General features: G+C 47.7%; 4 protein-coding genes and 1 non-coding gene across 10 annotated transcripts; 4 read left to right on the plus strand and 1 right to left on the minus strand.

Moving 5' to 3' along the window:
- Nucleotides 1-416: 416 nt before the first annotated feature.
- On the plus strand, nucleotides 417-27,433 carry CHD4 (chromodomain helicase DNA binding protein 4). 2 transcript variants are annotated; one of them, XM_053370360.1, is made up of 40 exons: nucleotides 417-526; nucleotides 1,813-1,992; nucleotides 4,671-4,798; nucleotides 4,967-5,161; nucleotides 5,528-5,646; nucleotides 6,320-6,561; nucleotides 6,784-6,911; nucleotides 7,077-7,212; nucleotides 7,639-7,820; nucleotides 7,928-8,167; nucleotides 9,007-9,210; nucleotides 9,303-9,508; nucleotides 9,915-10,046; nucleotides 10,282-10,378; nucleotides 11,810-12,001; nucleotides 12,095-12,295; nucleotides 12,488-12,625; nucleotides 13,201-13,322; nucleotides 13,438-13,611; nucleotides 13,906-14,047; nucleotides 14,558-14,689; nucleotides 14,803-14,920; nucleotides 15,318-15,442; nucleotides 16,544-16,808; nucleotides 16,918-17,090; nucleotides 17,310-17,493; nucleotides 17,590-17,676; nucleotides 18,059-18,147; nucleotides 18,332-18,465; nucleotides 18,743-18,887; nucleotides 19,078-19,243; nucleotides 19,533-19,657; nucleotides 20,068-20,194; nucleotides 20,379-20,456; nucleotides 20,555-20,692; nucleotides 20,790-20,898; nucleotides 22,128-22,260; nucleotides 23,163-23,358; nucleotides 26,585-26,760; nucleotides 26,920-27,433. In XM_053370360.1, exons 2-40 carry the CDS (start codon nucleotides 1,896-1,898, stop codon nucleotides 26,935-26,937), a joined length of 5,793 nt encoding a protein of 1,930 aa, XP_053226335.1. In that variant the 5' UTR covers nucleotides 417-526; nucleotides 1,813-1,895; the 3' UTR covers nucleotides 26,938-27,433. The 2 variants fall into 2 exon arrangements, with proteins under 2 accessions (XP_053226335.1, XP_053226336.1); XM_053370361.1 differs by having other exon boundaries at nucleotides 17,310-17,490.
- Nucleotides 19,281-19,413, plus strand: LOC128405487 (small Cajal body-specific RNA 11). The gene has a single exon (XR_008328318.1). It is a non-coding gene; the product is annotated as a small Cajal body-specific RNA 11 (non-coding RNA).
- Nucleotides 27,434-29,645: 2,212 nt separating the features above from the next.
- Nucleotides 29,646-52,203, plus strand: NOP2 (NOP2 nucleolar protein). The gene is made up of 16 exons (XM_053370772.1): nucleotides 29,646-29,840; nucleotides 33,124-33,169; nucleotides 33,854-33,921; nucleotides 35,875-36,113; nucleotides 38,909-38,952; nucleotides 40,869-41,026; nucleotides 42,459-42,658; nucleotides 44,982-45,071; nucleotides 45,158-45,245; nucleotides 45,372-45,512; nucleotides 46,734-46,873; nucleotides 47,287-47,376; nucleotides 48,985-49,107; nucleotides 49,598-49,695; nucleotides 49,800-49,930; nucleotides 51,616-52,203. Exons 1-16 carry the CDS (start codon nucleotides 29,735-29,737, stop codon nucleotides 51,939-51,941), a joined length of 2,088 nt encoding a protein of 695 aa, XP_053226747.1. The 5' UTR covers nucleotides 29,646-29,734; the 3' UTR covers nucleotides 51,942-52,203.
- A 2,279-nt stretch (nucleotides 52,204-54,482) lies between these two features.
- On the plus strand, nucleotides 54,483-82,907 carry IFFO1 (intermediate filament family orphan 1). 5 transcript variants are annotated; one of them, XM_053370782.1, is made up of 9 exons: nucleotides 54,483-55,406; nucleotides 69,412-69,472; nucleotides 69,564-69,659; nucleotides 71,534-71,674; nucleotides 72,572-72,756; nucleotides 76,328-76,448; nucleotides 79,723-79,815; nucleotides 81,319-81,449; nucleotides 82,112-82,907. In XM_053370782.1, exons 1-9 carry the CDS (start codon nucleotides 54,592-54,594, stop codon nucleotides 82,212-82,214), a joined length of 1,746 nt encoding a protein of 581 aa, XP_053226757.1. In that variant the 5' UTR covers nucleotides 54,483-54,591; the 3' UTR covers nucleotides 82,215-82,907. The 5 variants fall into 5 exon arrangements, with proteins under 5 accessions (XP_053226757.1, XP_053226759.1, XP_053226761.1 ...); XM_053370784.1 differs by having other exon boundaries at nucleotides 54,484-55,406; nucleotides 72,596-72,756; XM_053370786.1 differs by lacking the exon at nucleotides 82,112-82,907 and adding an exon at nucleotides 81,656-82,100 and having other exon boundaries at nucleotides 54,484-55,406; nucleotides 79,720-79,815.
- Nucleotides 82,908-93,890: 10,983 nt separating this feature from the next.
- Nucleotides 93,891-101,237, minus strand: GAPDH (glyceraldehyde-3-phosphate dehydrogenase). The gene is made up of 12 exons (XM_053370313.1): nucleotides 101,141-101,237; nucleotides 100,304-100,349; nucleotides 98,161-98,260; nucleotides 97,433-97,539; nucleotides 97,228-97,318; nucleotides 96,835-96,950; nucleotides 96,616-96,697; nucleotides 95,919-96,070; nucleotides 95,744-95,822; nucleotides 94,899-94,982; nucleotides 94,363-94,460; nucleotides 93,891-94,117 (listed from the first exon to the last, which is right to left on the minus strand). The coding sequence occupies exons 2-12, from the start codon at nucleotides 100,324-100,326 to the stop codon at nucleotides 94,048-94,050; spliced, it is 1,002 nt and encodes a 333-aa protein (XP_053226288.1). The 5' UTR covers nucleotides 100,327-100,349; nucleotides 101,141-101,237; the 3' UTR covers nucleotides 93,891-94,047.
- Nucleotides 101,238-113,083: the final 11,846 nt, after the last annotated feature.

Genomic DNA, 113,083 nt, shown 5'->3' on the forward strand with positions numbered 1-113,083 from the left:
GAGAGAATGTGATTATTATGGGATACCTCGGTGGGGGGAAGGGTGGCTACTGTGGTATGTATGAGTAAGGGCGAGTATTATGGGATGTTTCCGCATGGTGTGTGTGTGGGGGGGGGGAGCGGATTACTGGACGGTGCCCCGCAAGGACTATTATGGGATGCTTCGGTGGGGGTGGGGGGGAGGGCGATTATTATGGGATGCAGGGCTGGGCTCCCGAGTTTTGTGGACAGGGGAGTATTATGGGATGGCTCGGTCGAGGGTTGGCCTGTGTGTGTGTGTGTTACTGAGGTGACGGGGGTGGGACCCGTCGCCAAGGCGCCGTGTGGTGGCGGCCGTGGTGGTGAGGGGGGGGCCGGGCAAGGGAGCGGGATTATTATGGGATGGAGGCGGGAGCGCTGAGGAGGGGAAGCGAGGGGAGGGGCTTGGCCGGGGCTTTTTTTTTCCCCTTTAAGAGGCGGCGCTGGAGCCGGAGCCATTTTCCCTTCAGCGGCGTCGAGAAATAAGAAGCCGGGGCGCCCGGAGTCGGGTGAGGGCGGGAGAGGGGCAGAAGCCCAGAGAGGGGGGCGGGGGGGGGAGAAGGAAGGGAAAGCGCCCTAGATATTGGGGGTCTGGGGTGGGGGGACGAGGCAGGAGAGGCGCCGGCTTTCCCGGCTGCACCGCCGCCCTGCAACCCGGGCGACCCGCCGCCGCCTGAGGGAAGCGGAGCGACCCCCCCGCCCCCGCCCCCCTCTCTCCCCCCTCACACAACTCCCCACAGCCTCTCAGGGTGGGTGGTGGGTGGGAAGGGGGTGGGGTGCCCTCGTCTTCCTCCTTGGGGGCGGGCTGGAGAATATTAGCCCCCCCAGACACGTGTTAGGGGGGTGCCTTGTATGTGGGGATATTATCTCTTCAGTTTCCCCCCAACCCGTGGCAAGAGGAACGCCCCCCCCGCCCCAAACCTCGACCTTCCTTCCCATAGCGCCCCCCCCCCACCTCAGCCTTCAATAACTGCTCTTCTCAGCCAGCCCCGAAATAAATGTTCTGGTTTGGGTCTTTTTTATTTTATTTTATTTCCCCCCAGCCCCCCAGTTTGGGTCTTTTCCTCTCCCCCCTCCTCCCCATAGCTAGGAGGAGTGGGACGGGTCCGACAAGTTTCTCAGCTTCCCTCGAAGCCGCCTTTTTGTTTTACAGCCTGGTCCAAAACTTTAAATTTCCTTAGCCTGTTTATGTCAGAAGGAAAACGGGGAGTTAAGCTTTTTATTTTATTTTTTTCAATCCCAACTGCCCATCAAGGGACGCCAGGACGTCCATTCTCGGCCAGAGAAGAATGAGTGGGCTTTGTAAAAATAAAATAAAAAATCAGCCCCTCTATAGCATTTCCATTGCGCGTCTTCTAGTGAGTGGGCGTTTTTTTCCTTCTTTTTTTTGTCCAGGAGCTGAAACAAACTCTCTGGGTGGTGGCAGCTTTGAATTATGGTAGCTTTGACCACAGAGGCGCCACCAAGAGGCATTTCTTGACCCAGGGGAGGTGGGTTCTTCCAGGCTTTTGTTTCCCACCCCCAGGTTTTGTCTGTCCAAAATACAGGTGGAACCAAACTAGGAAACCCCAAGTCAGTGCTGCCTGTCAAGATCCTCATAATAATGAGACAGTGACTCGGATTAATTTGGCATTGGCCTGAAGGCCTTCTGAGATGAGTGCTTGGACCAAGCTGCTACCTAGTTGTCTGGCCCTCCCTGCCACCTTTCTCCAGAGACCCGGAGCCTGGTTTTTTGGCTGTTTCTTATAAAAAGGCTGTGACTTTTAAGCTTTCTTTTCCTTCTCTCTCCCTATAGCCCGTTGCTGGCCATAGCAGTAAGGAGGCGCCGAGATAGCAGGAGCTTCTTGAGCCCTCGGATTGTCCTCCAAAACAGAGGACATGGCGTCGGGTATAGGATCCCCATCGCCATGCTCTGCGGGCAGCGACGAGGAAGAGATGGAGATCCTGCTGAACAACAGCATCCATCAACACCAAGGTACACATATCAGCTAGCAGAAGAGCGTTGACTCCTTCGTTTTGGGTGTGCTATGGTGGCTTTTTCTTGAACTAAGGAACAAAAAGAGTTGTCTGCTGTTTTGCATGCTTTAGACCAGCAATGACAAGCTCACGTTCTTCCGCTCCCTTTTTACTGCTTAATCCATGCCCTTAATGGGTTTTGGCGGGGGGGGAGGGGGGGCATCTTGCCCTGTGTTTCTGATAACTCTGCTACATAGACATGATGGGAGAACTTGATAGTTTGGATTGGAGGCTGAGGGAAATTTTAAAAATTGTTCTGAACTTCTTTTCACTGGGACTGCAAGATTAATCATTGACTGCTAATGTTTTAGATGTCTCATTTGGTTGCCTCTTTCCATGGCTTCCTGCTGAGTCCTCCTCCTGCTGCTTGGAGAGGGCTTCCTGTAGATCCCGCTCAATCATTCCGAATACTCTGAATACGTAGCTTGTCATGCTAGCTTTGCTTTTGAATGAACATGAATGGTGGCTGCGAAAAGACATGGCTCAGGTGAAAGTTCTGTTTACTAGGAACTTCTGTGTGTGCGATAGAAAGTATCTCATTCCTTGTTATTGCGTCCCTTTTCCTAAAGGCGTGATGGAGTTCATTGTGGGGAGGGCTTGTGGGGGAGGGGGGAACCTTTCAAGTGGATTGACTGAAGTGAGGGTGGATGACAGGTTCTTATGCACATTTCAAGCTGCTTTGAAGGGAAATACGAAGTGGAAGGCTTTCTTTCTCTTGCCCACTTGAGAGCTCAACTATGCCTTGTGTCCAAAATGATCTGTGCCCTGGGCTGTTGCATGACCCACTTTCCTCCCTAGCCACACCCTGTGGAGCTTACTTCACAGCTGCTCACCTGCATTTTGGGTTGAATGTGGCCTGCACCATGTGGCGGGGACATGGGAGCAGTGCATTTTGTTGTGCATCTTTTTGCCTTGGTCCCTTTCAGAAGACTTGTAGTTGAGCTCCGTTGTATGGAGTGGCCACCTATTAATTTGGGTTGAGTGCAAGAATATCCCTAGGAACAGGGTGAAAGTCTCCTGGCCTCTGAAGTGCTTTTAGTGCTTGGCCCAGCTGGGAGTTCAGGGGGGCAGACATGGATTGTGTGTTTTTGAGCTCACAGGCCAAAGAGGGAGTCAGCTCTCTTTTACCATTGCTGGATGCTAGAAGGCCTAGCAGATGATGCTTGAGGAGCGGAGCCTGCCTGAAGTTCACAGGGAGGGAGAAACATGGGAAAGTCTTGCTGAAGGAAAATACTTCTGGCACAGGATACATTTGCTGGTTTGGGAAAGCAGGGCTCCACCCTGTGCTGTTTCCCCTCTTCTCCTTGTCCTTTGGTTGCAGCAACTGCTGTGACCTGTAGCTTCCCCCATCCTGCCCAGTGCCTGTGGTTAGGAGGCCATTTTCCCTTGGAGGGAGAGCTTGTGACTCTGGCTGCGTGTAATGGGCGGGGGTGGCTGCTGAGGGGGGAGGGGAGGGAGAATGGCTGGTTACTGTGGATCTTGTCACAAAGGAAGCTGCCGGCTGGCTGTGCCCCTCTGGGCTGTTGGGGGTTGGAGAACAGATGGGAGTGTGGTCTGTCGGGTTAAGGAGTGACATGTTTCTGTGTGTGTGTGTGTGCGTGCTCGTGCTTGTGCATGCATGCGCGTGCACTCACATGAGAGGGAATGAGTTAAAGCTTGCATTTGCATAGCGAGGAGGTGATTTGTGAGTTGTGAGAGGGCTGGCACCTGAGTTAGCACCTGGTGATTGTTAGTACTCAGAACCTCCATTTCGGTCTAGGTAGGATGGGAGAGTTGAAGCAGCATCCCGTTGCGTTTGCTGTTAGCTATGAAGGTTTCTTCAGGGGGATTTTGAGGAAAGTGGAAGAGAATGTTTGTTGCACCCTGATCATTATCTACCAGGAGTATCTTCAGAAGTTCTTGCTTGCAGACTCATATTTTTCATTTGAAACAACGTGGTAAGGGATGAAGGGGGCAGTGTTTTGCTATTCAGTTGCATTAAAAGCCAGTACTGTTCCTAGTCTGTATTTTGCTCTGGTGCTGGACTAAACAAATGTCTTCCATATGGAATAACTTCACTAAGCAAGAGGTAGAGGGAGATGCATGAAGACACTTGGTCTTTGTTGGTGCATTGGAAAAATCTTGAAGCAGGTGGCACCATCCTCATTCACTAGGTGAGACCTAAGATGGGTTGAATGCCCCTGGGCAAAGGACCCCCTCCCTCTCTTTGAGTTGCATTAGGTTTGTGAGGATACAGGAGAAAGCTGGTACAGGAAGAGCTTCCAATTTCTTTCAATGAAGCCTCCCTGTATATGATTTTTGGGAGGAGACCAGAGATGCCTTGTTCTCTTTAATCTGTTAATGCCAGTTTTGGACTAGTACTCCAGTCTGCAGTTACTTCAGTGCAATAGCAGGAGGTTGGAACACTGGAATCACACCCATGGGAAAAACAATGGGGCAGTGAAAGGTAATTCAGAAATGGGCCCAGTTAAAAAAAAGGGGGATGAGGAGTGACCCTATTGCATATGGTCTAACTTGGGAGTGTGGCAAAGCAACAATGGACCAAGTACAAGTGGGGTGTAGTCTGTGGCAATGTGAAGGAAACCTAGGCATTGGAAAATTATTAGTTACCCCTGATGCCTTCATAATTTCCCTCAGAGCCGGAAGAAGAGCCAGAGGAAGAGCTGTTATCAGAGGCAGAACTGCCAAAAATCAAGAAGAAGAAGAAACCCAAGAAGCTGAAGGAACCTAAAGTGCCCAAGCTTAGTAAGCGCCAGAAAAAAGAGGTAAGAAGTAGAGTAGGACTTGTGGCTGAGAGGGGGGATGAGGGAGAGAAAAGCAGCTTAATGTACAGATGGGTCTGCATGTTGATTACATTACAGTCTTGCTTCCGTTTAGAAAGAACATTTTTTGGGTGCTGATTTATGTGCTTTAATTCTTCCCTCCCCCTCCAGCTTGGAGACAGTTCTGGTGAAGGAAATGAATTTGTGGAGGAGGAGGAGGAGGTGCTGCTGCGCTCCGACAGTGAGGGAAGTGACTATACCCCTGGGAAGAAGAAGAAGAAGAAACTTGGGGCTAAGAAGGAGAAGAAGAGCAAAGCCAAGCGCAAGGAGGAGGAAGAAGAGGAGGATGAAGATGATGACTCCAAGGTGAGAAGATCCAGAATGGCCCATTAAATCACATGAACACGTGATTCCACTGCTGCTATAGTGGTTACCCTGGCTTATCTTACTTGTTTTTGTACCTTAGGTTTGGGAGGGAAAGGTGGGCACAACACAAGGTGCTGCTAAAAGAGGGTAATGTTTTCCTTCTTGGGGGTCTGAGGGAATGCCCTGTCTTGCTTTTGTAGGGTAGGTGTGTGTGTCTTGGGTTCTTCTTCCTTTTGGCCCAGTCCTCTATAATTTCCTGCTGATCCTGCCTTTCTTTGACAAGCTTCCTGCTCGTGGCAGGAAAGTGTCTCCTTGTTGAAACTAGTATCTTTTTAACTAGCAACTTTTCCCTGTCCCTTTCTCCAGGAACCTAAGTCTTCTGCCCAGCTTCTAGAGGATTGGGGCATGGAGGATATTGATCATGTTTTCACAGAGGAGGATTATCGCACTCTTACCAATTACAAGGCTTTTAGCCAATTTGTCAGGTGCGTCGTACAGTCTTTTCATATCTTGAGAAAGCAGGGCAAGAAAGACTTAATAATCTAGCAGACGATGTGATATTGAAGTGTATTATCTGTAAGTCTCTGGTTTAGTTTTTTGTTGAATGGCAAATAGGCATGCTACTTTTTCTGTGCCTTGACACCTCATCTAAAGCAGGGGATAATACTACTTGGCTTACAAGGCAGTTGTAAGAATTATTGAGATAATTTATGTGAATTTCCATGAATGTTTTTATATAGAAAATGCTATATAAATTATCACAGTGTTCCAGGCTTGGGCACTTGGTGTTACAGAATTGTTGGATTACTGTAGGAAATGGGTTAGGCTGCAATCCTAACCCTCACTGGATTCAATATGGCTTACTTCTGAATAGGCATGTATAGATTTGCATGTTAACTATTACCCATAGAAGGATGGAAGACAAAAATGGAGAGCCTAAGTAATTAGCCTCAAAAATCTTTGGTTTGTGGCAGAGTTGGGGACTTAGGAACATACCTAGCTTTTCTAGGAATACTAGAAAATGTTCTTCTCCCATGTGTCAGTTGGCTTCAGGGGCAATGGGAGGGGCTAACAGTCTTAAGAACAGGTTGTAAAGTTTGAGCTTCCCAAAGTCCAGACCATCCTGCAGTGCTCTTTTCTTTTTCTTCACCCATGTAGGCCACTTATTGCTGCTAAGAATCCCAAAATTGCTGTCTCAAAAATGATGATGGTGCTTGGGGCCAAGTGGAGAGAGTTTAGCACAAACAACCCCTTTAAAGGGAGCTCTGGGGCATCTGTGGCAGCTGCGGCAGCTGCTGCTGTGGCTGTGGTGGAGAGCATGGTGGCTAACGTGGATACAGTTGTTCCTCAGCCCCCAGTTGAAGTCCCGCTTCGGAAGGCTAAGACCAAGGAAGGCAAAGGTGAGGTGATCATATGGGGACTGTTGTGATGATGAGTGGGGGGAAGGTAGGGGCTCATAAGCTCTGTACCTTCTTTTAGCAACTTTGATCAACTGTACTGCAGGGCACCCATTAATTCAGTTCTGGAAATCTCTCATAAGATTTTACATTTCCCTTTAAAGCACAGCTCAGCTGAGATCTAGGTACCACTTAATAATGGGGCGATGATGGTCTGTTTTCTAGGTCCCAATGCCCGGAAAAAACCCAAGGCTAGTCCTCGTGTTCCTGAGATCAAAAAACCCAAAACCAAGAAGGTGGCACCCTTGAAAATCAAGCTGGGAGGATTTGGCTCCAAGCGTAAAAGATCATCTGTGAGTTTTTCTTTTTCTGGTAAGAGGGTGGGAATTTTCTTTTGGCCACATTGTCTCTTGCAGGATATGGGTGTGTGGGTTTGTGTGGGGCAGCCTCAATAGCACTGGGTCACAAAGTCAGTTTTCATATTCCTTTACACTATTTATTTATTTTTGTACCTCCAGAGTGAGGATGATGACTTGGATGTTGAGTCAGACTTTGATGATGCAAGCATCAACAGCTACTCTGTGTCAGATGGCTCTACCAGTCGCAGCAGCCGCAGCCGCAAGAAACTAAAAGCAGGAAAGAGGAAAAAGAAAGGTACTGAGCTCTGCTTGGCTCATACGGGAGCTATGTGGAAAGTGTGTGCTCAGGGGCAGGGATTTCATGATTGCAAGTGTCTGGAGGGTGGTTGGGGGACCATTGGTATAAAATATTTGCTATTGCGTACCTAGGGAAGAAGTCAAACTCTGCAGACTTAAAAGATTGAGGGATTTTCAACGGGACAAGACACGCTGTGAGGAAAACTTAAAGTTTGTGTTACGTCTTTTTATGGTACACCCATAGCCATTTTCCTGCTCTGACCCTTGGGATACAATAGTGATATACAGGCTGTGCTCTCTAAATAATAATTTTTTGCTATCTAGATACTGCTCTGTGGCATGAGGTTGGAGTATCCTCCTTGTTGCTTGAACCTGCTGCTTGCTTAATTGTTTAAAAGCTTTCTCCACTACCTTGCTCTGCTAGGAGAAGAGGATTCTGCTGCAACTGTTGATGGCTACGAAACGGACCACCAGGACTACTGTGAGGTGTGCCAACAGGGGGGAGAGATCATCCTGTGTGACACTTGCCCTCGTGCCTATCACATGGTTTGTCTGGATCCAGATATGGAGAAAGCGCCAGAGGGCAAGTGGAGTTGCCCGCACTGTGTGAGTTTTGGGTTCTATGATGCAGCTAGAGGCCTGGGAATGCAGGGTTAGGAAGACAGCTTGAGGGACTTCAAGCATCTTGGTCTAACGGATTCCCTCCCCTCTAGGAGAAAGAGGGTATCCAATGGGAGGCTAAAGAAGATAATTCTGAGGGGGAAGAGACCATGGAGGATGCTGTGGGAGATGCAGAGGAGGAGGATGATCACCACATGGAGTTCTGCCGTGTCTGCAAAGATGGAGGAGAGCTGCTCTGCTGCGATGCCTGCCCTTCTTCTTACCACATCCACTGTTTGAATCCACCTTTGCCAGAGATTCCGAACGGAGAATGGCTTTGTCCGCGGTGTACTGTGAGTTCCTGTGCTCTTCCACAAATGGGAAATACAAGCTGAGTTTGTGGGAGTCCCCTGAGCATTTGAATCAAGATGGCTCATGCTGAAATCCTGCTCTGAAAAGCATTTGAGTACATTTTTGGATCCTGCTCTCCAGGCAGATTAATTTTTTGTGGTTAAAAAGTCAGCTAGCACTATGTTCATCTGCTGCAATAGGAAACAGTTTTTGCCAAGTATTTAAAAACAAAGTTAGGTCCTTGTGTGTAAAGGGAGAGTCTAGATTAGCATCTTGTGATAGGTCCAGGGTCTGGGTTCAATGGTTGACCCATAAATATTAGAAACAACATAACAGCCAGTAAGCTTGTAATACTCCCTCCATAAATGTATGAGGGTCTTTCTCTTACAGAATGATAGAACTGTAGAGTTCAGTACCAGCAAAACACTACCTTCAGCATTGCCTCCTGGACTCTGGCCAAAATGTTCTTTATAGGAAGCCTCACATGACTTTTAGCCCAAGCATCTTCATCTGTTATGTCTAGGTTGTATTCCCATGCCTGGTGCAATCCACCTGCATTTCCCATCTTGCAGCCAATCTACAATTTATAAAGAAAATAATTGGAAACTTTGTAGTTCAGTCAGTAGGACAGGAGACTCTTATTGTCACAGTCATGGGTTCAAGCTCCATGTTGGGCAAAGTATTCCTGCATTGCACATGTCTGGGGAAACTAGATGACCTTTGTGGTCCCTTACAACTCTATGATGACTCTGTGATTCTAAATATGAAGCAGATTGGATACAATGCTGTTCAAAAGCTGTGGTGGGGACTGATTTCTAATCCCATGGTCCATCTTCTCCAGTGTCCATCTCTGAAGGGTAAGGTGCAGAAGATCTTGACTTGGAAGTGGGGACAGCCCCCACCAGCCACGCCGGTGCCACGACCGGCTGATGCAGACCCAAATGCACCTTCTCCGAAGCCCCTGGAGGGAAGACCCGAGCGACAGTTCTTTGTCAAGTGGCAGGGCATGTCCTACTGGCATTGTTCTTGGGTGTCTGAACTACAGGTAAGCAAAAGGCATCTTTACTAGAAGCAGAGCAAAGAAATTGGCTAACCCCACATCAGGATGGTGTGTAACTGCATCTGTTTGTACCTCAGCTGGAGCTGCATTGCCAGGTACTGTTTCGCAATTACCAGCGTAAAAATGATATGGATGAACCTCCTGCAGGAGATTTTATGGGAGAAGAAGAGAAGAGCCGTAAACGTAAGAACAAGGACCCAAAGTTTGCAGAGATGGAGGAGCGTTTTTACCGTTATGGAATCAAGCCAGAATGGATGATGATCCATCGGATTCTCAACCACAGGTGAGGAAAGAGGTTGAGATTGCCTCAGTCTCTGAAACATGAATGGTTGAACGTTCCTGAGTTGAAAGTGACCCTAAAAGGTCCTGAAACACTCAAAAAGGAGAAATTCAATTCCAGTTGTCTCTAGCCAAAGGAATGTAAAGACACACCTCACCATATATATTATCTTTCCACACTCACACAAACATGTAAAGAATAATATAAAATCAGCAACACCAACCAAGATAAAATCAGTAAGAACCAAGAAATCCTAACACACAATTCAGCCTCCTTTTCTGTGCCTCCTCTAGTTCCCTTCATTAACTGTATTTTGGGGGGGGGGGCGAAACAGGAACAATATATGCAGTTTTCATCCTTTACTACTTTACATAGACTGTGATACTCATTTAATCTCTCTTTCCTTTAGCATTGATAAGAAGGGGAATGTTCACTACCTTATCAAATGGAGGGATCTACCATATGACCAGGCTTCTTGGGAGAATGAGGAGGCAGAGGTACAGGATTATGATATCTACAAGGCGGCATACTGGAACCACAGGTGAGCATGGATTTCATTCTTTGATAAATGGGTCAGATGAGAGAAAAGCCCAGCTGAGTTGGTAATGAGAATTGAAGCATAGCTATCCTAAGATCTTTGTAGCTTTCTCTCTGAAAGGAGAAGGATACTCTACTCAGCCCTGGGGTGCTTCATTTGGAAGAGCTTCTTCTTCTTGCCATCTGCTGTGTTGGAAGTACAGAGTCTATACAACCTGTGTGCCTCTTTTCTTGCACAGGGAATTGATGAGGGGTGAAGAAGGAAGACCTGGAAAAAAGATAAAGAAAGTGAAGTTGCGGAAATTAGAGAGGCCCCCAGAAACACCAACAGTGGATGTGAGTTAATGGCTTTGAGGGGTGTGGGAGGGAGACGCAAGAAGGGGGAAGGACATGGTGGTCCTGCAGTTTGTATGTTCAAGGTCGGAGACTGTGTGTTCTGTAGCTGGAGCGAAAACTACTTATCTATAATGCTTTTGATCACCAATGTTGTAATTTTTATGCATTCTGTGGAATCTTGGTCCTGGACCAGTTTTGATGGCGTTAAGTTGCAGAAGCATAGGAGCCAACTGCTAGGGAATGAGGTCTCTTCGCCCCTCCCCAAATACAATATTTGAGCCCCCCCCCCAAGTTGATGGGCAGTGCCACTCAAATGGTGTGTGCTGTGTCTTGTGATCGATTATTTTATTCAAGTTGGCACCCCGAGAGTAGCTCAGGCCAAAGACACTGAGGTGGAGCAGTTTGCCTTTTTTTGCCATGGGTGGAAGAGGGATAAATGCAGGCACACAATCTAGTTCACCAACATTCTGTAAAGAGGAATATACTGCTGTACAAAGATAAAGTAATATTCACCAGAGCAAAGAATCTTGTCTACTGAGCTACCATCCTCTGCGGCTACTAATTTTTTTGTGTAATATCAGAAGTCCACTAGGTGCTATACTAGAGTCTCCATATTCCAAAGAGCAAAAACCTGGACACTCACCCACCACCATCGGGGCACCCCACCACCACCGTTGCACATCTCCATCAGGCGGAGAGAGAGAGAGAGAGAGAGAGAGAGAGAGAGAGAGAGAGAGAGAGAGAGAGACTGGATGGAAGCGAGGGAGAGAGAGGGTGCAATGTTGGAGGGCACTGGGGAGGGAGGCAGCTGGCGTGAGCCAGCCCTGTGCTGAGAAAGAAATTTTGCCGAGTTCCGAAAATTCCCCCTGGACACCCATTTTCAAGAGCAGGATCCTGAATATGTCTGGGGAAACCAGGACGTATGGCAGTCCTATGCTATACAGAACTCACCCCATTCCTGCCTGAGGAAATTACTCTTGACTTTTCAAAGGAAGCAACAAGCTTCCTTTTTGCATTGTGTTCCTCACTTAGTTCTTGCCTGCTTTGCCCATATCCTGTTCTTCCCAAACAATTTTCACTAGTAGAGGTTTGAATAAAATACAGGTTGCCCTTGATGTGGTCTTAATATGCTTTGCACCTCCGCATGAAACGGTGTGCATGTATGAGGTATGTAGCTTAAAAGCTGCACAAAGCTGGTGTGCAAATGGCCTGTTTTAATGTTTATACATACACTGAGCACATAGAACCCTGCTTAGATAAGGTGTTGTTTTTTTAAAATTTTAAACATGTGCCATGCAGTCAGTTTAAAACTTAGTGTTGAGCCCTAGGCTGAGATATTACATGTTATCCAACTGGGCAAGACTCTGCTTTCTCTAATAGCAGCAGTAGCAGAAACTGAACATTTTCAATTGTTTTTCTCCATCTCTGCAGCCAACTGTGAAGTATGATAGACAGCCTGATTACTTGGATGTGACTGGAGGAACCCTGCATCCTTATCAGCTTGAGGGTCTGAACTGGCTGCGTTTCTCTTGGGCTCAGGGCACAGACACCATTCTGGCAGATGAAATGGGTCTGGGAAAGACTGTCCAGACAGCTGTGTTTCTGTATTCTCTTTACAAAGAGGTGAGGTTCCAGAAGACGTTGACGTGCACATACATATCTTTATTCTGGAAGTCTGTTTCCTGCTGTCTTAACATCAGATTTATCTGATTATAGGGACACTCTAAAGGACCTTTCTTGGTGAGCGCTCCATTGTCCACCATCATCAACTGGGAGAGAGAATTTGAGATGTGGGCCCCAGACATGTATGTGGTGACTTACGTGGGGGACAAAGACAGCCGGGCCATTATCCGTGAAAATGAATTTTCCTTTGAAGATAATGCTATTCGTGGGGGAAAGAAGGCCTTCAAGATGAAGGTATTACAGCAAACTAATTGGAGTTAGTGCCTCTCTTGAGAACTTTGTAATGTTGCAGGTTCCTGTGTGAAGCATTGAATGCCAAGTAATCTCAAATGATGGGAAGCTGGGTTTTTGTGAGTGTGGGTCTGGCCTGGGGTTATACCTTTCCTGCTATTTGTTTCCCTAATGTGCAACTTCTGATCCTTGCAGAAAGAGGCATCTGTGAAATTCCATGTATTGCTCACTTCTTATGAGTTGATCACTATTGATATGGCCATTCTAGGCTCCATTGACTGGGCCTGCCTTGTAGTGGATGAAGCGCACAGACTGAAGAATAACCAGTCAAAGGTAGGGAGAAATTTATCTTGGATCTGTAAACTCTTTATTCCTTTCCCCATGTTTTATGACTCTGATTAGAGGGGCTTGCCAAGATTAGACACTGCTCTCTCTTTCTAAACTCAATATTAACAAACTTTTCAGAAGACTTGTCACAAGCAGCATTTTTACACTGTGTGTGTATATGTGTGTGCACCCATGTATGAGGAAGCTATTGACCCTCAAGAACTGCTTTTGTGTTTGCTGTGCAGCAGCTCCTAATTTTGTGCACTATGATTAAGGATGAACAGTGTTTTATTTGAACATGCTTGTTTTGTTTTTGTTTTTTTAAAAAACTTAATGTTAATCTCATTTGTTATTTTCTGTGTTGTATTGGAACAGTCTGATGCTCCTCAGACTGACCTCTGCATAGTCCTTTAATAGTTGATAGGTTATTGTAGTTTTACAAAAGCTGAGAACTTGCTTGGAGATTACACGATCGGTGTCTAGTCGCCTTCTGTGCAGATCTGTATGTTTGGAAATATGTTGTGAATTTGGTTGACTTTCTATCTTTCCTTTTTTTTCTGTGCCCTTCACACTTCCTTCAGTTTTTCCGGGTGTTGAATGGCTACTCTCTTCAGCACAAGCTGCTACTCACAGGGACACCCCTGCAGAACAATTTGGAGGAGCTTTTCCACCTGCTTAATTTCTTGACACCAGAAAGATTTCAGTAAGTCCTGCCAGTGTGCACTGAAGCACAGCTTACCTGTTGGGAACAGCAGTTCCCATGTTTCTTGTTGTTGTTTTTTAATTTCTCCTGACTGTCCGTCTGACTTCCCTCATAGCAACCTAGAAGGCTTCCTGGAAGAGTTTGCAGACATTGCCAAGGAGGATCAGATCAAAAAACTTCACGATATGCTGGGCCCACACATGCTGAGGCGCCTCAAGGCTGATGTCTTCAAGAACATGCCTTCTAAGACAGAGCTTATTGTCAGAGTGGAATTAAGTCCTATGCAGAAGTGAGTGTGGGAGGATAGTCCTTTACTCCTTTAGCTGAGTATCTTGACATTAACAAGGTTTAGTGTATGCTTCAGGGTGCTAGAATTCTAATATGCTCACTTTCCTGTTCTTGGTTTGTCTCTCATGCTGATCAGCTGCATAAAGTAGACTTGTACTGGCTGCTTTTCTGAGTACAAGGTGGGAGAATGGGAGGGGAGCTGTGCTTCAGCAGATAGTTCTGAGGTAGAAGCGAAGTGTTTGCAGCAGACCTAAGAAATAAGTAATCAGCAATGTGAATGTTCATATTTTTACAGAAAGTACTACAAATATATCCTGACAAGGAACTTTGAAGCACTGAATGCCCGGGGTGGTGGCAACCAAGTTTCTCTGCTCAATGTGGTTATGGATCTGAAGAAATGCTGCAATCATCCCTATCTCTTTCCTGTAGCTGCCATGGTAGGTTCTGTCTCCCAGAATTTCCCTTTCAAGTGCTCTGTACACTTTGCTCTTAATTGTCCAAGCACTGGGGAATGGGCCTGTTGTTTTATCTCCCCTTTCCTGCTTAAACCTTCATCCTGATCTTAAATATTGTCATATGTATTGGTTTTATGAAGCACAAATATCATTTGAGGGCATGGTTGTGAGCAGCAGTTGCTCACATCATTAGCTTTTGAATGTAGTAATTGGAGGGAAGTTTATAACTTGATGATCATCTCAAAATACTGAGAATTGGCACAGAGCAGCCTTTTGTATGGAAATAATAGGGCAGCTGCAAAAAATAGGGAGAATTGCTAGAGAGGCATAGGTAAGAAAAATGAAGTGGAAGGAATACATGATAAGACTGCTGGAGTCCCTAAAGGGTAAGCTAAGCTGTTTGACACTTGTGAATCATTAATGGTCAGGACCAACAATTTGAAGAATACCTTCCCTCCCTTCTTCACCCCCCCTTTTCAATTTTTCATGCAGGAAGCACCAAAGATGCCCAACGGCATGTATGATGGTAGTGCCCTAATCCGGGCCTCTGGGAAGCTTCTTCTGCTCCAGAAGATGTTGAAGAACCTCAAGGAGGGAGGTCACAGGGTGCTGATCTTCTCTCAGGTAACCAAGAGCTATTGTGTAGTGGGGAAATTTTTCCAGATGGTGATGGGTTAGCTGAATGCATCTTGTGCATTTTTACTCCAACTCATTTCTTTGTCTTTCCCCCCCTAAAGATGACGAAAATGTTGGATCTGTTGGAAGACTTCTTGGAACACGAAGGATACAAGTATGAGAGAATTGATGGTGGGATCACAGGAAATATGCGTCAGGAAGCCATTGATCGCTTCAACGGTATGTTATGAGACCGAGTACATAATGGCAGGCACAGTTACCCTTGGCAGGAACCAGGGTTTTTACTTTGCTAAAAATGTCAATTCACCCTTTACAACTACTAGCAGGGCAGCTGTGTTACTCTTTGAGCTGTCACAAGACCTCTTTGCTGTAACAGGCTAACACGTTTGTTAGCATATAAGCATTCATGGACTACAGTCCACCACCACCTGATAAAGCGGACTGTAGTCCATGAAAGCTTACACCATAGCAAATCAATTAGCCTTTAAGGTGACACAGGATTCTTTGTGATTACGCTTTATAGTATCCCTGCTCTATTTGGAGAATGGTGAAAATGAAGGTCTGGATGATCCAAGTATGTGATAATCTGACAGTATCTCGTCTCATTTATCTCTAGCTCCTGGTGCTCCACAGTTCTGTTTTCTGCTTTCCACCAGAGCTGGGGGGCTTGGCATCAACCTCGCCACTGCTGACACCGTGATAATCTATGACTCTGACTGGAATCCACACAATGATATTCAGGTGAGCTTGAGCAGCAAAATAAAAATCTCTCCCCCCTCCCTCCATTGCAACAGTGAGGAGGAATTTGGAAGCAGCCACTTGCATTTTAGAGTAACTATAGCTTACTGTGGTTAATCTCAGCTATGGCTAGTGAAAACAGCTAGTTCATAAACTGATTTGAAACTGGTTTGTTTCAACTGACCATACTTAAGATTTACCGCAGTTTGTCAGCAGCAAGGCCACCTGCTCTCAATTGTAAACATGGCCTTCCCCTTCCAGAACACCCAAGCTGAAGGTAAATCAAGGGATGTATTCTGGTACGTTCCATGGGTGTATAAAAGACAACCATTGGGAGCAACGGGCAAGATTATTGCCCAGGAGTGTGACAGGACTTGGTGTTTCATAGAATTGCAGAGTTGGAAGGGACCCTGAGGATCATCTAGCTAGTCCAGTTCTCTGCAATGTAGGAATATTCAGCTGTCCCATATGGGGATTGAACCTGCAATCTCAGCGTTTTCAGCACCACACTCTAACCAACTGAGCTATCCAGGTTCAAATAAGGGATAAAAAGAATGCAAGTATAAAAGAAGGTGCAAGGGGATCTATTTTGGATATGGCTAAAGAACAGGGAGGAATCAGAAGGAACTGAAGTTATACAAAGGCTAGGAAGTGGGAAAGCTGAGCAGAATATGCTGTATATAGCTTGGGATTGACTTTAATGCTGTTAGAAGAGTCAACTGGGAAACCGTGTGATGAATAGAATCCTGAGCTTTTTTGAAAGTACTCTGAAGTAAAAGCACACTCTAATGGTCCCCATTAAAAGGAAGAAAAAATTACAAGGGGGTTGGGTTGGAATGTTTATACCATCTGTGTTTTGTGTAAAGCGAAAGTAAAACCTTTCAGACTCCTGCTATTCTACAGGAGGTGTGAAAGCCCAAAGCTTGCCTAGGATCATTCTTGTAATGCTAAGCTGTGGTTTGAAATGGCTGGGAAGGCATACTAATGTGGCAGTGGGCAAAGGGGGAGGTCTGCTTTAGGAAGGCAAGGAAATGGAAGGACCCAAAGACAGCAAAGGGGGGGAGTTTAATGAATGAAGACTGAAAGAGTACCTTTTTCTCTCAGGCCTTCAGCCGTGCTCACAGAATTGGACAAAACAGGAAGGTGATGATATATCGCTTTGTCACACGAGCATCTGTGGAAGAACGGATCACGCAAGTGGCCAAGAAGAAAATGATGTTGACCCATTTGGTTGTGAGGCCAGGGTTAGGCTCCAAGACTGGTTCTATGTCTAAACAGGAACTGGATGACATCCTCAAGTTTGGTACTGAAGAGCTTTTCAAAGACGAAGCCACTGAAAGTGGCAAGAATCTGCGTAATGTGACACAATGTGAGTGAAGTGATTAACTTCCCTTCAGTTAGAGCTTTTGCTCTGTCCCCTTTCAGCTATCCAACAACTCCTTGATTACAGCAAGACTGTCCTTCTCCCCCTCCTCCAGGTGATATCAAGGAAAACGAGGATGGCAGTGTCATCCATTATGACGATAAGGCAATTGAACGCCTACTGGACCGGAACCAGGATGAGACGGAGGATGCTGAGCTTCAGGGCATGAATGAGTACCTGAGCTCCTTCAAGGTGGCCCAGTATGTGGTGCGTGAAGAGGAAATGGGGGTAAGTGAGAATTGACCGCCTCCTTTCTGATTCATTTGTTTCTTGGTGCAAAGGCATTCACTGCTGATGGCTAGAGGATGGAATTCTGGAGCAAGCATGGGTTTGAAGTTTCAATCCTAAACCTCCTTACTAGGGCGAAAGCTTTACTTGAAGGCATTGGGATTTCTGAGTAAGTACGCTGAGGATCGCCTCTTCGTTTTTCTAATTTTCCTATGTTAGGAGGAAGAGGAGGTTGAACGGGAGATTATCAAACAAGAGGAGTCTGTGGATCCAGACTACTGGGAAAAGCTGCTTCGTCACCATTACGAGCAGCAGCAGGAAGACCTGGCCAGGAATCTGGGGAAGGGCAAACGCATCCGCAAGCAGGTCAACTACAACGATGGCTCGCAGGAAGACCGAGGTAGTTGTGCGTGCGTGAGATAGGAGGAAGTGGCTTTATTAAAAAAAATTGTTGGGTTTTCCCAGGCAACTTACTTTGGACATTCTGTTCTTTTTCCAGATTGGCAGGATGACCAGTCAGATAACCAGTCTGATTACTCTGTAGCCTCTGAGGAAGGAGATGAAGATTTTGATGAGAGGTCGGAAGGTATGTTGAGGTGTTGTGCATTTGGACTCTCTGATTCTGGGAAAACGCAATATGCTCTGAGCTACAGTGGTGTAGTGGGGTAGAGCTTCAGGGCGGAACTAGAGACCACCCACTTGGCCATGAAGCTCTCTGGGTGACCTTTGACCAATTGTGACCTCTCAGCCTCACAAACTTTAGAGGGCTGCTAGGATTTAATACTGTTAGGGTGGGGTGAGAAACATCCTGCCTTGAGCTCCTTGGAGGAAAGGCCAGGTATAAATTGAATAAGCGAAACAGATTGGAAACTCTTTATATGATTGCTATGCTTTTCCTTGCATACCAAACTCCATCTGATTCAATATACTGTCTTAAACTGGTACTTCTCCCTTTTTTGTCTTGCCAGCTGCTCGCCGGCCTAGTCGGAAAGGGCTAAGGAATGACAAAGACAAGCCCCTACCCCCACTCCTTGCTCGTGTAGGAGGCAACATTGAGGTAATTCTTAAGAGTTTTATACTCCCAAAATTCTGAGAGTTTTATACTGAAGGTTTGGCATAGAAATCTTCCAAATTAACAAAATCAGGTCCTTTGTGGAACACTTGAGCCTCTATGCTTGTGCGGGGGGGGGGGGGCTGCTGCTGCTGCATTTAAGCTTTCCCCCTCTCTTTCTCCTGTTCAGGTTCTGGGCTTCAATGCTCGCCAGCGGAAGGCCTTCCTCAATGCCATCATGCGCTATGGGATGCCACCTCAGGATGCCTTTACTACCCAGTGGCTGGTGCGGGACCTCCGTGGGAAGTCAGAAAAGGAGTTTAAGTGAGTCTGGCGTGCTGGAGGGAGGAGGCATAACTTGTAATGCCCAAGAAAGAGTGGAATTAGGGGAACAAACTTTGCTTAGCCATGTCTGGGCTGGGGAGTGATGGAATTTGACAAACAGTCTCTGGAAACCAAGCTAGTTTGAGTGGAATAAGGGAGATTGCTGGTCGAGAACTTGCACACACTTGATAATTGTCTTGCTGGAGAATTACTTGCATCGAGGGTTTATGCAGTCATGATGCTACCAGTCTTTTTCACGCTCCCTTCCCTCCTTCAGGGCCTACGTCTCTCTCTTCATGCGCCACTTGTGTGAGCCAGGAGCGGACGGTGCAGAAACGTTTGCTGATGGTGTCCCACGCGAGGGCCTGTCCCGACAGCACGTCCTCACACGAATAGGGGTCATGTCTCTCATACGCAAGAAGGTGGGTATTAAAACAATTTTTTTAGAGACCTCTAGATGGCACTTGGCCTGTTATATGCATTGGATGGACTAATTGGTGATCCCTTTTGCCTCAGAGTTTCTGTTTTCGGAGTTCAGAAGGACACTGATGCATTTCATTGGTTCTGACTTGGAACGACTAAAATGTGTTTTCCATGTTCCCATCCCATTAGGTGCAAGAGTTTGAGCATGTGAATGGACGCTGGAGTATGCCAGAGCTAGCAGAGATAGAGGAGAACAAGAAGCTTTTGCAGCCCAGCTCACCTTCCCCCAAGACCCCAACTCCCTCTACGCCAGGAGACACACAGCCTAATACCCCTGCCCCTGTTCCTCCACCTGGTGAGAGCCCTGCGTTTGTGTTTCTGTTAAAAGAGCCCCGTCCAGCCTTCAGTGCTGCTCCTCTTTCCAGCTGTGACAGAGGACTTGGGGCGGACGTAGATCAAACCAACTCTTAATTTAGGAGGGCTTCCTGGAGCTAAGGCTAGCCCTCAAAGGCACAAGAGGACATCACTGTGGATTGTCTGCATGGGAGGAGGGTCATTCCAAGGGATCAGAGTAAAGAGACTTTCTGAGTCCCAAGTGGTGTGTGCTGAAAGCTGCTTCTGCTTTCTCCCCTACTGATTTATAGAGGAGGTATTGAAAGTAGAAGAGGGGGTCACTACCAAGGATCAAGGGGAGCCCACAGAACCTGAGAAGGAGACTAGTCCCCCTGTTGCTGCTGCTACCACTGCTGAGAATGAAGCCCCGGTTGAGGTGAGCTCCAAGGGTTTTCTTCATGTTGCTGCTAAATAAACGCATTTCTTCTTCTGATCTTTGGAATACTCTGCTGATGCCTGAGGTTCTTCAGCTTACAAATGCTGTTATCCCCTGGCCCTCTTGTCTTTGGGAGACGGGGAGGGAAATGTGGCTTTTAATCAGTTACTCCTCCACACGTACTTCAGGATTCTGAAGAGAGACATCTGTTTTGAAAGATAAATGCTTTGTTTGTAAAAATGCAAAACTCAATAAAGCAGTGAACAGTGTCCATGGCTGGGAGAGAGCCGTTTGTTATTGTGGCTGAATGTGCTGTGAAACCTGACCACAGGGGTTGGTATATTTTCTTACACTCCACTGGGTAAGATTCTCACCCCCACCCCCCTTCTTTCTTTCTCTTGCCCACTCAGCAGGTTCCTCCTGCAACAGAGACCCCCGCACAGGAGGCTAAATCCCCTGTGAATGCTGTGGAAACCGAAGAGAAGAAACCAGAAGAAGTAGAAGTCAAAGAGGAGCCAATGGAAACGGAAAGCAAAGGTATGGCTGTTAATTCATAGATGCATGCACAAGACATAGGGCATTCCGGAGCATGGGGGGTTCTCTGGTGTGGATGTCAAGGAGAGTTCACAGGGCTACCAAGAGTAACCTGGTTGGGACTGAATTAGCCACTGCTTAAATCAGGATGGATGCATTCAATTCTTAAAACCTTCCTCTCCCGCAGCTGACATAGAGAAGGTGGAAGAGAAGACGCCTGCGGAGTCAAACCCTGAGCCTCCAACAATTAACCTTGAGGAGAAGGGTGAGCATTCTAGCTATGGCTGGTTTGGCCTTGGCTGTGCATACTGTCGCTGCGGAGATCCGGGGACTAACCAACAAGTTCTTTCCCCCCCTAAACAGAGGAAAAGAAAGAAGACGACAAGAAGGATGTCGTGATGCTGCAGAACGGAGAGACACTTAAAGAGCCTTCTGAAGACCGGCACAAGAAAGCCATGAAGCAGCGGTTCATGTTCAACATTGCAGACGGAGGCTTCACTGGTACTGGCAGGCCGAGGGTGCAGCTGTTGACTGTGGGGAAGCGAGGTCTCACTTGGTTATGAGAAAATTAATTTTCTGACATTGTTTCCTCTTGCAGAGTTGCACTCCCTGTGGCAAAATGAAGAGCGGGCAGCTACCGTTACCAAGAAGACCTATGAGATCTGGCACCGGCGCCATGACTACTGGCTCCTGGCAGGAATCATAAAGTATCCTTTCTCCAGCCCTAGACTTTGAGTGTGGCCCCGTGCAAAGGGCTTCAGTGGGTCCTAAGCTGCCATTGCAGCTTTGCCTGCGTTCGTCCACTGCATCTGCCGCTTACTATTCATATTCCATCCCTCTTTCAAGAAGATAAGGAGCACAGTACATTGAGTTACCTCACTTTAGCCTTGCAACATTTTTACTTGGTAGGTTAAGATGGGAGCAACTTCCCCACATTTTGCACGCTGTGGTGGTTTGACTGAACAGGATTTGAACCCAGGTTTTCACATATCTGAACCCGGCTCTCCCAGAATGAATGCATTCTGCACATTGCAGTAATACATACCAACGTATGTATGTGCACTCAGTAGCTTGCATTAGGATACTTTACTGTTTGCCACTTGGCTTCTGAAGGATTTTCAGGTTTCCTGCTTAGCCCTGCTGCAATTGCTGCTGTTCCTGTGTCATTCTCATCATCTATTAAGGCAATCTGCCTGCTCTGTCTGGCAAGCTCCACTTTGCCATTGTATAGTAGCTTCATCCAAACAGAGAACTGCTCTCTGGTGCAGGCAGGCTATGCTCCAGCAAATTTTGCAGCAGTGGTTTGGCAGGAGGAGAGCAGTAGGATGAAGAAAGCTGACCTAAGGAGGTGAGCAGCTAGGAGGGTGATTGCATTAGCACCTGCTTTGTAAATCGGGCTAAGGGAGCCTGGTACATGACTTGCATCTTTTGAAAAATCTAGAGGACTTCTTCCTATTTAAAAAAGAACACTGTCTCAATACTGAATCTTAATGCCTCAAGAACTGCCTCCCCCCCCAAATGAAATAACCCAGCCCCTGTGATCATTATCTGTGGCTCTTTGTGTGCCTCCTCCATGAGAGGTCTGGAGGGCAGCAATACAAGAATGGGCCGTTTCTGTTGTAGCTTCAGCTGTTTGTGGAATAATCTCTCCAAGGAAGCTCGCTTGGCACCTTCGTTACATATCTTTAGGCATCAGGCAAAAACTTTCCTCTTCTCCCAGGCCTTTGGCCAATTAAAGAATCTGTGACCTTATAAACTCCGGGGAGGGGGTTGTTTGTGTGGTGTGTATTTTTATATTGTACACTGCCCTATGGTCTTCAGAGATGTAATAAATAATAATATCACCACTAAGACACTCGATGAGTGTTAAAAGCAATGCCAATTGCTGGAACAGTGCGTTTCCAAAATTATTTTTTCTGAGCTTAGTCAACTTCAGCCACGGTTACGCTCGCTGGCAAGATATCCAGAACGATCCTCGTTACGCCATCCTCAATGAGCCTTTCAAGGGTGAAATGAACAGGGGCAATTTCCTGGAGATAAAGAACAAATTTTTGGCCAGGAGGTTTAAGGTGAGAAGCTTTGAATTAAATGCTATATATCAGTGGTGGCTTGAGTTTTCTCCAATGAGCAAAGTAGCTTGCTTTCCTCTAGGCTTTCTAATTAAGAAAAGAGTACTCTGTAGACACATGTGGATTTGAATTAAACATTGTGAAAGTCATGGCATTTAAACAGAAGCAAAACTGAGCTCCTGAGCTGCTCTTGTGGAGACGGTCTCTCCCACAAACTCACACCAATATATATTTTACACAAGATAAGTAAGCTTTTTAAAATATGCAGGGCCTGTTTGCCATAGCACCTTTCTTAAACAAACAAACAAACAAACAAAATACCGGCTGAGTGGCTTCATGCTATATGCACCTGGTACAACTGGAGCAACACACTGAACTATAGATCCCAGTAGCACAGTGGTAATTCTGCAGCTAGCCTTTAGCTACAAGTCTCTCCAAACTTGTGTATTCTGTTTCAGGTTATGTTGCAGATCTCATAGGGGTGAATGTGCTCTTATCTTCTTGACCTAATTGTACCAGTGCAAGCCTGTACTATAGCTGGCATAGGCACTAGGGGTTGGTTCTTTGCATGCAGTATTAGCTACTGAACCCATGGTTTTGTTTTGGTTTCAAGAATAAATTGTGTGGCGGTACAAGATTGCATAAGCTATGCAACCATTCCTCATAGGCTTGCAATAAACTTTGTGGTGGTGTGCCATTTCTGAGGGAGTTTAGCGTATGGATAGATTTCTCCTTATGGCAGCACTATTGATCTTTCTAGTAGCCGTGCGTAAGCATGTTGAGACAAGAGTCAGCAATTGGCTGCAGAGGAAGCTGCGTGGCTCAAGTGAGAAAAGGCCCCCCTTGTTCTGGGAGGGAGCCTCGCAGCAGTTTGAAGAGCTGTTTTTTAAATTCTTTTGCAGCTGCTGGAGCAGGCACTTGTGATCGAAGAACAGCTAAGGAGAGCTGCCTACCTGAACATGTCAGAAGATCCATCCCATCCCTCCATGGCCCTGAACACCCGTTTTGCTGAGGTGGAGTGCCTAGCTGAGAGCCACCAGCATCTATCCAAGGAGTCTATGGCTGGAAACAAACCAGCCAACGCGGTGCTTCACAAAGGTGAGGAGTCGGCAGGAGATCACATGGAGTGAGGGCAGACTTCTGTTGTGTGCCACTGGCCCCTTCCCCCCGCCCCACCTCATCCCGCCTCCCTCCACCCCCAGTGCTTGTGTCTTTCTAAATGTGCAACTTCTCTTTCTCTTCTAGGGGAGGAGGGCAGCTAATGTGGGGGGGGGACACCCTCCTCCAGGTTCAGAAGGCAAACTCCAATTTTAAAACGAGGAAGAGGGGCTTTAATTCCCTTACATCCCCAAAGGATTTTGGGTTTGGGGAGGCTCCAGCAGAACCTGGTTGTCTTGCAGTCACAAAGCAACGAAAAGCGAGATGACGTAACTTTGCTGCAGGAAGCAGGAGATGGGTCAGGGTTCATAGGTCAGATCCCACTGGTTCTGAAGGGGAATGTTCTGGCATGGCCAATGAAAACATGTTTGGGCTGGTGCCATCATATGATTGCAGCCGAACATTGCTGCACCACAGGCTGCCCTCCTTCACACCCATTACTTGATGGAGAGGATGCAATGGGAGGCAGTATAGCCTCCCTTCAACAAAAGGGCACAAAACAGTTGTGGAAATACAGGAAGGCCAGGTAACAACCCCCAAGGAAGGCCCCCTACTGCAGAGCCCACTCTCTGGGAAAGATGCTTCCATTGCCTGAGGCAACCATCCTTTTTCTTCCCTCCTCCCCATTAAAGGGGAGACCATTCCCCCCGACACACACAACTTTATGCAGTGGATCAAGGTGTTTCTTCTGCCTCTTACTAAAAAGAAATGCACTCTTGAGAGAGTGTTTTGGAGCAGGAATCCCTCATTCCATGGTAGAAGTGATAGTACTCATTTTTCTCATACCTGCTCCAGGGGCAGAAGTGCCACTCCCTGAAGAGGGTAGAAGGTGCAGTACATCTTGGGAGCACATCTGCTCTAGGTCATTCTTTTATTGTTGCCCATGGGGATAGGCACTATTTACATGGCCAGAAAGGAGAGAGCTTCTGTCAGCTGCTGAAGACATCCCACAAGAGTGGACTCTTTCCCAAGTTGGACCCGCCTACAATGAACTTGCTTCCAAGGCAGTGCTCTTCTGAAGCAGATGAGTTGTTGATAGACCTGCAGAACCACAAGTCTGGATCTCCCCTGTCAGAAATGTGGGGTTCCTCGGCAATGACGCTAAGATAATCTTGCATGGAGTCCATTATCACTAGAACCACCTTTTCACGAGTCTCTGTGATGCTCGATAAGGATGGCTTGGAGAGAGAAATGCTGCTTTAGTGGGAGTGTCTCTTGGTGATTCATCTTTGGACCCTTAAATAACTAGGTAACAGATTCATGGCCTCCAAAAGGGCTGCCTTGAAGAACTCTGTTGCTAAGGTGTAAATTCAAAGTCTAAGGCCTCTGGAGGCAGTCTTTAGTAGAAAGTAAAGCTTCGTAGTGCACAAATCGATCTTCCAAACCACGTTGTTGTTATTTTTATGTCTTAAAATGGGCATTAAGTCCATATTGCAACAACAGCAGATCTAAAGAAATCCAAAACGGGTTGCAGCTCTGGAAAGAAGTCCAAACTTAGGCTATCTATTGTGCCCCACGCCTTTTCCTGCAAGAGCCTGATGCTTGGAAGCCACCTGAAGGAATTCATGGACATCTAAACAACCATCACCAATGGATAATGAAATTAATCTCCAGAAGCTATGCTTTAAGATTCGCCAAGACACAGATTTTAGGGAGGAACTCCTATATATCCAACAGTACCTTCAAAACATCACTGGATTTCCAAAGCGCTGGAAATCAAGGCCAAAAACCCGTTCCTGTCTCAGAAAGGGGAAATGGTTTTCTTTCTTTACACTCCTGAAGAAGAATGGTGAAAAACGCTGACTGTGCTGGATACTAAAGCATGGCAAGCAGTTCCTGGGCGAGTTTCATACGCTCCTTTCTTTGTCTGACGCCATGTAGCCCTGCTCAGTGTCATCCTGGCCTACCCTCACATCCTTAAGAGCAGACATGCAGGTGCTTTCATTTCAGCTGCAGGAACCAATAATAACAAATTTTATGCCAAACCCTTTGATCTTCACCAGGAGCCCAGTGGTCTAAAAGTGGAAGGATGACTACTTATCTGTTCTCCATCTCTCTGGCATTGTCCCCAAGGTGTGGCAACGACCGTCTCAACACCACTACAAAGACGCTGATTCTTAATCAGCTGCGTGAAAATCTCATTAGATTGAGTCTCTCTCCCAGTAGGCAGACCTCTGCAAGCATGCTAGCAACACTCCTCCACTACTGTCCCAAATCATATCTCCGCTGTCTGCCCAAGCCCTTGGGGACCAATTTCATACACCTCTTAACTCCTGTGGGTAGGGTTTTGCTACAGACCTTTGTTCGTCATGGAGTACAGTAGCACTTTTGAGTACTCCGTACACAACACGCTGTCCATTAAGCAGTAGAGGTCTTGCCTGTCAGAGCAAGAAAGTGCCTACAGCTTCCTTGGCATACTGGAAAGTGTCAACCTAGAGAACTCTTCAGCAACTTGCAGGTTTGCAAGACTGTTTTTGCTCCTCCTGTAAAGGGGTACTATTTCCTCTCCATCCTTCAAGGAGAGCTCTTCTCCTAAGAGAGATGAAAAATTACCACATGGGTTTCGATGCCTGACTTTACCAGACACTGTTAAGACACGTTTTGCCTAAGTTGAGATGGTCTTTGGGGATAGATTTCCATATATGGCTGCATACGCTCTGGAAGTGACAGTATAGTAGTTGCCAGTTTCCAGACAGGTACCTCTCTTTTTAGCAACCTAATGCTACCTGCCCTCTCCACCCCCACCCCAAGGTTGAGAAGAGGAAATTCTGTACTTCCCTGTGAATTTCTGTTCTCCTCAAGGAAAGAGGGCAGCTAGGTCCATTCTGCGGTGCTATTTCACCTTGTAGACTCCTAAATGCAACAGTAGGGGAGGATTGCTTCTGAGATGACTGGAGCCACCCCTTATGTCGTGCTCTCTCCATATAGATGTAGAGAACTGTTTCACATTTCAGCTGTTGGTTATATAGCTAGTTTCTAGTTGGGCCTAGGTGCATTCTCAGTCTGGGGAGTAGTGTGTGTGTGGGGTGTCCTGCCTCCTTGAATCCAAAATTGGAGCCTGCCTTCCTGGCCCCAGAGGAGAGGCTTTCCCCAAAGACTAGCTGCCCCCCTCCCCTTACGGAGACCGAATTCACAGGTAAGTCTAGAATTTCCTTTTTTCTTCCAGTGCTGAAGCAGCTGGAGGAGTTGCTGAGCGACATGAAGGCCGATGTGACGCGGCTGCCCGCCACAATTGCCCGCATTCCTCCAGTGGCTGTGCGTCTCCAGATGTCGGAGCGCAACATCCTCAGCCGCTTGGCAAACCGTAGCAGTGAGCCTCCTCCGCCACCGCCGCCCCAGCAGGTAAGCATCCGGACCCGCTGCCTTTCCCTTTCCACCCTGACCCTGGCCATGAACCGGAGGGAGGGGGCCCTTGGCGACTGCCCCAGGTTGGGTGGGTTCTGCAGGAAATACACAGCACTTAAGAAGCTCTTGTTCCTCTCTCTTTTTTTTCTTCCCTAGGTGGCTCAGCAGCAGTGAAACGCTTGCCCAGTGCTGACAACCCAGTGATTCAGCTGAAGTGACATACACACACCCTTGTTTGAATTCTGACCCCCTTCCCCCCCTCTGCCTGGCACTCCTGATCAGATGATGTCCCCCCTGCCTGGGGGATGTGGCTGGAAAGAGGAGGAAGTGCAATTCTCCATAAGCTGCCAGTTGCACTTGGATTGCACTTGGGTGTGATAAGGGGACATTGGACGGACTCTGTACATAGTGACTGCTGGAGGCTGCAGCGCCACATCTGTTACACAGACCTGGCTGCGACGCGCATCACCTTGGCCCACACTTCCTTGATTTTAATTTTATTTTGAGTTTGTTTACCAAGACGAGTGCAAGCAAAAGTCAGGACAGACACAGCTACCTCCATCAAGATCCTTTTAATACAAAAACTGACTGGACTTGTCCTCTGAAACAGCTGGAAAAAAGACAAAAAAATCTTGATAAAAGTTGAAAATAAAGGTTTCCTTGTATTTTATTTGGCTCTGTCAAAGTATTTAGGAGCTACAGGGTTTTCCTCTACATTTCAATTCACTTTGTGCCAGGAGAGCTTACTCATACAAGCAGCCAGGAGCGATGTAATTTTTATAGCTTTAAAGTGAGCAAAGCAAATCCCAGACTGGTCCAAGTACTTACAGATGACCCTGCAGTTTGACTGGTGTTGAGCCCTCCCAAAAGGTCTCATCAAAATATTTTGATACATGGTCTTGCCCTATCCCAACATAGCATAAAAGACTAATCAGAAGTTGAAATCAGAATGTTAAGATAGGCCTACTTCATAACCTAAAGCATAGCCTACATAAGATGTTATAGTAGTAAGAAATTAAATATAAATTTAGCGGAATGTTTAATATCTGAATATTCCTAGGTGGACCATGACATTGAGGCAGCCTGTAACTGACATCTATCAAATTTGAACTTGATGGGATGGCTGAGTTCCAAGCAAATTACAAACAGCCCCTATAAATTAAGTCTACGTTACCAAACGTATATTAAGTTATTGAACTGCCTACGACCTATTTTGTTGTCATGCACATATAATGCTTGATATGGGCTACAAGTTAAATGCAAATCTGCAACTTGCAAGAAAATAAAATAAGGGGGTTGGACTCGATGGCCCTTGTGGTCTCTTCCAACTCTATGATTCTAAGAAGCCCAAAATGAACTGATGCTCCTGGAATGTGGAGGTCTGCCTCTACACATACCAAAAAAAAGGGGGGCCAGTAGAACAGCCCCCTCCCACAGTTCAAGGCCATCTGTTTGCACTAGAAAGCATTCCAGGATCAGCAGAGGCTAATATGGCACACCAGTAAATGATGAAGTTGGCAAACCTAACTAGATCCTTCATTAAGGATACAATTTTTGCACCAAAATCTGAATACAGACATGGACTGGACACATGCTTCAGCAGGAACAGCTCACAAGGTAAGGTGACCACCTCAGGTGGCAGGATCCACAGGGGCAGCAGATCCAGATGTAGATATTTTATTTCCCCCTTGTTCCATGTAGCTCTTCATTCACTTTCCCTGGCGGGGAGGGTGGCACTATTTTGTGGTTCACCTCCGTTGCCAAAATGTCCTGGGCCGGTCCTGCTTTTGAGGAAACAAAAGTAGGGGCTGGTGGCCGTTTCCAGACAAAATCCCCTATTCTGGGTTCCTTCCATCTATGGCAGGGGTCAGCAAACCTTTTCAGCAGGGGGCCGGTCCACTGTCCCTCAGAGCTTGGGGGCTGGACTATATTTTTGGGGGGGGGGTGAATTCCTATGCCCCACAAATAACCCAGAGATGCATTTTAAATAAAAGCACACGTTCTACTCATGTAAAAACACGCCGATTACGGGACCATCCACGGGCTGGATTTAGAAGGCGATTGGGCTGGATCCGGCCCCTGGGCCTCAGTTTGCCTACCCATGATCTATGGGGACAACAGCAAGCTGCTCAGCTGCCTAGATTGTAGATCAAGGGGGACACAAGTGCATTTCTCAGTCACAAACTTTCTTATGGGGGAAAGGACAGCAAGGGCTGCCCACTGAAATCAGCTGAAAAAAGCCAGGATTTTACTGGATCTGTGATTGTGTAGTAACTTACAACCCAGCAAGAAAAGTGAGTAGCAAAGGTTCCCATGTTTTCCAACCCAGTGGGTCTTAAATCCGTGTCAAAAAGTGGTTTTGCTTAATTTTTAATATGGAGCTTTCAAATTTGCCTGCAAGCCAATGCAGCCCAGTGACTTAGGACAGTCCTCCAATATGGCCAGCGAATAAAATTGCATATCTGATGCAGTAATAAGGTTTGATTTACCACTTAAATCCCATATACTTAACACCTTTCAGTTTGCGACAAGAGTCAAAGTACGGTAGGCCCGCAACTGATACACATTTAACTTTTGTGCATTCAGTTTAAGGCATTTGGCAAAAAATATATAAGAATTAAAAAGGGGCGGGTGTTACGCGCTGCTGCCCCCAGTAACAAATCAAGGTCATGAAATGAAATCCTGTTTTTTTTCCTCCCTTGGGTTCCACGGGCAACCCTCACTTCCGCCTCGCGGGAGGGAAGGAAAGGGAAAGTCCGCCTCCCGAAAGCGGAAACTTCGCCCGGCCGGCTCAGCCCACCCACTTGGCCGCGACTGCTGAATGAAACAAAGGCTCAGCCGGTTGGCGAGGCTGGCCAATCAGCGCCCGCCGGCGGGGCGGAAGGAAGGAAGTGCGCGCGGCTGAGGCTGGGAAAAGGGGGCAGCCCACGTGCGGGAAGCCACGCTCGCCTGGCCGAGGAAGAGGGAAGCCATGGGGCGCAAGCTGGACCCGACCCGCAAGGTGAAGCGAGGCCCGGGGCGCAAGGCGCGCAAGCAGCGCGGAGCCGAGGAGGAGATCGCTCGTTTCCTGCCGCCTGGTAAAATTGCGACACCCCCTCTCCCCACACACTTTGCGTTCGGGCCTGCGGGGTGGATCGGGGGCAGAGTATCGGCGCGGGTGGATCGACACCGGAGAGTGCACGTGCTGTAGAAACCTCAGTCCGCGTGTATTTTGGATCGCGCGGAGTAAGCGCGCATTTCTTGCCTGTATAGCGGGGGATCTGGGATTAAGCTGCCTGGTCGGTCCCGGCGAGAGCAGGATGCCGCGCATCGACGGGCCGTCGATCCTATGATATAGAATCATAGGCTTTTCGAGTTGGTAGGGACCGCAAGGATCACCCAGCGTTTCTCAAACCTGAGTCTCCAGCTGTTGTTGGACTACAACTCCCATCATCCTTAGCTAGCAGGACCAGCGGTCAGGGATGGCGGGAGTTGTAGTCCAACAACAGCTGGCGACCCACGCTTGAGAAATACTGATCTTGTCCAACCAACCCTCTTTAGTGTGGGAATGTGCACCTGCCCGGGGCTCAGACTAACAGCATTATCAGCACCACACTCCAAGCAATTGAGCTAAGCAATCCTTATGGTTCTGCATAAGGACGTCCCTTAGGGCACTGCAATGGAATTCCCTTAGCTGCTGCAGTGGATGTACAGTCATACCTCGGGTTACAGACGCTTCGGGTTGTGTGATTTTGGGTTGCGCACCGTGCTGAACCCGAAAGTACTGGAACGGGCTACTTCCGGGTTTCGGCGCAGAAGTGCTAAATGGCGCTTTGTGCGTACGCAGAAGCTGCGAATCACGTCTGTGCACGCGCGGGTTGCAAACGTGCCTCCCGCACGGATCACGCTTGCAACCCAAGTGTCCACTGTTTTCTGCCCTCCTCTAGTGTGCTAAAAGTGCAGCCCCATGTATGCTTAACCAAAAACAAGCAAGTCCTGTTGGATTTGCTCTGAATTTGCCTCTTAGTTGCGGTGTTTAGGATTGCTCCACACGTGCTAGTTCAAATCTCTTCTTTCTCACAAGATCACTGGCAATCCACTGTGCCTCCACCCCCGCATCTGCAGTAGGGGTGATTGTAGTTTTACTTAACAGGGATCTGAAGGTGTAATTGTTAGTGCTACCTGCCCGTAACAAGCAGGGCCCAGCAATGTAAAATTCAGAATTAAAATCAGCTAAACCAGTTCACAAATAAAGGGTGGGTCCTGAAAACACGCATCTCAGATGTCAGAGGCCAAGGTAAAGAGGCAAAGGTAGCATAAGAGGCAAGCTTTTAATTTTTGAAACTTGCATGGTTTCTGTAGGGTCTTCCGTGGGTCTTTGCACTCTTGCACTGAAACTGGTGTTTCATGTGGAGTTCAGCATCTTCTGAGCTGCAGCTCTTGTTTTTAGTATGTATAAGCCCATAACCTGTTTTGCTTCTGGAAAAGGACTTTGTGTAGGCTTTGTTCACAAGAAGACTTGTTGGGGGATGGCTGGATTCATCTTGCCTCTTCTGTTGAAATGTTCCCTCCATGGCTTTTCTGACATAGTGTTATAGGGCTGGGTAGCCAATGTGGTCCCTCTGTATGTGGTTGGACTGTAGCTTCCATAGCCACTGACACACATACTTTACATACTGGCTGACATTTCTCCAACCCTTCTTTATTCCTGCTTGTGCCAAACGATGGTTTGGTCTTCTGAGAAGGAGCCTTGGGCTCCTTGCTCTCTTCCCCTTGTGCGTTGTCCACTATTTCCTTCTCGTTTGTTCACACAGGCAAACCATGGTTTGCACTTGTCTGCAAATGTGGGTTGCAAACCAGGGTTTGATTCTTCTTGGCAAGCAAATGTAAACTATGGTTCATCTGTCTGAACAAAATAGGGAAGGGTGGTTTGTTGCAAGCAGGAACGTGGAGTAATTGATTGCTGTGTGTAAGGAGAGAAAGGAATGCGCAGCTCATGGGTCTGCAAAGCTAAGGTTACCAGATTTTGTTTAATGAACCCGGGGACACTTTAAATACATACATACTACAGGTTCGGGACGTTGATGCTGCAGTGATGGCGGTGGCAGATGGGCGGCCACCGCCTTGACCTCAACTGCCACATTTCCCCTTCCTCCGAGGCTTCTGTCTCCTTTCTCCATGAGCCTGGACAGCCCCTGAGTTGTTGGTTCTTTGGTGGTGGTGGGGAAGCGGTGCGCAGTGGGTCAGGCATGGAAGGCGGAGGAGGGCCAAGAACGGTGGTGGCGGCGAGGCTCGGACAGCGTGATGCCTCCCTTCCCATCAGAGCAGCCCCAATCCCACTCCTACTTGTGTGCAGGCAGGAGGGGATACGGATCCCACAACTGGGAAGGGAGGCTTCCCGTTGCCTAACTGAGAGATCCCTGCCCCCTCCTGCTTGCACACAAGCAGGAGTTGGGAGGCTGCTCCGATAGGCAGCATGAAGCCTCCCTTCACAGCGTAGTTGCTGGGGTCAGGGAAGGTGGAAGCAGCCCGGAAGCTGCATCTTTGAGCCCCTGCACCACCATCGTATGGCGACTTCCGAGCAGCTCCTGAAGCCAGCCAGAGCCAACTGCTCCGGGCTGCTGAGACTGCCGCTGCTGCATTTCCTGGGGACATTAGGTGAAATCCGGGGACATTCCGGGGATGGAATTTGTCCAGGGACTTATTCGCAAATCCGGGGACCTTCCCCAGGAAACGGGGACGTCTGGTAACCCTAGATCTTTCCATAATACCCAAACCATGGTTTGGGACAGCCTTCTATGTAAGCCCTTGCCTGGTAGCCATGGACGACAAGGAATTGTGTGCAGGTGAGTGGGTGAATTGATGGAGAACTGCTCCGCCCCAGTTCAGAAACGTGTCAGGCAGCTGTTGTAGGAGTGATGGAGCTCTCTCTCCCTCTCCCACCAATCTCTAGCTGGCTACTAAAAAAATGTGCAGGCTATTAACATTTGAGAGCTTATTTCACAAATCTGGATTGGCATTGCATCTGGGAAAACCGTAGCAGCTAGCTTTCCTTTCTTGCCCCGTCCCAAGGAGAAAGGGGTAAAGAGAGAAGATCAGTGCAGAAAAGCAGCTTTGACTCTTCCTTCGGCCTGTGATATTCCTATCCCCTTCTCCTTTCTCTGGGTGTTGGTGGCGGTTTCAAAACTCTCAACAGGCAGAGATCTCTTGCTGGGGGTAATGGCATTGCGGCCTGGCAGCTCTGCCTCCCCGGTTGAGATTTTGTCCTATTTGAAATCATATTAAATGGAGACGGGAGGCCTTGCTGCTTTCTTGGTCTTTATTGCTATATCAGCCTTCTAATAATTTCTTACTGTTCTTTTTCTCCTTCTCAACCTCCAGATTCCTCTGACAGTGTAAAGAAGCTTTCCAGTCATGCTCGACGAAGGTTGGTAGCGAAGGCGGCTTTATTCAGAATGATGCTTTGCTCTTATTTTTAAATAATGACTGCCCACCAAGGAGAGAGACTTTGATTCTTTGCTTTTTCCTGTGTTAATTGATTCATTAATGACATCCAGTGTGCTTGCCACTCATTGCTAGGCCATATTTGATGAGATTTGCCAGTAATCGTGTGGTTTGTTTTAGGAATGGCTCTCGTGGCAGGTTTGCTTCCCCAAGGCTATGTGAATCCTAAGGATTTGATTCTTCTACTCAAGCAGTCCAGATTAGAATTAGAAATGGAGAAACATAATTGGCAACAGATTGCCAAGCCTTGTGTTGATTGTAGTGCTTCTGGCTATGGTTAACTCTACTTTTATATTTGACATTATTAGGAACTAAATAGTTGTGCTAGCAGGAACCAGCACAGAGTCCTGCTATTGCAACAGGATTAAAAAAATATATCTTCTAAATTATACTTGCTGCCATTTTAAAAAATATGGGCACATTCATCTTATCGTATATATTTTTCTTTTCCTTTAGAAAACATGATACCAAAATGACTTGAAAAAAGTAAATGTGTCCTTAAATCTACCTCTTACTGAATTCTTGGCTAAAACGTTACTTAGTGTACATTGATTTATTTTGCTCTCTTAGCCATGCTTGCTTTTAGCTCATTCTCGTTTTATTTTAGAGCTGCAAAGAGACGAATCAAATCTACCAAGCCCCAGGCAGATGCAGATGGCCCTGATCTCCAGACAGGTGAGGGCGCATCAAAATCATTTTTGTTCATCACTTTGAAGAGGCTGTTGTTGCTTTTCAGTGCCCAGTGCAGATGGATATAAAGAGGAGCTATAGCAGGCTTCATCAAACTCGGCCCTCCAGATGTTTTGAGACTACAATTCCCATCATCCCAGACCACTGGTCCTCTTAGCTAGGGATGATGGGAGTTGTAGTCCCAAAACATCTGGAGGGCTGAGTTTGAGGAAGCCTGAGCTACAGGTTGGTGATTGAGTGTTTCCTTCCTTGTGAAAACTGGCGGGGGGGGGGGAATCCGTGCAGTCATTGATGTCTATTCCAGCAGGATTTCTGTACTCCCCACAATCTCCAGCTGCGCCCCTTCCACACACCCTGTTCTTTTATGGGTGGTCTCTTGAGCCTCAGGAACAACTTTTCAAGGTGTGCAATAGACTCCATCTTCATCTATTCTGCCTCTGCTGGGATTTGGGGATGCTCTCTCTTATAATCCAAAAAGGTAACAGTGTTGGTCCGTATTTGGCAGGAACCCTAGAATTCAGGCACCTTTAAAATCAGCAGATGTATTGCGTCACGAGCTGTCAGATAATAGCAAACTTTCGTCAGATGCTAGAAGATTTTGAGTTCAGGGCAGCCTCCTGTCTTTATCTGTGTCTGCTTCTGATTTCTCAAAGGAAGGAAAAAGACAGGATTCCTTCTTGATTCCACATGCTGTAACAGATTACAAACAAAAAACCCTCACAAGTATGCACCTCTCCCCCCCAAAAAAAAGTTCTTTATGTATCTTGCTCTGTTTTAAAACCAAAAAAGAAGTACTTATGCACTAAACTCTCAACCACAGGCTGAAGCTTGCTCTTACTCCCATCTATTAACTGACAAAAGTCCTACTAGATAGAAGTACAAATTAAAAGTACTTACAACTTGTGCTCTGGGAGGTGGACCTGATCTTTGAACTCAGGTTCTTTATTCTTGTGGCAGGATCGCTTGCTGCGGCATACGACTGACCTGCCGACATCGTCTTTCGCTTCCATTCGTTTTTAATGTGTGACATTTTAATGTATTTTTAATCTTTGTTGGAAGCCGCCCAGAGTGGCTGGGGAAACCCAGCCAGATGGGCGAGGTACAAATAAAAAATTATTATTATTATTATTATTATTATTATTATTATTATTATTATTATTATTTTATTCTGCAAAAATGTTGTTTTTGTAAACATGGCGTTTTTTTATTCCTTTAAAGACATGGCACCATATTTTTGTGCTCCCAGTACATTTCCGAGCACAATTCAAAGTGTTGGTGCTGACCTTTAAAGCCCTAAACAGCCTCGGTCCAGTATACCTGAAGGAGTGTCTCCACACCCATCCTTCAGCCCGGACACTGAGGTCTAGCGCTGAGGGCCTACTGGCGGTTCCCTCGCTGCGAGAAGCCAAGTTACAGGGAACCAGGCAGAGGGCCTTCTCAGTGGTGGCACCCGCCCTGTGGAACGCCCTCCCACCAGATGTCAAAGAGAAAAATAACTACCAAACTTTTAGAAGACATCTAAAGGCAGCCCTGTTTAGGGAAGCTTTTAATGTTCAATAGTTCATTGTATTTTAGTGTTTTGTTGGAAGCCGCCCAGAGTGACTGGGGAAACCCAGCCAGATGGCTGGGGTATAAATAATAAATTATTATTATTATTATTATTATTATTATTATTATTATTATTATTATTATTTCTAAGGACTTCAGGTTCTCACATGCTTTTGATTCTTCGCCGTTTTAATCTTGCGTTTCATATTTTGCAATACCTGTTGGCCTTTCTCTAAAGTGCCTCCATACTTGGTGTGAGCTAGACGCCTTGAATACTTGGATTTTTCTCGGGAAACCGAAGTACGAAGCACTCTTTAGAACTACAGCTGCTTCAGAACATTTCTTCTTCAAGACGTGTTCTAAATAGTTCCTTTTGGTCCTGCTTTGCAGAGACGCCTTTGTTGAAGGGCGCAAATGGAAGAGCGGCCGCACAAGATGGCCGCCAGCGTGGCTTTAGCGACGGCAACGCTTCTTGGCTGACTCCTTCGGCCTCAGGAAAAAAGAGACCGAGGCCCGAAGAGAGTGATGAAGAGGAGAGTGAAGCACTTGATGAGAGCGGCGGAGATGATGGAAGCGAGGAGGAGATGGTGGACGACTACGGAGACCTGTCTTCTGATGATGAAGAGGAGGTAAGGATTCCTCGCCTTCCATTATAAATGGGTGAAAATAATTCTTACTGTTGGGTGAGAAAGAGTTTGCGTCGTATAACTCAGCTGTGACTTGGTAAATCTCCCACCTGAATCTTCAGTTCCACCGTGAGGTATTAAAAATAAATGGTAAGTACCGTATTTTTCGCACCATAGGACGCACCGGACAATAGGACGCACCTTGTTTTAGAGGGGGGAGAACAAGGGAAAAAAATTCTTCCGCTCTCTGCCCAGCGCCCCTTCAGTGAAGCGGCAGGAGGCGCTGCACAGAGAGGGGGAGAATTTTCCCCCTCTTGTTTTCCCGCTCTGAAACAAGGTGCCGTTTAAGGTGTGTTCAGGCGGCTACCTTGGAAGCCTGGAGAGTGAGAGGGGTCGGTGTGCAATGACCCCTCTCGCTCTCCAGGCTTCAGGTTCCTTTCGACCTGCTCTTTGGGGCTGGCGGGGGGAAGCCCACCACCAGCCCCAAAGAGCAGGTCAGGGAGCAGCGGAAAGGCGCAGCAGAGAGGCTGCTGCCATAGGCGCGCGTCACTTCTCCAGCCGGGAGAGGGTCGCGGGGGGCTGCTTTAGCCCCGTGCACGCTCTCCCAGCTGGAGAGGTGACACGCGGCTATAGAGGCTCCTGCCATAGCCCCGCGTTACCTCTCCAGCCGGGAGAGGGTCGCAGGGCTATGGCGTCTTCGCTCCATAGGACACACACACATTTCCCCTTCATTTTTGAAGGGGAAAAAGTGCGTCCTATAGAGCAAAAAATGCGGTAACTTAAACTGATGGAATATGCGCAGCTTGCGGATCTAACATATAGAATAAGAGAATGAGAAGAACATTCGTTTAAAGAAGATTGGAAAATGTTTACTGAATATATGGGGGGAATTGTGTACACTTGGAAACATTGGCAGGGTTAAGACAAATTCAACAGTGTAAATAAGTTTTGATGGAAGTAATAATGGAATACTGAATGGTTTATATAAAATAGGCAGGGATTTATGATATGTAAAATGAACCACGGAAAGAGAAGAAGGAAAGTCATTGATACTTTAAGGTTGTATAAGTGAATATTCTAAATTGTAAGAGAGAGAGAGAGTGTAAGTGTCTTTAAAAAGGAAAGGGGGAAAATATTTCAGTAAGAAATGTGCATATTGCGCCAACTCCCTCACCCTTGCAACTGCAGGGATGTTTGTGGCATTGCAAGTAGGTGAATGAGTCATTTGGCTCTTAACCTGCTGCAAATAGATTTGCATCGCCTGCAGCTGTTGATGCTTCTGGCTCTGCCATTGAATGTGTTTCCCAGCCACTAGAATTCAGACAAGGTTAAGGGACCCCTGACCATTAGGTCCAGTCGTGACCGACTCTGGGGTTGCGGCGCTCATCTCGCTGTATTGGCCGAGGGAGCCGGCGTACAGCTTCTGGGTCATATGGCCAGCATGACTAAGCCACTTCTGGCGAACCAGAGCAGCGCATGGAAACACAGTTTACCTTCCCGCTGGAGCGGTACCTATTTATCTACTTGCACTTTGACGTGCTTTCAACCTGCTAGGTTGGCAGGAGCAGGGGCAGAGCAACGGGAGCTCACCCCGTTGCGGAGATTCAAACCGCCGACCTTCCGATCGGCAAGCCCAAGAGGCTCAGTGGTTTAACCCACAGTGCCACCCGCGTCCCTCAGACAAGGTTACCTTAAGTAAAATAATGGACTGAAAAGAATTGCCAATGCGGGCAGTGGGAAACGTTTCTGCTTATGAGAATCTCTTGTTAGCATACTTCTCCAAAAATCTTCAGTACTTCATCCTTCTTAAAATATTTACACAAATGCTATATATTTATACAAAAATAATTCTAGGGGTTTCATTTTCACCCTCTGTACGCTGCACCAGTGAGGCTGAGTTGTTGATTACTGGGGCCAGATGTCAGGCAGCAATGTTCAAGGCCATGCTAAGGAGGAATGTGTGTGTGTTGCCTGGGAGGAAGCGAGACCTGCTTTTCTCAGGCAAAGTGTTGCTCAAGAGGTACCAGAAGGAAATGTTTGAAAACCGATGAATGACCATTATCGATAGGTAGAAGAGGATTTACTGTACTCTTCTATTTTGAAGACAGGTTATAACAATGTATAAAAGCAGAAATTGGTAATGTGTGATGTGTAGGGAGAAGGGGTGAATGTACAGTGGTACCTCGGGCTACATACGCTTCAGGTTACAGACTCCGCTAACCCAGAAATAGTGCTTCAGGTTAAGAACTTTGCTTCAGGATAAGAACAGAAATCGTGCTCCAGCGGCGCGGCGGCAGCAGGAGGCCCCATTAGCTAAAGTGGTGCTTCAGGTTAAGAACAGTTTCAGGTTAAGAACGGACCTCCGGAACGAATTAAGTACTTAACCCGAGGTACCATTGTATTTTGAAAGGATAGTTGGAAAAGTTGTTTTTTGGGGAGCAGCAAAATGAGGGAGGAAAATAGAGGGGGACACCTGGGGTGGGTGGGAAGTCAACTTTTAAATTTGTATTAATTTGGTGGCAATTTGTTTAAAATTATGGAATGTCAATAAAAATAATTGAAAATGAAATGCAAATACAAACCAGTATAAACAGATGCGTGAATCTGGAAGATAACAATCCATGTGTCTACTTACAATGAACAGTGTCGACTTCTCTACTCTGCAATTCCTGTTGTGGATCTGTGTTTATCCTTCTTGATGTGTGAGGTGTATATCTGACATCCGATTAAGCTGCTTCTCTCTCTCTCTCTCCTTTGTGTGTGTGTGTCTTTTTTTTTTTTTTTTAATTTAAACTCAGCTCTTGCCTATAGAACAAGCTGCCCAGAAAGAGAAGCTGGAGGGGTGAGTAAACCAAGAGACTTAGATTTTGTGGGCCGACGAACCCTTCACCTTTTTAGAGCAGGAATTGCCAGCGTGTCATTGGACTCCCATCAGCCCTCAGCCAATGCGACTAATGCTCAGGGACGGTGGGAGTTATAGTCTAGCAGTATCTGGAAGGCACAAAATGGAGGCCAGTATGGTGCAGTGGTCAGTGTTAGAAACTCAGGTGTATAATCTATAAATGCCAATTGGCACCTTAAACCTAGGCTGCAGTCACCACAATGGAATGTCTAGGCACCGTCCCCACTCCCCCATTGCACTTACGATGATGATTCATTCCATTTTTATATCGCTTTATATTTTCAAAAACAAATCTCAAAACTGTTTACAACCATTACATTATATAATTACATTATAACTCAAGCTTCAAGAAAAGTATTTCAGATCCATCTCTAAATGCTATTTTGCTTTTCCCATATTTATTTACCTACTTAATTTATAGAGCTGCCCCATAGTTCAGAAGTAACTAGGAACCCAGTATGGTGTAGTGGTTAGAGCATGGGTAGGCGAACTAAGGCCCGGGGGCTGGATCCAGCCCATTCACCTTCTGAATCCGGCCTGCGGACGGTCCGGGAATCAGCATGTTTTTACATGAGTAGAATGTGTCCTTTTATTTAAACTGTACCTCTGTGTTATTTGTGGGGCATAGGAATTCGTTCATTTATTCCTTCAAAATATAGTCCTCCCCCCCCCCACAAGGTCTGAGAGACAGTGGACCGGCCCCCTGCTGAAAAAGTTTGCTGACCCCTGGTTTAGAGTATCGAACTAGGACCTGGAAGATCAGGGTTCCAATCCCCACGCAGTCTGAAGCTGGCTGGGCGACCATGGAGGAGAAGAAGAAGAGGAAGAAGAAGAAGAAGAAGAGGAGTTTGGATTTGATATCCCGCCTTTCACTCCCTTTAAGGAGTCTCAAAGCGGCTAACAATCTCCTTTCCCTTCCTGCCCCACAACAAACACTCTGTGAGGGGAGTGGGGCTGAGAGACTTCAGAGAAGTGTGACTGGCCCAAGGTCACCCAGCAGCTGCAGGTGGAGGAGCGGGGAAGCGAACCCGGTTCCCCAGATTACGTGACTACCACTCTTAATCACTACACCACACTGGCCAGTCACAGCCTCTTAACCTACCCAACAGGGTCGTTGTAGAGATTAAATGAGGAGCGGGGAGAACCATGTACTCCTTGGAGAAGACAGTGGGATATAAATGCAATAAGTAACCTCTTCTGCATACTTGCTTAAGAAAGCTAGAGGGACCAGCTTGGATGGAGATATCAGTCGCCAACACGAGATCCAGAGATCTCCACGTGGTCTCAATTGGATTGGCGCCTGACTAATTTTCAACACTGGTAGCGGTTAGAGCAGGAGTCGGCAAGGCTTACCTTGCCTGGGCCGGTTCACTGCTGCGGAGCCCCCTCCGTAGGTCAAACCGCAGGTGCGTGTACACACGATTTCCGGCGTCTGCACCTGCGCAGGTGCGATTTCCGGCGCCACGGAAGCAAATCGCTGTGCTGCACTGGTTTAACGCAGCGCAGGGACTCACCGAGTGGGCCGCTCAGTTCGGGGGCAGCTTGGCGGCCGGTAAAACAACCCCTGTGGGCCGCTTGTGGCCCATGGGCCCTAGGTTGCCGACCCCTGGGTGAGAGTGTCGGACTAGGACCTGGCAGGCCAGGGTACAAATCCCCACTCGGTATATGCTCAGTGCCTCTCAGCCTAATCTACCTTACAGGGTTGTTGTGGGGTTTAAATGAGGAGCGGGAGATCCTTAGCGAAAATGTGGGGTGTAAAATAAGACTGAACAACATTGGCCACCCCTGTATAGGGGTATGCACTCCGGCGAGTGGTAAAACTCTCCTGTTGAAATGCTTCCTGTTCTTGGATGCAGCCCGGCCTTCAGTGACGATGACAGTGGCAGTGAGGATGAGACGTCGCCACGGAAACGGGAGGCAGCGCAGGATCAAAGCAAGAACACAGACCTGCAGCTCAATGTGGATACAGAGGAGAACTTTGTGCTTCCCAGCGGGCAGGAGATAGAGAAAGAAGATATCCTTCTTCCTGGTTGGAGATGGGGGTGCCTACATGTCTTTGGGGCGAGGGGGGGAGATGTTGCCCTGGGCCGGCCGCCTTAGGTTTCCTTGCACGCCTTTTCCTCTGTGGCCCCTTGGGCCTGTCCTTGGCGATGCAGCGGGGAGCTAACCTTTCTCAGGCCAAAGACCACGTTGACCCAGCGCCAACCAGTGGTTGTCACATGTCAAAGTGGACATGGCCAATCTTTTTAAAAAAATTAAGGACAGATTTTGGGGGTCTTGTAGGGGGTGTTGCAAAAATCTTTTGGCACCACAGCAGGAGCCCTTTGGGAGTGCTCACTTAAAATACGGTTACATTTTTTTAACAGAAAAATTGTGGGGGACCTTGGCATCATAAATTATTATTATTATTATTATTATCATCACCATTATTATTATTATTTATTGAATTTATATACCACCCTATTCCCAGAGGTCTCAGGGCGGTTCACAGAACAACATCAAAATATAAAACCATAAACTATATAATAATTTTAAAAATGGCATCAAAATCTCACAGTCAGGAGAAGTCAGTAAAAGAAAAAAAATCCTTATTTTTGTGATCAATTAAGAATGGTGGGAGGCTTGGAGAACAGCCCCCCAGAAAACCATTTGGTATCACAGCAGATAACCTTTGAGAGCAGCAAAGGGGGGGTTTAAAATTACTGGCCCCACATGCAAGCTAAGCACCCACATTGTAATGGGAATGGGTGTCTGGGAGCTGGGGGATCTCCTGGTTCAGATATCTAGCGCCTTCCCTTTGGTTTGAAACTCTTCGTTCGCAGTAACCGAGTAGTGATTCCGGCTTGCTTTTACAGGGCTGTTTCAACAAATGCCAACATGTGTGCAGGTCCTTGAATTCTTAGCTGCTCCAAAGTGTTGCGAGGATCCACTTTTCCACTCCAGAGTATACAGTATGGGATCAGTGTTAAGTTGTGGGTGAACATATCAGGCGACACAGCGATTCTCCAAACAGCTCTTGTTTATTCACAGGCCAGGGCAGAACTGAACTGAAGGGTTCAGTCAGCCTGCTTATATAGAGCTCCAGTACAACGTAACTGTAACAACTTTCTAAAACTATCCAATCACTGAACGTCACTTTAGATCCCTTATTTGCATAACTATCTACAGTATCCCCCTGCTGGCCCAGGGTGAGAACTTCAGTACATAACAATCAGTACTGTGTAAATGTAGCATTTCTGCATGTAACAGTGTGTTTTTGTAATATCTTGCCTTAAGTTGTCTGTTTCTGCTTCTTTATGGTACACTGCTTGGAGATGTTTTGAATATATTAAGCAATCTAGAAATCAAATCATCTAATCAAAAATCAGGTGGGCCCCCTGGGTGGTCTGACTTGGGACCAGGCCTCAATCCCTGCCTCCGCTGTTGCTCCTTAACGTCCTGATCACCTGCGCAGCCCCCTGACCTGCAGCTCATTCACCAGCGCATCAAGGACAACATAGAGGTGCTTCAGGATTTCAGTGCGAAGCGAGAGGAGGGGCACTCGCGGCAGGAATATCTCGCCCTTCTGCGCCGGGACCTTGCGGCTTACTACTCTTACAGCGACTTCCTGATCGAGAAGTTGATGGAGCTTTTCCCACTGTCTGAGGTACTTTCCATGACTGTTATCCTAACCAGTTTTCTGCCTGGATAATTTCTTTCTAGGGATGCGGGTGGCGCTGTGGGTTAAACCACAGAGCCTAGGACTTGCTGATCAGAAAGTCGGCGGTTCGAATCCCCGTAACGGGGTGAGCTCCCGTTGCTCGGTCCCTGCTCCTGCCAACCTAGCAGTTTGAAAGCACGTCAAAGTGCAAGTAGATAAATAGGTACTGCTCTGGCGGGAAGGTAAACGGTGTTTCTGTGCGCTGCTCTCGTTCGCCAGAAGCAGCTTAGTCATGCTGGCCACATGACCCGGAAGCTGTACGCAGGCTCCCTCAGCCAATAAAGCGAGATGAGCGTCACAACCCCACAGTCGGTCATGACTGGACCTTTACCTTTAATTTCTTTCTGGGGATAACCCAGTTTTGGAGCCCACATGTTGTTGGGTTCCAGCTTCCAGACCCAAGGCAGTATGGCCCAATGGTCAGAGTGATGGAGTGTCAGGTCAGGGAAGGTTGCGCTGAACTGTGGTTAAGTAGCACGACACCTGAATTTGATCCTTGATGGCAAGGCTGAATTGTTTAGGCAAGTAGCTTCGAAACATTCTCATGGCTGTTCCACTGTCTGAAGGCTGTATTCACTGCTGAGAAGACTTAAAGCTTGTGGGATTTTCTTTTTCTTTTTTCCCCTAACTAACTAACTAACTAACTAACTAAAACCTCCAAGGTCCACTGACTGGCAGTTTGTGGGTAGGGGAATAAGGTACAAGATGAGTGTGAAAGGAGAATGGGAGAAGAAACTACAGGAGATGAGTAAAAATAATTTTGAGAGCGTGAAAGGAGAAGAAACTACAGGAGATGGCTAAAACAACTTTTGAGAGGCCTGTGGGAGTGGGGAGGAGCAAATATAAAAGTAAAAGCCACCTTCACTTAGAGGCATCAGGATTTGCCTGGAAGGGGGGAGGCTGAATCACAGTACCTCTAGAGTAAACGTAGCTTGAAAAAAGGTGAGCTGTAGAACTCATTACCTCAAGGGAAAAGCTGTGACAAATAATTCAGCCATTTCCAAAGATGGATTAGAAAATTATGTCAGTAACTATCAACTGATTATGCCAAACACTCTCTTCATCGGCCATCATCTTGTGACTAGCTGTGGTCTTTCACCATCGTTTTGCTACTGGTGGGCCAAAAGTTTTCTGAAGCCTTATTTGAGCCCTTGGGACAATATGTTTTGAGAATGAGATGGTGCTGTTACATTTATAGTGGTACCTCAGGTTACAAACACTTTGGGTTACAGACTCTGCTAACCCGGAAGTAGGACCTCTGGTTAAGAACTTTGCCCCAGGATGAGAACGGAAATCGCGTGACGGTGGCAGCGGGAGGCCCTATTAGCTAAAGTGGTACCTCAGGTTAAGAACAGTTTCGGGTTAAGGACAGACCTCCGGAACGAATGAAGTTTGTAACCAGAGGTACCACTCTATATCCTACCTTCCCTCAAAGGAGCTCAAGGTTCATCCCATTTCATCCTCACAAGAGCCCTGCGAGGAGAAGGTCAGGCCGAGAGGCGGTGACTAGTCCCAAATCACCCAGTGAGCTTTGTGAGCTTCATGGCTAAGTAAGAGATTTGAACCCGGGTCTCCAACACCCTAACCACTAAAACAGAACACTGTACAGTGGTACCTCGGGTTACATACACTTCAGGTTACATATGCTTCAGGTTACAGACTCCGCTAACCCAGAAATATTACCTCAGGTTAAGAACTTTGCTTCAGGATGAGAACAGAAATCGTGCTCCGGCGGTGCGGCAGCAGCAGGAGTGCCCATTAGCTAAAGTGGTGCTTCAGGTTAAGAACAGTTTCAGGTTAAGTACGGACCTCCGGAATGAATTAAGTACTTAACCCGAGGTACCGTTGTACATCTCTTCACTTTTATTGACCTGCCTTCTCAGGCAATAGGGGTTAGTTGGCAGGTGATGTAAGACAGACCAAAGAAATAAAAATTATTTTTTTTAAAAAAGAAAATTTCCCACACACAACTCTATGGAATTCATTGCCTCAAGATGTGGTGACAGCCACTCTCTTAACTTTCTTTGTTAATACCGATTTATGGACAATAAATAGGTCTGTTGGTGGCTGCTAGTCAGAATGGTTTGATGGAACTTCTGAAGCCACTGGCAGCAGTAGCAATCCCTGGGGAGCACGGCCGAGAGAATGGTGTTTCACGCCTGTCCTGCTTGTGTGATTTTTCTCACAGGCCCCTGGTTAGCCACTCTCAGAATACGACTGCTCATACTCTTATTTTGGTCTTTCTCTCTTCACCCCTTCCCACATTTAGCTGGTTGATTTCTTGGAGTCCAACGAGGTTCCTCGGCCCGTGACCCTTCGCACCAACACGCTGAAGACACGACGGCGCGACCTGGCTCAGGTGTGTAGCTGGCGGAGAGCCCTCCACCCTCAGCTGAACCCTGGTTGACAAAACCTCACTCTGCTTCTTTCCCCTTCATCCCACAGGCTCTGATAAACCGTGGGGTGAATCTTGACCCGTTAGGAAAGTGGTCCAAAACTGGACTTGTTGTGTACGACTCCTCTGTGCCTATAGGTGAGTAGAAGGCTGTGTTATCTTTCTCTTCACACACACACACACCCCTCCAAAAAACCAACAACACCGCCACATTCCTCAGCAGCTGATTTCTCATGGCTTTGCTTCTTCTCCCTTCGCTACCAGGTGCCACCCCAGAATACTTGGCTGGCCAGTACATGCTGCAAGGAGCATGCAGCCTTCTCCCCGTCATGGCTCTGGCCCCTCAGGAGAACGAGCGCGTCTTGGACATGTGCTGTGCCCCAGGAGGCAAGACCAGCTACATAGGTACCGGTGGAGGATTGGGACCGGACGAGGGGGGTGGAGAGGGGTCTGTTCTGCCATCTTGTTGCCTCCCAATGGACCACAAAGCACAAGAGTGCTGCTCTTCTCTGCCGGCTAATAATAATAATAATAATACATTTTATTTATATAAGAGGCCATCTCGCTGAAGGAAACTTCAGCTGGAGCCTGGCTTGGGGAAACTAGGCCACAACACAGCGGAACCTCAACTGGGCTCTTTGGGAGCCCTCCACCAACATTTTTCCACTGAGGGGAGAGGTAATCTATTTCTACTTAGATGCACCAGGGCTAAATCAACGCTGAGATCATCCTCTGAGACTCTTCTTCATTTGCTTCCTCCACGAGAGGTCCTGATGGTGATGGGCCTTTTCTGAAGTGCTCCCCATTTGTGACATGCTCTCCTCAGGAAGTCTCGCCTGGTGCCTTCATACATCTTTAGGCACCAGGCAAAAACGTTCCTTTTCAACCCTAGCCCTTCGGCTGACTGGCATCCGATGTCCTTTTAAATGTGTTGTGGGAAGGGGGGGCTATTGGTTTTGTTCTTATTGTTTATTGCATATTTTTGTCTTTTTTATATTGTCTTTTTTTGTTGTGAACCACCTTGAGATCTACGAAAGAGTGGCAGTATACAAATTTAATAAATAAATAAATACTAAGCCCTTGTGCTGATGTCTGATGCCATGGCTTTGTCCCAAGAGACACCTGCTGCAAGTTGACTTGTGTTTTTGGAGAAACTAATCCCACCTGCTCACCTTTGCTGTGTTTTTGGGTCACTGGGAACTGACAAGTATGGCTCATTTGAGGATTTTGAGCTTATCTGCAGACTCTTCTACAGGGGCCCGCAATCTGCCCTGCTTCTTGTTTTCCTGAGTTGTCGATTTGGGAATTCAGCTGCTTGTGGGGTGCAATTCATATTCCTTTTTCAGCTGGCCATCTAGCTTAGGGTAAGAGATTGAAATAAGGGAGGGCGTGGAAGTTGCCTCCCATTCTTAGCGCTCAAGGGAGTCATTCCCCAAAGACCTTGCCTCTCCTCCTAGTGGAGGGGCGCCCAGAAAATCCACATGTAAGCCCAAACTTTGATAGGTACAGAGCTGCCTGAGGAGAGAGGACCTCAAGGACAAGATGTCTGGGAGAAATTTGTCAGGGCTGGAGGGAGACCTGTTATTTCTTTGCAAGCGCTAACCCATTTACTTTCTGCTTTGGCAGCCCAGCTGATGAAGAACACGGGTGTGATCCTGGCCAATGACAGCAATGCCGAGCGTCTGCGCAGTGTGGTGGGCAATCTGCACCGCTTGGGCGTCACAAATGCTGTTGTGAGCAACTGTGACGGGCGCCAGTTCCCCAAGGTATATATGGTTGAACAGGAGGTGGGTTGAGGGCATTGGGTTTTGTTTTGTTTTTTGATGGCTCTGACCTTTCTTGACCCAGTGGATCCCTGGCAGGGAGGGTCCACTTTGTGAGGAAGCGGGTACAGATGCTGTCTTGAAACTTGGGGCAGGATTCCACCAGTGCAGACGGAGACAAGGCAAGAGTGACAGTCCCTCAAGTTGAGTTGTCTGCCACCTCCTTTCTGTGCTGGGCGGAGAGGGAATCCCCAAGTGACGGGGATGGGCAGGGACAGTTGCCACTGTTGTGTCTTCTGCTGACCTGGAAGGTTTTAAGATACGCATTTGGTGTCCAGGCGGCCAGCCCAAGAGAGGGAGAGACTGTGTAGAACTGAAGGAGAAACGTCCTCCTGAATGCATTTTTCTTTCCCAAGGTACTAGGTGGCTTCGACAGGGTCCTGCTTGATGCTCCATGCAGTGGAACGGGTGTTATTGCAAAAGACCCCACGGTTAAAACCAATAAGGTGAGTTGGGCCTTAATCGCTGCAGTGGGGCATTGGGAGGGGTCTGTCAGGAGCTCGTCCTACACTCGAGTAGGACCCTGGCAGAGACACATGCCTGAGTGGCATGTTCCCTCCCTCCTGGTCGATCGTTCGGGAGCTTCAAAAGCTTTCTTCTGCCCAAACATCACAGCGACCGATGCCAACAGACATTGGCACACTTCGGGATCTGCAGAGTCCTCGCAGCTTGCATGACAGACCTCAGCAACTCAGCATTTTAGCTAATTACTTTATTTACATATAAACGCACACGGAGCACTGCAACATGGCTCCCTCTCTCTGTAGCATCAGACAGCAAAGAGAAAGAACAAAGGACAATAGTCCCACTTCACGGAACACAGTAACACAAACATCCTGTCTCCATCACTTCCCACACTGTGGAGTCAAACCATATACCGTCATGTGATAGACAACAATCCCATGACTGCAATCACGGAACAGGAATTCTAACAGCGTCTTCATCTGTGTGCAGAAAAAGAGGGACTTGGAGCTGCACATCTGCTTCCTTTTATTTCTTACCAAAACCTCTTTGAGGATATTTTGGGGGAAGTGAGAGAAGTGTGTTGACAGCAACAATTATACCACAGATTACTAAAGGTACAAGAAGTGCAAGAGGATGCCAGCGTGCTTGATGAATAAAGTCAAGGAAGCAAAAAAAAGGCAAGAAGGCCTTCGTTTTCAAAAGGGTGGCAGTGTGGCCCAAACGAGAATGAAATTAAGCACAAGCTCTGGCGAAACAAATGTTACGGCGACAACCAGGCAGGCAGCGAACAGTTTGACCATTGTATAGCTAAGTGAAAGGATTATAGCACGAGATGAGGGAGCTTACAGAGAAGCTGAATTGTTTATTTCTGCCTGCCTACACTTCAAAAGATGCTTGGCAGTTGCCACACCTGAACCAGTTTTGTGGGGAGGGAACCTGAAGAAAGAATGCAGTTTTAGGGCTAATGGCCATATTATTAAAACTTAACCAATTGCCAGCATCCTGGTGGCTTAAACCTAATAGTTTTTGAAAGAACTCAAGATGTAGATTGTAATGACACAAGAAGGCGCTTATACCCAATCAGAGCGTTGGTGTGGTCTTTGCCAAAGGCTCTCCTAGGCCTGAGGCCTGCTAACTAAGATCCTTCTAGCTGGTGATGCCAGGGCCTGAACCCTCTGAGGCATTCTGCATGCCAAGCATGAGTTTTAGCTCTTGAGGCCCCTCCCCAAACTCTGGATTAAGGAGTGACAGAAAGTGCCTTCTAATCTCACCTCTGCCATGAATTTGCTGGGTTGCATTCAGCAAGTCGTGTCTCATCCTTGGCACCTCAGCGCCACCTACAAATGGGAATCACAGTGGGAGGAGGTTTCTTCAAGGGCTGTTGGGAAATGTAAACCAATGGTGGGAACTGGGTGGCCCTCTTAGGTGCATCGGAGAATCCAATTCCCACCTTGACAATTGGGACTGATGGGAATCTTGAGTTCAGCACCATCTGCAGAGCCTCATATTCCCCATCCCTGGTATAAACAAAGTGCTGCTACACGAACATATCTCATTATTACCGATATGCGTCTGCCTTGCTCTTTCAGGATGAGAAGGACATTTTGCGCTGTGCCCACCTGCAGAAGGAACTGCTGCTCAGCGCTATTGACTCGGTTAATGCCGCCTCAGAAACCGGGGGCTACATCGTGTATTGTACGTGTTCAGTCATGGTGAGTCTTCTTCCCCCTGTTTAGTCTTCGCTGCCCCAGGCAGTAGAGCACCCCTTTCCAGTAGGAAGCTTTAAGGACGCGGGTGGCGCTGTCGTCTAAACCCCTGAGCCTCTTGGGCTTGCTAATCAGAAAGTTGAATGTTCAAATCCCCGCAACTGAGCTCCCGTTGCTCTGTCCCTGCTCCTGCCAGCCTAGCAGTTCAAAAGCACGCCAGTGCAAGTAGATAAGTAGGTACCACTTTGGCGGGAAGGTAAATGGTGTTTCTGTGCACTCTGGTTTCTGTCACGGTGTCCTGTTGTGCCAGAAGCAGTTTAGTTATGCTGGCCACATGACCCGGAAAGCTGTCTGTGGACAAATGCCAGCTCCCTCAACCTGAAAGCTAGATGAGCGCCACAACTCCATAGTCGCCTTTGACTGGACTTAACTGTCCAGGGGTCCTTTACCTTTACGTTTTTAAGGAATCTGACCGTCCACTGTCTGTGTTTGACAGGTGGAGGAAAACGAGTGGGTGGTTGATTATGCCCTGAAGAAACGCAATGTCCGCCTGGTGCCGACAGGCCTGGATTTTGGCAAGGAAGGATTTACCAGGTGTGTCTCTCTAATCCTAAAGCTGGAATGCAAGAGCAGCTCATGATTCTCATTGCTCTCGGCAACTCACAACGTGCAATCTTTGTGTTCCCCTTGACACTCAGGTTTAGGGAGCGCCGTTTCCACCCTACCTTGAAATCCACTCGCCGCTTCTACCCTCACACCCACAACATGGACGGCTTCTTTGTCGCCAAGCTGAAGAAGTTCTCCAATGCCATTCCCAAGCCTCCAAAAGGTAACAGGCTGGAGGGTTTGCCTCATCAGCAACCTTTGTTTTCTTGCCAAACAAACGCTTTGGCTTGGAATCAACTTGATCCCCTCCCCCCCCTCTCCTTATTCCTTTCTCCTTCTGTGATGGAACCCCTATTTGGGGACTTCCCTGGCTTTTTTTTTTCTGGCCCATGTAGGACCAGTCTGGATAGTTGGCCTTGGTGAAGATTTGACGTTTTCATCCCCAAAAAGTTTTTTATTTGAGTTTCTACTGAAATGAGGCTGCATTTTAATGTTGTATTTTAATCTTGTTTTTAAGTTGTATTTTAATCAATTGTTTTATATCTGGTGTTAGCCACCCTGAGCCCGGTCTTGGCTGGGGAGGGCAGGGTATAAATAATTTTTTTAAATTATTATTGTTATTGTTATTATTCGATCCCACAATTCTGGAAACAGTTTCTTGGCTGCCAGTTATGGATTTTTGCTGAACTGTTCACTGCAACACTCTGATCCTGTTGAGCTTTAGTCAAGCGGTAATACTTTTGTTGTGAAGCGGTGGGGTTGTGGCATCAAGCATATATTTTTAAGTTTTTGGTTCTGCTTTAAATATAACCTGGAACAGAGAGGAAAAAAATGTGAACAGTGAGTGATGGTGCTTGCAGAAGACGTTCTTATTTTCCCAGCAGCCTGTTTTTGCTCTTAATTGGTCTGCGTCTTTTGGTTGGGCAGGGTGTATCCTTTTTTAGGTTATTGCAGGATGAGCATTTTTAGCTAATAATGGTTTTTTATGTGTTTTAGTTTGGTATCGTGGGCTTGTTTCTCAGGAAGGAAGGAAGGAAGGAAGGAACAGCCGAAATACATTCCAGACTTTGTGCTCTATCAGCGTTTTGCAGTATTTAGCTGCTGATATATCACAATGTTGAGAACCCGATATCGCCCAGCCCTGATACATTCTGTATACACCAAACAGCATACGTCACTTGGGCTAGAACTTCCCATCGCTTCACCTGACCAGATCATCGTCATCATTTATTACTTATACCCCACCCATCTGGTTGGGTTTCCCCAGCCACTCTAGGCAGCTCCCAACCGAATATTAAAAACACAATACAGCATTAAACATTAAAAACTTCCCTAAACAGGGCTGCCTTCAGATGTCTTTTAAACGTAAGATAGTTGCTTATTGCCTTGACATCTGATGGGAGGGCGTTCCACAGGGTAGGTGCCACCACCGAGAAGGCCCTCCGCCTGGTTCCCTCTAACCTCACTTCTCACAGTGAGGGAACCACCAGAAGGCCCTCGGAGCTGGACCTCAGTGTCTGGACCAGAACGATGGCGGTGGAGACGCTCCTTCAGGTATACAGGACCAATGAGGGCATAAGTGGCAAACACCCAAATCTTACAGATAGTTCCCCTTTCTGGGCTCAGAGCCCATTACCCCAAGCCCACAGATAAGGACAATGTCAAAGCAATCATTTTAGCTTATAGCAAAGCAAGTGAATATAAACATGATGAGCTCATTGCTACAACACCTAACAATTAATTGGGGGGGTTACCTTGCCTACCAAGATGGCATTTGCGGAGCTTCCAGAACCACAATGCTCTCCCTTTTCTTTGTGGTCCTTGTCTTGTTCCCACCCTGCTCTCTCTTTCCCTGCTGATCCAGTGTTGCTGCCATTGTTCTGGTCTAACGCTTGCTTCTGTTTCCAGACGAAGAGCCGAGCGGGGAGCCAACCGCGCAGACAGCAAAAGAGGGATCTGTTGCAGCACCAGCTGAGCCACCGACTAAAGCGGGGAAAGGCGTCGAGTCGAAGGCCATTAAGAAGCAGGCTGCAAAACGGGGACTTTCTGCCAAGGCGCAGCCTGCAAAAGGAGAGTTGAAAGGGGATAAGCAGAAGAAGAAGCTTTTGGTCTCACGGCAAGGCTCCTTCCAGAAGCGGTCCAGGCCCTTGAAGGCTGCTCGGCCCTCTCCGGGAGGTGCGAAAGCTCGGCCAACCCCCAGCAAGAAGCGCAAGGTGCACCGAAACCATCAATAGCGAGGAAATTGCATTGCTTGGTGTTTCTCTGACAGCTGCCAGACAACGCTAGTAGGACTGGCGGGAGATCCCCCCCGCCCAAGGCACTTTGCCCTGGCAAAACCTGTGCCAGGTTGGCGTTCGGGCACTCTCCTCTGCACTGGGCTGACGTAAAATATTTAATTTTCTTTTAGCCCTCTTGGAAGGGCAGAAACTGTCTGAATTTGTCAGTCATTAAAAGATTTTCTACCTGGTCGTGTGGCATGTCGGGTGTAGGATTTTATTTCAAGTCTCAGTATGGTTTTTATTTTCATTTTTTTCCACAGCTGAAGTAAATACTGTTGGATCTAAACTAAAGGGGGAAGGGGTTTTGGTGGGGGAAGGAGATGGTGGGGAGAAACGGAGAGTGGCAAGGAATAGGCTCTGGCAGAGCCCACTGGGCATGTACTTCATGCAAACAAGTACGGAACCCAAATATCAGAGTACTTATTCTTTTTGTGCTGCCTGTTCATATGTTTTAAGAATAGGCACGTCTTCTGACTACTGAGCTGTTATGGGAAGAGATACTCCCCTTCCAGTGTTGCAACACCCGTCTTTTGACCAATAAAGCAAACAAAAGTCCAGTTACATTGCCCCTTCATCAAGGTCCACAGAGTTGTGTTGTAATGGAGCACCTGGGAATTTTAAGTCTGCCCCCCACTTGTCCGTCACTAGGTAGCTCCGTAACTGAAGATCCGAGCCAAACCTTACAGAAGCCAAAGCAGTTTGTCATTGCTTCAAGTGTATAGGGAAGTCCAGCTCTCTGGTCCAGGCCTCCCATGGGTCATTCACATGAGATTTGCCATTGCCCTCTTGTAGAGGGTGGGCTTTTTATAGTTCACCAAGGCCATCAGGTCCTCCCACACTGGGTTCCAGAGGGGCTTGCTTGAAGTAGAGATGGGTGATGTAGAGTGGGGCACCCCACAGCACCTAGCTCAGTCTGGATAGCCCATTTACTTTCATCACATGAACCTTGCCCCACAGACTCAGAGGAGTGTCCACTATTCCAAATTGGACTGTGTTTTCTTGATAATGTGTGTAAGAGTCCAGTTGTCCAGTGCTACCTGTATCCTTGGGAACAAGAATTCCCAGATAAGTTAGTTCAGTGGGACACAAATGGAAATTCTTACAATAAAAATAGACTGGCAACACATCATCAAGAAGCACAAATTCTGATTTAAATCAGCTGGCACTTCTTGTTGGCATCTGTCTGTCTCAAGAGATGATGGTAGGCAACTCTGGGGGGTGAAGTCAAACCACTGTTAGCTGCACAGAGTGTGTTTCAAAGTTGTGGGCTGCTCAAACGACAAGACCCCTCGCTGATGGGGTCCAAAGGAAAGCAGAGCAATGTGTTGGGCACCAGTCTGGCTGCAGGAGTTGCTGGAAGGAGGCGGACAAGGCACCATCCAACCGTCTTATGGACTCCACTCCAGATTTGTGTAGGGTTTACTCCTGAGGAGGTGCAAAATGATAACTATAATAAAAGCTATATTTATACGGACATCTACTGAGAAGATCCGGGTGGCACTGTGGTCTAAACCACAGAGCCTCTGGGCTTGCGAATCAGATGGTCGGCGGTTCGAATCCCCGCGATGGGGTGAGCTCCCGTTACTCGGTCCCTGCTCCTGCCAACCTAGCAGTTTGAAAGCACGTCAAAGTGCAAGTAGATAAATAGATACCACTCCGGTGGGAAGGTAAATGGCGTTTCCGTGCGCTGCTCTGGTTCGCCAGAAGCGGCTTAGTCCTGCTGGCCACATGACCCGAAAAACTGTCTGCGGACAGACGCCGGCTCCCTTGGCCAGTAAAGCGAGATGAGCGTCGCAACCCCAGAGTCGGCCATGACTGGACCTAATGGTTAGGGGTCCCTTTACCTTTACTGAGAAGAGCCATTAAAAGGCAACTGTACCAAAAGAAATTATTGTGGGGGAAAATAATGGGGCACCCAATTTTGTCCTTTGCGCCAGATTACCAAAGTCTGCCTGCAAAACACACACACCGTGCTAAAGCTATGCTAAAGGTCTTGCACCCCTTACTTTTGGAAGGCTGGGGTAACTTGGTAGAACATGAAGCTCTTACAATCTCAGGGTTGTGGGTTTGAGCCCCACACTGGGCACTGCAGGGGGTTGGACTAGATGATCCTCGTGGTCCCTTCCACCTCTACAATTCTGTGCTTCTAATGGCACACAGAGGCAGCTTGTCCAACATCCAGTCATGTTCTGATCTGCATCGCCGCTGGCAGGCAAAGGGCCGTTTCCGGCCAGCAGATGAGCGCAGCTCCGTTTGGCAAAGGAGCGCCTCGCTCCTCCTGCGCGCCGCGGTCTCCCGGCGTCGGGGGCGCAGCCAGGCGCGCGGCTGTGCGTCCTCAGCTCCCCCCTGGACGTGCGGCGCGCCTCCAACCCCCGGCCCGTCTGGAGGGCGCCGCATCGCCGCGCTGCTGCTGCTGCATCCCTCCCTCCCCGTCCAGGCGCCTCCCTTCTGCAGCGGAGGGAGGCGGGCGGGCGGCCGGATCCCGCCCCTTCTGTGCCAGCCCGGCGGGCGCCTCCGGCTGCGATTGGCCTTGGCGGGCGCGTGTGCCCGCCCAGCCCGCGCTTCCCCCGGCGCCGCCGCAGCCCCCTGGACGGCCGCCGCAGCCATGAACCCGTTATTCGGCCCCAACCTCTTCCTCCTGCAGCAGGAGCAGCAGGGCTTGGCGGCGTCGGAGCCCGAACAGCAGCCTCAGTTCCCGGACCTTTTCTTCCTTCCCGGCGAGCCCCCGCGGGACTTCTTCGACGGGGAGCTGGCCCCGCCGGCCTCCCTCGCCGCCGGCTCTGCCTTCCCGGCCCCGCCGGCCGCCATGGCGCTCCGCAACGACCTGGGCTCCAACATCCACGTCCTCAAGACCCTCAACCTGCGCTTCCGATGTTTCCTGGCCAAGGTGCACGAGCTGGAGCGCCGCAACCGGCAGCTGGAGAAGCAGCTGCAGCAGGCCCTCGAGGAAGGCGGCGCCCGTCGGGGCAGCCTGCAGCGCCGGGACCAAGCCGTGCAGACGGGCTTCGTGGGCCCCATCCGCCCGCTGGGGCTCCCGCTGGCCGGGGGCGTCGGAGGCGGCGGCGGCAGCAGCTGCAGCAGCCCCCGCTCGGTGGGGCTGGGCACGCCGTCGAGGGTGCTGAGCTCGCCCAGCTGCCACCACCCGGGGGCCCCGCTCACGCCCACCTCCTCGCAGTCGCCTTCGCTGCCCGGCGGAACGTTCTCGTCCTCCTCTCGCTTCTTGCCGGGCACCATCTGGTCCTTCTCGCAGGCTCGACGGCTGGGGCCCGGCCTGGAGACCACCTTGGTGCAGGGGCCCGGGGTCTCCTGGGTGCACCCTGACGGCGTCGGGGTGCAGATCGACACCATCACCCCCGAGATCCGGGCGCTCTACAACGTCCTGGCCAAGGTGAAGAGGGAACGCGATGAGTACAAGCGCAGGTGAGAGGCTCGACGGGGCGGGCAAAGCCATCGTCGCGGTGGGTGGGTGGGTGCCAGCCGGCAAGGAGGCCAGTGCCAGGGAGGGGGAAAGCGATGGGCTGGTGGGAGCACTAGGAAAAGAGGCGAGGAAGGACGGAGGCCTGCCGTCGCAGGAGCCTCTTATTTTGCCACTGTTTTTGTTTTTCTTCCGGGGCCAGGCCAGCTTCTGTTAGGGGACTTCCTTCTCCTTTTCATCTTTGCTGAATTCCTCAGTTCCCGACATTGTGATGCAGTGCAAGTCATCGTGATCCACTTTTTCCACACATGTCAGCAAACATGCCAACTTGAATAAAATGTTGGGGGGGGGGAGGTAAGCTCCACCCCACATAATCGATCACAAGATGCAGAGCAGGCACACCATTTGATTTCCCCCCCAATTTTTAAAATTAATTTTCAAAAAAAAAAAAATAAATTAGACAAACAAACAAAAACCTCAACCTTATTTGAACCAATCTTAGTAACATTGTTAAGTGACTTCCTCGTAACCCCCTGGTTGAATTTCCACGTATATCATGCGAACAGTTTTCCCAAACCAATATTCTTATAAAATTAACTTAATCACTTAACATCTTTCTTTCTTTCAAATTTGCATGCACACCATTTGAATGGCAATGCCCATCAACTTTAGGGGGGCCCAGCAGCCCCCTCAAATATTTTAGGCGGGTGGGCAGAAAGGACCTCGGCCCCTAGCAATTGGTTCCTCTGTGTGGCAGGACAGAGTTATAAAGCAGTTATATTATCTGTCCCGGTTGCTGTTGCCCTTCTTTTTTCCTTTTTAGAAGAAGGGAGAGAAAGGTGAAGCTAGGCCAAGAGCTATGCGCAACTCTTCCCTGCCACACTGAAGCATTTTGTGAGTCCCGTCTACTTCAGATTTCTATAACTAAGGTGTGACGCGAGCCTAACCCTTCAAAGCTCAGCACCACCTTTTTACCAGTTTGTACCTAAACATCCCCATCTTGTATAGAAAGCCAATGTTGGGCGAGTTCTGTGTCGCAGATGCTCCCTCAGCTGGCTTGCTGCGGAGAGAAGGCACAGAAACCCAAGCCTTTAAAGATCTTCTGTGTGTGCAGAATTATTATTATTATTTGCAGTAGCCACATATTATTTATATAGTGCCATCAGTGCACATAGCACTCTGCAAATGTAAACGGCAGATGTCGGCTTCGTGGCCTGAGGAACTTGCGGTCTGCATTTAGACGCTGGCTGGGAGTGACAAGGGATGGATGTGGACAAATGCATTTTTATACGTCCTTATGCTTCATTTCACTTGGTGGCGAAGACTGAAGGAGCCAAGCTGCACACGACATGCCGGTCTATCCTTTCTCTGAAAACTTTTTCCCCTTTTACTGAAAGCAGCATCCAAGGCAGAGAAAGCTATGGCAAATGGATCAGAGAGGTTTTATTTCTCTCTTCTCCTCCTCCTCTTCCTGCTGCTCCTCCCAAAGGAACCCAGCATGGCAAATAACAAGCGATAAAACCATACAAACACATTTAAAACTATTCCAAGGCAGGTGCAGATTGGGAAAGATCACGCAGCTTGAAAAGGCTCATTGAAAAAGAGGAATGTCTTCCGTAAGTGCCAAAAAGTTCGCTCAACCCTCAGCACTTTTCTTATTTATTTATTTATTTATTTATTGTTTATTTACTGCATTTATATGCCACCTTTATCTTCCAAGGATCTCAAGATGGTGCTCATGGTTCTCCTCTTCTCCTTTTCAGCCTCACAGCAACCCTGTGGGGTAGGGCAAGGCTAATAGATGGTGGCTGACCCAAGGTCACCCAGTGAGCTTTATGGCTGAGTGGGGATTCGAACCCTGCTCTCCCAGCTCCTGGCAGGTACCCATATCTTTTTCCTGAGTTGTGATGTTTTGAGCATGTGTGTGTGCGTGTGTGTGCACACACACACAGACACACAAGCAAGAGGTAAGCAACTTCCCTTTTAGTAAATGTGGGGAGTTTTGAGTTAAGCTTGTCTCACACAAACCTGCCAGCTACTAAGATCATTCTCAGACAAGGAAGGCCACCATCAGTGACCAGAATCAAGGACCTTGCAGTGCCCACAAACTGAATGCTCACTCCCAAGAGAGGCTTGCCTGGGGCCGACTCTGTTGCCCTTTTGGCACCAGGTGAAGAAGAGCTTCTTATTTTGCCCAGCCTCCTAAGAAGACTCTTTCCGATACGACATTTCTGTTTTGTGCTATAGTGATGGTATATTCTGTTCCATTTTATTTATTAAACCCATGTTTAAACAAACAAACAAACAAACTTGTAAGCTGCCTTGAGAGTCCTTTGAGCTAGTGAAGCAGACCACCAGATGCTTAAAAGAAAATCTAGGTACCTTTGAAGAGGTAGAAAGATTTGCAGGGTTGGCTAAGTTCCAGGGTGTTTAAATATGACAGAACTGCAGGTGCCTCTAGCTGGGCTTCAGTGAGGGGAACCAGGTTAAAAATCTGTGCCTGCTGCTGTTTTCCAGGCAATTGGGTTGCTGGGAAGAGGAACGATGAATTGCAATGCACTTTTGTACACTAGGGAAGGTACATCGCACAGAGGCTGATGAATGTCTGTGATCATGGGAGAGACAGAGAGATCCCTGTCAAAGCATTCTTTAAAAGAGTAAGAGGGACAATATAGCAGCAGCTGCTCAGAAACAGTATTTTTCTTTCTTTCAATGGGGCTACTGCTACTTTTGATGGAAGTAATTTCGTTGTCCCTGAGAGGGGGCAATGACAATAAAGATATTATTATTATTATATTATTTAAGCATGAAAGATACCAGGATGGTTGCATTATAATTGGCCAAGAAGTATTTGTGCGTCTGCCTCATAGCTCCGTATTGTGACCAGTAGTGGAATTTCCCTGTGGATGTGGCGATGTTCCCTTATGCTGCTGCAAGAGAGAAGTGTCAGGTCCCTCTTCGCACATTTCACAAGAAGTGTGAGGCAGAAAATGCACAAGTCGTGCACGTTTCTACCATCTCCACTTCTTTGCAACATGCAACCTTTGCTCCTAAACTGTAGTAGCAGATCCATGGGAGAACATGGAATAAAATGTTAAAGCACCAGACGAAGGGGTGTTTTAACTCTTTTCATTCTGCTACATTCGCAGCTGAAATCATCCCTTGCCTTGTGGCTTTTAAACTTAGAAGGGAGGAAAACCTTTGCCCACTCCCCCAGTGGGACTAAATGCAGCTTTGACAGGATGCAGAGGATGATTTAATTTAGATAAATAAGGTGAAGGTCAAGGACCCCTGGATGGTTAAGTCCAGTCGAAGGTGACTGTGGGGTTGTGGGGCTCATCTCGCTTTCAGACTGAGGGAGCCGGCGTTTATCCACAGACAGCTTTTCTGGTCATGTGGCCAGCAAGACTAAACTGCTTTTGGATGGAAACCAGAGCACTCGGAAACACTGTTTACCTTCCCGCCACAATGGTACCTATATATCTACTTGCACTGGTGTGCTTTTGAATTGCTAGGTTGGCAGGAGCTGGGACAGAGCAACGGGAGCTCACCCCATCACGGGGATTCAAACTGCCAAGCCCAAGAGGCTCAGTGGTTTAGACCACAGCATCACATCTATTTGGATAAATAACAAGGGCAGAAAGGGTCAAGTAACGCCCTTCTCTCCCTGTCCCACTTTTTCTTTTAAATAGTTCAGCCTTGAAACTCCCATATCATACCTTTTAAGTGCTGAGCATACATAGTGCTAAATCAGAGCCTTTCCTGTGAAATATCCCTGCCTGGTCTTCATTGATAGTGTTGCTATTTAACAATCCCTGTGCCTAATTGTTACAGCTGCATAATCACAGAAGCATTAGGTTGGAAGGCACCTCAGAGATCATATAGGCTAACCCTCCTGTCCAATATGGGAAAGCTGCTTCAGACTACAACAGCCCTGATAGGTGCGCATCCTGGCTGTCCACCTCCTTTTGAGGCAGTCCATTCTGTTGTCAACCAGCTTGCACCACCAGCAAGTTCTTCCTAACATTTCGTCCAAATCCATTGTCTTGAAAATTGAATGCATTGTTCGGGGTCCTGACCCTCTGGAGCAACAGAAAACAAGTTAGCTCCAATGCTTGTGCGACAGCCCTTCAGATAGTTGGCTGTCATGGCACTGCTCAATCAACTCTTTGCCAGGCCTAGGCATCCACTCCGCAAAGGACTCCATCTCTGCGCTCATCAGCGTTGTTCATGCCCACCTTTGGCCAGGCTCTGATTCATCTTCCTTCCTTCCCAGAACTGGACATTACTCCTTGCAATATATTGTTTGCCTCTCTTGCCAGAGAGGCTGTGAAACTCCCTTGCACGGCCTCCTTACTTATCCAGACAAGATTAGAGGCAAGCTGATGATAATCCTGGCATAGCTGGATCAGAAGCAAGTGCTTTGATGGGATGGAGCCAATTGCCGCTCACTGAGCCTCCCTCGCCCCCATATTTCCCCCCTCAGGCTTCATAAAGCCTGGATCGCTTTTCCGAAGGTCATCCTTGTTAGGATTTACATGACCAACCTTTGAGAGCTGTTTCTGGTGGAAAGGCAGGAGTTAAATATGCGTACATGTGTTAAGAAAAAAACAGCTTTGGAACGGGCCATTTCAGAAGCAGCAGATTCTGGTCCTTAACCATTTCCTTGTTTCCTTCTCTGCTCCAAATGCACATTCACCCTTGCAAACGTATTGTTTGGGATCCTATTCTGTTTATGTGTGTGAATGTGGCAGGTGAGAAGAGGAAAGCATTGTGGCCCTGCTTCCATTACAGATTCCCCACTCATTCGTGTTTCATATGTTCATGTTCGTAGAGCACGAGACTCTTAATATGAGGGTCGTGGGTTCGAGCCCCACGTTAGGCAAAAGTTTCCTGCATTGCGGGGGGTTGGACTAGATGACCCTCGTGGTCCCTTCCTCCTCTTCTGTGAGTCTGTGATATGTACTTAGCCTAGGTGCCTGTGATGCTTTTGGGGTAATTCCTGGAGACGGGCCCAGCCTGCGACACACAGACCTGATGCAGAAAACCAAAATGGCATCTTCTTTCCATTAACTAATGCACAGTACAATTTACCAAGATGTCTTTTTCTGCTCCAGAGAGGAGGAACTACAGAGAGGGTTGCAATATCTCTGCAGGCACATATTCTGCCCATTTCTTGTGTCCTTAGCGGCAGCCTGGCGCAAGGTGATCTGCTGAGGGCAGCTGTCCTGGTAACAGAGAGGAAGTGATGGCAAACCGTTCACCTGCTTAAACGATCTCAGCCATGCTGTTGTTAAAAACAGAGGGGAAGGACCAGTGAGAACAGCAGCTGGAAACACTGAACTGCACTGGGCACATGGGGAATTCGGACACATGGGCTGTGCACGTGAGAGAGAATGTTTGTGCGGAGCTGTACGATGCTCGCGTCTCTCATAGCGAGATGATAATTGCAAAGAGCTTTTTTGCAATTAGGGAAAGCACTAAATAAACACTAGGAAAATATGCTGACATGCGGCCTCATCCAGGAGCCAACCAGTTACTGAAAGAGCGGCCTAATAAGTAAACTACTCCCTCCTTCCCTTCCTTCCCCTCACTTGTGATAGCCTAAGGGAAAAGTGAATTCACTAAATGCCTTGGTGTTTGGAGATTTCTCTCTGTGTGTGCGTTGGAATTTGTAAAGCTGGCAAAGGGTCCATTGCAGAGAACCAAGATGACTGTGCAGAATGGCTGAGCACCATCGATGCCAGCAGAATAACCATTTTTGGAACAGGGAGGGGTTTTAAAAGGCCATCTGCTCAGTCTCCCTAACTTCATTAAAGTTCATTACAAAATCAAGACTTACTAAATGTGTGCTCCCCCCCCCTTAAACTTGACCACTCTTTTGCAACTTCATTCCTTTGTATTTCATTCAGCCTGAGAATAGCAATGGTGAAGAGGAGCAGTCCGTCCGTCCCTGCCTTTTTTGGACAGAAAGGAGGACACCTCTGAACCACTAACTTGTATTGATTTATACAATTTTTAACTACCACGGATTCTTCCAGAGGATCCTGAGAATTGCAGCTTTAGTATTCACTGAAAATCTGCTGGAGATCTTTAACAGCCCCTGCTTCTCATAGTAATAGTATTCTCGGGAGTCCCTAGGGCAGGGGTCTGCAACCCGCGGCTCCGGAGCCGCATGTGGCTCTTTTACACCTTTGCCGCGGCTCCGGGGCGGATACTAGCGAGGGAAGGAGGCGCATTGTGCGCCCCGACACTCCCCACTGTGGCGGGCGCTGTACTGGCTGTGACGTCGCATGGGGGCGGTGCATGCGCTAGTCACACACCGTCCCGACGTCACCTTCCCGCCCACTACATTGTAAGGGGCATGTACGCTGGTCACTGCATTGAAAGGGGACATGTACGCTGGTCACTGTTTTGAAGGGGAGTGAAGAACACACACACACAAAAAGGTAACCTGTTAATTTAACGTTTATTTCTACGAGGAGGAGTAATTCTGAGGGGTCAAACAAAGAAATAATAAACAAAGTGACAAAAAAGTTATTTTTATAATGACGAGTTTTGCGGCTCCCAGTTTTTTTTCCTTTGGAAACGGGTCCAAGTGGCTCTTTTTATCTTAAAGGTTGCAGACCCCTGCCCTAGGGAGATCTGTTGCCCCCCCCCCACTTGTAGATCTGTGTGTGCATCTGAAATACCAGGGACTGGAGACCAAGGAGAAAGAGCTGATACATCCGTGCTTTGCTGGTGAGCTTCTCTGAGCCACCAGCCACGGCTAGAAACAGAGAAGTGGCCCTGAATATGATGCAGCAAGAGGATTGTTATAGTCTACCACAGGCATGTGAGTGAGGAACATCAGAGGTATCTGGGAAATGCCCCAGATGAAAGCTTTATAGGAGACTTTAAGCTGCCCTGTAGACATCTTAAAGGTAAAGGGACCCCTGACCATTAGGTCCAGTCGTGGCCGACTCTGGGGTTGCGGCGCTAATCTCGCTTTACTGCCCAAGGGAGCCGTCGTACAGCTTCCGGGTCATGTGGCCAGCATGACTAAGCCGCTTCTGGCGAACCAGAGCAGCGCACGGAAACGCTGCTTACCTTACCGCCGGAGCGGTCCCTATTTATTTACTTGCACTTTGACGTGCTCTCGAACTGCTAGGTTGGCAGGAGCTCCAGACTGAGCAACGGGAGCTCACCCCGTCGCGGGGATTCGAACCGCCGACCTTCTGATCGGCAAGTCCTAGGCTCTGTGGTTTAACCCACAGCACCACCTGCGTCCCTGTAGACATATTACATGATAGCTGTTGTTGCCTCCAAACTAGCCCTCTGCAATTTGCTGCTCCCAGAGTTACATTACAAGTACCTTGCATCCTTCACCCATAGGATAGCTCATGGGAGACGAGACTCTTAATCTCAGGATCATGAGCCCCACGTTGGGCAAAAAGAATCCTGCATTGCAGGACGTTGGACTAGACAACCCTCGTTGCCCCTTCGAATTCTATGATTCTGAGTAGATAAACTCTAAATCTGGAGCTAGCTAAGAGCTGAACGCTGTTCAGATTCAATGCCCCGGACTGGAGTCAGCTGTTTTCTATTAGGGTTCCTGTTCCATCCTTTCCCTTGTTGCTCTGAGTTTAACATGTCTTGAGGGAATGAAGGTTCGTTGGCAGAAGGGCCTCCTGTTGTTTCAGCGGCTTGGTCTCTTTGGGGAATGGTTCCCTGCAACTCTTTCGCCCCTCCTTTCATCTTGCAGCTTCAAACGCATCTTCCTGGGAAGGAGGGAGATGTGGGGTCACTCAAGGAAACCTCTGCTTGCCTGGGCTGCTCTGCTTCGCCTGGGCTGGGCTGAGGGGGGAGGAGGGAACGTTGCAGTCGAGACTATTATTAGGAAATGGTGCATTGCAGATGAGAGTGCGAATCGGGAGGTGGAGGCTGGCGGTGCGGATCAGGAGACGAGGCCGGATGTGAAGGAGGCTTAAGAGTCGCCTTCTGGTTCTAGTGGGCCACCCTCAGATCAGTGTTGCTACCTAGGAAGCGTTTACTCCCATTTTCAGCAAAGGAAGCTGAAGGTACGCTGGGGTTAAGGAGGGACACGGAGTGTGTCCTCTCGTCCCAGATCCAAAGAACCAGTAGAGAGCGAACAGGAGATCATTTCGGAAGGGCCAGGGTGGGAACAGCCGAGATAAAAGAATTGAAATAATAGTTTTCAATACTGAAACCAATTCCTAGCATTCTGTCGCTCAGTGCTGGGGCCAACCAACAGAACTCAGGATGTGGAGAGAGATTCCACTCTCAAAGGCCGGTGTTGCTCTTTGTGGGCAGGAAATGGGTACAGACTCTGCTGGTATCCCTGACTATGTCTACTTTATTATTATGAGTGTTTTTGACTGTACAAATGACTGCTAGACCCTTTTTTAAAGAGGACGTGGGGAAGTAAAGCAGCACATTCTGGGATGCTTATATCCTCCCATGTTTATCTGACGAAATAAGGGCATTCTATTCCATGATACTAACGATGGTAATAATAATACCCCACCCATTGGACTGGGGTGCCCCTGCCACCCTGGGGTGGGGGGCTTCCAACATATATAAACACATAATATCAAGCGGGAGGACAAGAGTATAGACCCTCCCAAGTACCCCTATTTTCCAGGGACAGCCCCAGATTTACAGAAGCCGCTCTGGTTTCTGATTTGATCCCAGAATGTCCCTTAGGACATCCCTATTTTCATCAGAGAAATGTTGGAGGGTATGGAGTTATGCAACCCCCCCAAGCCAAGGAGATGCAACCTTTAGAAGACATCTGAAGACAGTCCTGTATAGGAAAGGTTTTTTAAAAATGTTTAATGTTATATTATGTTTCTGTATATGTTGGAAGCTGCCCAGAGTGGCAGGGGCGACCCAGTCAGATGTGTGGGGTATAAATATTATTATTATTATTATTATTATTAAATAGGACATCCCTATTTTCATTGGAGAAATATTGGAGGGTGTGGGCCTGGATCTTACTCTACCCATGGCAGCTATGTTGTACTCACCACATAGATGGAACATAGCAAGATGTCCAAGCAGAAAAAAGTGCAATACGGTCAATTATAGCTTACGGCCAAATAGCAATGATTATTAGGTGATAGGAGCCACATGTCTGAAAGCAGGATTGGAGCCTGAATTGCAATATCGCAAGATTACTAGCATGTGCTATAGTTATTCTTAAGCTTTATTTATAACACATAATCTCAAAAAGCAGATCTCTCATGCTTTTTTAAACATAGAAAGGCAGCCTGTACTTAGATATCTTTTGCGCTGCCATTTGTTTTGATAGCATGCTATAGATAGCAGGCCATGGATTCAGGTTTATTTTTCCTAGGACAGGAGAACGAAGTATCCTTAAACAAATTTTGAGGAAACGACAGCAAGCTCTCTGCCTGTCCCTTCTTCCACATTTCGCTTGCCTGAGTCACCCTTCCTTTCTCATATTCTGCCTCATTTTCTGTGTTCCTTCCCAAACCATGAGTAATCGCCTGTTTGTTTTTGTCCTAAATGGGTGGGTGAGCAGGCAAACTCTTATGGCATATGAAGCATTTGGCTAGAGGTTTGCCAGAAAAGAATTCCACTTATTTTAGGCAATGAGAGATGCCAGCGCAGCCTGTTGCTTCTGGAACGAAGGAGATTTTTCAAGTTTGTTCTGGGAAATACTAAAAGGTTGCTGGGAGAAGGGAAGAACAAGCTTTCACGAAAGCCCCTGGAGATAAAGATCAAATTGACACCTGAGCAGATTCTTTCTCCTCCGAGTTTCCACAGATAGAAGACTATCTCTCCAGCCCGTTTAGTGGGGCACCACAAAGCATTACAGCACAGTTGCTGATCTAGTTATGAGACATATGAGATGCATTTGTATCTTCCCTGGCTGTGTGTGTGTGCAATAACCTGCTTTTATATGGGAATTTTGCAAGAGAAAAGCTGATTTGGAAGGCAGGAAAACCTCTGCCTCTGAAAGCATTTATTAATGGGCTGGAGGAAGGAATTATTCTTATTTAAAATATTTTTAGGTCACCCTTTAGTAAGATGCAAAGGTACTGGAGTCAATTCCACACCAGCAAACCTATATCAAGAAATTCCCTTCATATCAGCTAGACCATGGGTAGGCAAACTAAGGCCCAGGGGCCGGATCCGGCCCCATCACCTTCTAAATCCGGCCCGCGGACGGTCCGGGAATCAGTGTGTTTTTACACGAGTAGAATGTGTCCTTTTATTTAAAATGCATCTCTGGGTTATTTGTGGGGCATAGGAATTCGTTCATTTTTTTTCTTTCAAAATATAGTCTGGCCCCCCCCACAAGGTCTGAGGGGCAGTGGACCGGCCCCCTGCTGAAAACCTTTGCTGACCCCTGAGCTAGACCTTTAAGCTGCTTGCCTAGACCGTAAGACACTGGGCAGGTATGCTTTCGATACAAAGAACCAAGGAAATCCAAAAGCGGTTTGTGATAGAGGGGCACTGGGTGTAGCTGTGCCTGCTGTTTGAAGAAAAAATGTTGACAATCCTGTTCTGTGCTTCTAAGGCCTTTGAGGGCATCTCAGTCTAGATGACCTATCGCTTTCTTTCCCACTCTGCACTTGACGATTCAGTCGCTTCCTCACAGATATTTTGTGGTATTGTTCATAAGGGATCATGGAAGTGTAGAGTTGGAAAGGGACCTGAGGGTCATCTAGTCCAGGGGTCTGCAACCTTTAAGACAAAAAGAGCCACTTGGACCGAAGAAAAAAAAACTGGGAGCCGCAAAACCATTGCGACATTGCGCCTCCTCCCCTCGCTAGTATCCACCCCGGAGCCGCGGCAAAGGTGTAAAAGAGCCACATGCGGCTCCGGAGCTGCGGGTTGCTGACCCCTGATCTAGTCCAACCCCCGGCAAGGCAGGAATATGCAGCTGTCCCACACAAGGCTCGAACCTGCAACCTTGGCGTTATCAGCACCACGCTCTAACCAACTGAGTTATCCATGCACTAAGTGCAACCTTCTTTTCACCAACCGCGTGCAACATGTTGAGCATCAGTGGCTGAGTAGATCTGAAGGGCATAGAATGAACTAGCATATCTTTACTGGAGCGGCTCGAGTTAGCAAAGCATGAGGGTGTTTATTTAAGGTATGCCCTGCCGTTCAGTTTGCAGTGAAACCCCAGAGCGGCTCTTTAGCAGGACAGCAACGTGAGCTGTCCCACTCAACTGCAGTATTGCAAAATTTCTTACAATGATAAACCTCAGTAGGCTTGCTAGAGCAGTCCAGGCCAGTACAGCTGTGGACAGATGGTTTCTATAGCAGCAGCCAAAGATTTACAACCAGAATGTTTTTGTGGAAATCTTAACATTTTGTGTTCCTCCTGCTTTTAAAGCAACCTACTTGCCTCAAAGGAAATGATACAGAAATGTAGTACTTCTACTTCTCTTTCTGGTTGCACATGAGATATGGGCTTTTGGAGGGAGGATTGTGGCCACGTTGCTCCTTCTCTTGGCCTGCTGTTGCACTGCTTTGTGTCAACCCAGATTCCTGGTTTATGTTCCCCAGGAACAGTAAACCATAGAACAAACCTGGGCTACAGCTCTTGATTTATCTGGAATGAGATAAGTCATGAGCTCAGTTTGGGTGCAATGCTAATAATAGTAAAAATAGTAATAATAATAATAATAATGGTTTAACAAACAGTAGTGCGGCAGCAGCTGGACTAGCAAAGCAACAGCAATATTTTCTCTTGGAAACTTTCATTTGTGCTCAGCCATAGTTTGGTTTGGCATTTTGTGCAAACTGGGCCATTTTATGCTGAAATGATTAATTTCTACTATGGAAATATGTTTGATGTTAATTTCTCTCCACCCCATCACCGCCCCAATTTTATATTCAAAATATTGCTGTATTAAAGGAACAGCATCCAAGCTCCTGATTTCTTAAAATTTTGGACCAGGTAAGCCATATTCTGCAACAAGAAAAGCAAGGTTCTGTTACTTGCAATGCAAAGATACCACCTTTATACATTTATTTATCTGGTCTATTTTTGGGGGGTGGGGTCCTGCAACTATACATTGGAATCTACTTTGGATCAATACTGAGTCAAATTTAAATGACAGGTACGGACTTCAAACCGGTTTTGGAGGATATATCGCCCAGCCCATGTACATTCTCTCTTTCAAATATGCTTGCAGACACACACTTCCCACAGTTGATGCATGCGGACCCGCTGATCAGGGAGTTACCGGCACGCGCACACACGCTCTTTGCTCCTCAAATGTTTGATATTGTGACTGGGGAGGACAGTTTGCATCACCAACAGGGCGCTGGGCTTTTCTCCCAGTGGGACTGCGTGTTAGTTGGAGCCCCACCCCCGCTGCTGCCCAAGTTGGTTGAGTCTTGGGGGGGCCTAGAACTTGACCCCATAGCTATGTATTTTTATTTATTTATTTATTTATTTATTTATTTATTTATTTATTTATTTCCCCATTCTTTATGATCACACTTTCATCCAGGGATGTCGAATAACTTACCAAAAAAAAATATCATTCAGTGGAAAACCAAAACAATAGCATGCATCGAAATCCTCCTCCTATTAGTTATACATAACAGTATATACTTTTGTCCCTACTCATTTATCATAATTTTTTTCTTCCCCTTCCTCCCACCCCTTTCCCCAAAACTTGTTCTCCCTTCAGATCTTTAACCATGTGCACAGATTATTCATTCTAATTTGGATGCTTGGGTTGGCTCCCCCCGCCCCCCCCCATGCTATCCAATTCCTATAACTTGTCCATTTATTCAAAATCTTTTGACATTTGTTTTCCCATGTATCTTCCGTCATTACCTGTTCAAATATATCCCCATAGCTATATGAATCCCTGTGTAGCGCACGTCCATGCATAGCTATCTGGCAGCAGTAAAATGCCACTTGCTAGGCCAGGAGACAGCTGAGTGCCAGCTATAGTTGTGAAGGAAGGAAGAGGGAATGCAAGCCTTAGGCTGCCCAAAAACTGATGAGGTTAGACATACCCAGCGGCCTGATCCTGCAGAGCAAAGGAAGGAGAGGCAGGGCTCATCTGTCGATATGGTTTATTCTGGGGTAGCGAGTCTCTTGCAGTTGCTAAACATAGTTGTGGTCGCTCTCCTCGGTCCTTGGCCAGTGGGATGTGAATTCAGAGCAGCGGGGTTAAAAGCCTGTGTGGCAAAGCCTGCCAGCTGTCACTGCGGCACATTCCAGGGGGTGCCTCTGCTTCCGTGCCAGTCCCTCCCACGTAGCACAAATCCCTTGCAAAACTTCCTGTGCCAGCACCGGTTTTGCCAGAGGGAGGGTTGCACCTGTCCTCTCAGCAGTAATGGTAAAGGGACCCCTGACCATTAGGTCCAGAGCAGTGCACGGAAACACCGTTTACCTTCCCGCTGGAGCGGTACGTATTTATCTACTTGCACTTTGACGAGCTTTTGAACTGCTAGGTTGGCAGGAGCAGGGACCGAGCAACGGGAGCTCACCCCGTCGCGGGGATTCGAACCACCAACCTTCTGATTGGCAAGCCCTAGGCTCTGTGGTTTAACCCACAGCACCACCCACATCCCCAGTGTAGGAATAGTAAAGGTAAAGGGACCCCTGACCATTAGGTCCAGTCGTGGCCAACTCTGGGGTTGCGGCGCTCATCTCGCTTTACTGGCTGAGGGAGCCGGCGTACAGCTTCCGGGTCATGTGGCCAGCATAACTTAGCTGCTTCCAGTGAACCAGAGCAGCGCACAGAAACGCCGCTTACCTTCCCGCCGGAGCGGTGTATATTTATCTACTTGCACTTTGATGTGCTTTCGAACTGCTAGGTTGGCAGGAGCAGGAACCAAACAATGGGAGCTCACCCCGTCACGGGGATTCGAACCGCCGACCTTCTGATCGGCAAGTCCTAGGTTCTGTGGTTTAACCCACAGCGCCACCCGCGTCCCTCCTCCCAACAGAGTCCGGTGCAAAAACAAATTGCCATGTCTTTGGTCCCTTTGTCTCGCCAGGTGGGAAGAGGAGTATACGTTGCGCGTTCAGCTGCAAGACCGAGTGACTGAGCTGCACGAGGTGAGCATCACCCCTTCCCCTCCGACTCCCTGCGCCCCGGGCCTGGGTATCTCCAAGCGCTGACCTGTCTATATGTCTACCTCTCCCCTAGGAGGCCCAAGAAGCAGAAGCGTGTCAGGAAGAGCTGGCGATGAAGGTGGAGCAGCTTAAAGCAGAGCTGGTCGTTTTCAAGGGGCTGATGAGCAATGTGAGTCTATGTACTGCATCCCCAAATGTGCACCCTGGTTTATTTTGGGCCACAGATGGCTGGCAAGTGAAGACATGTCAACTGGCATAGTCCACAGCAGGGGGGATTTGATTTGAATCAAATCGATTTAAATTTTCTTTCTTTCTTTTTTTTGCAGAAAGACTTATTCTTGCTGGTATCATCTTAATATTGACAACCAGACAGAGTGGATAAAAATCAATGCTTTTTTTATATAAAAAAAATCAGATTTTAAGAAAATATTTAAATTGGATTTTTTTGATTTAAATCGGATTTTTATAATAAAATGCTTTTGAAAGATAGTTTTCTCTTAAAGTTACATTATAGTTACTGGTACATTATAGTCCAAAGGCTATATATAAAAATAAGGATTTGTTTTAAGTTTTTAATGTGTGCTAAAACTCAGTCCAAGGTTTTTTAAAAAAAATGGTTTAACCACATCAGTTAACAAACACCAGTTAACAAAAAAATTAATTTGAATTTTAAAAATCATATATATCTATATCTTCATATATCTATATCTATATCTATATCATCTATATATAATCCACCCTGGTCCATAGAGGATGCTCTGTTGCTGGCATGGAGTGGGGTCCCTATGGCCTTCCAGTTCTTGTTGGTCCAAAACTCCCCTCTATTACGACAGTAAAGGCTGAATGAATGAAACTTCCATCTTCTCCCTGACCATTGGCCGTGCCCACTGGGATAGGTGGGATTTGGGGTCCTGGAGGGCCACAGCATCCCCACACCTGCTGTGCTACTTGTCTATACAATATGCTGCCCAACACCAGGTTTCTATTCCACTCCATGCTTAATGTAAGCGTTCATTCACACCAGAAGCTTCAGAGGACCATACTGAGCAATCCCCATCTCTCTCCCCCCCCCAAACTTTTCCTTTTCCTGTTCTCCTTTAATTAAGAAAAGGTTTCAGTTTTATTTCCTTTATCTCTAGTGAGAAAAGGAGAAGAAGAAAAGAAAAATGAAAAGGCACCAATATGTGTAGGAAAAAAATATGAATGTACATGGGGGGAAATACCCTGACCCACACATTACTTTTTGGAGGGATGCGGGTGGCGCTGTGGTCTAAACCACAGAGCCTAGGACTTGCCGATCAGAAGGTTGGCAGTTCGAATCCCTCATGGGGTGAGCTCCCATTGTTCGGTCCCAGCTCCTGCCCACCTAGCAGTTAGAAAGCACTCCAAGTGCAAGTAGATAAATAGGTACCATTGTGACGGGGAGGTAAACGGCGTTTCCGTGCGCTGCTCTGGTTCGCCTGAAGCAGCTTAGTCCTGCTGGCCACATGACCCGGAAGCTGTCTGCAGACAAACACCGACTCCCTCAGTCTATAGAGCGAGATGAGCACCGCAACCTCAGAGTCATCTGCAACTGGACCTAACGGTCAGGGGTCCCTTTACCTTTACACATTCTTTTATGAATGTGATATTATTATCCTAATATGTATGCAAATATTAATAGCCTACTACATTTTGTATGAAATCATTCCAAATACAGTGGACCCTCTAGTTACATACTGCTCTGGATACGGAACTTTTGGGTTATGTTCGCGTCAAAACCGGAAGTGTATACTTCTGGGTTTCACCGTGCGCTCATGCGCAGAAGCTCTCAATTGCACCGTGCACATGCGCAGAAGCAATGCCTCTGCCTACGGACTTTTTGGGTTGCGGACGGACCCCCAGAATGAATGTATCCAGAGGGTCCACTGTATTGTCACATTGATCCAAACAAAGCCTACGTCTGCAAGCAGTCCGTTCATAAGGGAACAGAGGACCTTACGTAACGATCCCTAACTTTCCTTTCTTTCCCCCCTCTCCTCTTTTTCTTGTGCACTGGGCCAGAATCTTACCGAACTCGATACCAAAATCCAAGAAAAAGCCATGAAAGTGGACATGGACATCTGCCGGCGCATCGACATCACGGCTAAACTGTGCGATGTCGCCCAGCAGCGCAACTGCGAGGACATGATCAAAATGTTTCAGGTGAGAGGCACCAGCCCCACTTCCCCCCTGTGGGGAAGGGCCACAGCGCCCCCCCCACCTTTCCCAGGGGGGACGGAACCCCCCTGCCACCCAAACCTCATTCCATGTATTCACCTCAGTCCCCTGGGCAAAACCGGCAGGCAGTTAGCCTTCACGAGACCCTCTGTGAGGATGTGCGGTAGGAACCCTGTACCCCCACCCCACCCCTGGCCCCTCTCATCATCTCTTCAGGGCCCCCCACCTCAGTCTCTTGGCAGCCCCCGTCAGGGAAGCAGCCGGAGAGGGAGACATGGTGGAAGTGTTTGTGTGTGCCTCTCTCTAACACCGTCTCTCCCCTCTCCTCCCCGTCCCCCTTCTCTCTCTCTTTCTTTGTCTTATTCACTCACTCACTCTTCTTTCTCTTGCTTCCCCTATAGAATCAGTTGGTTAGTTGTTGTTTGTTTCTTTTCTTCATTGAGCTGGAAAACTATGCGAGTTAGAAGCTTTTCTGTAAAAAAAATTTAACTGTAATTCCCGGCATTTTCCTCTTTTTCCTTCTGGACACCTCTGTCTTAATCTTGTCTTCCCGACGCCATCTTTGGGGTGTGATTGGAGTTCCCTTTACTGTGAACCCTCATCAGATTCCATCTTTCCATTGCTTAGTTTTTAATTTAAAAAAAAATAGAGGTTTCTAAAAATTGCATTTTAGCCATCGCACCATCTTTAACCTGGTCATAATAAGCCCGTCTCTCTCTCTCTCCTCTCTCTCGATCTCTCTGTTTCTCTCTTTTGCTTTCTTACTTCCTTCTTTCTTTCTCTCTCTCTCTCTCTCTCCACATCACCCTACACCACCCCATTCCCCCTCCCATCTCTTTCCACCCACCCACCTCCGACCTCCAACCCGACCTCGTTCTGTAGTCTCTGCACTTGTCTCCCATTAAGGTCCCAGCCACCATGGGGCGGAAGCGGGAGAGGAAGCTGGTCAGCGATGAGGACACCTCCCTCTCCGAGAGCGAGACTTCCAAAAAACTGGAGGAGGAGGAAGAGGATGAAACCACCGCCATGAGCATCAATGAGGAGATGCAGAGGATGCTGAACCAGCTGTGAGTTTATCCCTTGCTTCTGGAGTTACCTTCTAGTAGGGCCAAGTTACTGGTTGTTGTTGTTGTTTAGTTGTTTAGTCGTGTCCGCCTCTTCGTGACCCCATGGACCAGAGCACACCAGGCACTCCTGTCTTCCACTGCCTCCCGCAGTTTGGTCAAACTCATGCTGGCAGCTTCGAGAACACTGTCCAACCATCTCATCCTCTGTCGTCCCCTTCTCCTTGTGCCCTCCATCTTTCCCTACATCAGGGTCTTTTCCAGGGAGTCTTCTCATGAGGTGGCCAAAGTATTGGAGCCTCAGCTTCAGGATCTGTCCTTCCAGTGAGCACTCAGGGCTGATTTCCTTCAGAATGGAGAGGTTTGATCTTCTTGCAGTCCATGGGACTCTCAAGAGTCTCCTCCAGCACCATAATTCAAAAGCATCCATTCTTCGGCGATCAGCCTTCTTTATGGTCCAGCTCTCACTTCCATACATCACTAGTGGGAAAATCATAGCTTTAACTATACGGACCTTAAGTTACTGGTTAGGGATTGCTAACCCAGCCTGGGGTGTGGGGGAACAAAACAGAATTCTGTGATCCTCTGTGGCTATATGCTGAGATTGCCAGACCACAACTCCCATCAGGCCTGTCCATGGCTGATGGGAATTGGAGTCCAACAACATCTAGACATCACCACATTGTGCTACCCTTGTGGTTACGTTTTGCTCCCTCTTTTTAATTTAAAGGAGGAATAATCCTGGGGATAGGTCTTATAAGAGCATTACATGGGGCTACCATTGAAGGTGACGCAGAAACTCCAGAATGCGGCAGCTAGACTGGTGACTGGGAGTGGCTGCCGAGACCATATTACACCGGCCCTGAAAGACCTACATTGGCTCCCAGTACGTTTCCGAGCACAATTCAAAGTGTTGGTGCTGACCTTTAAAACCCTAAATGGCCTCAGCCCAGTATACCTGAAGGAGCGTCTCCACCCCCATCGTTCAGCCCAGATACTGAGGTCCAGCTCCGAGGGCCTTTTGGCAGTTCCCTCACTGCAGGAAGTGAGTTTACAGTGAACTGGGCAGAGGGCCTTCTTGGTATTGGTACCCCACCCCACCCCGTGGAACGTCCTCCCATCAGATGTAAAGGAAATGAACAACTGTCTGACTTTTAGAAGACATCTGAAGACAATCTGAAGTGTTTGATGTTTTATTGTGTTTTTAATATTCCACTGGGAGCCACATAGAGTGGCTCGGGAAACCCAGCCAGATGGGCAGGGTATTAATTATTATTATTATTATTATTATTATTATTATTATTATTATTATTTAGCTGTCTCCTGTGCTTTCAAGAAAGGCAAAGGACTTCCTTGCAGTCTGCCTCATCATCACAATCATTCTTGGGACACCCCCCCTAAATTAGTGACTAAATGCCATCCAAATGTTGCATTTATGAAGCCTTCATTTGCTAGATGAAGCCAGCTTTCTTGCATGGGCTGACTGCCTAAAGGAGGAAGGGTGGTGGTGGTGCAGCTGTCCTGGCCTCTGGACCTAGCATCCGATCGAGAACATCTTTTTTTTCCCCAAATTTTTTTAAAATTAGTTTTCACAGTACAGTGGTGCCCCGCAAGACGAATGCCTTGCAAGACGGAAAACCCGCTAGACGAAAGGGTTTTCCGTTTTGGAGGTGCTTCGCAAAACGAATTTCCTATGGGCTTGCTTCGCAAGACGAAAATGTCTTGCGAGTTCCTGCAGGTTTTTTTTCCTCCCCCCCCCCTTTTTCCCAAGCCGCTAAGCCGCTTAACAGCTGATTGCTAAGCCACTTATCAGCTGATCCGCTAAGCCGCTTAACAGCTGATCGCTAAGCCGCTTATCAGCTGATCCGCTAAGCCCGCTAAGCCGCTAATAGCACTAATCCGCTAAGCCGCTAATGGGCTTGCTTCGCAAGACGAAAAAACCGCAAGACGAAGAGACTCGCGGAACGGATTCTTTTCGTCTTGCGAGGCACCACTGTATTATAAACAAGCAAACACACAAGACAAACAAACATACCGTATTTTTCGCTCTATTGGACGCACCGGACCACAGGACGCACCTAGTTTTTAGAGGGGGAAATGAAGGAAAAAAATATTATTCCCCCCCCCCCAGCCCCAAAGAGCAACGGACAGGCTGCGCACAGCCTGTCCGCTTCTCCCAGAGCTTCTCAGGGCTGCAGAGGAAGCCCGGGTTCCCCCCCCCAGCCCCAAAGAGCAAAGAAGCCAAGACAACGAGCGGGATCCATAGCCGTGCAACCTCTCCAGCCAGGAGCTAAACCTATCCAGCGCGGCTAAAGAAGAAGACAAGGCAGCGAGCGCTATCCATCCCGCTTGCTGCCTTGGTTTCCTCTTTAGCCTTGCGCAACGGGATGGATCGCGCCCGCTGTCCACCAGGGCTGGTCTAGATGGGGGTGGAGAAAGGACGAAAAAAGAAAAGAGGTAGAGATAGAGAGATTTTTTAAAAGTTGGCTACTTTAGCCTTGCGCAGCCTCCCGCAGCTGGAGAGGCGCGCAATGCTAAAGAGGAAGCCCGGGCAGCGAGGGGATTGATCGCACTTGCTGCCCTGGCTTCCTCTTTAGCCTTGCGCAGCCTCCCGCGACTGGAGATATTGCGCAAGGCTTTTCTAGAGGAGGGAGAAGGGACTGACTGGCTGCGTCAGTCCCTTCTCCCTCCTGGGGAAAAGCCCGCAAGAGCCGCGCGAAGCTTGTGTGTGGCTCTTGGGGGCTTTTCCTGCCTGCCTCCCCCCTGCATTCGCTCCATAGGACACACAGACTTTCCCCTTAGTTTTTAAGACGGGAAAAGTGTGTCCTATGGAGCGAAAAATACGGTAAATCATAGCCTTATTGAAAATTACACTTATTAACATTGTTAAGTGACTTCCTCGCTTCCCCTTGGTTGAATTTCATTGCATGTTCTTTTAATGGTTTTCCAAATCCCAATTCTTGTGAAATTTAACTTAAACATTAACATCCTTAAATCTTCACCTTATGGAATTAAACATATTAATTCATCACTTGTTGTTTAGTCGTTTAGTCGTGTCCGACTCTTCGTGACCCCATGGACCAGAGCACACCAGGCACTCCTGTCTTCCACAATTCATCACTTAACATAAATAAAATCCTAAGCCAATTAAGTATCTGCAAGCTATTTTCAGTTAATTTAACTTAACAAATTTAACTAGATAATCATTAAATTTATTCCACTCTTCCTAATACTCCTCCTCCTTCTGGTCACAGACTCTTCCAGTTAGGTCGGCTAGCTGTGAAAAATCCATCATCGTCATCTGCCATTCTTCTGTTGCTGGTAATTCTTGGGTTTTCCACTTTTTAGCTAACAAAATACGAGCAGCAGTTGTGGCATACAAAAAAAAATTAACATCTTTCTTGGGGATCCGATCGAGAACATCTAAGATGGCCGCTCCCAGAACTGAAGTTGCTGGGATGGTCCCTCGCAAGCCAGTCCCAGTACGGCAACGTAGCGAAGTCCCTCCTCCTATTGCTTCTGGGCCTGCCTGCCCACCGTCTCTTTGCTGATAATGTGGTTCCTTTGTCCCCAGGAGGGAGTATGACTTTGAAGATGACTGCGACAGCCTCACCTGGGAGGAGACGGAAGAAACGCTGCTGCTGTGGGAGGATTTCTCTGGCTATGCTATCGCTGCAGCTGAAGCACAGGGGGAGGTAAGCGAGTGGCCTCTTTGGAGCTCCTCCTATTGTCAGCGTACATTTGCATGCAAGACCTTCTCCATTGTTGCTGAGTAGGTGCTTTGAGTCGTGCTTGAAGGTTGGGCACAAAACCAAAACCAAACCAGTCAGAATTCTTGGCCAAGGGATTCATAGGTTTCCTTGGTTTGCAGAAGAAGGTATCCTTATTTTGCTTCTTAAGGAAGGGGCAGTATTAATAATAATAATTATAATTGTTAAGTTGTGGGTGAACATATCAGATGACACAGCGATTCTTCAAACAGCTCTTGTTTATTCAGAGGCCAGAACAGAACTGAACTGAAGGGTTCAGTCAGCCTGCTTATATAGAGCTCCAGTACAACGTAACTGTAACAATTTTCTAAAACTATCCAATCACTGAACGTCACTTTCGACCCCTTATTTGCATAACTATCTACAGTATCCCCCTGCTGGCCCAGGGTGAGAACTTCAGTACATAACAATAATTATTATTTATTATTTATACCCCGCCCATCTGGCTGGGTTTCCCCAGCCACTCTGGGCAGCTTCCAACAGAATATTAAAATACAATAATCTATTAAACATTAAAAGCTTCCCTAAACAGTGAGCTAAGCAGGGTGTGAGACCTGGCCACAGGGCGAAGCCTTGCGTTTAGAGGAATTTATTGCATTTTCTACCTCTTGTCTTAAAATTAGTCCATTTAGTAGGGTCAGTTTTGCCACAGATCTTGAAGCAGGTGCTGTCAAACTCTGGCCCACTGAGGCTGAAGGTACAGAATATTAGAAGCGCACTCCATGCTGGAATAACGGTTGCCCTTCTCACGCTTTTTTTCTTCTTAAAAAATGTTGAGGGGTACTCAAGAAAAATCACCATTTTATAGTTCAAATCTCCACGTTGTCCACAAACGACGCTGTATCACACAACACCGTCGTCCCACCTTTTGTTTTTACAGAGTCATCATTAACTTTACACTTCTTTGCTGGCTGTGATGATGAAAAATAGTAATTTTCCTACTCATAGTGAAATACTGCCCTTCAATGAGGCCAAACTTTCACCAGTAAAACACCACACATCCACATCCCACACTGCTTCACACATTAAACGCTCACTTCCGTCTGAGACTCGGGAAACACCGGGAAAGGAAATGAAGCCACTATTGGGGGTAGCAAGGGAACGGACGATTCACCATGCTAGAAAAGAAACATTTTTTTTAAAAAAAAGTTTCTTCATCCGTTAGATTCACAAAATGTTTAGGGGTACGATTAATCCTTCGTCCCTCCAGGAAAAAAGCACTGCACTCTGTGTTGTAGAGTACAATTTGCCTCATTCAATGCACACTGCTGTGGCAGCCTCTGCCTTTTGTGCATCTCCCAATTTGGTTCCCCCTTCACACTTTCCCCCCTTTTCAACCTCTGTTTCCTTCTTTTCTGCCTAATTCCTCTGTGCCCCCAAAACGGGCCTAAGGCCATTCACAGGAAGGGAAGAGGGCAGGGCTGCCAGAGGCCTGGGCTCGGTTTCCCAGCAGGCCAACAGCCCCAGCTGCCCTAAAAATGAAGGAAGAAAAGGAGAAAGGAACAGTCGCCATCACTGCTGGTACACAGAAAGGGGGAAGCAGAGGGTGTGCCATGGGTAGGGCGTAGTTTTCGTTCACAACTTGCCAGCCAATCCAGAATGAGACCTCACATTGAAAGATGGGGGGGGGGTATCTCTTTGCTTCGAACTATGGTCCTGATCCAGACCAAGCCTATTTCACGGGCAACATGCATTAGGAAAAGTTCCCATTAAAGCAAAGTGGCCCATTTTGCAATGCAAGTTGCAAGCACAGGAAACTCTTTCTGGATCAGGACCACAGTAGAGGAAAAGGTCAAAAACCCTGATCCAATTTGGGCCCTTTGCAAAAAAAAGGCCTGTTGGACCTCTTTTTCTTCCGCTGCAAACCACAGGCATGGGATTTGCCTGTGTGGATGTGTAATAAGAATAAGAATAATTTATTATTTATACCCCGCCTATCTGGCTGAGTTTCCCCAGCCACTCTGGGCAGCTCCCAATAGAGTGTTAAACAATACAGCATTAAATATTAAAAACTTCCCTAAACAGGGCTACCTTCAGATGTCTTTTAAAGAGAAGATAGCTGCTTATTTCCTTCACATCTGAAGGGAGGGCGTTCCACAGGGCGGGCACCACTACCGAGAAGGCCCTCTGTCTGGTTCCCTGTAACCTCACTTCTCGCAATTTCTCTCCCCAGAAATGTCCCTGATCTGGACTGGGAGCAATTCCCTCCAGATTAAAATAAACGCAGTGTCAGGCATGGAGAGTTCTCTCCTCCCCCGGTAGCTTCATAGGCAAAAATCACAAGCCGTTTGTATTTTATAGTCCTTTGAATTGAGTCATCTGGTTGCAAAGCAAGAATCCATGTCTCTCCACAAAGAGAGGTGTTGGCTACTCTGAGCCTTTCTCCCTTCCACCCCCAGCAACATCCCAGGTGCCAACGGGAAGTTCCACCCCTCTCCATTCTCTGTTCTCTAATACGGCTGGACCTGCGAGCCTGAGAGGAGCGGGGATGGCCCAGGCTCTCTAGGGAAGTCTCTGCTGGCTGTTCCCTCCTTTTTCCCTCTTCTTCCACTATCTCGTAGCTCGGCAACTCCTGGGGAGGCTGTGCAGCATTCTCCCCTCTCTCCTACTGAAACTGCTGGGGAGAAGGGGGGGGCGAATCGTTCACCTCTTCCTCCTCCTCTGAGAGAAGCTGATCTGGCTGAGGATACTCTTCCCACTCCTCCTGTTCAAACCATTCCCTGGCACCCAATGAAGCTTCCTTCAGCTAATGGCATGGGCTGCTTGGCTCCTGCCCTCTGTGCCACTGTGTGCTCTCAGCAGATGCGCCGGCTTGCCTCCGCAATGGAGGGGGCGGCTCCGTGAGATGGGCTCAAGCCATGCGCACGCACTGCGCAATTTGCGTGCATAACGTGAGCATGTTGTGTGGTGTGCGCACGTCGCTGCGGGATATTGAGGGGGCCCGGTCCCCTCCTTGAAAATTTAGGAGAGGGGACGAGGCCCCTCGGGCCCCCCCCTCCCCAGATGGCCCCCCTGACACTCAGGTGGAGTGACAAACTCTGTCAACACTGTAAGTGAGGCTGTGAACATCATGAGCTCTGTAGCCTGTTGTCCTTCTGCGGTGATGGACGCCATGTTGTTTTGCAATCTGTGTCACTGATGGGCGGCAACCACTCTCTTTCTTTCTTTTTGGGGTCACTGCCACCTTCCTTGCCAGCAGCCGGACGACAGCTTGGAGAAAGTGATCAAGGATACGGAATCGCTCTTCAAAAGCAGGGAGAAGGAATATCAGGAAACTATCGACCAAATTGAGGTGGGGAAAAGAAGGCTGTACAAGGAAATAAATGCTGGAGATGAACTATTAGCTGCCTGCCACCGCCAGAAAAGGAAGGAGACCCCTGGGGATCAGCGTTAGATTGTCACATGTCTTGATGCGGGGTGGGGGCTGGCTCAGCTCAGGGGGGCACCTAAGGGGGGGGCACCGGTGGCATCTTGCAGCGCCGGATTTAGGGTGGTTCACCCTCACAGGGCACCAAGCCGAAGGGGTGCAAAATTGAGAAGATTCGCAATTGAGAAGATCCATTTGGGGGAGCCAAATTTTGGCCTCACACAGGGGGCCATTGTGTGAAAGATTATAACAAAGCCCGTCCCAACATCTGGCAAATGGCAAAGATCATTGGGCAGAGGGAATCCCATTGCCTCCCTCACAAGTTCTTGGGTGAATAATGGAGTCCGGGGAAAGGGGCAGCTTTGTTCTGTGAATCTACTCAGGCCTTTATGTTTTCCGCATATAACACCCCTTCTCCTCACTGCATTTGATAGTACAGAATGGAAGAAAGGGCTTGTATATCTCAGGGATTATACAGGCAGACAGATCTCACTCCGAAAAGGCTTCCTGCTTCTCGATTCAGCTCTAAATTGTAGTTTGGAATTGTTTTGTTCTTGCCAATAGCAAGGTCGGCAGTTCAAGTCTGCGATGGGGTGAGCTCCCGTTGCTCGGTCCCTGCTCCTGCCAACCTAGCAGTTCAAAGCACACCAGTGCAAGTAGATAAATAGGTACCGCTGCAGTTGCGCCAGAAGTGGTTTAGTCTTGCTGGCCTCATGACCCGGAAAGCTGTCTGCAGACAAACGCCGGCTCCCTCGGCCTGAAAGCGAGATGAGCGCTGCAACCCCATAGTCGCCTTTGACTGGACATAACAGTCCAGGGGTCCTCTACCTTCATAGCTGTCAACATTTCCCTTTTTTTAAGGGAAATCCCCTTATTTCGAATAGGATTCCTTGCAAGAAAAGGGAAAAGTTGACAGCTATGTTTACCTTTAAAAAGGTAAAGGGACCCCTGACCATTAGGTCCAGTCATGGCCAACTCTGAGGTTACAGCGTTCATCTCGCTTTATTGGCTGAGGGAGCCGGCGTACAGCTTCCGGGTCATGTGGCCAGCATGACTAAGCCGCTTCTGGCGAACCAGAGCAGCGCATGGAAACACCGTTTACCTTCCCGCCGGAGCTGTACCTATTGATCTACTTGTACTTTGACGTGCTTTTGAACTGCTAGGTTGGCAGGAGCAGGGACCGAGCAACGGGAGCTCACCCCGTCACGGGGATTCGAACCGCCGACCTTCTGATCGGCAAGTCCTAGGCTCTGTGGTTTAACCCACAGCACCACCCACATTCCTTATGTTTACCTTTACCTTTTACCTATCACATAAAGTTAAGAGTTGCATCCAGCAGACATGGGAAAGGGCTGGTTTTTTTGAGATGGGGTGGATCTGGATTGCTGTTGGCAGGATGAGTGCCCCTGAAACTCCTCTCTTCCTCAGCTGGAGTTGGCCACAGCAAAGAACGACATGAACCGGCACCTGCACGAGTACATGGAGATGTGTAGCATGAAGCGAGGCCTGGATGTGCAGATGGAGACTTGCCGCCGCCTCATCACCCAGTCAGGAGACAGGTGAGCTCCTCTAGTGGGGATCTAGGCCAGGCCCTAGTCCGTGGGAAGGGTACACCGGTTGGAGTGGGGCATCTGCAGGGCCTTGTCAGTTGTCTTCCCTGTTGTGGGAGGGGAGGGGAGTGTGTGTGTCCGGGGGGGCGGGCGGGAGGCGGAGGCAAATTTGGGCTGGATTCTGAGTGATTGGCTGTAACCCCCCCCCCTTCCAGACTTACAGGAGTTGTGTTTCGTGCCATGTGCCTCTAGAAGGTGACGCAGTTCCGACAGGCGCAGTCGCCCTCGAAAGAGAGCTTCGGCCGGAGAAAGAGAAGCATCGCCGACCCGCTGGGCTTTTTTGGCACTGGTTCATGGGACAATAAATTCAGTGCAGCGCTGGGCTTGGGGAGGATGTCCGTGCTGTGACCCCCATTCCCTCTCAACCCTGGGCTTGGCAAGATTCCGAAGGAAGCTCCCTCACGCCCCCCCATGCCCCCCTCTCTCTGTGCCCTGCAATTGCATCTAGTGTAGCCAGAATCTGACTCCCTCTCCGTTCCAGAGCGCTCTCCTGTGCTTCCTTCTCTGCCCGCCGCGAGCCTTTGTTACAGGCGCCCACTGGACCCTCCCGCCGTGTGTGTCCCGCCCCCAGCCCTAGTGCGCATGTGACCGCCGCCCTTTTTTTCTTTCAGAAAATCTCCTGCTTTCACTCCGGTCTCGAAAAGTGAATCGGCTCCAAGCGAGGAAAAGGAGGAGTCCGATCGTGACCTCCCAAGCGATGCCTCCATAAGATAATGAGGGGGGAATGTGCCCCCTCCGTAGCTCTCTCCTGGCCCAGGAGTTGTAAGCGTGCCGTTGGGGGGTGGGGGAAAGCCATGCCCTCGCTGTGGCTGTGCCGGACGGAAGGGAACCAGGAGCCCCACCCCGCTAGAGTCCTGCCACACAATCCTGCCTCCACAATCTGGAGGTGCAGCTAGCTAAGTCGGCTGTCGGGAGAGTCTGTTCCTTCCTCCTCCTCCTCTCCTCTTCTGCCCCTCCGTACTTATGTGGGCTTTAGTGGGGCGGCACCCGCCTTATTGCATCCTCTACTCCTGGGTTCTGCCTCAGGAAGGCCCCCCCGCCACCTCGCCACCTAGTATATGTGACTTGCCTCCCCATGCTACACACACAACACAAGCCGAACTGGATCCGTTCCTCTCTGCAAAACTTGAACTTCATCTCGGTGCCAAGTGGGCTTAAAGGCTGGACTCTGTTCTTTGAAAAGGCAGAAGTGCATTTGGGCAGCGCGCCCCCCCTCCCAAGGCCACGTTGCCCCCCGACAGCAAGAGCCTCTCCTCATGCGGGGATGAAGAACGAGCCGCGGTCTCCTTCGCCCCCGCCTCTCCGCCCTTGCGTTCTGCTTAGTCGCGCTCCCGCGGCGCAAACCATGTCTGTGATGTGCTATGTCTGGAAACGAGGAACATTAAATGGATTTGACGTCCTTTTCTACGGGCTGTTGTGCGCGTGAGATTTTGTGAGCCGCGCGGCGGGTGCTGCGGACGCCGGAGCTCTTGGTGCAGGTATTATGGGAAGCCACAGTCTGTTCTTTTTTTTAAAAAAACACAAAACAATTTTATTAAAGGTTTTCAACATATAATGCAATAAAAACAGCGAAGTTAATATCTAGAGAAAGCTAAATAATAAAAAAAGGGAAAGAAAAGGGCGGGAAGAAAAAAAGAAACAAACCTACACAAACACAATTTTTTATATTCTATCAACTTTCAGTCCTAATCTTCAATTCACAAACAGTGATCCACATCTTCCCAGTTCCCACCTGGGGCAGCTCCCATCTTCTTGGGCTTGCACTCTGAGAAAAACCACTATGCTGTCTCTCACATAGTTTTCTAGCCATCTTTTCTCTGTATGTATCTTCATATCATATTTAGTAATTTTAATATTAATAAAGAATGATCCAAAACTAAATAAGAGAGAGGGGGGGTACTTCCACTCTTCTATCGTCCAATTGTATAGAATACAGATATTTCCAATATTTGGCATAAGCACTCCATAATAACTCCCAGCTGCAGCTTTCTGCTGTCTGCTAAGTGAATGGCCAAGTTTTCAGATCTCCCCAAATTTATTCAGTGGCGAAAATCAAAGAGGGATTTGGAGCGCTCCTGAAGGATTGCTCCGCCCTGGGTGAATAGGCAATAAAATGGTAACTGCAGATCAATGTAACTAAGGGATTGCCCACAGCTTTGTTTCCCCACTGTTTTCCTTGGGGGAAACCCATGCTTTAGCAACCGCCAACCTTCTGATGGGCAAGCCCTAGGCTCTGTGGTTTAACCCACAGCGCCACCCGCGTCCCTTCTGAACTTCTGAATAAGTGTGCATGCACACGAAAGCTTATACCAAGAACAAACTTAGTTGGACCCTAAGGTGCTACTGGACACACACACATATCCAATAAAACTTGTTTTAGTTTAGATTTTTTAAAACTAAGATAAAAAGGTAATTTTGCAAAATATTCGGTGCATGAAAGGAACTCCCAGGTGTTAATTTTTTATTTAGCTTTCAAATGACTGAAGATTTTGACATACTTTCCGAGCGCTTGGGGGTCAAAAGGAAGCAATTTTTCGTTGAGACATTTCATTCCGAATCTGCTAGAGCCAGACAGAGGATGGTGGCAGGTCGGTGTCCTGCCCTCCCCCAACATAAATCATGGTTACGCCCAATGCTCGGCTCCATTCTCCACCTCTGGGCTGGACTTCTCCCACCCTTGGCCAATTTACAGCTTTTCAACTGGTTGCATTTTCACACCCAGCTCATAGGGAAGCATTCAGGAAATAGTAGAGCCTGTGGTTTTGAAGAAGCCGCCATAGTCTTATGTGGCACTTGTCCCGTGTGGCATCTGCGCAAAGTTTTTTGGCTCTGTTTAAATTAGAAGCTGCTCTCGGGTTCATGTCATGAAACAGGTTCGGCCGCACTTGCTGAAATGCCTGATAGAGAATTCATGGAAGCGGAGAGAGAGAGGCAGGTGGAGCTGGCAAGACTTCCAGTTGCTAAGCACCAAGCTGTTGATAAGGGGTTGTTTGCTAGCAAAGGTCAGCCAGCAATCGTAAGTGTATGTGGGTACGTGTTTCCGTCCCCTGTCATGTCCAGCGGTTTCCCTTACTCCATTTCTGTCAATATTCCACAGGTGTTGGGGGTAGGAAACATACAATTTTCCCCCACTCACATTATAAACAGCTCATAACCCACCTACTCTCAGCAGCCAGAAATATCATAGCCAGACACTGGAGAGAACTGTCAGGAGTAAGCATGGATCAGTGCTATCAAATAGTCTGGTAAACAGCTTTATTAGAAAAATTAACCAATAAACTGAAACTGACACAGGGACAAATAGAAGAAGATGCCTTCACTCCGATACGGCTCCCCTTTATCACATCATCATAATATTTTATTTATATCCCACCCTCCCCAGCCGAAGCCGGGCTCAGAGTGGCTAACAACAATAAAAGTAACACAGTTTACATAAATCACAATCAATTAATTGAAATGTATTCTAAAATCAATTCATTCTAAAATCAATTCAAAATCAAATTAATGGCAACCATTGGGCTAGAGTTCTGTGAGGATTACTAAAGGAGGCGGTCAGACTGTGCCTTGGCCATTGGCACAGTCCAACACAGCTCAACAAGACAGCAACAAGAATCCGCCAATACGAATCAATATGGCTAACCTGATACAAAAACACCCACTCACACATGAAAACAAAGTTCAACACAGCCAATCACAAACAACCACACCCTAGGCCAACCCCAACCTCTCTCACCACCAAAGGAACACAAGCGAATAGTAGAGAACCTGCACAAGCGACGCTGACACAAAACCCCACACATGCATTAAGTAAAATAGAAGCATTGCCACCCAACCCCACCCACACTCGCCATGCCCCCCCACCTATTTCCCCCTTTTCTTCCTAAAGTAACACTAATGTCTCAACAAATGAAACTGACCTGTAGAAAATGTAACTTGAAAAAAGAGACATTGCACGTACTTTTGTAAACCAAGAAATCTTTAATATTTTTTTTAAAAAACATACAGCTGTTTTCTGGGCATTATGAGAAGCGAAAATCTTCACTCTGTGCTGTGGCAGTCAGAAACGGGAGCAAGGAGGTGTTACATGGACGTAAACCATGTCTTGGGCTCGGCGGGTGGTGCTGTGGTCTAAACCACTGAGCCTCTTGGGCTTGCCGATCAGAAGGTTGGCGGTTCGAATCCACACGACGGGGTGAGTTCCCGTTGCTCTGTCCCAGCTCCTGCCAACCTAGCAGTTCGAAAGCACGCCAGTGCAAGTAGATAAATAGGTACACTGTGGCAAGAAGGTAAACGGCGTTTCTGTGTGCTCTGGCACTCCTCACGGTGTCCCTTTTGCAGCAGAAGCAGTTTAGTCATGCTGGCCACATGACCCGGAAAGCTGTTTGTGGACAAACACCAGCTCCCTTGGCCTGAAAGTGAGATGAGCGCCGCAACCCCATAGTCACCTTTGACTGGACTTAACTGTCCAGGGGTCCTTTACCTTTACCTTTTACCTTCCTAGAAAAATATACTGGCATGAGCATAGCTGGGGGGGGCAGCTGCCCCCCATCAAGTAAATAAATAATAACAAAAAAAATTGTACAAAGATGTTGACAGGTTTTTCTCAGCACTTGGGGGGGTCAAAGGAAAGTAATTTAAAGCAACTGTTGTTGAGACATTTCATTCTGAATCTGCGAGACAGAGACAGACAGAGGAGGATGAAAGGTGGATGTCTTGGGCCCCCCCCCCCAATTAAATCCTGGCTACACCCCTGTATGCTGGGTGGAAGATCACAGATAAAAGAAAATGCTTCTGATGCAGGAAGCAGTGATGGTTGTCAATCTAAATGAGTTTAAAAGAGGATTAGAAAAATCCATGGGGGAAGAGAGCCATCAATGACTATTGGCCTAATGGCTCTGCGCTGTCTCCACAGCTTCTGAATACCAGTTGCAAGAAACCACAGGAGGGGAAAGGGCTCATCCTGCCTTGCCAGTGTGAGGATGCTGGACTGAAAGGGCCATTGTCTCAACCCAGCAGGCTCTTCTAATGCTCTTATCCCACCTTTGCATTTAAAATATAGAGCTCAAGGCAACCAACGAGGCGTACGTAAAAATAAAATAATCCAAGTAGAATAAAAACCAACAGCAATAATAAAATCAAGGGCAAAAACCAAACCCGCTAAGAATTAAAAGAGGCAGGTAGTTAAATCGCTTGAGCTGAGTCAGCAGAAATATGCCTTTTAAAAATCTCAGCTAGGCAGAAATATCTTAACCACCCAATAGGAGCTATATAAAAAAAACACACACACATTGGGAACCAGAAGTCACCTGGAAGGGAGAGATGGAGACCTGTTACAGCAGAGCTGCAGATTAAATTTAGGTGGCGTTCTAGGTACAGAAGCAAAATAAACATTCAGGTGTGTCTCTATGGCAGCCAAGCACAAGGTTCATGTGAAGGTGAAGATTTTTCAAGCGTTAAAGGTACCCTGGACTATAACACACACACACACACACACACACACACACACACACGCTTTCTAAGCCATTGTGTATTTCACTCGCTTAGTGTGACATGGAAGTAGGCATCTTTCGCAACAGACCTCAGATGAATCAGGCAGCTCCCCAAATAATAATCAGTACACGATAGCAGCTGTAATCTTACCTCCTTGGCAAACTTCCCTTACGCTTGGCAGGATAGCCCATTGTTTAAAATAGTAGACCCAGTCGGTTTCACAAAGCGTCAGCAAGTATATTCTCCCAGCACGTAATCACCGCACACCCCAAACCCCTCTTTTCACATGAATTTAGGGCTGGGTTTAGGCAGAAAACATGGCAATTTGGCAAATTTGGATGATCCAACTATCTGAGTTCCAACCTACTTTTCCAAGGACATAATGTTGGATTCAGACCACAGGACTGAAAGGATTTCTGTTGCCTCAGTGAGAAACCTGTGCTTTTTTCTGTTGCCTCAGGATTTCTGTTGCCTCAGGATTTCTGTTGCCTCAGTGAGAAACCTGTATTCTTGGGTTAGGATAGCTCTGTCAGTCGAGCATGTCTCTTAATCTCAGGGTTGTGGATTCGAGTCCCTATTGGGCAAAAGATTCCTGCATTGCCGGGTGGTTGGACTGGATGACCCTCGTGGTCTCTTCCAACAGTTCTATGATTCTATTCTTCACAGAAATAATATTATCTATTATTCCAGGAAAGTACCTGGTTTATCTTTAGCAAAAGAAATCACCCTCTTCCTCTTGAGAACATAACTTTAAAGAGGTAAGTGGGGTACCGACATCCCAAAGGAGCAGAAAAGGCTTTTTATGTATGGGACAACAGCCGCTCGGATGCTACTAGCCCAGAGATGGAAAGAAGAAACTTGACCACAAACTTGACATGAGCCAACAGTGTGACGCGGCAGCTAAAAAAGCCAATGCAATTCTGGGCTGCATCAATAGGAGTATAGCATCTAGATCAAGGGAAGTAATAGTGCCACTGTATTCTGCTCTGGTCAGACCTCACCTGGAGTAGTGTGTCCAGTTCTGGGCACCACAGTTCAAGAAGGACACTGACAAACTGGAACGTGTCCAGAGGAGGGCAACCAAAATGGTCAAAGGCCTGGAAACGATGCCTTATGAGGAACGGCTAAGGGAGCTGGGCATGTTTAGCCTGGAGAAGAGGAGGTTAAGGGGTGATATGATAGCCATGTTCAAATATATAAAAGGATGTCACATAGAGGAGGGAGAAAGGTTGTTTTCTGCTGCTCCAGAGAAGCGGACATGGAGCAATGGATCCAAACTACAAGAAAGAAGATTCCACCTAAACATTAGGAAGAACTTCCTGACAGTAAGAGCTGTTCGACAGTGGAATTTGCTGCCAAGGAGTGTGGTGGAGTCTCCTTCTTTGGAGGTCTTTAAGCAGAGGCTTGACAACCATATGTCAGGAGTGCTCTGATGGCGTTTCCTGCTTGGCAGGGGGTTGGACTCGATGGCCCTTGTGGTCTCTTCCAACTCTATGATTCTATGATTCTAAGAAAGTCCCTACCAGAGAGGAATGGCAAGCTAAGCTGATGGACTACGCAGAAATGGCAAAGCTGACCAGAAAGCTCAGGAACCAAGAGGACAAAAACTTTTTTAAAGAATGGGAAAAAATTATCATCTATTTAGGAGACAACTGCAAGCAGATGAAAATATTAGCAGCATTTTAATCCCACTTGTAATGTAACAAACTTTATGAATAATATGGATTGATAATATAGACTATGGAATAATATGCAGTTTTATATGTTGACAATAGGACCTATGAAGGGGGTGAGGGGAAGGTCAGAGTAATCTCTATACAGTGATACCTCGGGTTAAGAACTTAATTCGTTCCGGAGGTCCGTTCTTAACCTGAAACTGTTCTTAACCTGAGGTACCACTTTAGCTAATGGGGCCTCCCGCTGCCACCGCGCTGCTGCGGCCCAATTTCTGTTCTCATCCTGAAGCAAAGTTCTTAACCCGAGAACTATTTCTGGGTTAGCGGAGTCTGTAACCTGAAGTGTCTGTAACCTGACGTGTCTGTAACCCGAGGTACAACCGTATGTGGATATGTATTTGGACTGTTATAAAATTATATTTGTAAAATCAAATAAAAATGATTTTAAAAGGGGGGGGACAGAGCACAACTCTCCCACAAAAGAGAGATAAATGGGAGACATCAGGTTTCCCAATAGAGACTGTGGTAACAGAAACCAAAATGGATAGTGCTGCCTAGCGGTTAGAGGGGCATCTTGTTTGGGTGCTGTGCAGAGCAACGCACTGTTTGCAACATCAGGATTTCTTCTTCTTTAATGATAAAGTAAATAGAATTTGTTTTGTGTGAATGGGGAGCGGGGACTAGCAGAACTTCCTCTCGGACAGGTTGAGTGTTGTTTTGAGCCTCCAGACACAGCAGAAATATTTGCGGTTGCTGTGTGTGCATTTGGGGTTACCAGGAGGATCTTTCTCCTGAGGACATCCAGCAGGGCTCGCCTCCTCTCCAGCAGCTGGCACACTGGCGTTCAACCAGAAGTCTCTTTTTAATACCATTTTTAGTAGGTCAAGGAATGCACAGCAGTTCTCTCAGTTTTGCTGCCCAGCCCACGCACTGTGCCCCACTTTGGTAGCTGAGTTATAAGGGTGATGTTATTCTTCCTCTTGGCAACACACCCATAATCACTGCTAAGTGGAATTTGGTTACAGATACGTCACGAGGTCCTGTTTGATGTTGCTTTTGTCTTGACGTATGCCGAAACAGAACAGTTACTTGCGCAAACACACCACGGCTCCACTATTTTGTGACCTATTTTATAACTTTGTTCTACTTAGGTTTTTTCCCAGAGTTAAAACCCTCCCCTTTTGTTGCTTGCTCTTTAAAAGTGGAAACTTCTAGGTTAGTTAGTTACCGGTAGTTTCACACAAGGGGCTTGTTTAAAACTCGTAACAGAAAGATAGATCACAACCTCTTTTTAAAAAAGTTTTATTGCTCCTCGAAGGATGTGCAATCCCAGTGTAGTTTCATCTCATCTTTGGAATGAAGGGGCAAGACATCTCAAATCCGTGAAGCAAGATCATTCTGTCTTCCTGGAATCAGGCAGGTAAAAGGTATTGACTGTTCTGAGAAATGACAGCAAGTTGTCTCTCCAGGAGCTAAGTTGTCTCTCGTTTTGATGCATGCATATCACTTACCCACATGGGAATACTTACTGTTCTAGAGTCTAGAGATGCAAAACATTTCAAGGTAGACAAGTAAAGTGCCTGGACCTCATACTATTTTATATAAAAGGTAAAGGTAAAGGATCCCTGGACAGTTAAGTCCAGTCAAAGGCAATTATGAGGTAGCGGCACTCATCTCGCTTTCAGGCCATGAGAGCCGGCGTTTGTCCACAGACAGCTTTCCGGGTCATGAGGCCAGCATGACTAAACTGCTTCTGGCACAACAGAACACCGTGACGGAAACCAGAGTGCACGGAAACGCTGTTTACCTTCCCACCAGAGCGGTACCTATTTATCTACTTGCACTGGCATGCTATTTGAACTGATAGGCTGGCAGGAGCTGGGACAGAGCAACAGGAGCTCACCGCGTCACAGGGATTTGAACTGCTAACCTTCTGATTGGCAAGCCCAAGAGGCTCAGTGGTTTAGACCAGTGCCACCCACATCCCCCTATTTTATAAAGGTGATGTGGGAGGGTGCACCTCTACAGTCAGAGGTGTGGGAAACAATGAATTAGATCTCCAACTTGTTCTGCCGAAACATAGGTTATGCACCAAGCGCTGGCAGTCGAAGCCTAGAATTGCTACCCACTGGCACCAAGATCCTTTGGGTTAGAAATATGGTTATTATTTTATTATTTATTACGTTCATCCCACCTTTTCTACAAGTTGCCCAAGGGGAATATATGGTTCTCCTCCTCCCCATTTTATCCTCACAACAACCTGAGAGGTAGATTAGGCTGAGAGGCAGCAAACTGGCCGAAGGTCACCCAGGAAGCTTCCTGGCCTGAACAGGGATTTGAACTCTGATCTCCCAGGTCCTAGTCCAGCATTCTAACCATACAACACCGCCGGCTTTCAAATAGAAATGTAGAGCTTCAGTGAGGCCCAGGCTTTTCTAGCAAAGACATTACTTTGATCTGTCAAAGTTGGCAGATTTGGGGGCTGGACGAGGGCAGTTTTTGTTTCTGCTTGGGGAGGACTCCGTGCTGCAGAGCTATGAATGAAAATGAAAGCAAAATAGGACTTTAAACATTGATTTTGCCTGGGGTGGAAAGCCTGTTAATGTTACTTAAACTGCCCAACCAATCTCAGAATTTCTCAGCTTAAAAAGTAGTTTGTGTTGCTCTAGGCCTGTGGACTCATTCTGCCAACAGAGACAAGGAGAAAGGAAAGTGCCATGAATAACCATAAAGCATGGCTGCAGTGCCCTCTGCAGGATAGGTCCTTCAATCCTACATCATCTGTCTTAACTACTCATCGCCTGCAAGGGAAGGACTGAGAACATGTGGCAGTCTTTATCCTTAAGTGCATTTGACTGTCTCATATAGTTCTTGTACACAGTTCAGCAAAAGAAATAATCATGCATCGCCCCCTCTTCCCCATTCAAAAAAGGTTTCCTTCGGCAAGGAATTTGGCACCTCTAAAATAGCTCCTGCCCACCCCAAATACTTCACAGTATCCGAGGCCTAAAATCCAAACGGCTGTCACTTCCCATTAACTTGAGATGGGGACGCTCCAGGAAGCGGCCTTGCAAAATCCAGTCACGCAGAGTCCGAGCTGTTGCGGCTTCTGCGGCTGGTAATTGTGTGATGCTAAATGTGACACCTGTTCATGAGGGACAGAGATGCATCCTTCAGCCTTGTGTGTGTGCCCTAAGGAGGCAGAACCCGAAGCAGAATAAATGAACTGGCTGTTCCCCACACATCCTCAAAGTCTGACTCAGCTGAAGGCAGAGGACTTAGGCTCAAGCCAAGAGTTTATGAGTCTAAAGGGAGTAAAACACAGCCTGTTCACACACAAAGCAGAGCAAGCAGGGAAGATCTCAGCAAATTGTAAGCAGTGAACAGGTGCCACTGAAAGATGGTGGACTGTTTCATGGATGCTTTAGTTGAGATTCCTGCATTGCAGAGGGTTGGACTAGATGACCCTCAGGGTCCCTTCCAACTCTACAATTCTGTCAATTCCACAGCTGCCTATCAGAGAAAATGAAGGGTGAGTGTGCTCTCCTTAGGCTAAATAGCCTGTATGTGTTTCTGCCAGCAGCTGGTACTGCAGTTTGTGTCATGGCTAATCTCCCATTGTGGAACTCCAAACTATTCATCTACTTCACTGCCATTGTACAGCTGGTTAATAATTCTTATACATCATATAATGAAAGAGAACGAAGTACATGCTTTATTAAATAGATTCCAAGTTTTCAGTTCCTTATTAAAGGAGGCAAATTACTAATATAGCTGCCAACTATTGAACATTCTCATGCTGTGTTTTGTTTTCTTCCTGGTTGCGTTCCCCTCCCTGAGAGATTTGTGGCTCCTTGCCTTAACCAGCATTGCAGCAGGTTGGTAAAAGGCTGGAAACTGAGGAAATTGAGTGAAGTGATGCAGAGCCTGGATCCCTTCCACATTTTATCAACAACTTGGAGAAACAGGGTAGAGGTAAATCATTGGTAAGAAACTTGGCAGGGATAGTGAACACCTCAAGAGTACTTAAAAATTGCCTCAGTAGTGTAGTGTCAGCAGTTTTCCATTCTAAGACGACAGAGACAAATGTGAAGTTCTCCATGTAGGCAAAACAGTCTCAGGACTGTGGACAATCACAAGATGAACTTGAGTTAGCAATGTGATGCTGCATACAATTTTTAAGCTGCATTAACAGAACTATTATTTTCCAGCAGCCTTAAGGAATAGTTCCACTCTACTCTGTACTAACGCGGGTGGCGCTGTGGGTAAAAGCCTCAGCGCCTAGGGCTTGCCGATCGAAAGGTCGGTGGTTCGAATCCCTGCGGCTGGGTGCGCTCCCGTTGCTCGGTCCCAGCGCCTGCCAACCTAGCAGTTCGAAAGCACCTCCGGGTGCAAGTAGATAAATAGGGACAGCTTTCTAGCGGGAAGGTACGCTGGCCACGTGACCTGGAAGTGTCTCCGGACAGCGCTGGCCCCCGGCCTCTTGAGTGAGATGGGCGCACAACCCTAGAGTCTATCAAGACTGGCCCGTACGGGCAGGGGTACCTTTACCTTTACTCTGTACTAATTAAACCTGGTGGCATGCCGTGTCCACTTCTGGACACTGGATCTTACATGGGCTTCAATTTCGAGGAGTACGGGTGTCGAAACCTCTTGATAGCAACAGCCATTCTGACACAATGAAACAATTTAGTTGCTAGGTGGTGACCTAGTGAAGATCTGGGTGATGATGCCCTGGTTTTGGTTTCCAGCATTCAGCAGCAGATGGAGCCAGGTGCAGTGCAATTGTGTCAGCTTTACAGTGAAAATTAAGACAAACCTGATGGGTCTCTTGGCTAAGCACCATCACATTGTTTTGTGTTTTATATTACCAGCAAGTCAAGGTGTACCCCCCCCCCTCCAATGAAGCTGCAACTGCTCTTGGTTACCTTCTGTTGCTCATTCTTTAAGCAGCGGCACATTCAGCTTAACCCCTCAGCTGCAGGCATTCTGAACCCCCGAAACTCCAAGCCAGGCAGCCTCCACCACCATGTCTGCTGGTCCATACAGCAGTACAACTGCTGTTCAGCAATGCAGCCATCAAGTGGGGCATTTTCATGCAGAAACTCTGTCCTGCAGGCTTATCAACTTTCAAGGCAGCCCAGTTCTTTTGGGAGGAAAGCACAGCCTTTGTGCTCACACCCTCACTTCCCCACAACAGCAACAAGAAGGAAGAGAACAAGGATTTGAGACAGTGATGACTTTATTGAGAGGGGAGATGTTACTGAAACAGTCAAGTTTCTTCCAGCCTCTCCACTTCCTCAGAGGCAGGTGGAACAAGAGAAGGCCTCTTACTGCAAGACACAGAGCCGAGTTGTAAGAAAATTAATGGAACTCTGCCTTTACTCCTTTGATGCCATGTGAACCAACAAGTCTACCACGCGGTTGCTGTATCCATATTCATTGTCGTACCTGGAAAAGAAGGCAGGGGAATAGTAGGGTTACCTACAGTATCCTCTCATCATAAAATAGCCTTCCTCTATTTGACAAGTGGTAGGAAGAGAGCAGGAAGTCTATACTGCTACACACATGTGTGCACACACTATGTCCCCCTTCCCAAATTTCAGCAGGCCACTGGATTACCATAGCAATTCAAACAGCGAGAAGTTCCTTGATCCTACACAAGTCTAGACCTTATATCTAGCTTGATCTCTTACCAGGAGACCAGCTTCACAAAGTGGTCGTTGAGAGCAATGCCAGCAGCAGCATCAAAGATGGAGGAGTGGGTATCACCATTGAAGTCACAGGAGACAACCTTTGAGAGAAGAAGAGAAGCTCACAATACAACACAAGTCTCAAAAGATGATCTCACATTTTATCCAACAGAGGGCAACATAATGCATAAACTTGAAGCAAAACTGGTCTGGTCTAAAGGTGCATGGGGCCATCACCTTGTTGAAGTTAAGCACCCAGGTCACTGCCTGGGTGAAACATGTACACCTTGGGTTCCAATATGGAAGAAACGCAGGATGAAACCGCATGCCGCCAGTCACGTAGGGCAAGGAAGAAGACGGAGGAAAGAAAATGTATCACATAGATACATGCAATGTCAAAAACTATCTTTACTGCCACTATCACGGTAGCAGAAATTGCTACAAAATGTACTGATGTGCTTTCTCCATACAAATGGTGTGTATAAATGAAGAGAAAAATCCAGATTTGACAGTCTGCTGAAGCAGCTATAGCGGCTTACCTGGTCCTCGGTGTATCCCAGGATACCCTTCATGGGGCCTTCGGAGGCTGCCTTCACAGCCTTCTTAATGTCATCATACTTGGCCTGTGTGAAAAAGGATGGGAAAGGTTGAAATGGTCCTACCTGCCAGAGCTGTGCAGGAACTTATGGAAATTACTTAAGACACAGGCCAGGGAAAGGAGAGGCGGTTATATAAATTTAGACCCTGGATTTAAATGGTCTTGATGAGGAGACTGGGCTCTAGACAGCCATGTGGACACAATTAACATTTCTCTTCCCCTCCTTCCCCCACTCCATCCACCAGTCTGTGATTTGCAACTATTTCTAGATTCCTCATATAGTAGAACAAACCAAACCTCTGTGTTTGTGTGTGTGTGTGCAAAAAACCTCACTATCACGGCTGCAGGAATAAAATGGGAATTCACATCTGCTGCCCTGGTGCTAAACACATTTACTTGTAGAAAATAATAATATATTTTTAAAGCAAAAATAAAATTAGGATTATCCCAAAGTATATATTTTTAAACATAAGGAAGGAAGGACTAGAGTGACCAGTGCCAAACACAAAGGGCAAGATTCAGGTATTGATGTTGGCTTCTGCCACCATCACCTGCCACTTTTTTGGGGGGGGGTCATAGAGAGGGGACTGGGCTCCATACGAGAAGTCCAGCCCTAGCTGTGCTTGTTTAGACATAAATGCACAGCTCATGGTGCATTGTACGGCGGTGCATCCCCCTTTTGTGGTTTCTGTACAGGCAAGCATTACAAAGTATTACCGAGAGCTACAAAGGTGAGTTTCTACATGAGGCCACAGGGAAAGGGGCTGCAAGTTCCGAAATACTCACTGGTTTCTCCAAGCGGCATGTTAAGTCCACGACAGAAACATTGGGAGTTGGGACGCGGAAAGCCATCCCTGTGAGTTTTCTGGGGGTGTAGAAGATTACTCGGGTTAGGGTGCAAAGCATTCCTCACTTTCATACCCTTCCCTCAGACGCCACCCAGAGAGACAAGAGGACTTACCCATTCAGCTCAGGGATGACCTTGCCAACAGCCTTTGCTGCACCTGTGGATGCTGGGATGATGTTCTGAGCAGCTCCTCTGCCATCTCGCCACAGTTTCCCAGATGGACCATCCACAGTCTTCTGTGTGGCTGTGATAGCATGGACTGTGGTCTGGGGTAGACAAGGGGCAAGAGAGATCAATTTTTCACCCCCAAGCACAAGATGTGTGTCCCCTCCATGTACACTACTGAGAGGAAGGGCTCTGAACTGTATAGTTCCTCTCAGCCAACTTTTATCCTAGACTGCCTTTGATCATTGAGGTTAAGCTTTGAACAGCATGTCAGCGTGAGGAGAAATGGTTGCAGTGAAGCAGACAGGGTTTAAAAGTATGACGCAATAACGGAAAGAGTCAAAATCTTTGCAAGTAATTGGATAGAATACTCTATGCACTTTTCCCCTTGTACAACCACAAGGGGAAGAATAGACACAATTCTGAAGAGCTGCAAATTTGGTTACACTATGGATGGATAAATTTGTTGCTGGACAGCAGCTTCCATCATCCCTGACCACTGACCATGCTGGCTGATGGGGGCTGGAGCCCAACAATATGTGGAGGGACTTGGGGTATCTGTTGGGGGGGGCTAGGCCTCCCCCTCCACAGTAAAGGACCTTGGTAATGAGGAGGGCACATCATTAGGAGCATGCAATTCACTTACCATAAGGCCTTCCACAATGCCGTAGTTGTCATTGATGACCTTGGCCAGGGGTGCCAGGCAGTTGGTGGTGCAAGAAGCATTGCTGGAAGGAAATGAGGGTATTTATATAGAGCATCACAACACTTAACCCCATCCATATTGTCGTCCAATGTTAATAGGCCAGCGAGCAACACTGCTCCGGTTACTCTTACAGTACCACAGTTTCGCTTGCATATTCACCTGACGATTTTCAGAGAGTTGTCATACTTCTGATGATTGACACCCATCACAAACATGGGAGCATCTGCTGACGGGGCAGAGATTACAACACGCTTGGCACCGCCCTTCAAGTGAGCCTGAAAGGGGAAAGGAAGCAAGAATTGTAGCAATCTGTTCCAAGACTGACAGAGCATGTGTTATTTAAGAACTATGAACAAGAATCTTGTTGATAAGGAAGGCTACAGCCATGTGGATGAGGCAAACTATGTTATCCTTCTGACTTTTATCATTGCTCAGCTAGGGGGAGAAACGGGAGTGGGAAACAGAAAACTCCTGCACCAATTTGTGACACCTCTCCTTCTGCCCCGGAGAGATGCATGGTCCCCTTTGCTCATCTGCACAGAAGATACTTACGCCGGCCTTTTCTAGGGTGGTGAAAACACCAGTGGATTCAACAACGTATTGCGCACCAGCATCGCCCCACTTTATGTTGGCAGGGTCACGCCTGATGAGGGAAAAAAGGAGAAAAAGAATCACAGTTTTAGACTCTGCAAGTGTCTGACAGAGCCAGATCCTGCCCAGCCAGCAAGGAAAGAGAAGAGTGAGAGATATTACTCACTCCTGGAAGACAGTGATGGCATGTCCATTGATCACAAGTTTCCCATTTTCAGCCTTCACCTCACCATGGAAACGGCCGTGAGTGGAGTCATACTTGAACATGTAGACCTAAGAGTGAGACATTTAAAACTTGAGTTTTTTAGTCTGGTTCCACATTAATCCCTCATCCTGCCTCTCTACCCCCAAAGCAATTTCCCCCCATCCCAAGCTACTCTCAAATACACAACTCCATGGGAAAAGGGCTGTGTGAACTGAAAGTAGAAAGGTGGGTTTGTTGCTGTTGCTGTTTCTGTGTTATGGTCATGGGGAGAATACCAAGTACTGCTGTGGTCACACAAGACCACAAAACTCTTATGTGCCGCTTCATGCAATATTTTTTCTTCAGAACCTTGAACACCTCTCTCTGCACCTGGTCCTTTGAAAGTTGCGTTCGGACTTTCAGCATCTCACTAGGGACAATGTGATTATTATGGGTTATGTGTCAATTTGGCTCATACTCTGCAGTCTTCAGCTGGGGGGTGGGCTTTATTCTAAAATCTCAAGAGGCACTTGCTCCCTAACCACCTAATGCTGCTTTCAGCTTATAGACTGCCTTCCCTAAAAGAAACTGCTACCATTTGCCAGATCTCTGGAAAAATACCAAGAACACTGTTTAGTAACACAAATACATGTTCACAAGGTAAGGCCATAGCCTGCTTTTTGACTTTAGAAAGAATACTGGATTCTCACCATGTAGTTCAGATCAATGAAAGGGTCATTGATGGCCACAACCTCAACTTTTCCAGAGTTAAATGAAGCCCTGCAGACCAGACGGCCAATGCGGCCAAATCTAGAGAAAGAGAAGAGCAACCGTCACAAGGAAGCAAAAACAGAATTCTCTCTATCTAGTTGTTCTACAAGCAAAAAAACAACCCCAAAACAGAGAATAGAACTTTGAGAAAGTATTAAAAATCAAGTAATTGGGGCGGGGGGAGAAGCAGCAGAGATGAGGCACATCACATTGCAGCTTGTGATAACTTGGCAATCAGCTTGAGGGCACTAACTAGACAAGGGCTTAGACCTGAACCTAACCATATTAAGATAAAATCAGGCTTATTCTATAAATATTTTCTGCCTTAGGCACACAAGAAATGTAGCCAACATCTTTCTGTTATCTAAATACCCTGTGCAAGCCTCACTAAAATACGCAATCCCAGTTAGTTTCAAATTAGGCTTATTGCCAAAGCCTTCCAAGTAGACTGTGCCCCACATCCTAGACCTGTTCAAATCCTATTCTGGCACCCTCAACCAGCAAGCCAGGGTCTGATGCCCAAGAGAGCTGCATGATATTGCCTTAAGTTCGGGGCATCTCCCAACACAGAGCCATCATCTGCTCTGGTGAGCTCTGGCCTTTCTCAGTTTCTCCTGTGGCTGCAAGTCAAGGACCAGTGAAAGAAATGCAGGGCAAGTAGAACAATTGCAGCAAGGACACCAACTGAGGGCATGCAACTTCACCTCTGCAAACCTTCCAGAGCCCTACAACTGCAGCAGCTTTTTTGGGTCACGTGATGAAGGCTTTGTGTTTGAGACAAAGGGCATCTTTTGCATGTGAGGCCAAGCCATCATTTTATTACCTCTAAAATGCTTGGAACCGGCAGCCAGCTAATCTAAGGGGCAAGAAAAACGTGGACAGAGGAGGCTCTGATCTCTCCACTTTCATCACGAACCTCAAATCACTGCTCAGCAAGTGCATGTGCTTGAAAAGTTACTGCCTGGTTTGCAGAGATTCACTGCTCATGGCTACTGTGTGGGTGTTAGATAAGATATTAAACTGCAACGCAGAAATGCAAGTCCTACCCTCCCTGTGAAGCTGCTCTGAGGAATTCCACTTGGCTCACATGGTTTATTCCCAACCAATAAGCAGCTTCCCCTTATCTGAGTCCCAAACCCTCTGAATGCAAAGCATGCAGTCTGCCACTCAGCTCTATGGGAATTCTTACAGGACACTGCTACTATTTCATTAGCAGCCTTGAGATGGGAAAGGTATTGCTTAGACAGGCTCCCTCTCTCATGTTGCATCCAGACACCTCTCCCCTTCCTCTACAGCACCATCCCGCCGCTGCAGAAAGGTCAGGCACTAACTTTAGCGCCAGCTCCCCCCACCCTCCGGCACCAAGCTGCAGGTTATCTGGTTACAGTTTTCTGCCTCCACGGGGTGTAGTGCAGAAGGTCACATTCTTTGTGGGCCCTTCAGACCAAAAGGCACAGAGTTTCACTTTGATTTGCAGGGCGGGGAGAAAGCAGCCAGAGTTGCAAAAGAGGGGAATAAAAGAGAAGTGGGGCGAGGAGGACCAGGGAGCCCCACTGCTGCTGCTGCTTCCTGCCACAAGTGATTCAGCAGTGCAAAGCTCAAGGAAGTGAGTCACACCACCACTCCTCTCCTGCCTAGGCACATCCTGGCCACTGGCTTGCCCCATGTGCTTTCGCTGCTGCACGCGGAGCTCAAAGATGGGGAGGAAACCCTTTTGGGTGCCACCTGTTTTAACGGGGCAGCTGGGCTGACAAGGACACAAGAAGATCCTTTTTGGAGAGGAGCAGCTGCTGGGCGGAGGCAGAGGAGCCGGAGTGACCTTCAGATGTCCTTGCAAAGGACAGGAATGCAAGCCGGGTCCCCCCAAGAACTGCCACAAGAGACAGCAACAGGCAGCCAGGCGCCAACGCTTTCCCATTGGCTGGAAAGTTCTCCAAGTTCTCCCAGGGGGCAGCCACCCCCCTGCTTCTCCCAGCAACCAGATCTCCTCCTCCTCCTCCCCACTTTACACGCCCCTCCCTCCCTCCCTCCCTGCCATGCTAAGGCAGCCTCGCCGCACGTCCGCCCCCTCCGAAAACTCACCCGTTAACTCCGATTTTCACCATTTTCGTCTCTGGAAATTGTGATCCTGGGAGAAACAAAATATATATACCCAGAAATTACAAGGTTGCTTATCTTGCGCCAAAACTCAAGGAGGGCTCCCCGCCCCCGTCCCTCCAGGAACCCCACCCCGATTCATGCCCGAGGAACCCCAGGCTCAAAGGGGTCCTTGTCTCTGCCCTCCCCCCATCAGGATCATGTCCCCTTAGGCGGAGAGAGAGGGACGCCGCCCCACACCCGGCAGAGCGGAGGGAAGCGAAGCTCAGGATCCAAGAGGCAACCAAAGTTGCTTCTAATCTCTTTTTTTTGGGGGGGGGGTCATTGTACTAAAGAAACGCGGCCAGGTTACATTTCCTTCCGCCAACCTCTCCCCCCCCCCGCAACTTCGCCCCGCGAGAAGAAGGCGCTTCCGCGGCCGCCTTTCCAGCCAGGCTCCCCCCTCACGGAAGTCGGCCGGGGAAACTTGGTTCCCGCCGCAGCCCGAGGGCTGGAGGGCGCGGAGCCCCCGAGGACGGGGCGGGGGGGGGCGAAGAGGAGAAAAGCTCCCCGCTTCCCAGAGCGAACCCCCCTCCGCCCCACGGCGCCCCCCCAAGTGAGTTCTATGGGACTTCTCCACAAACAAGCGCGGGCAGCCTCGCCAAAGCCCCTTCGCTGAGGAGACGCGGGGACTCTTTGAGGGGGGCTCTTTGCCCCACAACCAGCCCCGCGGCCGCCCTTCCTTCCTCCCTCCCCGGCCCCAAATAAACTTTTACGAAGCAGCAGCGCCGTCTCCCCTCCTCCGCCTTCCCCGAAATGGCGACCCCCTCCGCCTCCTCTTACCCGAGGGGTCCCTGACCTAACTCAGCTCCGCCGTGCAGTGAGGAGGTGAGAAGGAAGGGCCCGGCGCCCGGCCCTTTATACCGCCCCGTATGGTAATGGCGAGGCCCGGCCCCGAGCGCAGGCGCCCAATCAGAGCCCGAGGGCGCCCGAGGGGAGGCGCCGGGCGGCCCTGAGGGCGCGAGGAGAGGCTCCCCGGCCCCCGCTTCCTGCCCCCATTCAGATGGAAATAGCCCCGGCTCCTTCCCGCCAAATCGCCTCACCACCAACCTTTTGTTTTGGGGGCGGAGGGATACCACCAAAAAACGGGCACCTGAGAGGTCGGCAAAGGGGGCAGAATTGCCATTACTTACCCATTATTCGACCTAGTTAAAGTGAAGGCCACGGAGTGGATTCGCTACTATAAGCGCTTTCCTCCCGTCCAGGAAGGGCTGAACAAGCACCAGCAAGTCAGGCCTTCCTGGCCGCATCAATTCCCTTCCCTTTTCACGTCTGGAATGTGCCCTTCCTTCATACTTAGGTTAATAGCACCTGTGCAGAATAGCGCCATTCCAACAAAAGGGGCCTTTTTTGGGGCTGAACTGAGGCCCTGAACCTGCCATGACAGCTTGCTGCGATTTTCAAAGCTCAGAGGATGGACAGGCCTTGTTTTTCATGGACTCCTGCCTGGCCACCTAAATACCGGCCATTGGTCAGGGATTTTTTAGGCCCACATTAACCATAAAGGGGGCATGGAACCTCCATGCTGGAGCCAGTCTACCTTCCAAGCCACCAGCCCTCCGCTGCTGGAAACAGAAGGCAGTTCTGGGGAGCTGTCTTTGTAAGACAGAGTGGCCATAAGGTCCACAGATGCTTCTTTCTGCAGGATATGGTAGTGCTTGTCCTTTCGTCCAAAATGGTTCTTTGAAAAAACAAAAACCCTCATCACGCCAAAGAACCCTTTTTGGTTTTTTTAAAGAACTGTTTTATTTTGCATCCCTAAGATGTTTTGTGCATGTGTCCTAGCTGACCAGCTCCACGCTGCTGCTGCCACAGACCAGCAGTAAAGGGACCCCGAGGCAGCATTTCTCCTTAGCAGGATGCCAGCAAGATGATCAGCCATCACTGGGGCTGATGGGGATGGGTGGAGAGACGTGAGCTGCAAACATTGTGAATTTGCTGTGTTTTAGCAGAGAGACGCGGTTTTGGGATGGGGGTGGCGCTGTGGGTTAAACCACAGAGCCTAGGACTTGCCGATCAGAAGGTCGGCGGTTTGAATCCCCGCGACGGGGTGAGCTCCCGTTGCTCGGTCCCTGCTCCTGCCCAACTAGCAGTTTGAAAGCACGTCCAAGTGCAAGTAGATAAATAGGTACCACTCCGGCGGGAAGGTAAATGGCGTTTCCGTGCGCTGCTCTGGTTCACCAGAAGCGGCTTAGTCATGCTGGCCACATGACCCGGAAGCTGTACGCCGGCTCCCTCGGCCAATAAAGTGAGATGAGTGCTACAACCCCAGAGTCGGCCACGACTGGACCTAACGGTTAGGGGTCCCTTTACCTTTACCTTTAGCAGAGAGATGCTGGAAGGAGGGTATCTGATTCCCTGGGGGAAATTCCCATTTGGTGAGCCCCAAGGAAGTTCAGGAGGGGATGTGAAGCAAAGGATACAATGGGAGAAGGGACACAGGGCCGGCCCCTGAATCAAACCACAAAATGGCACCCCACCTCCCCACCAGGGAAGAAGGTCTGAGTGAAGATCTACAGGGAACAACAGGGGGAGGAAAGGTCAATACAGTGCTCCTGTAAAGCCTTAGGCAGTTGCCTCACCTTAACACATGGGGGTGGGCCGGCCCTGGAAGGACAGGAACGAAGAATGCAGGTGGATGACACATGGGCATTAGGCCTTTGTAAGCAAGATGCAGAGGACTCAGATCTGGTTCGCAGACATCCCATCATTGTGTTCCTCTAGCAGAGACATCACCTTGCCAACAAAGGTCCGTATAGTTAAAGCTATGGTTTTCCCACTAGTGATGTATGGAAGTGAGATCTGGACCATAAAGAAGGCTGATCGCTGAAGAATGGATGCTTTTGAATTCTGGTGCTGGAGGAGACTCTTGAGAGTCCCATGGACTGCAAGAAGATCCAACCTCTCCATTCTGAAGGAAATCAGCCCTGAGTGCTCCCTGGAAGGACAGATCGTGAACCTGAGGCTCCAATACTTTGGCCACCTCATGAGAAGAGAAGGCTCCCTGGAAAAGACCCTGATGTTGGGAAAGATGGAGGGCACAAGGAGAAGGGGACAACAGAGGATGAGATGGTTGGACAGTGTTCTCGAAGCTGCCAGCATGAGTATGACCAAACTGCGGGAGGCAGTGGAGGACAGGGGTGCCTGGCGTGCTCTGGTCCAGGGGGTCACGAATAGTCAGACACGACTAAACAACAACAATAACACTAGAATTACTATGCATTTCACTGGCCAGCAGCTAGATGCCTGAACTGAATGGAGGAGTGTGGAGTTTTATCATGGGCTGAGTTAAGAGCATCAGCCCCTGAAACGGATTATGCCGTTTAAGGAGCCACTCAAAGTCATCCCTGGAGAAGTGCCACTTGGGCCAAGACTCTCAGCAGAACCTGCAGCAAAGCCTTCGGTACTGCCCAATTCCTTCATTCCTCTCCCCACCTCGGTGGCTATTTTGTTGTTGTTTAGTCGTTTAGTCGTGTCTGACTCTTTGTGACCCCCTGGACCAGAGCACGCCAGGCACTCCTGTCTTCCACTGCCTCCAGCTCAAGGCGAAATAAAATAATATAAAAACACACCTACATGGAAGAGCAGTTCTGGATGGATATTTATCTCTCAGAAAGGAAACCCTTCTGGCCTAGGAGTGTCTATGGGTCAATTGTTGTTTGGTCGTTTAGTTGTGTCCGCCTCTTCGTGACCCCCTGGACCAGAGCACGCCAGGCACTCCTGTCTTCCACTGCCTCCCGCACTTTGGTCAAACTCACGCTGGTAGCTTCCAGAACACTGTCCAACCATCTCGTCCTCGGCGGCTATTAAGGAACGCAAATATCACAGTTAATACGGTAAGAGGGCGCAAAGCGAAACCCAGCCTTCCAAGCCAGGCATGCATGGGGGTTGGGAGAAAGAGGTTTCCTTCCAGCCTCTCCCATCCCCCCCCCGAATAATTTACAGCTCGTTTCCCAAGCAACAACAGACGTGCTCCCCCCCCGCGGGGTGTTGTTTTTTTTTTGGAAATGTTTCCCTTAGATTTGTTATTTCCCAGTCTTGCACATATTGTAACCTTTTATTGATTTTATATCTCACCCCACCTTCCCGGATGGGAAATAAAATCCCTAAGAGAGAGCAACGTACAGACACCAGTTCAGGGGAAATATGCTTGGAGTCGGGTTAGCATGGATCTGAAAGCTCATCTATGTCCCACTAAGTTCGGAGGGACCAAGCCGCGCGTAACTGCGTAAAAAGAGGAAGAAATAATGATATTGGAAAACTGCTACATTTAGTTACAAGGGAAATTCAGATGGAAGGGACCGGAGGAAGTCAAGCAACATGTTTATGACGTTGGAAGTTTAGCTATTCAATCAATTTCTATTGTTTATGTGTTAGTTGTTATATATTTTTTAAAACAAATTTTTTTTTCTCCTTCCAGTAGCACCTTAAAGACCAACTAAGTTAGTTCTTGGTATGAGCTTTCGTGTGCATGCACACTTCTTCAGATACTTCTTCAGATACTTCTTCAGATATATTTTTTGTTTGTTGTTATTTGCTGTACTTGTTTTATGTTGTTTTTCTTTTCATTCTCTGTTTCATTTGTTTTTACAGTATGTGTTATATTTATAGGAAACTGAATAAACATTATTGCAAGAAAAAAGAAAAAAGAGGAAGACATTGCGGTGCAATGTATCGCTTGCCTTTTGCGCTACATTTGTATCCGACACGCCAAACTCCGGCGGCAGCAAGGTCGCTTCTATCCTGGGCTAAAACCAACGAACATTGCTTTCCTGGTTTAATTTTACAAGAGGGCCAATCCCCGCTCCCCACCCCGCTCCGTCTTTGTGTGAAAAGTGTTATATTCTCTTATAACATGGTGTTCCACCCTGCCTGGCGACTGAGTTTTCTTCCTTCGGATTCAACGCCCCAGATGCATATGAGGAAGGCCAGCACTGTGATTTCTTGACGGCCAGGAAAAAGTGTGTGTCCTTTTTATAACTGAAGATTTAATGGAAGTTTTAACACAAACCTTTATAAAATGCAGCAAACACTGTAGTTAAACTGAGTAACGCAGAACATGGTAAAAACCCTGAAAGTAGAACAAATTAGACTGCGCCAAAAGGATGAAGGACACACCTTTCTTAACTCTCGCGAAGCTAGACACCCTAGCCTTACATAATACAGTTAAATAATCTAAGAGGTTACGCATCGTTAATTGGAATTAAGTTGAAATCGATGAGACATACCGATGAACAAGCCTGGGTAGGAGGATGACTAGATTGCATCAGCTGGGCTCCCAAATATGCATGTCTGGGAAACGTCTAGCCATTGCAATCGAGTCTTATCTGCGTTTACCAAGGAGGAAGACCCGTTAATTTCTGCAGACCTTAACTTAAATTAAAACAAGACTGCAGACTCTTAGACGCAGCCCTCGTATCGTGGAGAATAGTTGGGTCGGTTTGGGGATGACACTGGATTTGCTGGGAGTAATTTCTTAAAAAGTGGAGGATCCGTGCAGATCCGCGTTTTACCCATTCCCTGAGTGAATCAGGGCAGAAAGTTCCAAAGACAATGGGCCAACTTTTGCAAAAGGCTCCCTCTCCCTTCAAGGGCTGCTCTCCCCATTTCCCTCGCCCCCGATCGGGGCTCTTTGTTGGCTCTGCTGCGGCCGCGCTGCGATTGCTCATTGACCCAGCAACGCCCGCCGACCCGCTTCTTCCCCGTAACAGCAGCAGCGGCAGCGTGACCCGCATCTCTAATAAGGCCAGGCGAAGGGAAGTCTCCCCCAGGGCTCTACCCGAGGGACGTGACAGCGGAAATCCCGCCTTCCCTTTGCACTTTGGGGTTGCATGCGCAAACAGGAGCCAAGGGCGCCCTGCCAGTCGTCGCTGGATGCAACAGGCGCGAGAGGGGCAGAGGGTTTGGAAGGAAGGTCCGAGAAGAAGCACTTTCCCCCGAGCAGCTCCCGGAAGGCGCTAGCCCGGGAAGCAGGGAAGGAGCATGCAGGTAGTGTTTGGGCGCAAGCGTGCCTGGAGGCTGAGCAGGGTGAGGTTGCAGCGGTGGAACGGGCAGCGCCCGCCTACTTACTGCAAGACTGTGCAACGTGCTGGGAAGGAAACGTCTCAAACCTAGGCAATGGATCTAGGCCGAAGCAGCAGCTTCCCAGTGCTGGCACAGCGCCACTACTACCACCACCGCAGTGAAATGTGCAAAACGTAAACGGACTCTCACCAAAAAGCAAATTACTAGCTGAAGAGTACAGCAGCGAGAGAGCAAGCAAGAAGAGAGTTTCAAAGTGCAAAGTGCACCATATCTAGAGGAAAGAGGATGTGTGACAAAGGGATGCTGCAGGGGAAAGGCACCATTTAGGCCAGAGTTGGACAGAAGGTAGGCTAGGGGCCCAAGGTGACCTTCCAGGCCATACTGTCTCTGGCCTTCAAAACTCTTCCCCAGGCTGCACAGCTGGCTAGCCTTGCTTTGCACCCCAAGTGCATCTACCCAGCTAGAATGTGTCCTTGACCTCTGTTGTCATTTGCTTGTCTGGGTGGAGGCTACAGAGGTGTGTGTGTGTGTGTGTGTGTGCAGAAAATAGCCTAGGGTACAAAGGTAAAATGTACATTTATTGCTTCTCTCACTTTTGCCTCTGGCCCCACCCCCAATAGCTTGTGCCCCTTCCCTCAAAGTTACTCGGAAGGGAATGCAACCGTTGGGTTGAAAAGGGTTCCCCACTGCTGAGGTAGGCTATGGTTTATTGGAGAGACCACTGCCTAATTTCCAGTGGGCCCACCTGGCACCTGCTGATTTAACTTCCTCCTTCTTCAAAGTGGCATGGAGCGCAGAAACATCTGGCATCAAAGACATAGTGTGGAAAACATGAGAGAGTTGACATTTAGCCGAGTTGCAGTTTGCCATAGGGCACTGTGATGAATTCAGATGATGAATTCAAATGTGTCACTTGACATAGTCCTGAGAAGCCTACATGTGATCTGGCCGATAATACCTGTAGTTTTAAAATGGTTGCCCTGCTGAATTAAAAGTTGTTGTTGTTTAGTCGTTTAGTCATGTCCGACTCTTTGTGACCCCCTGGACCAGAGCACGCCAGGCACTTCTGTCTTCCACTGCCTCCCGCAGTTTGGTCAAATTCATGTTCGTAGCTTCGAGAACACTATCCAACCATCTCATCGTCTACTGTCCCCTTCTCCTTGTGCCCTCCATCTTTCCCAACATCAGGGTCTTTTCCAGGGAGTCTTCTCTTCTCATGAGGTGGCCAAAGTCTTGGCGCCTCAGCTTCAGCATCTGTCCTTCCAGTGAGCACTCAGGGCTGATTTCCTTCAGAATGGAGAGGTTGGATCTTCTTGCAGTCCATGGGACTCTCAAGAGTCTCCTCCAGCACCATCATTCAAAAGCATTAATTAAAAGACAATAAGGCAAAATATATCTTCCAGTGGGACTTCTTACCAACCTTGCACCATGAGCACCAGAGTAAAATGTCTGCAGATAATATCCAATGGCCTCTTAACTGAATGCAGATTAGGACATTTGATGCTGATAGGGGCCAGGGAACACTGGCAGAATCTGAAACAGTGTGTTCCAGACTTGTGGCCTCTGAGAGGCAGAGATGTCGCTCTTACTATTTGTGTAGGAAAGACATTCAGTGGTAGAGCATCTCTTCTGCATGCAGAAGGCCTCAGGTCCAATCCCTGGGAATTCCAGGTGGGGTTGGGAATGTTCTGTCTCACTCCCTGAAGAGACACTTCTAGCCAGTGCAGACAACACTCAGATAGCTGAACCAGGAGTCTCAGCAATAGTGAGATTTTACAATTAGTAAAGGTAAAAGGACCCCTGACCATTAGGTCCACTCGTGGCCGACTCTGGGGTTGCGGCGCTCATCTCGCTTTACTAGCCGAGGGAGCCAGCGTACAGCTTCCGGGTCATGTGGCCAGCATGACTAAGCCACTTCTGGTGAACCAGAGCAGCGCACGGAAACGCCGTTTACCTTCCTGCCGGAGCGGTACCTGTTTATCTATTTGCACTTTGACATGCTTTCGAATTGCTAGGTGGGCAGGAGCAGGGACCAAGCAACGGGAGCTCACCCCGTTGCGGGGATTCGAACTGCCGACCTTCTGATTTGCAAGCCCTAGGCTCTGTGGTTTAACCCACAGCGCCACCCGCGTCCCTTGCACCACCCGCGCAATTATGATGGACAAAAAGACTCTGCTTTTAATGGATTAATGAATCCAATTGACAACAATTGCATCATTATTATTGTTCTCCTAGCACTGAATTCCAGGAAATCCAAAGTCCTAAGCTAGTGATAGGAGAACCAAAACAGGCTCAACACTGCCAGGATTTAACATATTGGTGCACAGCTCTTGCAGTTATGTAAAGACACCTGGGAGATGAGGTCCTCTGTGATTAGTGCCCACAAGTTCTTAACTAGCCACCCAGCTGCGCACAAACCCCTGCATGCACACACACATTTCTCCAAATGCTAGTTTAAAAAATCATGGTTGCCCTCTCTTGGGATTCTGAGCAGAACCACGGATCGAAAGATCGATCTTTTCTTTTTTTAAAAAAACCTGCCACTGAAATTTTGTAGCGTTTGCAGTGGAACTCTTGACTTGTTCCTTGACCTATGTGGCTCTGCAAAACAGGACAAAAAAAGGCTGAAGAGATGGTGGGAGGTGCCATCTTCAAGAGACGCTGGAGAAAGTTCATTTGGCTCAGGAGGTAACCCGATTCTCATCACTCAGCTGCTGTTCCCAATACTACTGAAGGACCAAGGCACTAAGTTTAGCCCTGGCTGAGGTTATGACCTTTAACGAAAGGCCAGGGGGACGGTTTATAACTTGATACTAAAAGGATGCCAAGGAAGGCAGGAAAGACCCCGTTGCCACGGTCTGCCCTAGGATGATAAATCCCTCTATTGGATATGGGCTACTATGTGGCAAGCCAGCAGAAAGTGTGAGGCACCAGGCTGCGTGTGGATTGTGGCCTTTAATCTCCACCAGCCGTCCGGCAGGCAGCAAAAGGAGCAGGTGCACAGAGGCCCTGAGAAGGCACAAGACTGTCATAGGATTAGGGATGGTGCACTGGGTATAATCTTTGGGGTCCCCTCAAAGCCTGCATTTTTATATCTGGAAGATGGGATTCTGCAGAGAGGCTTCTAAAATGGTTGAAGCCATCTGCCAAGTCATGCCTCTTTTGCAAGACTGAAGAGTACATGTAGTTGGTGGGCCACATAAACTACTACTAGCTGCAGCTGCTCTTGAAAAGTGAGCTAAATGGTGAGGCCATCTCCCTACTCTGTCTGGAGGCGATACCATCTGTGAGTGACAAAGAAAAGTCCTGCGGCCGATGTAATAAATTGAGCTAGAAAGAAACACATTATCTACTTGCTCTCTGTCCTGAATCCAGAGCTATGGCTTGAATACATGCGTAAAGAAAGCCATACAGTGATACCTCGGGTTAAGTACTTAATTTGTTTCGGAGGTCCGTACTTAACCTGGAACTGTTCTTAACCTGAAGCACCACTTTAGCTAATGGGGCCTCCTGCTGCTGCCGCGCCGCCCGAGCACAATTTCTGTTCTCATCCTGAAGCAAAGTTCTTAACCCAAGGTACTATTTTTGGGTTAGCGGAGTCTGTAACCTGAAGCGTATGTAAGCTGAAGCATATGTAACCCGAGGTACCACTGTATATCCTAAAGACAGCAAAAATGTGTCATCGTATCCAGCGATACCAAACCCAAGGTATGCAGGTGCACCCCTTATTTCACTTGCTCGGAAGGTTGGGGTACACATAATACATTGCTGCAAGAGTGGATTTAGAATACAATGGTACCTTGGGTTAAGAACTTAATTCATTCCGGAGGTCCGTACTTAACCTGAAACTGTTCTTAACCTGAAGCATCACTTTAGCTAATGGGGCCTCCCGCTGCAGCCGGAGCACAATTTCTGTTCTCATCCTGAAGCAAAGTTCTTAACCCGAGGTGCTATTTCTGGGTTAGCAGAGTCTGTAACCTGAAGCATATGTAACCTGTGGTACCACTGTAGTAGAATTGTAGCATTGAGACTTTGGTGGCAACATGCTCTGGGCTACTATGAAGGAAAGTGGTTTTAAGAGTCTCGGAGCATTTGCACAATCCGAGTGTTCTGTTTGATGAGCAAACAATTGCCAGCAAGGACTCTGCTTGCAGGGGCCAGAGGACAAATGACACAGGCACATCAAATGCTAACGTTCGCCTGAAGTTTGTACTATCACCAGAACACCCTAGTACTTTGTGGTGGCAGGTGCCAGCTGGGAAAACACTCATTTATTAGGAACCTAGGAAATTGCCTTACTCCAAGTCAGACTGGCATCAGCCTTGCAGTCAGAGTCTTTCTCAGCAACACCTGGGGAGGCTGAGGGCTGGACCTGGGACCTTTTGCATACAAAGCACATCCTCTGTCATTGAGCTATGCCTGTTTCCCAACCACTAAACTCTCACTCATTTAGTTATGGCTCATAGTTGACCCCTGTGGTATATTTTAGGGCTTGAAGCCGGGGTGGGTGGGGAAGAAACATGGCAGCAAGTGGATAAAGTTGAAAGGCGAGATTGATAAGGCACAGCAGTGAGAGCTGTGTCTCTGCCATAGGGAGATCGCAATATGCTACACTTTATCTTTGAGCATTTTCTCTCAGTGGAGCTGCCTCTTTCATAGCACCCCACAATCTTGCAGCACCTTGTCAGTTGCAGCAATATTTTATAGCATATTTGCCATGCTAGGAAAAGCTTTTACAATTTCTGCCTCTTAACGTGAAAAAATATTCAAGAGGCAATAGCTCAACATGCACAAATGCCAATAATTGGAAAGGAAATTACATTCCAACCAAAGAATGGTTGAATAAATTATGCAAATACTTGGAATTAGCAAAGTTGACTGATTTGATAAGGCAAAAACCAAAAAAATATAATCCTGAAACAATGGAAATGCTTAAATGATTATTTATGTAGACAAGGATTAAACGTAAGGTATTGGTTGTTTTTAGAATAGATTTAGAAAACTTATTGATCAGAATATTTGTGTGAGATTGTATGGGAAAAATACGGAATAACAGATACAGTCTTGCTTAAAATGTATATAGGAAGTGCAGTGTAAGCAATGGAAGTCAATCAATGAAATTTTATTATTATTTTCATATTGAGATATTTGTAAAATGAACTTGGAAGAAATTCTTCCAACTTTTGTTCTTTTTTTCTCGATTTTTTCCTCTTCTTTTTACTCTTTTGTTCTTTTTTAATATATATGTGCTTATTTGAAATATATATGTATTTGCAATATTTTGCTTACATTTTGCAACAATTGTTAAATAAAAAATAAAATTTAAAAAAACACACAAAAACCCCACATGCACAAATGCAGTAAAAAGCTCATGCCACCTCAACTTCAAGTGCTGACTAATGAAAAAAAATCTGGTGGGATCCTGGCAGCGGGAAGCCTCAGCTGTTTAAAGTGGTAGGATACTGCTTTAAAAGTGCATTGCAGATGGAGCCACACACACATGCATCTATGACTTTGGAGATTTGTTCAAGTCTGACAAAAGCTGCAATAAAGAGCTTCTCTTTCCATGAGGTTATGCGAGAGAATATCCATCGTTGCAGCACGTCAGCCAGCCTAGGCCTTGACCAGGCCTATCATCCTTAAATGCAGCGGTGGCAGCTGTAAGGAACACTTTGGCATTAGAGCTTTTCAAAGGCCAAAAACATTTCTGACACCCTTCCCTGCCTTCTGACCACGGCTTGGAAAATGAGACTCAAGATTAACTTGGAGCTTCCTGAGAAATGCTGTTGCTGAGATACTGGGGGTTGTGCTGCCATCTGCTGGCAATAGCTTGCAACCCCATCTCACATATTTTCTGTAACTCCCCTATAATTAGCAACTGTTTTCCCCTCTCTAAGCCATTTTGTTATATGCTTTAGATCAGTGTTTTTCAGCCACTGTTCTGCGGCACACTATGTTGCCTGGTGTGCCGTGCGAAAAATTCGAAAGATTTAAAAATAAAGTATTTTATAATTTTTCATATTTCTGTTTACTTACTATTTCATAATAAAGTAATTATAAAATACTTTCTTTGTGTTTATTTGATTCCTATTCAAGAGAATTACTTTATATATAGTCAATATAGGCACAGAGTTAATTTTTTTAACATTTTCTAATGGTGGTGTGCCTCGCGATTTTTTTCATGAAACAAGTGTGCCTTTGCCCAAAAAAGGTTGAAAAACACTGCTTTAGATACATGGTTGCTCTGCTAAGTAATTTTCTATGCCTGTAAGCAAGAGCCAGAATGAATTGAGGCTGTAACGGTATTTAACACCAGTGTTGATTTAATAAAGCGTTTTCTGTCACCAGGTTTCAAATACTGGAGAGATAAGGCTCTATACCAGATGTCAAAGAGAAAAACAACTACCAGACTTTTAGAAGACATCTGAAGGCAGCCCTGTTTAGGGAAGCTTTTAATGTTTAATAGGTTATTGTATTTTAATATTCTGTTGGAAGCCGCTCAGAGTGGCTGGGGAAACCCAGCCAGATGGGTGGGGTATAAATAATAAACTATTATTATTACTGTAAGCAGGTATTTTTTTCATATGTGGTGGAACTGTCAACTCATATGATCTGCATCCAATACTTTTACAGGGTCCATATTTGCTTTAGATCCTTGTTAGCTGCATGTAGGTCTAGATTTGTTAATTGCATGGTTGACCA

The sequence above is a fragment of the Podarcis raffonei genome, chromosome 17 (genome assembly GCF_027172205.1).
Source record: "Podarcis raffonei isolate rPodRaf1 chromosome 17, rPodRaf1.pri, whole genome shotgun sequence".
NCBI classification, from domain to species: Eukaryota; Metazoa; Chordata; class Lepidosauria; order Squamata; family Lacertidae; genus Podarcis; species Podarcis raffonei.

Excerpts from the sequence above, each read along its gene's own strand:
- GAPDH (XM_053370313.1), bottom strand. The coding sequence starts at position 100,326 with ATGGTGAAAATCGGAGTTAACGG. Across the intron at positions 98,261-100,303 it reads GTGAAAATCGGAGTTAACGG|ATTTGGCCGCATTGGCCGTC; the intron begins GTGAGTTTTCGG and ends CTCTTTCTCTAG. Across the intron at positions 96,951-97,227 it reads CCACCCTAGAAAAGGCCGGC|GCTCACTTGAAGGGCGGTGC; the intron begins GTAAGTATCTTC and ends TTCCCCTTTCAG.
- NOP2 (XM_053370772.1), top strand. The coding sequence starts at position 29,735 with ATGGGGCGCAAGCTGGACCCGACCCGCAAGGTGAAGCGAGGCCCGGGG. Across the intron at positions 45,246-45,371 it reads CGACTCCTCTGTGCCTATAG|GTGCCACCCCAGAATACTTG; the intron begins GTGAGTAGAAGG and ends CTTCGCTACCAG. Across the intron at positions 45,513-46,733 it reads AGGCAAGACCAGCTACATAG|CCCAGCTGATGAAGAACACG; the intron begins GTACCGGTGGAG and ends CTGCTTTGGCAG.
- CHD4 (XM_053370360.1), top strand. The coding sequence starts at position 1,896 with ATGGCGTCGGGTATAGGATCCCCATCGCCATGCTCTGCGGGCAGCGAC. Across the intron at positions 10,047-10,281 it reads GCGGCATACTGGAACCACAG|GGAATTGATGAGGGGTGAAG; the intron begins GTGAGCATGGAT and ends TTTCTTGCACAG. Across the intron at positions 20,457-20,554 it reads AATTAACCTTGAGGAGAAGG|AGGAAAAGAAAGAAGACGAC; the intron begins GTGAGCATTCTA and ends CCCCCTAAACAG.
- IFFO1 (XM_053370787.1), top strand. The coding sequence starts at position 54,592 with ATGAACCCGTTATTCGGCCCCAACCTCTTCCTCCTGCAGCAGGAGCAG. Across the intron at positions 69,473-69,563 it reads GAGTGACTGAGCTGCACGAG|GAGGCCCAAGAAGCAGAAGC; the intron begins GTGAGCATCACC and ends CCTCTCCCCTAG. Across the intron at positions 71,675-72,571 it reads ACATGATCAAAATGTTTCAG|TCTCTGCACTTGTCTCCCAT; the intron begins GTGAGAGGCACC and ends CTCGTTCTGTAG.